The following is a 144,179-nucleotide window of genomic DNA, read 5'->3' as shown; positions in this document are numbered from 1 at the left end:
CCTGGAATGGGTCTAACGCCCGTATTCACAAACATTACTATGAGGTCTCACAGTGCGCGTGGACGCACAGGGTCACACATGAACCAATCGCAGAGCTCTATTAAACGCTGTGCGTTCGATTTAATGCTTCACTTAAGCAAACATTTGTGAATACGGGTGTAAGGGCTGACTAAATGATATGAATTTGATTTTTTCATGAGGTCGTCTGTCCATGTTGTGAGTAAATGTCCTGTCACACTGCACTTGCCAATACGTGCCCTCCACTCCAGGTTGCTGCCTTGATTTTTTATGGCCTCCCGACTCCCGACAAAGTAAAAAAAATCCCGAAAGCAACTCCATTTTAGTATTTTTCCAGACCACTTGCTCTTCGAGTATCCACGGAAGACCAGCGTCGTGGTGTCCCTTACGACACCTCGGCATGATGCTGACTGGACACCGTTTCGGTGACACGTTTTAGTTTTGTTTTCATTTTCTTGGTGTTGTTCTGTGTCGCTGAATAAAACATTAAATATCATTTTCATTTAAATCCCAAAAAAGTAATTATTAAGTAATTTTTATTATATTTATTTACTGGATATTGTGCCTTTAGTGGAACCCTTAAGTTTATTTAAGAAGTATTTAGAGCATGTAATATCCATGTCACTCGATCCTTTAGATCGTGAGTGTGTTACGCTACATTAAGTATAGTCTTCTAGTATTTACATAAATATTTTCTATAATATACCTACTCTATAATAGGTATACAACTGAAGCCTAGACTAGACCTAATTAAGTACAAAAAACCGGCCAAGTGCGAGTCGGGCTCGCACACCGAGGGTTCCGCCGTACAAACGTAGCGGTTTACAATTTATGACGTATTAAATCAAATTACTTACTTGATTCCGTTGCGAGTAGTGGCGAATTTCAAAATATGCGGTATGATTATTTTTCCTCAGCGTTTTAAATTTTTTGCANGTCGCACAATTCCCTGTCAAAAATACCTTCATGGAGCCAAGTTTCGGTAATAACAATAATATCTAATTCGTTACTCAGTATACTTTGTCTAAATTCCGAACACTTGGTCCTGAGACCGCGTATATTTTGATAATAAATGTTTAAGTTTGAGTTACCCATTTCCAATATCGATACTCCATAAAAACAATAAGAACTTAACCGATAAATACATTATGTTTATGCTATAAAGAAGCAACGGCGCCGTGTCAATACGACTATTTATAATCTGAGAATAAGGTAGTTCAATATAAAAGAATGAATACTTAACACTCGAGGCAACTATTTTATATTCACTAAATACGCTTACAAGATTTTGTGAATATTGGTGACAACGATATTTAATATAGTATTTTAATAGGTTGTTTTTCAGAACTATAATTTTATATTTGCTAATTAAAGAAACAAATTGAATATAAAAAAATGTGAGAAATCTTAAATTTGTGAGGTAAGCGACCCTAACAGGACCAAGTGTGACAATCCAATAACTAAGATTATCTAATTCAATCGGGTACATTGTTAATTTCAAACATCTCGAGAGTAACCTCCGTAATATGTCAGCTAAAATGCGCACACGTATTGTGCGTATTAATAAATTCGTCGCTCGGTTATTTTGTGGGCGAGTTGACACAATGTAGTTAACAGAGCAGAAGCTACAGCTTACCATTATTTGGGTTGTATGAGAAAAAGTGGATGAACGAAGCATCATGATATCTTTAGGTATAACGTGACTCAATAATATGTATACAAAGAGAAAACATAAAAGAAATGCTGATAATAATATTTTACACGTTAACTTCAGATGATTTTTTTCGTGTCTTCTTCTGTGGATATCAGTAGTGCTGGTGAGGTGTCTCCTTTTCGGACAAAAATTCTTCCGTTTTTTGTCCAGGCGTAAAGGTACTGCTTGATTTTTTTACTTCTTAAAGGGACAATAGATCTAGGTATTTGGTATAAATTTCAATTTGATACCTTTATTCGTTCGTGAGAAATAAGGTAGTAAGTTTCATTTTATTAAAATATTTTTATTATATTATATAACTAAAAAAATGTAATTTTCGCAATTTTTCCTATATTTGCATTATATGACAATGCTTTATGCCAAATTTCAAGATTCTGAGTTTACGGGAAGTATCCTGTAGGTTTTGATTCCTTTGCGAGTGTCGAAAATTTGTTGAAAATATCGACATAATCGGCTGTATCTTTTGATTGGCTTGGCTTAGAAGTTTGATATTTTCACAGCTTAAAGGGACAATAGACCTGAGTATTTCATGTGAATTTCAGCTTGATACGTTCACGCGTTCTTGAGATAAAGGGTCTTGACAGACGGACGGACGGACAACAAAGTGATCCTATAAGGGTTCCGTTTTTTCCTTTTGAGGTACGGAACCCTAAAAAGTAGGATAAGAATGCCTTTGCGTTCATAATCATCATCAGGTCATTGAGTCTCCACTGCAGGAGCACGACCCTCTAATTGACCAGAGGCAAATGGAGGATTTGTCCTACACTCCCCACGCTGGCCAGACGGGCTGGGGAGGCCTGATGTTCGCGTTCGTAAAACCAAAGAATAAAGTGACATCTGAATTCTGAAATATAACAAAAAATACAGAATCACAATTAAATATTTATCCATTGACTTCTTTTATCACTGACCTAAGTTTTTTATGAATACCAAAGTCAATCAATAAGTCAGAATGAGAAAAACCAGATATTTTGATGACTAATGAGTCGTCTTAAATTAATTTAATTGTTTTTTGTTGGACAAAAAATAGAAAACTACTTCCGAAGATGATGGAAATAGTTGAAGCAAAAACATGACTGTTGGGCGCTATAGTCAAACTGTCAAGTAATGGCCAGTTAACCCATCAAACCCCAAGAATATGCGAACATCAGGCCTTCCCAACCCGTCTGGCCAGCGTGGGGAGTGTAGGCCAAATCCGCCATTTGCCTCTGGTAAATTAGGGAGGAGGGAGACCTACGTTCCCCTAATGCTTTCCACGTTGATCGATTGGTAGCAGCCTGCATCCATCAGCTGTGGAAGTCCTGTGACTGAAATGATGATGAATACCTACACCACAACCACATACTTACGTATATTTACTTATTACCTTTCCGCCCGCGGCTTCGCCCGCGTGGAATTTCGTCTGTCACAGAAAAACCTTATCGCGCGCGTCCCTGTTTCAAAAACCGGGATAAGAACTATCCTATGTCCATTCCCGGGACTCAAACTATCTCTGTGCCAAATTTCATCAAAATCAGCAGTAGACGTCCTTTGGTTGGCACAACCGAACCAACGAATCCGTGTGCCATTGTAACGTCTGAAAATTCTCTGCGCATAACCACTGGCCGATGGGGACAGACAAGAGTGGGGCCTAGTGAGTTATGTAGGATTCTCAGGACAGGACACTAAAACCTGACGGTGTCCACCGACGCCACTGAAACGGAGCCGCGATTTGTCCAAAAATCAATTTGTCCGCGGCTCCGTCTCAGTGCCAATACTTACTGGCGCGACTGTAACTCAAGTTCCGCACGTTGACGCCAAATCAACCGTGAAGTCACACTCTGTCCTACTTACTATGGTTTTTGTAATTATTAGGTGCAATAATTAGTTTAGGTCTTAAATCTGCCTTCATGGTGGATGGTGAGGTTATATTTTTTTGGAGTTATTGACATACTAAAAGAGTTGGACAGTCTAGGACTCTCTCAGCTGTTTGGGTTGGAGTTTGGATGTTATACTTTGTCATAGATTAGGGATTCTCAAACATTTGGCTCCACGAACCCCTGGTTTCCAGGTGACAGCGAACCCCTTAACTAACAAAGTATGTGTCTCCTTGAACACTTGACTTGACATTGACAGAATCACTGCGGCAATAAATCCGCGGGATATTCCAAAAAAAAGTCCCCCCTCCCCCCTAAAGAAAGTAAAGATTGAGAAACCTACCATAGATTGCGGGTTCCATACCCAAAAAGATAGATTGATTGGCACTGATGCTTGATCACTCTGAATTTCAATTCCTACAGCTTGGGGGCTCGTCCGGGATAGCCCAAGAAAAGGAAACACGACGATTCACGACGATTACGACGGATAAGACTTTCCTATTTTTTGACTCACTCACTCAAACCTTTGTCACCTGTCGTTTGCATTGGAGGGAAGTCATACCATAACTTCGAACTCCTATGTTCTTCTGATTAATTTTGTTGCGGGTCCAATGATAGTTTAACTTTCCCCGGGACAAACTTGACCTTCACTGGTTGGGTTATTGGCGGTCAAGCTGTAGATCCTGGCTACACAGGAGTTGCATTTACAGGGGAACGAGAGGTGGGAATAGTCCCGTTGTGGTAGGACTGGTAGGACTAATGTTCGCCTGACTAGCTACCATCACCTTACTCATTACCCAAGTCTACGCCATAACAAAAATGTTTAAATTACTAATAGTCCCGTTAGCCCCTCGTAGGTACTAAGCTAATGCTTATGTCACGAGTGGGCTCACCACAATAGTCGAGCGGTGGCGGGGATCGAACCCGCGTTCCTCGGATCACGAGTCGGCCAGTCCGACCCCTTCACCGTTCGGCTATCGTGATTCGTGGCAGATGATAATTGAGAAAGATGTTGTATTATAACAAAAGTACTTAAATGTCAAGTTACACTTTGCTGCTTTTGTTGTTATTTCTGGCCCTTTCATAATATTTATTAGCGACCTGTTACTATACAAAACAGCTGACAGTGTCATTGAACTCTGACGTCAACAAAAAAACTCGTTGATTACCTATTATGAGTATAATGTGTAATGTTTTGTTGATTGTTTTAATGTTTGGGAAAGCCGCTGCCCTTCAAAATAAAATGAGTCATTTATTATAAAACTTCTGATACTAGCTTTTGACTGCGGTTTCGCTCGAGTATATTTTTATCTGCACAAATTAATTTGGTTCTTTCATCATCATCATAGGAACATAAGCCTCCCCTAATGATTTCCATAATGATCGGTTGGTAGCGGCCTGCATCCATCGCCTTCCTGCTTGCTACCTTTATGAGGTCATCGGTTCACCTTGTGGGTGGACGTCTAACGGATTAGCAAGCTGAAGTGGCAATGGGCAGGGCACATAGTACGCAGAACTGACGGCCGATGGGGCAGCAATGTTCTGGAGAGGAGGCCGCGTATCTGAAAACTACTGGATTGGTTTTGACCATTTCTTTCACCAGTAGAAAACTACATTATTCTAGTCTTCCTATGTGATATATGCTACAATATGACACCACCGTCAAAAAGTACCAAAAATGAACACAAAAAATATTAACCGCCTCTGTGGTCTAGTTGTAAGACCACCTGCTTCAGACGCAGAGGTCCCGGGTTCGATTTCCACTAGGGGCAGATTTTTCTGTTCGGTTTGGTTGGTGGTAGGGCTTTTTCTAAGTCCGCCTGGCTAGCTACCACCATCTTACTTAAGTCTGTCGCTATAATAACAATGTTAACAGCGTTGTGTTCCGGCAGTTAGAGGTAAGATAGCCAGTTCCTCCGTGGTTGAGGATTCCGGGTGAAGCACGCTTCCACCTTCGGCCTGATCATCACCATCAGGTGAGATACAGGCCAAGAGCTTCCTCGTTGTGGATGAAAAAAAAACACATTTTTACGTGCTTAATTCTAGTTTTTTATTTGGTGACCATGTTTATAGTGCCGCAATCTAAATAAAACTCTTCCTGAACTATTAATTACTAATGCTTGTTTAATTGACTTCATTAAGGAAATCTGTGACTTGAATAAATATAGATAAAAAAGTTACAGTTAAAGTTAGATATAATAATAAATGAAATAAATTAACATTAATTAAAACCTTTTAAATGTGTATGTGCATGTTTAAGTCCGATTCTCTTTCTATGATCTGAGGTCCGATATTAACAAATTCACAAAAAAAAAAAAATACGAGAAATAAATGTTATACCTAACTTGCCCTTCCAAATCTCAGACCTTATTAATATGTTAAGTCATGACTTTAATTCGTTTTTATGAGAAAACGAATAAATTACCACTAACTATTGTAGTCCTGCCTATTCATAAATTCAAATCACACGAAAAGTACCAACAAAGGGCCATTGTAAACTAAGATTATTATAAACACAAAAATGTTCGGAATGCTAGAACTTAGCTCGCGTAATATTTACAAATATCTATTGTTTACTTTTGAAAAATAGACTGACGCCCGTATTCACAATTACTATGAGGTCTCACAGTCCGCGTGGACGCACAGGGTGACACACGAACCAGTCACAGAGCTCTATTAAACGCTGTGCGTTCAATTTGCTGCTTCACTTAAGCAAGCATCGTTTGTGAATACGGGCGTGACAATAGTGATTGAATTTTTTCAATACTTCTCAGTGCTTGCGATGCTTCCTCTCAGCACTGGCCCATTTATTGTCCCGAAGCAGTGGTAAGGTTAACATTACACTGGAACTAAACTCACTTTGAAGTAGAACTTTAGCAGGTCGGCGCTGGACGCAGGCCGCTACCAACCGGGCAACATGGAAAGCATTAGGGGACAGGGGACAGGCGCGGATCCACCGTTGTGGGCACTGTGGGCATGCCCACAACCCTAATATGCTTGTTTTAATTATGATCTATTGATAAGATCGATAGGCTGATGATAAAAAAACGGCTGACTGATGAGCCTTTAAAAATCGAGCGTGATTGAGTTCATACTCCAATCCAACTCTCACTTTGCTAATTTTTGGTGGCTGTGCCCACAACCTTTTTTGAGGGCTAGATCCGCGCCTGTTAGGTATGTTCAGCAGTGGACGTCCTATGACTGACATGATGAAACTCAATTAGGTATTTTATTTATTTTGACAAGTAAGCAATAATCACTCAACGAATAAGTACGAGTAGGTTTGATACTAAAGATATTATATTTTTAACTTTTACTTCTTGAATTTTGTTGATTTAACTTTCAAATGTAAATAAGTTATCCTTCAACGCTTTAAAATATTTCATTCACATAAACATAAGCTTTTGAAGCTGAGCTGAGCTAAGCTTCCAAAGGTTGACTGGAAGAGAGTGCGAACTTTTACTGCCATATGGCATAAAGTGCACCTTTTGTACTACTATTTAAACAAATTCAATATTAATACATAAAACACCCAAACCAGAACATACATTATGTTCAAGTAGGTACTTACAAAAATTTATGTAGGTACTTTGTATTTAATTGTAAGGGAATCGTACCCGAAACCTCTGGCACAGTAAATATCTAGGTATTATAAACAATATGTCACCCCTCGTAGACAGCACAGTATGCTAAACACCAAACCATCTTAATTACCTATCGATAAGCCCCATTTCTCCACAAAACTAAAGCCAAACGTATTGCCCAACCAGGAACACTGTCCAGTTAAACCGTCCAGTATAACTGGACCCCTTAAAGGTCCTAGTTCCCCCACAAATTGTGTAGAAAGGAGGTCTAAACCACTGGTCGTATACTTAACCAGTAGTTAGTGAATCTCAGTTAGTTTATAATACAAGGCTGCCGCGAATTATGGCCAGTCTTTGGTTAAGCGGCGTCGGCCGCTGTCGTGTTGACAAGTAAATTTACTTTTTGTATAGTTACTTGTATTAAGTTGGTATTAGATTGGTACAAATTCGTCGTATTGGTACCATTGGATACTGTGTGTGTGGTTTTGACAGTTCCAGTTTTTTATCTGTGCGGAAAAAAGGGGGCTTTTGTGAGTATTTTTGTTTTTAAGTTTAGTACAATTTAAGTTAGAATAATTATGAATTAAGGTCAATTTATAAAGCTTGCGAATATAGGTATTCTATTAAAAATAATAGAGGAATAGTTCACAAACAATAAACTAATAACTACCCGCAAATAAATTCAAAATAATTCATGTAAACAAAAAAGACTCAATTGTATTTGAAAAATGTCCATAGGGAAGAAAAACCACATAGTAACCACTGAATATCCTTTTTATCCGACTGCGCCAGAAGGAAGGTAATGTTTTTAAAAAGAAAAAGTTAAACAGTACCTATATTGTTTTAATTGAAAAGGGAATTTGGAAGACAATTAACGTCATATTTAACTTAAATAATATTAAATTACTTTAGTACTTTTATAGCACTATTAGGTATACAATTTTACCATTTACCACCTGTGAACCCATTATGTTAAGCAAATAAATGATTTCAATATAAATGTGGTGTCCACAACGACCAATTGCTATATTTTATATTAAGTACATTATGGTCCCCATAACAAATTCTATAGTACCTACCTATTTAAATGTAGGTACAAATACAAAGATATAATTTAAACTCTCAGTTACTATCTGAACAATTATTTTATCAGCATAATGTAGGAAGGTTAAAATAAAGTAACCGTGAATTTGGGCATCCATGCTTTAAATGTAACAATAATAGATGTCTATTATGAGAAATAAATCGGACAGGTGTGATTCAGATTAACACAAAGGGATCCGTAAATTAAAGGGAAGGTTGACTGGAAGAGAGTAAGTTATGGCATTAAGTTCACCTTTTGTTGAAAAGAACATGAATCTGCTTAGTAGTTTTTCAAAATCGTGAAAATTTCAACTAAATTCAACTTGAAGTTATGTGTCTTTAAAAGTTGTGAACCAATTTCTATGATTTGTCTGAAAGATCAAATCCTCGAGTTAAAATTCCTGAAAATTCCAACATTTAGGCACGGGACTTTTCCCACCTCTCGTTCCCACCGCTGCAACTCCTGTGTAGCCAGGATCTACAGTTTGACCGCCTACAACCAACCAGTGAAGGTCAAGTTTGTCCGGGGGAAAGTTAAACTGTCATTGGACCCACAACGAAATTAATCAGAGAGAATATTATAGGCAGTCGTATCAATCACTAGACCTATCTAGAATCTAGGTTAAATTTAAAATTTGAACTAGCATTTTGTTATTTATTGACCATGATATTTCGACTTCGCCTTGTTTCGCAATGATTGGAAATCGACAGTCAAAAGTTTGATTTTCAGAAGAAGCAAAAAAAAATCAAAAACCTTTGTTTCCTAGTTTATTAGTTCCTTTACAAACTCACATTTTTGCTGTAAAAGTGCTGTAGCACTTCTAAAACCCTTCTTCTGGTGCAGTCGGGTAAAAATATGGCATCATCTTGTATAAGCTATATGTAATTGTTTGTTGTTCTGAATAAAATAAAATAAAAAATCATCAAAATCAAATCAATCAAAATCAAAAATATTTATTCAGTTTAGACCACAAGTGGCACATAAGTGCCAACGTAACGTCAAATATAAAAAAGAAAAGGTAGCCCTAATGGGGCACTTTACATGGCTCCTTATCTTTTGGGCCCTACCAGCGCTTCGAGACAAACATAAGGCAAGTGCTGAGAAGAAACGCCGGAACAAACTCAGTCACCACTAATTGCTAAGAATTATCTAACGGATTTGTTTCCTAGTTTATTAGTTCCTTTACAAAAACACATTTTAAAAAAAATATTTAAAAAGATGGCATCATCATCATCATCATCATCGCAGGTCATTTAGTCTCCACTGCAGGAGTACGTACGACCCTCTCTAATTTACCAGAGGCAAATGGAGGATTTGTCCTACACTCCCCACGCTGGCCAGACGGGTTGGGGAGGCCTGATGCTCGCATGTTTGTCCCTTAGTCGCCTCATACGACATCCATTTTGTGAAAAATATTGTTATTGGCACATAGATAGCTCATAAGATAGGACCTCTTAATATTGATGTTTATTGTCCGTGGAGCATATCTTTTTCATAAAGGTTACTAATACTAAACCTTTGTTTGTCACCTGTCATCCGCTTTGCAACACGGAGGGAAGTCGAACCTTAATTTCGAACACCTTCGTTCTTCTGATTAATTTCGTTGCGGGTCCAATGACAGTTTAACTTTCCCCCGGGACAATCTTAACCTCCACTGGTTGGGTTATTGGCGGTCAAGCTGTAGATCCTGGCTACACAGGAGTTGCAGCGGTGGGAACGAGAGGTGGGAATAGTTTATTTTTGTCGGAACCACATTGTTTATATTTATACATAGTGCGACTATCACTTTTATTTAAACTGGTACACCGAGACATAACCTTCGTTATGCCTACATAAATGCTAATTCTTTACATTACTCGTTTAAAATAAAGCGATACAACTTCCTCACTAAGAACTAGTAACCGTCATTTTTTTATACAAAAGCATATTTAGCTTTAATCCTTTCATATTTCAGTTAATGTAATTGTTAAAATCCATTTAATTTGTAATATTGAAGTGTCTAGTTATTATCTAAATCACATTTATTTTCATTAAATGCATTATACAATTTTTAAGCCCGTCTGGCCAACATGGGGAGTGTTCGTTCGTTTCAGCCGAAAGACGTCCACTGCTGGACAAAGGCCTCCCCCAAGGATTTCCACAAAGACCGTGGAGAGATGGGGAGTGTAGGCCAAATCAAATTTGCTTTCACGCCTAAACCACTGAACCGATTTTGATGAAAAGCATAGAGATAGTTTGAGTCCCCGGAAAGGACATAGGATAGTTTTTATCCCGGTTTTTGAAACAGGGACGCGCGTAATAAAGTGTTTCTGTGACAGACAAAATACCACTCGGGCGAAGCCGCGGGCGGAAAGCTAATGTAAAAATATTACTTCAACTAAAATAGTAAATATAACTTCAACTATGGAATTCTCACACAAAAACGTAGTTAGTACTATACTATTTTAGTCTGCCTATGTCCATAGAGTAATAATAAAAGCAGGGCATGGGAATTTTCCATAGTTTAGCCTAGTGTTTAGGTAGTTTCAATTATTTCTAACGACGGAGTTTTAAAATAATAAGACAGACTTATCTAGTTTTAAAATAATATTAAATGCCGACCTTATAAAGCTAGCAGGAAGGCGCTGGATGCAGACCGCTACCAACCGAGCGATGTGGTAATCATTGGGGGAGGCCTATGTTCAGCAGTGGACGTCCTGAGGCTGAAATGATGATGATGATTATATGCCGATGTACGAAGTACTATTATTCCCACTGTGAACCCACTCGTAACACAAGCTTATTTAGCTTACCACGATGGGTTAGAGGGACTACTCGTAACACAAACATTATTATTTAGCTTACCACGAGGGGTTAGAGGGACTAAACATAAGTTTTTTTAAATAAAAAAAATATTGCCACTGCAGGGGCACGACGACCCTCTCTAATTTACCAGAGGCAAATGGAGGAGTTGGCCTACACTCACCACGCTGGCCAGATAATAACATACTTACCATAGAAAAAATAAAGTTTTAAAATTTGTTGTTTTATATCTTCTGTACATGACTTTGCTACGTAAATTTTGGTCTACGATGACCATGGCCTTTACTATTTAGCCGACTTTTAAAAAAAGGAGGAAGTTTTCGATACGTTTTTTTTTATAATAATATACCTTATAATTTAGGTAATAAATATAATAAAAACTAACGCAATTATTTTTCTACCTTTTATTGCACTTTTTTTGTCGGATTTAATTTAGATTTAACTAACTAACCACATAAGTTTGACTGTCTTTTCCAAAACCTCACGGGACTGTTTCACCTCTTGTTCCCACCGCTGCAACTCCTGTGCAGCCAGGATCTACAGCTTGACCACCAATAACACAACCAGTGAAGGTCAAGTGTGTCCCGGGGGTTAAACTGTCATTGGACCCGCAATGAAATTAATCAGAAGAACATAGGAGGAGTTCGAAGTTATGTAATTTATAACTTAGATGTAAGACATAATAGTAGATGATATCAAACACCAAACACCGGAATTCCAATAAGGATTATGCACGACTAATATTATTTAACTATTATACAATAGAATTGAACTACTCAAGGAAACGAAGAAGTGGCAAATTATACATGCATGTGGTAAATAAATATTATGGATATGGCAATAAATTATAACTAGCTGTGCCCGCCATTTCGTACGCGTGAAAATAGTTTTCGTAACATTTTCTGTTTTCGCAACATTTTTCTTTACTGCTCCGCCCCTATTGCCTGTAGGGTAATGTTATAGCCTTCAAATCCTGGCCAGTGGGGACTGGAGGCTAAATCCTCCATTTGCCTCTGGTAAATCTCTATACAAATATAACAAAGCTGAAGTGTTTGTTTCTTTGATTGAACGCGATAATCTCAGAAACTAGTGGTCCGATTTGAAAAAATATTTTTGTGTTGGATAGTCCATTTATGGAGGAAGGCTTTGGGCTATTAACATCACCCCACAGCCAATAGGGGCGGAGCAGTAAAGAAAAATGGTGCAAAAACTGGAAATACTATTCAAACAATTTTTAAGCGCACGAAGTCGCGAGCACAGCTAGTTCAAAATTAAATACAATTCGTCATCCGACCACGCCTAACCTTATAGATAATTATAATCTAAAAACAATAGAAATTATGAATTCTGATCGACATTTCAAACTAAAGGACCTTACGGATAAGTGCTATAATTACTTGAAAGATAAATGCCGATGTCACTTTCAATGACAAATATAATCATTATTATGTAGATCCGATCTATTTTACTTGACCTGCAAAGTAGAGCAAAGTCAAAGTCAAAGTCAAAATCTCTATGCATAAACTATTTAAATTCAAAGTTGCACAGCGTGCTATGGAAAGGGCTATGCTCGGTGTTTCTTTACGAGATCAAATCAGAAATGAGGAGATCCGTAAACGAACTAAAGTCGCTGACATAGCCCGACGGATTAGCAAGCTGAAGTGGCAATGGGCAGGGCACATTGATCGTAACCGTATCAACTCGAGGCGGTCAGTATTCTTTGTATGAAACTCCATACTGCAACGCATACTTATCCGCACCGTAACGTAAACGCCTCGCCTCGCGGTTGACAGCTCGCAAGGCGATGATAGCTCGCGGAAGGCGATACGGTGTTGATCCCTTTCCGAGTTGATAAGTCTGCTATGACCTTTAGTAATGTCATTATTTTGCAAAAAAAACCTATGTACCAAACATCCTGTCCGGTGCAAATTCAAATTAAATATACTATTAATATTAATGTTATGCAACAAAACTACAATTTTGCAATAATTTTAATTACCGGAAGATGTCTTTCTGCAAAAATAAAATGCAAAATAAAATCCTGTATCTCTTAATTAGTGAAAAACCGTTATTTGCTAATTAATTTCAGTGTGCATTTTGTATTTGAGTGATTTTAACAAATTACAAATAATTACTTTGTTAAAAACTAGCTGTGCCCGCGACTTCGTCCGCGTGTAAAATGGTTTGAATATTTTTTCCGTTTTTGCAACATCTTTCTTTACTGCTCCGCCCCTATTGGCTGTAGGTCTTCAAAAGCCTTACTCGATAATTTTTTTTGATCCATTGTCCGTCCATCACATTCAAGTTTGCATTTTCCTAATCAATAACGACAAAGATTGACTCGCAAGGGACTCAAATCTGACTTTTCTGGAACCTTCTTATAACATGACTGTAAATTAAGTATGTCTCTTTTGCCTCAATTTGTCAGACGTTGATGTAAGAATCGAACTCCAAACCTTCAAGTCTTACTTTTACCCCTAGGTACCTAAGTACATTGGTGACGATTTTAGTGGACAAACCATAAAAAATACCGCATCCATTATTCATAGTTCTTAGTCTGAAGTCATTATAGTACGTGATCAGTACCTATTGAGGTCATTGCCAACTTCACGCCTATCTCCCACTCCATTCTCAACCTTACTGCCTTGCAATAAGGACTGTTGCTACATTTTGCCAACAGCACCAGTAAGGCTGCCACAAAAAGTTAGGACAAACTTATTTTTGCGGTCGAAAAAATGAACTGGGTTTAGAGTTTGTACGAACGGTGCAGTTTTGTAACTGCAGAATAAGTTGGTAATGTAGTTATTAATTAAGAGCGTTGTAGCAAAAAGTTGGCGTTCGAATTTTAGGTTTTTATTGCTTGACGTCGCGTAGTGAGTGCGCAAACTGCATTTATCTGTACAATTTCAACGCTGCGTCGACTAAACGATCTTAATCCGTAGTTGTATCGTACCTAAGATAGTACATCATACATAATAATAAAGAAATAATGTATAATTTACCTATTTGATTTTTTCTCAGATCAGACTTTTAGCAAAATCAAGTTACGTAATTAATGTATTTTTTACACTAGTAAATCCCGCGACAAGTTTTTAATCTTTAAATTGATTAAAGTAATAAGTTGATGGGTTTGAAAGAATGTATGTTTTATTTTATTCTTTTTACAGCATCAAAAGCTTGTTTATGAAAAATATTTACTATTTAAATTTTACTTTTGACTTTTTAGTTTTTATGATGCGGGATGGAAAAATTAAAATTTATTCTGATTTTGTGACGTTTCCGCACATAAATATGGATAGGTTAAATAAATAGAATGAAATGTATGAAAACGAGCGTGCCATTTTTTAAACGTTATCTATAATATCTGTGTCCATCAAAGAGCTCGTAACTAAACATCGTAAGCGCCATTCAGCCCACCCGTAACCCAAGCTTATTTAGCTTAACATAAGGGGCTGGACGGGACTATTAGTAATTTGTGCAATACAAAGTGCTTATAATCTTTAAAAAAATCTTTTTATTGCTGTATTTAACCTTCCTTTCGTATAGGTACTAATTTATGCGTCAGTGTCAATTCTGCGATGTTTATTCTTTGAAATTTTCGTAAAATGGCTGCCGCCTTGTAATTAACAAATTAAAATTAAATTAGTGTTTTAAAGTGCATAAATGTACAACTTAATGGTAAAAAGTCATTCCTTGATTTTTACTTAATATGTATCTGGAGTTATTTGAACAGTATTTTCGTCTATAGGATGGCATATTTCAAAAAACAAAACTGCACTCAAGCGTGTTGTCACAGCAACCGCTGAGCATATGTATACTAATTGAATTTCGGTCCGTGGACCTATTTACGTGCCAGAAACAGTCTAGTTGACATGTCTTCTCTAGTACGTAGTACATTATAACTCAATGGTTTTAGCGATATTATTTTGTGGTGTTTATTGGTTCTTAGTTGGCTGCTGAAGAAATATTGTCTTTCAAAGTTGGAATTGGCAACTTAAAACATAATTTTACATAAGTACCTATTGCTAAGAACCACGATCAGGGAAGTTTTGAGTAGCGGACATCCCTTAACCTATTTTATTATTTTAACTTCGTAATCATTGATACCTACCTACTCCTACCTACTTATTTTTTTTGCAAATTGTTAAACACAGAAGTATAAATTGAAGTTCTCGATTTCAATTACATTTTTTTCAGTAAGCCAAGTTATGTCTTAATCTACTTATTAATTGAGAGCTTGTATTAACTCCTGTGTGGGCAGAATGCCAACTTGACTACACTACTTAACTCAACATCTGTCTTCGTATTATCTACATTTAATTTTGCTGGAAAAAAGCTTGATTTAAAGTGCTAACAACGTAACGAAATTGCATTTTTTTACCAACCTGAACTTAGATCGCTTTAGGTCCTATAACAGAGCGGATTATAACATGAAGCTGCCTGTACAAGCAGGTACTTCTTCTCACAAGCATTTATTGTATACCATGAGCTCTCGCGGTCCACACCCACGCGTGGGCTGACAGGCGTCTGTCTATCTGTTCAAATTCCCGCCCACGCGCCATGTTAACATGAAGCGGTTTTATTTTATTGGCGATTCGTTGGGATCGCGAATAACGGCTCGGTGCCGGAATTAATGGCGCGGATTTGTTGGTTTTTGGGGCGATGAAAGTTCAGATTAGGATGGGATTTAAAGATTTTTTTCAGTTACAGACTAGTACATTTAAAAATTTCAACAATTTACGGGCTCTTCCCAAAGTTGAGGAAGATGACACATACATACATTCAGCCTATTGTTTTTATTTTAAAAAATTTCATAGTTTTTTTTAATGCATAACAAGGCAGGTATTCGACCACAATCGCACCTGTGTGCCTACCATGAGTTTACGTTAGGTGTGCTCGCTAGCGACTGCGTAAAAAAATGACATTTAAAGGTTCGGACAAACCAACGCGTGCAGCGATGGCGATGGCGATGGCGACCACTGCGCGTGCAAAAGTTGTTTCACACTGCCGCGACCGCGATGGCGATCACTGCGCGTGCAGGTTGTCACTGTCAGCACAACTGTCACGCATATTGTCTATCACGCCTATTCGGCAAAATGGAAACTGAATTAAATGATTTGTTTGGAGCTTTTGATGCAATTGAGACAGCGGAAACACTTTTTCACTCAAGTTTATTCAGGCGGCCATAGAATGAGACAGGATTACATGCGGTATAGGTAGTAGGTATTGGTTACTCATAACCAAGTTATTTTCTGGCTTCGTTTTTAGTCCCTAGAGCCCTAACAATACCTTTAATTAGATTTAAAGAAAGGTTTGATAGGAAGGAGGACTGCACTAAGGTTTTTTTGGCCTCAGTGGGAGAAATGAAACACAACGCGGACGGTTGATATCTGGTTTATTACTGTTATGCTATTGCTATATACAAGATTTACATAATGTACACAATTCAATGTGTCCAGTCCAATGTGCCGTCGGTGTAGAGTGCCTACGGTGCACGTTCGTTCAGGGTTCATGGGCCAGTCGGCTAGCATGTTGTAGGTCGCGGTCGATGCCGACGTGCTCGTACAGTATCTTTGTGGGCAAGTAAGATTATAACCAATTCATCTTTTTCCTTGAGGGAAAAAAATTGCCCCCATTTCCTTTTACCATTGTCGTTCATCGTTAAATCGCACAAAACTACACAGAACTCAACACAACATCTATCAAAATCAATTTTCATTTTCATTTTTGGTGCAACAGTCATCTTGACATTTACTTTTTTTAAGGCAAAGGAAATTACATTATGCACCCAAACCACAGAGTAGGTACATAATAGTCCAAATATCTTTTTTGTCTATAATAATAACCCAAAAATACAAAAAGACATCAGTTTTGATCAACTAGGTGTTTCTAGTGGCACTAAATTAATGACTGAGACGTTTGATGACTTTAATTAGGTTTTTATTTATGGCATACTTAGAATTGCTCTAGGGCCTTTGAGAAAGCTGCAGACATGTACATTCTCAATTATTTTGTTCTGCAGATAATATCCCAATTTTATTTATGAAGTTGAAGAAGCAGGTTCTCGAGAAAACTAGAATAATTTGTTTATTACATAAAAATAAATTCTGATATTGATACTTTATTCTAAAACCTTTTTTATTATTCAAGTAGGTCAGACTAGTGGTATGTTAAGAATAATTAATTTTTAATTGTGTAAAAACTTTTTAACAGATCCTACTTACTATTTATTACATCAATTTTAAAAAACAGAAACGTCACAGTGGCATATGTCGCGATGATCGCTGATCGCTGCGTGCAGACGCTGCATAGATCGCCGCGACCAATGACAGGACGCGTTGATGTGAACACATCGCTACAAATTCATACACGCTGTCTGGTCGCCATCGCCATCGTCATCGTGCACGCCGGCTGCACGCGTTGGTCTGGTCTAACCTTAAATGTATGACATATTGTGCAGCGCCCCTAGCGGCTACTTTCAAGAAATAAAATCTTCATAGAATTTTTTGACGTATTCGCTAGCGAGCTCACCTAACGTAAACTCATGGTAGGCACACTGATGTTAAGTGGGATGCGGTCTAGGATGGTACATATCTGCCCTGTAAGTGCCTATTCACTCTCGCTTTGAAAAGGCCCGGATTATAGTCTTCGGGAAAGACAGCAGCAGGCAACAAATTCCAGTCCCTAGCTATTCGCATTATAAAAGAGTCATCGAAACGCTTAGTGCGAGCTGGTGGAATGTCAACAATATAGGGATATCAATATAGTGTATATCAAACAAAAGCTCTGTATTATCAAGATTATTAAGAGATAAGAGACTATCAAAATTAAGCAAATAATACTTTAGGTATAGTATCGGAACATAAAATAAGTGAAACAAAATTGTTATTTGTATTTTATTGGTGTGACAGTATGAATAACATAAATAACAAGGTATGCAACACCATACAAACATAAGATAAATGTATGCATGTGCACTTCTTTTGTTCTGTGATGTTTAATTCACTTGACACACTTTCAACTCGAGTTGATGCCGAGTGAGATTGCATGCAATCTTTGATTGACATCGGCATTGTGTGAACATAATGAAACTATGTATGGTTGTCTCACTCTAAGTTAAGGCAATAAAACTTTTATATAGCTATAAATTATTACTATTAAACCCCTTTGTCACAAAATTTTTGCGTGATTTTACAACATGTAGGTAGCATGCAGGTAACAAGTAGGTAGTCCACCTACTTGAGTTTCATTTACGAGTACTCGTACTACCATGCGATATTATGAAATATGTAAGTCCACTGTAACTCCATATTTATCTTTTGATGTACATGAAGACTGCGCTTTCGATTTAATATGAACAAGTATTTGACGTTTGTTATGAATCATTGATAGTGTCTTGACTTTCCACTTCGCGGATTAGATTGGTTTCTTTTCACTTTCACGTGAATAATAATTGTGTGTTTTGGATTCGTAAATTATGTAATAGTATAATCGTATCTAATGAAGGCGAGTAGATTTATTAGCAATACCAAGAACTCTATATTAGTTAAAATACAGATTGAACTTTTTAGCTTTATAGCCTCTAGACTCTAGTGTGTAACAAATACCACGGACCCAATTGCACAATATTAACCAAATACACTGGAGTCAAATATTTAAAACATAACTATTTGTCAAGTTCAGAAGAGACAAGACAATTGGTATTTAAAATAAGTATCGCTCTGTGCCGTTTACAAACACATTCAGACAGTTATGTTGTAAGAATGCTAGCGGGTTATAATTGACTAAAATTACAACCACAATTTAGCAATCTAATCAAGCATGTACTAATCGTAGTGCGTATTTAATAATGCCTTTAGGTGCATAGCTTTACTTAAGTATAAGAAACACAAGTCTAAAGCAGGACCCGTATGGTTTAATCCAGCTTCCAGACCGTTATTGCATTTCTAATACCTACCGCAGGAATGGGTCATGAATAAACATTACCGAGTTATTCAGAATGTCACTTTGTTTAATTCTCTCACTCAACAAGGTCAGTCTTCACTGATTTTTTTTCACGTGTAAACTTTTAATTCAAATGAAGTGTATTATTTTCATGTTTTGACTTATTAAAGTAGTATTTCATATTTTTATACTGATATTATAAATAAAATAAACGGCTAAAAATAAGTAAAGTTATTTACCTTAAACTCTGGATTAAAATTACATTTTCATACTAAATGACAATTTAATCCAGAGTTCAACTAGGGTGTAACTTTTATTAATAAGGGGTGAGAATATTACGCTCCTTACTCTAAATTGTCAGTGAAAACGCGTTGTAGCTAAAAGCTCTTATTGTACGTCACTCAAAAAGTTAGAATTTATGATTTGCATGTTGATAAAATATTTTCAGCAAATGTATGTTGGTAGTTTTCATTGATTGCAACCCTCAACCACAGGCCCATCTAGGTGAAGCATTGTCAGGCGATTGGAGCTATAACGTTTTACGAGCCATAAAGTTATTTGTAATTTCATACGAGCCCCCATAGGATTACTTTGAAGGTTTTGTGGCGTGATAAAATTCGTCGCTTTTCATTGGTGCCACAGGGTAAATATACAATATTTTCCGAACGATAAGGTCACGGCTGTGTTATTATTATCCAAATCCGAAATAATTCAGCTATTTATTAAAAACAAATCGCGTATTGCTCCTCGGCCACGCGACACTGGCTAACAAGAAAAACGACATTATTTTTTCGACGACTACTCTCGACTCTCCTTTGTTTTTTCTCACCTCAACTCTCGCCCGATATTTCACGCAACACTTTTCCATGACTTGAATTTGTTAATTATAATTTACCTATAGATAACGAAAATTTCTCGTTTTTACCCACATCCAGTAATTATTATTATAGTTTACAAAACCTCGAAGCACACATTACACACAAGGTTTGGGTCCATCGAGCCTCTACATTGACATGATAACTTTTCATATTAAATATTATGTCAGACCACTGCAGTCTGCTAACCTACATGTTTGCTTGCAGGCGGAGGAACTGAACGCGCTGGTGGGAGATGCGTTCCGAATGGCGTTCGCGTCGCAGCTGCAGCCCTCCGCTCCTCTCTGGGTGAGTCTATGATTTATACAGTTTGTATTTATTATACTAGGTCAGACATCCACACGCTATGTTTATTAGACTCCGTTAATGTCTTATGAAGTCCAACGATCAAAATAATAAAACAATAAAAGAACGTATTACAGCCAGAAATAACAACTAAAGATAAGAAGCAGCATTGAACGTAAAAATTAGAGATTTTTTCGCATACATTTGGCCCGAATATGTACGGACTTTTATCTCACACAACGTATCTAGCACACCCTATACATAATATTATCCTCTATGGTCAAGCAGATTAAAGTCTATCAAATTGAGTACGAAATACCCATCTGAATTCACCATTCATTTATACTCCTAATATGAAAACGTCAGCAAAATCATTAATTTTAATTACCAGCAAGGACAAACGAATCTAAAATGAATGCTATGCGTATTTGATTCCGTTCACTTAGCTAACTGGTTTAGTGTTCTCGCAGCAAGGAAACCGCCTATATCCGTATCCATGATACTTGTTCCCAAGCTACTTACAGCCGGTGTAATTACAGACACCAGGGGCAATACCAGTCCTCAAAGTGGCCAATGGATTCTGTCTTGCCTGAGACAGATGGCCGTCTTGTTGTGGGTCCAGTTGTATTAAATTTCCAGTGTTATTATTGTCGTTTCAGTTAAGTTGCTTAATTTGTTTCTGTAGGTATAGTGGAAAATGAATGTAGTTTTGTCGAAACAGTGTTGTTTTTATGGGAGTTAACTTTTTAAGCTTAGCTTTTTGAGATTTTAAACTTTCGCGTTCTATTTCAACTAAAAACACAGATCTCAACGTGACCGCGCGTTGCTATTTTAGTTAAAATGTTTATGTTACTGTTAAAAAATAACTTGCTAAAATTAGCTGAAAATAAACGAGTACCTACGCCTACAAAGCTTTTGAGCCGCACCGAAAAAGAACGTATAAAATATACGTAGGTAGTTAGGGACTATATTATATTAGCTTGCCGTGTACCGTGTCTTGCCTCGGTCCCAGAGGCCGGCCGAAGTGCAATATTGTTCTACGTGCAACGCAAGGTGCAGCCAACAACGTTACCGATGATTTAGAGCCGCAATAACAACTGCGGCTAGCGGCTGCCGACGTCAGCATTATATTCAGAAAACTCCATGGTAATAAAGCCGCTAGTAAGCACTTTTGCCCATAAATGTATGAACATTTACCCTTTATTTGAAAAGGATAGAAATAGGAATATCATACTTAATAGTTAGAACTTAATTGATATCTCTAAATTATATAACTCAAAGGTGTCAAAGGTCACTGACTGACTGACATAGTGATCTATCAACGCACAGCCCAAACCACTGAACGGATCGGGCTAAAATTTGGCATGCAGGTAGATGTTATGACGTAGGCATCCGCTAAGAAAGGATTTTACGAAACTCCACCCCTAAGGGGGTAAAACGGGATCCACGCGTACGAAGTCGCGGGCGGTCGCTTTTTATCAAATAATACTGTGACACATTGGTGAGTTGTATAAACGCAAGCAAAAGAAGAATATTTTTTCCAAATAAACGGTTATACTTACTTTCATTTTGATTTATCAATTCTACCAGCACTAATATCATAAATGCGAAAGTTTGGATATACGGATGTTTGTTACTCTTTCACGCAAAAACTACTGAACGGATTTTATTGAAACTTTACAGTATTATTGTTCATAACCCAGGATAACATATAGGCTATAATTTATGACGATATGTGATAAACTAAATGTAACGCGGGTGAAGCCGCGGGCAAAAGCTAGTTTTATTATAAATCATCTGCTGCTTCAGCAATAACTTGCAATGAAAAATTATGTCATCTCCTGCGCTCGCCCTGTCATTTGAATATTTAGCTGCATGTAATAGCATAGTTTAATTATGCTAATTCGCGCGCATCAATCACCCGCAGGATGTGCGCGGGCGCAAGGTGACGTACAACTTGACTATCAAGCGGTCTTTACAATATGCGATTGAAGACCGCCGTGTGGTGACGGCAGAGTAGAATACATTTGTCACCAACCCATACTCTTCCCGCGGGTGTCGTAAGAGGCGACTTAGGGACTACACATCAAACAGAGAACGGGCAGCAGCGCTCTCTGAAAAACATCAATCTTTTAAACTGCGATCTCCAACCCGCCTGCCAAGCGTGGAGATTATGGCAAATCCCTCCACTATAGTGGAGGAGGCTCATAGTCCAGCAGTGGACTGTAAAGGGCTGTTGATGATTGATGATGTTAAGACATTAAATTATTGTCGAATAGATCATTAATTTTCAATCGAATTCCATTGTCCCAATTAACAAGACTGTTAAACAATCGATACATTTAGTTAAAAAATAAATAATCATAATCGCATGATTTTTGCTGAAGCAAAGTTGTTTTTAGTGCGGTTAGGTAACTTTTCTTTTGTCTTTCATTTTCAACGCTACCTGTAGGCCTAGGATACACGCCGCGATAAACGTTTATCACGCCGTTTTATCGATTTAACGCGATAAGCCTATATATTTGTCGTCTAAAATCATCGATAAGATTTCATCACGGCGCGCATCCCACCCCGGCTGATATGCCGGTTCGATAGGACCTTATTAACCATAATCTGTCTGTGTAAATATCATATTTGTTGTGGTAGGTCCTACATAACTATTGGGATATTTATAACCCCGGGAAGATAATGACGCGGCGCACCTTCCGTTCACACGGGATCTGACGATTAGCATGTTTTATTTTTAGCCTTGTCGACAAGATCAATGACAACCCATGAAGCGACTAATGCATCTTAAATAGCCTCTATACGAATGCGATTATTTTCGTATCTAAGATTAAAAATATTTTCCTCGTTCTCCTAGAAATGTCTCCGTGAATAAGCGATCTAAGCGGAGCCTAATGGCGCAGTTACAATATGCGGAAAATTTATCGAGACTCATAGTGTAAACACGAACTTCAGTTAGTTTCGCCGTGCGTCGCCCATACTTCGGTGTGTGAGCTCGCGCTTTGTCTCGGTCAATTTCCTGCATAGTGTAAGTGCGCCATATGGTCGTATGTCATATCTTCAGACACGCGATTGCAGGAAATTGGCGGAGACGTAATAGTGTGAACACCATCTAGGTTTCTTTCTTTATCCCCCACTCGTGCGTCCGCATAGGGTACTTGGGCCAAGGTGTTACATATCTAACACAAATATTTTAAACGTAGGCGTAACCTGCCTAAACCACATATGCACCCAAACGGCAATTTTCCACCACACCGTAGTTCCGGCACCAATCACGTAGTTCCGGTCTCCGGCCCGCTCGGACCTCCCGCGGTAATTTGAACCACTTTAGAGCGCGTTGATTTATGGCCCCTGCATGATGGGGCCGTAAATAACCCTAAAATACTAATAGCAGCTGAATATTTCACTTGCTCTGTCAACGAGAACAAAACAAATGGACGTTGAAAACGCGAAAATTTCTATGGCATTTCCCTTTTTTTAATTATTGCAAGTTATGGCATTTCAAGATTTTAACTAAAATAGTATTTTCTTAAACACAGTCCGAATTTAGTTATTAAATGTTATTAACGTTTGCGAGTCTCTTGAGTGTTTTTTCTGTTGCTTTTTGATCATTACCGATAAATAAAAACTGTCGACAGCTATCAAAGAAAGAAGTCATTTCATACCCAGTCATTATAAAAATAAAGCATGTCAGAAGCAAACAGGATTAATCTTTAAGAATTTATGAAGGAAGCCTTAAATAAAGTAATTAACGTTTTTATTGAGAAGCAAATAAAAGCACTCGGTGACATGATGGCGCTATCAAGTAATAAAACTTTAAACTTGAATTTAGTGATTTGTATGACAGGAAAATAACCAAATTCAATTAAGCTTATAATAAACTAATTCATTGGAGTGAAGCTCTCAACTTTAAACAGAAATAACTACAAAAAAAAAGTTAGCTTATTTCCGTTATCATTAATTGTATTTTTATCTCATTTAAAAAAGATTTGCCATTATCATCACTAAAATTATATTTTTAGTAGGCCATAATTTACATTTTAATTGCTCTGAGTATTGTTATAATGATGACCTATTGCGCATACCCATGTTAAATACCAACTATGTCGATTGATTTATTGAGAATTTTAATTCGCCTTAACAAGTTCCCACCTTTATGCCTTTAATGGCTACTAACAAGCAGTAATTGAATAAATAAGACGTAATTTATCCCATTTTTGGTTTACATAAAACCAAATAGCCAGTAGAAGCCTATAATCTAAATTATCTACACCACTTACGAGCCAAATCTGGGGCAGATGAGACGCAGCCTGAACGAAATCAGCCTGCCCATTTAGAGCGTGCTCTATCCAGAAGACCTTTTGCATTTGTTTTAAGTATGTACGATTGAACAATAAGGCTGAGTTGCATCATCTTACTTTAACCGTAACTGCAACAATAATCGGTGTTTTATGTAGAATTTGACAGACCATTTGACGTTTGTTGTAGTCAAAGTAAGATCCAGCCTAAGACTTGCAGAAGATTAAACATAGGCATGGTATTTAAAAGATCTCGTCATATTAATGATCGCGCATGAAACTGAAAAAAAAAGTAATTTCTTATATTGAAATTATAACATGTGCTTATAGTTCCTTGCCACAACTTTCTATGATTTTGGCTGGATAATTATAACAAAACTATTGTTCAAAATGAGCTGGCTGTTCAGAGCCGGCTGAGCAGACGGAGGAGCTGATTTATGAAGGCTGCACATATCTGTTATCGCGCCGACTGATGTATGCCCCCTTGATTTATGGCCGCTTTTTGTGGGGCGTGTTTGATGACCGGTTATGGCCTATTAACAGTTCAATTGTTTTCTATTTTTTTCTTATTCCTTTCGAAGCTCGGAAAGCCCCTTTGATTTGGAGTCAGAGGTAGGTATAAAGGCGCAAAATAATATAGGTACTTCGCCGATCGAGAAAGGAATATTTCATCACTGTTTTTTAACTCTGAAGTAACTAAGTATACTTCTTGTCTATTTTGTATGTTTACTAAAGTAAAGTAACGTGTTCTAAGGAATACAATCGCAAATGGTCTTTATGTTTGACCGTTTTTATCTCCTATAAAACAATTATTTCCACAGCAAAGCTCAATGCTCCCTGTAACCTTATCTCTGTATCTGCTATCTACTCGTTAGGGCAGCCTTAGGCTGCGTCCACAAAGTGGCGTCGCCACGCGCCAAATTAACGCATGGTACATGATAGTGTAATATTTTATAGCTTAGTAAAAAGTTCATACCCCATTACACTGATTCTAGCTAGATTTATAAAATTTAAAAATGGTAGATGATAAGTGTTATGCCGAATTGGCAAATCATCAACAAACGGTATAGTCAAAAAGTATGTATGTTGATAATATTCGGTACTTGAGTACTCAATTGTGTCTTGCATTAGGTATTATCGCGCTAGGTCATAATCGTATAAGCGCGTAAGCGGTCTCATGGTGATTAATCTGGTAGCAATGAAACAAATATTGAGTTATATTTCTTTCTGAAGCAAAACAACGCTGCACTTTCGTCCACAAAATTAAGTGCGTGCGTCTTCAGTGAGCACCAGTCTTTACAGGATTCACTTGAAACAAACTGTAATAAATACAGATGTGAAGGGTGATATACCACAGATTTATTCGGCTCGCGTGTCCCGGGCCAATCGGGTGGAAGCTCCGGCGCGCATGGACTAGGTATAAATGGAGCGTAGTGTCTTTAGAAATATATTTGGGCTAACTATTGGCGATCACGGTATAGAAAGACACGTTTATAGTAATAGAAATAATGCTCGCTCTAGTAATGATAATAGACGATTGTGGTGCGATCTACTTAGTGCTACCCAGAACGGTATTGGAGTGGTAAAGTGGTAGTCCAACAGAAATATTATTTGTTTTCTCATCTCCATGATAGAAGTTCCTCTTAGTTAATAACGTTTACTATATTGTTGTTTATGACTTTAATAGCTCATGACTGTGATTCTTTATCTTCTTCACAAAGAATCGCAGTACCGCACCGGCTCAAATTATTCAACCATAGTAAAATAATCTTAAAAAATAAACTTAGCGGCGGAGCTTTAATAAAACCGTTAGCGAAGCTAGTCTCAAAACCAATTCGCAAAGAGCTCAATCAAACAAAAAACTTATCCGCAACGTATTCCACTCCTTCATCGGCAGAAAAAGAAAATTGCCCAAGCCATTGCGAAGGTCTGCTCAATGCAAAAATCGTCGGAACAGTTTCTCATCTTTGCCCTAGAATCCTCCTTTCCCAAACACCCCTAAGCCTATCTAACCCCATTTGGCTGGAGCCGTAATATCTTCAATCTGTAGAATCTATCCGAGAAGCACTCAAATTTGATGAAGTTGTATCCCAAAAAGAGAATAAATTTACAAAAATAGTCTGGCCATATTACTGATATTATCAGTTTTCCATTTCCCGAATGGCCCTGCGTATACACTTTCTTTCATTGGGCGAATGTTTGTGGGCAATAAGGGCTAGTGAGAATCACATCTCTCAATGTGGACTGATTTTCCTCGCAAACTTGTAACCTTAATAATAGTGCGTTGTAATTTTGCGAATGATAAAATAGAAATGACAAAAAATTGCAAATAATGCGATCTCTTGGTATATTCTGATTATAATCTATTTATTCTTGGCATGTGAATTTTATGGTTAAAGCCTACATCTAAAGTTATCAGTACATTAAAAATACCAGGTGAGAATCATAGCCACATTACGTTGTTCATCATAGTCCTTATACCAGAAAGAATTATTTTCATAAGAAAATCAAGTTTAATTATTACATAATTACATACTTACTGGCTTCTAATCATTTAGCTTCCCATTTTTCCCAGTTCCATTGCACATTGGGCACAGGCAGATGCGGGACAGTGCAATAAAACACGACTTGCGAACAAGTCGGCTGCGGCTAGAGCACATACAATTTTCCTTATCACCCGTCGATGATCGGTCTGTCGGTTATACGTGTTTGCCCCACTGGGGACAGTTAGGGTTGCCTCTTTATTTGTTCTGTACCTACGCAAAATGTTTTAATGCCTGCATAGTACCAGTACCTTTAAGTTATTAATGGTTAAAATATCTGTCTATCTGTTTATAAATGAAATTCAATATTATAAATTTTAAATCGTCATTAGACGAACAGTGAATGTGCCAGACTGACTGACTCGAAGATCCAGAGAACGCTGGCTTGGACCCTGCTACTGCTGAACTGTTGTAGTGAAGCCACTTATAACACTAGTTCTTAAAAGGAGTTAATGAGATTATTAGTATTTTTTGCAATACAAATTTAAAATATTAATTTTCAAGAGAGGATGCCGTCAAATACCTGTCATTGCCTAGTTAAAAAGGTGTAAACTGAAATTCACAATATAATAGACAACCCTACAGAGCCGGAGCTAGGGGCGCGGGGGCGGGGACCATCAGTCGCAGGGCACGTTTTCTATCAGCCAAGATTACGTTGCCAACGTTTAGGGTGCAGTCTCTTCCTTGGAAAAGGATCGAATTCCTTGAAAAATGTGGGAAAATGCTGAAAGATTTTGCTTTACCAAGTTTTTAAACTTGGCGACGAACAATTTTTCATCAACATTTCAGTATTTTTAGATTGTATCGTATTGAGAAGGTAGTTTATTATGTTTTGGTGTCACAGTTAAACCGCGTTATCATAGACGTCATAAATTGAAGATCTGGCAGATAAAATGTGGCGCCACTTTGACATCGCACACATCTGAAGACTCAAAGAGAGGTAAAACCGCTTATAGCTTTTTTAGTTTTATCAAGATGAAAGATAAATAGTGGTGACCTTATTTCTGGTGTTTAATTTTCTGATTGAACGTCCATAAATATTTATTGACTTTGCCAATTATAACATTCTAACGCCTTGAACATTCTAAAATTCAAACTTTGGGACTTTTGCAGCTATCAACAAAATCGTATCTAGAGATATAATCATAAAACTATCAAATCTTATCCAGACACCGGTCAATCTGTGCAAATGCTATACAATTAAGATATTATCGTTACGCAGATAACACCTTGCCAGCTTTGATTACCAATCAGCAATCAGTAGGTATGCTTTCATTCAATCAAAATAAGAGACATTCGTCCTTCAGCCATACAACCACGCTTTCAATTGGCACCACGCGCAGACGTTGACTGCGACATTGCCCCGAATGCCGGGGCCGCGGCGAATAGTTCTTTCGTCTGCTTAGTGCGGCTCGGCACGACACCGGTTTAGGGGATCTACGCACGCTCGGACGCACGCGCCACAGGGAAGCATTTAAAGAGCTTAAAAAAACAAAGCAATTGGTACAATAATAAATATTTTAACCGTCTAGTTCAGTTTCAGTAAAAACTAATACATTTTTAGTAAACTGTCTTAACATTTGCAAATAAAACATAATATTACTCTTTGTAAACGTAAACGTTAATCAATATTATTTTGTTAACACCTTTGAATTGACTATCCAATATGCCTCCTTGCTTTTGCATTCCATTGATTAAACGAGTACCTGTGTTAAAACTATTTCAAATCGCAATTATGACATTTATTTCTTTTTATTACGTGTTTTACAAAAGCGGAACATTGCTCTGGCAGTGCGTGTTCAGTTTCAATATCGTATTTTAAATACAGTTAGTTTTATGACCTTCGCTCGATCTATTCGCATCTAGCGCGACCTTTTGACCCGCGCCAGTAACGTGCACGCGTGTAATTTACACGCTCGTAACTCGCCCGCGAGTGCGGCCCTGTGTTTTTATATTTTTATTGTTTTCACCGAATTTATGGGGCGAGCGTGTAATTACACGAAGTGCGGTGTATTCCGCCGTCGAGCTGTAAATGTTATTTATTAAAATGCCTGCTCGGAATAAAAATATTGAAATTAAAATGGCGACAGCTATGTTTTCCATGAGACTGAAGTGTTTATTGGACAGTAAATTATTTTTAAATTCTGAATGTCAAGGCCTGCTTGGTACAGCATTACGAAACTTATTTAAAACAGTGAATATTTCTATAATATTGTTTTTGATAGGTCTAACTTGATGGGTAGAAGATATCTCTATCTCCATCTACGTACTAAGATAAGTGTAACCATTAAGTTCGACCTGGGTAAAAATAGAATGGGTCATAAAGTCAGTCGTTACACAGATTGTTGCCGGACTGGAGGTCACGGGGAAGCAAAGGGGTTGCTTGAGCGCTATAAAGCGAAAAAGAAAATTGTTTTACGCGAATGTAGGATTACATTGAAACTTCTCTGTTTGGTAGTTTTCCTAAACGATTTAGACTTTCTAAGCTTGAATGCTTATAAAAAGAAGAAACAAACATTAAGAAAAAGAGTCCTGCGTAAAAATGAAATGGTAGAAAATGAAATATATGTATTGTGTGTGTTTTGAAGGTTTAAACCATCATGTTAAACACTCTGCTAGCGTGATCACTAATAGTAAAATTTAATAACTGAAAGATGCTGCGGCTAGCTGTACGGGCCCCTATAAAGTTGGGGCCCTAACTAATTTAGAAGGGTGTTTTCAGACCAAAGGTCACGGGAAAAGAAAGAGCGATAAGAAACAAAGAACACGGTAGTAAATAACCGGTATCTGGCAATAGATGGCGGCAGAAGGCGAAATAATTCTACGGCAAAGATTTCGTCGATACGCACGTTACAGTAGAGGGTTTTTTAACGGTTTAATCTGATAAAACAATTGTGTTACTCGCATTTTTCCTTTAAAAACCAAACGTGTGATTAAAAAAATGTATGCCAATGAACTTAATGAAGTAGTTATAGATTTTTATTACACATTTAGAGCCTATTACCGCGAACAAACATGCTATATCCAGGTATAATTACTGTTATAGGCCCAAATCGCGGGGATTCCGTGGCTGACGCATATAATTTCGAGGCAGGCAGTAAAAAGGTGAATTGATTAAATGGGCCTGGCTCTGGGCGCCAGACATATAATTTCAGTTGTTTATTACATGCATGACGGTTGTGATAAGAATGTAAGGGGTGGAGTGTCGTTTGTGGTGGTTTCATTCAATTCTACTCAGTTATTTTGTTGTTCGTTTTAATTTGTTTGTTCTCATAAATACGTAAATTTCTTTCTGCTCAACCCAAAGGTAAACTGGTCGAGAATGCTTTAGTGCATTAAGTTCGCCTTATGTACAAATTTATTTTGGCATAAGAGTTTAAATAAATAATAAATAAATAAATTTGTATTTTAATAGGTCTTTAATGAAGTAAAATGGACTGACAATACCTCCTCACTATTAATGATGAAGTTGACACTTTATTTTGAATTATAACAGAAATGATAACAAATATTACGATTTCGCAAAATAAGCTGAACTGTAAATACAGTCGTTGAAATATTAAAATCCTGAAACTAGGCCGCAAGTCCTGAAAGTAAAGTTTGGTTTACAATAGAGGCCGTGCACTTTGTAGTACACTGCAGTGCCACAAGTACGTTCTGTGTGAATATTTTAGGCCGTGTACGAGCATTTTATGACACAGTTTGGTGACGCAAAAGGCTTGGAGCAGAAGGATTTTTAAAAGATGGTGCATAAAGATCGTGGTAGACTACGAGTATATTTGAGACGTGTATAAGTGCCCTGGAAAGGGCCTAAGTATTTAATAAAATTATGAATAATGAATTTGAATTTAACTAAAACTGCCCTTCCATTCAATAAATTTAATTTCACGAATAACTATTGGCACGCACCGATTTAATTTAGCCAACTTGAAAAAGTTGCTACAAAATCTGCAATCCATATTTTACTGTCTCCTAGTAACAATATGTAGTGTAGTGTACTAGTAACATGTCCTAGTGCAAATGCAATAAATATCGTACACTGCGAACCCACGACCTTTAGCTTTGTGGCCAATGTTTTTACTAATAAACGAACTAGGTACTCGTTTAAAGATTTATTGAATATCAAAATTATTTAGGTCAATTATTACGCTATGAGCTAGTGCTCTATCATATTTATGCGTTATTGCCTTGTTTGTTAGCTCTACCATAGTTTAGGGCTAGACAAATATAATATGGTTGTTCTAGCCATGTAATTACATATTTATTTAACAATTTACCGTCAATTTGCACACAATAAACACGAGAGTTACGACCCGGTTGCGATCGTAACTTTCAAAATCAATCGACTAGTAATGGAAATAATTTGCCTATTCTACCATAGAACATTGTAAATACCTAGTTGTTCTAATAATCATAAAGTTATGATACTGCATTCTAAGCTTTTATGCAAAGTACGAACATGAACTATGTATGACATAAATTGAAACAATGCTATAAAATACTGCAATGTTGTATTATTATTCCAATTTTTTTCCTAAACTGAGCTGATATTTGCCTACTGTACCAACTGCAACGATAGGGGAACGTATGAATTACTGGATAACAAATGATAACAAACAGCATACCTTCAACAGGCACATATTTATTACTCGTTCACGGAAGATGTGCAGCTGTCTGATGACTCTATTATGAATTATTGTGTTTAAAACTTTATTTTTCTTTTTATCTATGAATCATATTAAAGCTACCGTCCTCGTAGAAAAAAACTCGTTATACGTAAATATTACTTATCATTTTTGGCACTTATATTAGGGCTGAACTTCAAAAGAAAAAGCTCTGCTTCACCTTTACCTATATTTTTATCACGTCCCACCTCACGGTTTGAGAGTTGGTGACGTTTATGTGATCCCGGTCCCAGCACAGTAAAGGCGTCGGGGACGCCGCTCATTGCTTGGGGATCTGCATACTCGATTGCTATGTGAAGACATATTGGATCTTACATACAGGGGACTTATAGCAGGCCTGTTCATCTCCGCGAGTTTACATGGAAAACAAAACACGCACGATGGCCCACCTACAGGATACTATTCGACAAGGCCTCACATACGAGCGAACATTGACTCACGCACGCTTAAAATCTTGTGTATGATGGAAGAAAATAAAGAAAATGGTGTACTAAATACTGTGCAGTATTTAACTGCCTAAATAATAATAAAAACAGAGAATGTACTTTATTAAGTTGCCTCAAGACACTGACAGGTAAATAAGTAGTTAATATTATTCATGATAATTCATGCTAAATCATGTATTTCCTCCGCCATTTTCCGCAGTTTGGCACCTCACGTCACATCATTTTACCGAAGTCAGCCCTATAGCTTCGGCGCAGTGCCGATCACTGACGTTTGTCAACAAAATGGTGCTTGACTCTTGAGACAGGCTAAATTACACCATATTGTTAATGACATTGAGCATACATTTTTTTAAAATCCTTCGCGAAGTAAAACTTCTGTACGTAGTACTTATTATTATTCTGTGCTTATAGTTACAGCTCTCACATATAAATATTTTTATAGCAAAATAGCACCCATATAATACTACTGAAATCTGAAGTATTATAGTAGATATGCATGCTCAAGAAAATTTGAGCATAAAATTCATGTTGATTGCGTGTACGAGTGGCGTAAAAATTACAATATTATGGTATGGAAGTCGTTAAATAATTAAGTTTTAATATAGAAAATTAACTTTAAATTATTTCTTCATAATATTCATACAGTAGGTTATAGTATGATACAACCTATAATTTCCTGTAATTCAATTAGGTACACTGTCACTTAACGGACGTGAAATCACGTTTGGTATTATTATGTTTTTCTTTAATAACGTAGTAAAACATCTAAGTATCGACAGGTGATTGATTAGTACATTGAGCTTCTTGTACCAGAAGTTAATTTTCTACTGAAACTATTATTATGCTTTTTATGCTAAAGTTTCTTGCATAAGTTAAGTATTGAATAAAATTACCAGCCTAATCATAGTTAATTTATTGCTGTGACACGTTTTTACTACCTATTCATTTATAAATCGATTTTACACTGATAATTTTACAATTCCGAAGAATACTTTATGTATAACTATATTTTATTCATAGCAGGAAATGGGACTATTCCTCTCTTTCGTTCTTACTGCAACTTCTGTGTAAATAAGTAGAGGTAACATACAAAGCCACTTTCAGTCGCACTAAAAGTTAAAACGCAAAATCCGTTGTGATAAAGAGAATTTAGTTTTTTCTTTCATAAAAATGTTTTTCGAGGTAAATAAGGGAAAAACCAATATGACTCACAAAGAAAAATCTTATAAAACAAGGACACAAAATTATCTGTAAAGCCTTATCCAAAATTCTACAATGTTTTTTTTTAAATAACGACATCGAATCGATACGTTCCCGTCAAAACAAAACAGTTTACCCTGATCTAATAAATATTCAACATGTCTCGAAATCTATCGCCGAAAAAAAATTATGTCCCGACAAAAGGTTCCTTTCGTCATCCCGCATTCTGTCACGCGACGGCACGTTTTGTGAAATACCGTTACACTAATTTACTTCGGTCCAAAATAATAAGGTTCATAGTGTAACCGTTCCGTATATCAATCGGGTTCGTGTTGTGACAGGCAATGATTTCGTCCCTATTATTGTCGAGCTTCGGAGTATAGTCGGAAAGAAACGGTCAGTTCATTTCGTTAATAATATTTGTTATTTTAATAAGTCCTGGCTCATGCATTATTTTTATTTGTTTGATGCCTTAAGCCTGAACACATAGAGTGCATTTTTTTGCGTGAGTATTACTTATTGGTAAAATATTTTTTTAGTTTCATTGACATGATTTCATATTTTTATAAGAACTCTGTTGTGGAAAAAAGCAATAAATTTACAAGGAAGGAAAGTATGGCTGATTTAGCATATTATACCAACATCTAAACTTAACCTTATTCATCATATTTTCCATGCCTAAAAAATATCCAGCAGTCTTTCGATTTTTCATTCCGTTCAAAATGATCTGCCTCTTCTCCCTGAGCTGCATTATTGTCTAGAGTCAAGATAATGTGGCCGTTAGTTCGCATTCTTCTGGAGGAATGCGGACTGATTTACGGCGCTGTCCGCTTGAAACATAGCTGCTTATTACGACAGTTGGGCAAACAATCGAGCGTCACCCGACTTACATCGACTTTTACGGCTCTACTTAATAGCTCAGTGTGCTTACCATGGGTTTACGTTACGTGTGCTCGCTAGCGACTGCGTAAAAAAATGACATTAATTGTATGACATATTGTGCAGCGCCCCTAGCGGCTACTTTCAAGAAACAAAATCTCCATAGAGATTTTTGACGTTTTCGCTAGCGAGCACACCTAACGTAAACTCATGGTAGACACACAGATTAGTAAATACGTGCTGCGACAGTAAAAGGCCACAATAAAAGTGTAATAACTTTTGTATTTAGTAACACCTTTGAGTATACGAAAGCGCTTTGGAAAAACATCCCATCTGTTTCACTTGCTGTTACTAAACGACTTCTCTGTGTTTTATGACTATGAGCAAGTTCAATAATGTTTTATTTTCCGTTTGTTACTAATTATTATGGTAAAAGGTTTATTGAAAGTATAACAGTGAAACCTATAAACTACACTTATCGTCAATAATAACTTCTGAACCTAAATTAATTTAATTTTAATTGTGTAAATGATTGTTATTTCAGAGCAAGGAGTTGAGCAGCGATTGCGGCGGCATGGGCGTGCGCGCGCCCGACTCGCTGCCCGGCCTGACCCACCACTACCCTCACTGTGGAGACAGGTCAGAGACAAACCTTTGTATACCAACATGAAGCAATAAACAATTTGAATTCCTTTCCACCTTCTATCAACGGGAGCGCGTGGTAAGTAACTTGCTTCTGAATATATTGTAACTTCCTACTTTTTTATATTTTTAAACCGGCAGACAGTGGTGACTGAGTTTGTTGCGGCGCTTCTTCTCAGCACTTGCCAAATGTTTGTCTCGAAGCGCTGGTAGGGCAAAAAAGAATGAGACATGTATAGGCTCCTTAAGAGCATTTAATTAAATTAGTTCTTGCAAATCGTCGCAAGAACTAATTTAATTAGTCTAAACAAATAAAGAAAATTTTGATTTTGATTTTGAATCTGAGATAAAAATCTCTGCATATTTAAAACTATTTATTGAAATGATACATCGCACATGAAGGCATGTGAAACTAAACTAGAGATAAGATTGATCTCATTGAAATCAATTACTTAGCTTGCCTCTCAGCTGAGGTTAAAGTTTTAGATAACCTTGAGATATCACAATCTGTTGTGTCTTAAAGAAGGCACGACTGTAACCATAAAAGGGATAAAACGCATTTCATCCGTTTTATCCGTAGACAAGTAGACGGTAACCAGCAATCCTACACCTATTTGAAAAATAAAAAGTGTTTTTAGAACAGATTAAAAATTCTGTTTTACTGTATTACGATCTAAGGCTGAGTTGCACTACCTAACTTTACCGGTAACAATAACGATAACCAGTGCTTTTTGTTTGGAGTTTCACAGATTTTTGACGTCTGTCAAAGTTAATATACGATGGTGCTAACCAGCCTTGTCTGACTTCCAAATTGAGTTATGTAAACTAAATTAACAAAAAAATTTGACAATCAAATTGCAGATCCCCAGCGAAATGCGACATAATGGGAGTGTCGAAGCTTGTAAACGAGCCCAGCCCGAGCAGCTCCGAGGAGTCGAACTCGCCCACGGAGATCAACTGCTACCGGCGCCTCGGCGACCGCCCGCCGCTCATGAAGCGCCTCGCCATGGGCCTGAGCGGCGCGCTGCTGCAGCCGTCCGACGACGACTCCACGCCTCTAGTGGCCGACACACCGACAACGTAAGTTTAGAAGTCATCCAAGCTGAAGCAGTTGAACTCGCCTACGGAAATCAACTGCTACCGGCGCCTCGGCAACCGCCCGCCGCTCATGAAGCGCCTGGCCATGGGCCTGAGCGGCGCGCTGCTGCAGCCGTCCGACGACGACTCCACGCCTCTAGTGGCCGACACACCGACGACGTAAGTTTATCTCAGTCATCCAAGCTGAAGCAGTTGAACTCACGCAAGGAGATCAACTGCTACCGGCGCCTCGGCGACCGCCCGCCGCTCATGAAGCGCCTGGCCATGGGCCTGAGCGGCGCGCTGCTGCAGCCGTCCGACGACGACTCAACTCCTTTAGTGGCCGACACACCGACGACGTAAGTTTATCTCAGTCATCCAAGCTGAAGCAGTTGAACTCACGCAAGGAGATCAACTGCTACCGGCGCCTCGGCGACCGCCCGCCGCTCATGAAGCGCCTGGCCATGGGCCTGAGCGGCGCGCTGCTGCAGCCGTCCGACGACGACTCCACGCCTCTAGTGGCCGACACACCGACGACGTAAATGAAGTTACAATCGCTATGTTAGCCAACCAAGACTTAGCAGCTAAAGCTGTTGGACTCGCCCACGGAGATAAACTGCTACTGGCGCCTCGGCGACCGCCCGTAGCAATGGTACAGCTAACGGATGATAAATCGACAACTCCAGTAGCCGATACTAGACCAAGTATACTTAGAAATAATGCGAAATAAAAACGACTAATTGTCACGCCGCTCAATTAGCGTGCATCATGATGTGCACAAAATGTCTTCAACATTTTGCTTAGTTAGTATAAGTTTTGATGGAATCAATTTTACCCACTAGGGAAAAATTCATCCCATCAAATATCCATCCCATTTTACCTCAAGCCATTATTTCTCTGTACATCTGTATACCTATCAAAAATTTAACTCCCAATCACGACAGCAATAATTTCTGAAACAAGACATAGATAAACGTCTGTTTTCTCCCGTTTCCAGGCCCACAAACCTTCCCCTCTGCATGAACGGCGGCTACATCAACGAAGCATCCGAAGCCGAGGCGCGGACGAGGGAGAGCAACCGCGAGCTGCCGCCCACGCCGCGACGGCACGACAACATGCACGAGCTGGATGTCGACTTCAGGAGGTGCAATAATGTTAAGAATGGGTAAGGAAGCTTTCCTTATGAATGGATTGGACTTCAGCAATGATGTGCAGCAGTTGGGCAAGATATGCCTGACTATTACGAAAATATTTTCTGATTCTTCCAAAAATAAAGCTAAAGCTGAAAAACATTGTTCAGCTAAAGATGAAACGATGATGATGATGATGATGATGATAATTTCCGATAAGTAGGAACATCCAAAGACTATGTTGTCACTGAATTTTAATGCAAAATGGTAAAACTTCGACCGGACCTGAATTTATTATTCTGTATGATAATTCCTCTATTCAGTAGATGGCAATGGCAACACTCGTCTGTCAAACAAAAACCTATGTATGAGCCATAAAGAATTTCATGTTTTTTTTTTATGCATAACAAGGCAGGTATTTGACCACAATCGCACCTGATGTTAAGATTTTTTGTGTTTTTCTTCTATTTTCAGTAGTCCATCAGCAGCCTGTAGTCGTACGACGTCATCGTCATCGGGCGCGTCATCGTGTGGGGGTGGCGGCTCGCACGGCTCCGGCAACAATAATATCCCTCGAGCTGAGCCTGAGCTGAGGCAAGCGCCTTGGTTTCAGCAAGGGATTCCTAGAGAAGTAAGAACGAATATCGACTAACTTTCTTCTTCTAGCATCTTCCAAAAATCGCCATTATTTCTGGACACATCAACAAGCCATTTGCTCCCCACTATAGGAGCATGATCCTTTCTAATTTTTGAGGTAAATAGCGGACTTGATCTGCACTTTCTTCCACGTTAGCCAGAGGGATGGGGGACAGACAAGATTTTCGCATATTTGTCCATTAGTCTCCTTTTGTTACATCCAAGGGAAGAGTGGTTGTGGCCTATTCTGCTATTCTGGATGGCCGATGGTAGATTTATTCCTAGGTTAAATAAGTATTTAATCTCAACATTTTATATGATTCTTTCACAAACATTTATTGTTTAACAACTCAGTTTAGCATGAGCGTCTTCAAATCTTTCGACTTTCAATAATACATCTTTGCCTTCGTCTTGCTAATTTCAAAGTCGTTGGGGCTATCGTTTTCACCATCATCCCTAATTTTTAAATGACCCCTGTGGTAACAAATAATAGGAATTTTGTTTACATAGCGGTCACTTAAAATTAGGGATTGATGGTGAAAACGGGCAGCAGTCTCACAGAATTCCTTCCATTCCAGATAGCACTAGAAGTGCTCAGCAGCCAGCCGGTAGGCTCGTTCCTGGTGCGCGGCAGCACGACGCAGGCCGGCTGCTACGCGCTGTCGGTGCGGGTCCCGCGCGACTTCACGCCCGCCGGCATCGCGCACTACCTCATCCTGCGCACGCCCAAGGGGTACAAGATCAAGGTGAGCACACGGGCTTGTATGGTCTAGACCAGTGGTTCTTAACCTTTAAGTCACGAGGGACCATTTTACCAAATTTCTGTCTTGTCAGGGACCACATTTTTTTTTCAAAATCTTGTGAAAGAGGAGGTCGATTTCTCGCCCACTGTGTGCCGTTTGCGTTGTGTTGACTCGACTCATCACGTCACGTCGCTTGTTTATTACGATGTCTTCGTGGACCACTTGGAATGCCTCCAGGGACCACCAGTGGTCCGCGGACCACCGGTTAAGATCCACTGGTCTAGACGGTCTTCGGGTCTACAATCGAGATACTGGCGACAAATACTAGCAGCTCAATTTTTAACTTTTTGAGGGCTATGTAGACTACTTCTCTGTATAATCCCAAAAAGTAGTCCCAAAGTCGCCTCTTACGATACCCGCGAGAAGAGTAAACAGAGAACGGACAGCAGCGATCTCTGATACACATAAAAATTTTAAACTGCGATCTCCAATCTACCTGCCAAGTGTGGAGATTATGACAAAACCCTCCACTAAAATGGAGGACGCTCATAGTCCAGCAGTAAAGGGCTGTTGATGATGATGCTGATGATGATGTAGGCTACTTTAGTTTTCCTGCTCTCTGATATGATCACGAAAGGGAAAATTCGAGTATAGTACGCTTCATCGCCATCATTTGCCTTCTTATGCTGCTGCTCAGCTATGAATTCAATTTTGCGCTCTAATTTATTTCATTTGGGTAGAATTTATCCCACCAAAAACATNAATAAATGTTACTGAAGAAAAATGTGTGTGAGTGTTTTAAGTGTGTGAGCGTCTGTCAATTAACTAAATTGCGTGAGCTCGAGTTAGACCAGAACACGGCTAGCAGACCTCGACAAAACCTATTTTACTTGTGCTCAAAACCAATGAAGACTTACCGAGTATTTTTTTAACCAAAATACCTTATTACCTTAACCTTTACCTTGAAAACCTGTCCTACCTCTCAAAAATTACCTTTTACCTTAGGGCTTGGGGTCGATACATAAAAATACTATAACTAAATAAAACATAACACTAAACCGAACACATTACTTTTTATTACTATAAAATATGGGCTTGCTATCAGCGAACAAGGAGGACTTGGTCTTCTGCAAGAACTTCTGCAGACAAGCCCACTCCGGCTGGTCTCGGTCGAGCTGCGCCTTCAGCGTCACGAGCAGTGGCGGATTAAGAGTATCCGAGGCCTTAAGCACAGAACCTGTGTAGGCCCTCTAGTGCTTAAATGGAAATGGAAGGAATGGAATGGAAGGTATAAAGTATAAAATGAAAGTTTATCAAAATAGAAAGTGTAGTAGGTAAAATGTAAAACTTAAAACATTATTTTCCTTTCCTTAATCAGAGCAAACTCCGAGATTACATCGTCGAAATTTATCCGACGAAGTATGTCTGCCTCAATACACATTAATGCTAAATAATTAAGCTTGTCTGGACAGATTTTTGTTCTTTGCGGGTTTTTCAACCTTTTTAGTTGTGAGAAGGATCGTTCAGCAGAGCAGTTAGTAATCATTAAGCTGTGAAAGATTCTAAACGCAACCGCAATGATAGTCTTACACTAGCACACTTCTTTTGTTTCTCTTCTTTTTTCACATCGCATGTTTATTTTAATATATACATTTATAAATATATACACATACATATACACAATTATTATTATTTTAATACGGGTATTATTTTATTATGTAGCATCTTTAACCGCTTGAGTCCCAGACGGCATTAATTAAGGTATCCTTCCGTTTGGCCAAATTACTTTTCGCCAAATTTCACTTCGCAAACAACTTATCGCCAAAGTTTCATTTCCCAAATGAACTTTTAGCAACTGTACTTTTCGCAACTAATTCATTTGGTCAAATTATCATTTGGCCAAATTTTACTTGGCAAATGTTTATATAGCAAATGTTTTATGTTGCCAAATATTATATCCCAAATAATTTGTTTGGTCAAATTGACACTTCACATACTTACCCACCGTTACCCACAAATCAAAGCATAAGGCAATCAACATTTTTTTACGATATTAAACACAAATAAACTCAACGACCTTTAAAATGGACAACGAATCAGATTGTTTTTAATTATAACATAACCTAAGCGAACCTTACAGTATAATAAACGAAATCAACGAAATGCAAATTACACAACATTCAACTTAATCGACGACTTTCTCTAGAAAGGAAAAAATCTGGACACCGCTTGCTAGTGCTAGCGCCATCTAGCGGTGAGCGATACAGGCGAACACCACGGGGCCGGAGAAGTATTGATTATGAATGTGGTTACTCCAGATCTTCGATTTTCCTAGTTTTTATAGTTTTCCCTTTATGTGGCCATTAAACCCTAACTCTGTACCAAATTTCAGCCCTCTGAGTTAATGGGAAGTACTAGTTCTATTTTGATGATCATCAGTGAGTGAGTGAGTGAGTGAGTGTCGTAAATGCGAAACTTTGCTTTCGCTTAACTTCGGAACTAAATGACCTACAGACTTGAAATTTTGGATTTAAAGTATGTGATTATAGCTTACTAGATGACGAGAATTTCTGCGTTCTGGTCTTATCCAGAGGTTCTCAAATAGGGGCCTGAAAATGCGGCGAAATGGTTCCAGTAAAGGATGGTACGGCAGTGTTTGCTTCGCGCTCGACTTGGCGGGGGCACTGCCGTGCCCCCAGATTTTGGATGTAGGTAGGTATCCAATTTTCACCGTGGGGATTCCAAGCTTCTTCCCGTAAGTCAAATACAAGTCGCTTCTCATGTTAAATATCTTAATGATGTCCCTTTTTGATGGATCAAATACCAGTGTCAATCAAAATCAAACTTTCACTCGAATTGTTACTGAGTATGTGACCTTTTTAGCAACTTTGTTCTTTTTTTGTGTATGTCTTTTGTTGCCTAAATAAAGTTATATTCTTTCTTTCTTATTTATTAATGTCGTTCGTCGTCATTTCAGCCAAATGACGTCCACTGCTGGACAAAGGCCTCCCCCAAGGTTTTCCACAATGAACGGTCCTGCGCTGCCCGCATCCAGGCTCTTCCCGCGACCTTTACCAGATCGTCGGTCCACCTAGTAGGAGGCCTGCCCACGCTACGTCTTCCAGCCCGTGGTCGCCACTCGAGAACTTTCCTGCCCCAACGGCCATCGTCTCTACGAGCTATGTGCCCCGCCAACTGCCACTTGATTTTAGCAATTCTGCGAGCTATGTCGGTTACTTTGGTTCTCCTGCGGATCTCCTCATTTCTGATTCGATCACGCAGGGAGACTCCGAGCATAGCCCGCTCCATCGCCCTTTGGGTGACCTTGAGCCTTCTTATGAGGCCCATACACACACATCACACCAGTAATAACGATTCCAAATCATTCACTTCCAGGGCTTCACAAAAGAGTTCACGTCTCTCTCAGCTCTAGTGACCCACCACAGCGTGATGCCGGAACTGCTCCCGGCGCCGCGTCATGTACCCTATAAATATCACCAGTAATAACGATACCAAAACGTTTCCTTCCAGGGCTTCACAAAGAAGTTCACGTCTCTCTCAGCCCTAGTAACCCACCACAGCGTAATGCCAGAGCTGCTCCCTACGCCGCGTCATGTGCCCTACAAATATCACCAGTAATAACGATACCAAATCATTCTCTTCCAGGGCTTCACAAAGGAGTTCACGTCTCTCTCAGCTCTAGTAACCCACCACAGCGTAATGCCAGAGCTGCTCCCTACGCCGCGTCATGTGCCCTNGCCACTTGATTTTAGCAATTCTGCGAGCTATGTCGGTTACTTTGGTTCTCCTGCGGATCTCCCCATTTCTGATTCGATCACGCAGGGAGACTCCGAGCATAGCCCGCTCCATCGCCCTTTGGGTGACCTTGAGCCTTCTTATGAGGCCCATACACACACATCACACCAGTAATAACGATTCCAAATCATTCACTTCCAGGGCTTCACAAAAGAGTTCACGTCTCTCTCAGCTCTAGTGACCCACCACAGCGTGATGCCGGAACTGCTCCCGGCGCCGCGTCATGTACCCTATAAATATCACCAGTAATAACGATACCAAAACGTTTCCTTCCAGGGCTTCACAAAGAAGTTCACGTCTCTCTCAGCCCTAGTAACCCACCACAGCGTAATGCCAGAGCTGCTCCCTACGCCGCGTCATGTGCCCTACAAATATCACCAGTAATAACGATACCAAATCATTCTCTTCCAGGGCTTCACAAAGGAGTTCACGTCTCTCTCAGCTCTAGTAACCCACCACAGCGTGATGCCGGAACTGCTCCCGGCGCCGCTCCGCCTGCCGCGGGCGCCGGCCGGGGCGCGCGCGCACCGCCGCGACCACGCCGACATCGACGCCGTCGCGCCGCCCGCGCCGCGCCGCGCCCACCCGCACCCCCCGCACCCCCCGCCGCCTAATCATCACCATCTGCAGAACTTTTTAGCGCAGCTAGACGTATAAGATAAGAAGCAGTGACATTAAAAATGAATGAATTTAGTCCTTATTGCGTGATCTGTGTATGTCACGTGGAATATGTGTTTGCCTTTAAAGTGATCTGGACGCAGCTGGACATGTAGAACTGGTGCTCAACTGGTGATACCTCGATCATTTAAACCTGTCCCCGTCTCTGTCGTTAAAACATCACTATCTGCAGAACTTTCTGGCGCAGTTGGACGTGTAGAAGTGACATTTGATACGAAATTATTTAAGACTTTAATGAGTGTCACGTGGATGTGACGTGGTTGTCAAATGTGATGAAATATGCATAGTGTCTCACTCTCTGCCACTAACTGCACAACTAGACGTGTAGGAGAAGAGTAATCGAACTAATTAAATAAGTCAATGTGATGAACTAGTGGTGCCTCAATCGCTTACACCTGTCCCCGTCTCTACCGTTGAACCACCACCATCTGCAGAACTTTTTCGCGCAGCTGGACGTGTAGAAGTGACTATAAAGAAACATGTGGTGCCTCGATCGCTTACACCGAGTTACACCATGAACTAATTTAGTCCGTAAAAACTCGTGATACGTGGTTAAAAGTGATGGACAAAAGTGATCCCTCGCTTGCTCTGGTCTCTGCCGCCCAACCATCACCATCTGCAGAACTTTCTCGCGCAACTGGACGTGTAGGGGCAATGACTTTAAAAATAAATTAATTTAGACCTTATTGCGTGATACGTGTTTGTCACGTGGAATATGGTGTTTGTCCGTTAGGAGTGATAAACGATGCCTTTAAAGTGATCCCTCATCTGCCCCAGCCTCTGCCATTGATCCACCACTCTCTGCAGAACTTTCTGGCGCAGGTGGACATGTAGAACTGGTACTCAACTGGTGATGCCTCGATCGCTTAAACCTGTCCCCGTCTCTGTCATTAAACCACCACCATCCCCAGAACTCTCTGGCCGAAGAGTGATGAAATATGCATAGTGATCCCTCCTCGCACCTGTCTCACTCTCTGTCACTAACTTCGAAACTTGTGCGCAACTAGACGTATAGGAGAAAGTGATCGTCTGAACTAATTAAATAAGTCAATGTGATGAACTAGTGACGCCTCGATCGCTTACACCTGTCCCCGTCTATGTCGTGGAACCATAATCATCTGCAGAACTTTCTCGCGCAACTGGACGTGTAAAAGCAGTGAGCTTTGAGATGAACTAATTTAGTCCGTTATAACTATTGCGTGATATGGTTGTCACGTGGTTTGAAGTGATGGACAAAAGTGATCGCTCGCCTGTCCCGGTCTCTATCGCCCAACCACCATCATTTCCAGAACTTTCTCGCGTAGCTAGACGTGTAGAAGTGAGCGGATGAACTAATAACTATTTATAAAGAAACATGTATTGCGTGTGCCTCAACTGGTGGTGCCTCGATCCCTTACACTTTTCCCCGTCTCTGTCATTGAACCATCACCATCTGCAAAACTTTCTCGCGCAACGGGACGTGTAGAAGTGACATTAAGTCACTGCGTGTCATGTGGATGTCAAACTATGAAATGATAAACGCTTGTCCAAGAATATGCCACAACAGCATGTTGTACATTGAAATATCTGATTGACGTCAGTCGATGCGCTGTCACAAAATGTTTAGCTTCTTTGAGCCATGTAAAATACGTCATTATATACAGCAAAATCATATCGATGTAACACAAAATAGAACTAAGTATACCATTTGCGAATCTATAAAATGTATATTCTGTCGAAGCAATATTATCACATTGAATAATATTTATTTATAGCATGTATGACTCATAGAATTTTATATCGAAAAACGTTAAAAATAGTCATCATTGTGAAGTCATTAAAATTATTGTACGTTGTCTAGTGACTGTTACTGATGTTCCATTAATTTTATGTAACTAAATAATGTGATAAAATATTATCGTCATAGGGCGTGTAAAAATATATTGTATATTGAAAATGTGTAAATGGATTGTAAGTATAGTGCTCTGTGTCATAATCATAGGTTAGAGAAGGAACGCAAACGTTGATTTTAAAAGTTATTTGTGCTTCTATTGGTTTAGGTATTCTAGTCTTGTAATGTACAGCTATTGGGAATGCGAATTCACGAGTGTTTTATTTTTATGAATTAATATTTAATTGTGTGGAGGGTGACCGGGTGTTAGAAAATGAAAATTAATGTTTGTTTGTTATTTATCTTGTGGTAAATGACAGAATCTATAAAAAAGCATATTTCTTGGAAAAAATAGGACCAAAATTATTAATGTGAAACATTAATGTTAATTAATTAAATTGATGAGTGAGTAGACAAAAAATATGTTGTGACAGAGAAACAGTTCAATGTTTTAAATCTTACGTTAAATTCAATGAAGAAAAGTTTTACTTGACGCGTTTTTTTCTATCACCCCAGGTCACTTACACATTACAAGTGGTGATGCATGTTAACTAAGTATGTTGTTGGCTTATACGTCAGTGTGTCACGTATAATGGCGGCCATGCCGTGAACAAGTTGCCTTCTAGCGAATACCTACACGCGGCTCCTTTAGCAACTGGACCATACAACACAATTTCAGTAACTTGAAGTTTTTAAGAAGCTGTATCTGAAGGAGAAAGTATTTTAGGGATATTCATAGATGTTATTTTATTTATTCAGGGGGCAGGATATTAATTTTAGCGTCTGATAAATGAGAGGAACAATTTTATACTCATTTCATATCAATTGCTCCTTTTCTTGAAACTTCTACCATTTTCCTATCGAAATTTAATCTATTCAGGAGTTAAATTCAAAAGAAGACCAAGACGTACTTTGTTATTTAATATTAACGTGATTTTTAGCTAATTTTGTTGTGTGGTCCACTTGTTACAAAATGTTGATTGTTGAACACTGCCTTAGTACCAGATATCGTGTTTGTATCGATAATAATTATTTTAAATTATAAATATATCGGTAGACTAGCATCTGTTGATGTCCACTCTGATAATTTCTCGTCTTTGCTCCTTGTAATTATCACAGCTTTGTTTTATACAAAAATAGTTTTTAAATGCCATTCAATTTGTTCTGTAATTACACAAAATTCTTCATAATTGTTTTTCAATCCAAAAATATTATAGGTCTTTTATGAAAAGAAAGAAAATCGTTTTGAAATAAATATTTGTTCGATTAGTTGATTTTAAAACTGCATTAACTACCTTATGAATGTAATTTCTAATACCTAAAACTTATGACTTCATTAATTTAAATTCTTCAGCTCAGTGAAATTAAGTTATTTACTCATGAATAAAACTAAGTTATAAAGAATTTGTGTATTTTCATTCGGGTTCCTCACTATCAGTGCTTATTTCACAATCTCTCCCCAATCAAGAACATTAAACTGGGTAATGTAAGATACTTGATTAAAGTTGCCTACTACTTTATAAACTAACTACCACCAATAATTGAAACTTAGTTACAAGTACATACACAAATGTACCAAAAATTATGGACCATTTTAGAGTACAGTTGCGTAACACTGAAACTGTTTAACTTATAAAATTAAACTGGTACCTACTCTAAAACTAACACAAACCATTCAAAGAGACAAGGTACACTATTATTAATACATAACACTAGGCCAAGAAGGGGCTTCGCCCTCTTTCACTCTCCCTCCGTATAGCTTGGACTTGTCCCTGAAATTTGTCATCCTGAGGGTCTCCTGGTCATCCAGGTACTTGCCGATGAAAAACCCAGTGAGTGGGATCGCAAACCAGACATAGCGGGTGGTGATTCCAAAAATAGCCATGTTACTTCTCTTTCAAGGCTTTCCAACTCCTGGTGTGATTCCAATCCAGGAATATCAGAGTAGCGGTAATGACTGGGAATTATATGCACACTATGTTTTTGCGAAGAAATCGAGTAATCGCCATAAAATGACCTTTATCCTAAATTCTTGTGTAACTTCCAAATAATGCTACTTGTTCGACCTATCCCTGTTGCTAAAGCTTGCTACGCCATCTAATGGTTTCAGTAAGAACTAACAATAATCTCGGGACGGGCTTGAACAGGGTGCTACTTTCAGGGATTGGATTTGCAAGATAGTGTATGGAATAATGGTTTGGTCTGTGTTTTGTAGATGTCGCAACGTGTTGAACTTGAAACGTACAACTTGGGCTATCTGCAGCTTGGAAAATGACTTTTTTTCTTGAATAAAGTTATTTTGTTACACTTTAGGCCTCCAAAAAGCCTTTCAGGCCGCGCTCGTATTTTAAAAGTTTTAATAATATTTTACTCACTGTTTAACAGTACCTAAATAAAACACAATACCTATAACGAATTAACCCAGGTCAAACTTTATCTCCCGGGAGCCTGACGGGTCACGAAGGGCTAGATAGCGTAAGCCGGGTCACAGTCCGTCGATGTCCGGTGCAAATGTCAGCCATCATTTCTTCTGACGTAATTACACTAAGATATGCAGGGTAGGTATTGCAGGGTGACAAAAGGTCTTGCCATGAAAAGTACATAGAAGAAGCCAGAAGGTTTTGGGTACATTTTAAATAAAATTATAATAAAAAAAAAACGTTTTTAAAAACAAGCTTTATTCTGAAATGCAGTTATTGTACTAAAACGAAAAAAATAATTGTATGCAAGGTTCAAATAATTTCGAAAGCTTGTATCGCGCATGGAATTTATTCCTCTTTTTTTGTTTGCGCTACAAGCTTTCGAAATTATCTGAACCTTGCATACAATTATTTTTTTCGTTTTAGTACAATAACTGCCTTTCAGAGTAAAGCTTGTTTTTAAAAACGTTTTTTTATTATAATTTTATTCTACACTTTTTAGTTGGTTCTCAATCTCAGGGCCCTGGTCATCATCTAGCACTAAAGTGCTCAAAAAGACAAATCCAACGAACCCAAACTCGATGAATTTCCGCATTTTCGTTTAGGAGTTCCTATGGCCACCTCCCGAATCCATCAATAGGACCCTGGTCATCATCTACCACTAAAGTGCTCAAAAAGACAAATCCAACGAACCCAAATTCAATGCGATTCCGACGTTTCGCATAGGAGTTCCTAAGGCCACCTCCTGACTCCATCATCAGAGCAGCTCAATGGTACCATAACATTGCATTGTCATCGTACTTACATAAGTATACCAAATTTCAGCTCAATCGGTTGAGGAGAACTGGTCTTAAATTCAGTTGCAAGATTTGTCCCACACATACTAACAAGTGAAGTCAATATAAAGCTTGTAAAAAAGCTTGTAATAAAAAGCTTGTAAAAATGAATGAAATCACACTCACCATTTAAGAAGGATCTTCATCTATGTACTCATACTTATGAAACTAAGTACGGACTTACCTGTGAACAAAACAAAATGAATTTTAGTAAGGCAACTAATTAATCGTAATAGTACGAACCAGAACAATAACTGTAGAAAAACAGAAAAAAGAAAATCTTATTTTTTATTTAACTAGGTACGTGTAGTGTAGGTACATATTTAAAGACATAACAACAATGTTAACAGCATTGTTGTGTTCCGGCAGTTAGAGGTAAGATTGCCATTTCCTCCGTGGTTGAGGATTCCGGGTGAAGCTCGCTACCACCTTCGGCCTGATCATCACTTATCATCAGGTGAGATACAGGCCAAGAGCTTCCTCGTTGTGAATAAAAGAAAAAGAAAACATTGTGTTCTATACTATAAATTAAACATTTAAGTCTAAATGAAACCGAACAAAATCAGTTATTCTGAAAATATGGTATAAATCGCCAACCCCGCAGCTTCACTACAAACCGAGCGAGCACTGTCATCGAAAAACGGAATTTTGAGGAGTCCATACATATGGAAAACAATGGCAGTTTTGGCTTTTACTACGTTTTCACGTCCGTATCCTTGCACGCACACATCTGTGTACTGAGTTTGTACAGTTGGCAAAAACAATACTAACTAATCAAGTAATCACCGTAATTTAAAAATTAATTTTAAAAAGTTATTGTATTAGTATTTACGTGCACAAAATATTTTAACTTTAATTTCGTATTTTTAAGTTAACTTTAATTTTCAAACCGTAAGCTGTCTTACTTTAATAGCGATTGCATCATTTTATTGATAGTCTAGGATATTTGAGTTTTTATTTTATTTAAATAACTATGTAATTTATATCAATAGATGAGCGTAGTTGCATTATTGATGTAAAGATCTGGACCATACGTGATCTATTCAACGGTCAAAAGGATCAAATGACAGTGTCTCAGAACATGAACAATCAAAAAACAAGCCTAAAAATGAAATAAATTACAGAAATATCTTTCATTCATATTAATGAAGTTACTTAATGATTAATGTATAAGTGGTGGTAGTAACTTTTTTGCTAACACTTCCTAATAGTGTTTTCACAAAAAGATGTCTGCTGACACCGCTCAGAACAAAGGAATACCCAAGTAAGTCGTGTAACTAGCGCCTAGCTGCACTTCATATTTCATGCGCGCACAAAGCGAACGCAATCTTTGTTGCAAGCTCTTTTACGGTGGCGATCTAATTTTATGCGAATTCAAGTTTATTTTCACTTAGCCTGGTGGTTACACCAGGTGGTGGTGGTGTGATCAGACTAAACACATCATGATCCTATTTTAATATTGTCACCCTGTATTACTGTGTTTTTAGCAAATAAACGTTTTGAATTTGAATTTGAATTTTTTAATTTGAATTTACACACTTAAAAGTTTCCAGGCCTTCTTGTTGTCTTAATACTCGTATCTTTTTAGTAGTTTTACAATAATCCTACAATCTATAAAAAGCAAAAGTTTGTATAGATTACCTATGTGCCTTTTCAACCGACTTCAAAAAAAGGAGGAGGTTCTCAATTCGACCCGTATGTTTTTTTTTTCTATGTTTGTTACGCGATAACTCCGCCAATTATGAACCGATTTGAACAAATCTTTTTTTGGCGTATAGGTAATACCTCAAGGGTGGTCCCATTTAAATTTAATAATAGAAAAAACAACCCCCAAGGGTGGAAAATTGGGGATGAACTTTTTTATACGCAATGTCTTCGCCGATTATAAATCAATTTGAACGATTATTTTTTTGTTGAATAGGTATTATCAAAAGGGTGGTTTCATGCGAATTTGAAGATAATATTTCACCCCCAAGGGTGGAAAATTGGGGATGAACTTTTTTATATTTATATTTTTAATTTTTAGTTTTTTTTTGTGTTCACGCATTTGAAGTCGGTTTTATTTTTTAAAAAAGTTAATTATTTATTTTGACGGTTGTCAGCTAGTAGGTACATAATACAAGTAAATATAGGTTATAATTACTGACGGGATTGCTACCATGTACCTACCTTAGTTTTGAGTTTCCGATATTTCGGCACTGTTGCAAGCGCCATGGTCACGGAGTAACTGAAGAAACTTGCGGGTGAGATATTATGGGCAGACATATAATCGGTCTACCCTCTTTCGCAGTCCTTTATTACGATTGCTTTCCGAACCACTGTTCACCAACTCACTATTTTCTCGCAACTGTTCTCGACACACAACACTTACATATCCGACCGCGGAACTACACTTTGTTCAATTCTCCGGTGTTTGCACATTCGAATCACTGGGTTCCAGACATTTGACAATTGAAACCATGTTGAAACATGGTAGCAATCCCGTCAGCAATAATAATTTTGTTAGTGACCATGAAAGTTTAAAACAATATAAATATAGGTTACATAAAACCTAAAAGAAAACCCAAGCAGCCTGTTTGAAATCTAGATTTTGTTCCATATAATTATTTAGGCACATATTTTATCTAGCTCACGTTGATAGACATTTACAAAGAACTGTAAGATTGAACAAGGAATTATTTCTGTTGTTCCGTGGTCAGACACAAAAACTACACGTACCACGGATTTATTTTGCCAGATAAATGGGTAGCGTGAGGCAGGTACGACCGAAAAATGCTCCGACCAATTATGTCCATGTCAATCATTCAGCAGGATAACAATGTATTGCTACAATTTATTGTAACTAGTCACGATGTTCCTTTGAAAAACTGTAAATTGTTTTGATGAAAAAATATTCCTTTTCAAAAGCTACTTTCTGTGTATTGTCCGTTGACCATCAATGCGTTTTTCATATCCTATGTGGATTTTTGTACTTTCATGACTGTTACGTTCGGAGCAAAATATTATTCCCAGAAACATTCCACTGCAGTAAATTACTCGCGATTTTTCAAGAAGTGCTGAGTCGGAGAGGCTACGAATGTCCCCAGATCCGGGGCGAGTGCCTAATGACGTCATCACTGCGCTATAAAACACTTCTTTGAATATCTTCTTTTACGAAGCATACAAAGTGCAGGAAGATATTAAGACAGGATATACATGAATATTGTAAAAAGAAGGTACTTCGTGGTACTTCAAAAGTGTCGCAAAACGTTAAATGAGTAGTAATTAAAAAGTGTACACTACAGGTCAAATTCGTAATAAAGTTGCATCTTGAGGGTTCTTTGCGTTCCGTAAATTAAGTTTTCTTGTAAGATAAGTTCACTGAAAAACAGTAAATAGCTATTTTTTCTTCTTCTGATCTTTTTTGTATTATAAATAACAACATAAAATTAATTTCACTGTTACAGCTACTGGTGCTGCTTTCGGGCATTATTGTTGACACAAAAAGTGCACAAGTAAATAAAAAGGATATTCTAAATCTGTAACGGATCGAGAGAAGCCCGTTACCGACCGACACCTTAACTAAAACAAACGCAAATCCGATCCCTAATACACTCCGCGAGTAAACAGCCCAGAGGCGAGGGAAAGTTAATTTGTTGTGTCAACTTAACCCTTGGATCGGGCCTTAATGCCCGATAATCTTCTTACCTGGAATGCGCACTCGACTTACTCGGACTTCGGCGGGCGCTGAGCCGGTAAGACTTTGAAATCTTTTTGGCGTCTCCCAAAAAGCAAAGCCGCGAAAAATTGCGAAGAGACCTAGATAAAATGAAATTACGGATACGGATTGTATGTATAGCTATTAAAACAAAATACAAACTCGTTCCAACAAGTGAAAGTGCCTGATAGATACATACTAAATACAGAGTAAATACAAATGAGTAGGTTATCTTCATAGAAACGCACCGGGCGTGGTTTGTATGTAAGCGCGCCAATACGTATGCGGCGCGCACGCACACACTGAAAAAATTTAGCGTTAATTAGCGGGCAGCCAGTCGTGGTTGCGCCGAATTTTGTCAGTGTGTGCGTGCGCGCTGCATTCGTATATTCTCACATACAAACCGCGCTCGGTGCGTTTCTATGAAGATAATTTAACCTACTCGTTTGTATATACTCTGCTAAATAGGTAGGTACTAACTTAGTTCCTAGTAAAAATGTTCATTCCGTCAGCAAGAAACATTGTAAGATAATCACGATCTGTTTTGATAGAGTGCTCCAAGATTGAGAGTTGCACCCGGGCCATAATGCCTTCCTTTGAAAACGTCTAAACCGTTAGCAAATGGATTGAGTTCCGTGAAAGCCTTGAAATGGGTAAAATGGAGAGACCTAACTGAGAAGTAGGCGACGACGCGCCACAGCATCGCGTTTGACGGCTTTTTGTTTTGAACCTGGCTTTAAATTTTGAGATGAATGTATTTTTTCTGGTCGACCCCTAAAATGTCATTCTCAACCGTCAGGTGTACCATGAAATAACGATGCACTTGTTTTGCAAAGTGTTTTCTGAAACATGATATTGCGCAATCCAGAAAGATTTTGTTTATTTAGCTGTTGGCAGCACTATTGACTTATTTAAGATTTGGCTTAGTATTTTGCTCATTACATTTATTTACTTTAAAACCCACTGACTCCTACAGGTTGTGAGGTAAACGGGTATATGAGCCGACACTAGCCCATGTTAACATGGGCATATTAATAGTATGGTGAAGTCAGAAATTTGATATCATCATTTAATTTTTTATGAAATGTAAAATATATATGAAAAATAAAATAATTAAAATGAAGATATCAATTGTTTGACTTCACCATACCATTTATATGACCATGTTAACATGGGCTAGTGTCGGCTCATAATACCCATTTACCTAACACCCTGTGTAGGCTGATGAATGATGAAATAATTTAAACATCATTTGAAAACATCAAACTCTGTCGCAACGCTGTGGCGCCCCAAGTAGCGATCAGCTGGTGTTATGAGAGCGACTGCAATTTCGTAGCGCAACACCATTTAGACTCCGTACAGAAGTAAATTTATAAGGAATAAGAATCGCGACGAGTGTAATCAAAAGTCACTTAAAGTTTTATTTCCATAAATATCAACTTACCAGCTTTCCTGAACTCGTTTAAAATTTTTATATGAACTTATTTCATACTACTGTAGTACCTTTTCAATTTATTATTACTCCACTGTTATTACGGCGAATATAAATTTCATGACATTAAATCTGAATTAAAGGTACCTTTAAGATGCTAGCACATAAGTATCAGTCATACAGTCACAAGTGAATCGTGACATTATTAGTTAACTAAATGGTAATATACTCTGCATTGATCCACCAATTTATGCTAACAATCTTCATGACCGTTTGACTGCCATAGCTCAAAGTTTGGTGACTATTTTCAGAAAAAGAAAGAACTATAAGTAGTACACGAGATGAAAAATGTTAATAATTACCTTAATTACTGCGACCATAAGTACGTCCCGCTGCACCGTCCCGTTTTCTGCCGGAGCCTCCACTCCTTTGATACACTTTTCACTTCACTTTTTATCACTGCACTTGCACTTGACTGTTTTTATCGTCTTTTATCCTCAAACGAAGTCCTGAGCCACAGAAACTCGAATAACAATAAAAAATACGCGACGACTTCTTATCGTGAATGCAGTCCAGTACCGAACATTTTATGAACTGGATAAAATATGAAAACTGACTACCGTCACTTCGTCCCGTGTACCGTCGGATTCGTTTGATACACCTAGCACTGTATATTTTTGTCACTGCAATCGTAATTCATTATTTTTTTGTACGTCATAATAAGTCTTAAGCCACAGAAACCCGAAATAACAATAAAAATACGTGACGACTTTCATCGCGAAAGCAGTCAAGTAATAGTCAAGAATAAAATATAAAAACTATCTACCGTAAGTATCGTCATTCCGACTGTTGGGGACACAGTTCATTTGATACACTAAACTTAGCACTTCACATTTTTTTCACTGCAATCTTAAGTTATTATTTTTATTTATCGTCCATCAAAAGAAGTCCTGAGGCACTAAGCCCGAACTAATAATAAAAACGCGATAACTGCGCACCGACAGTGCAGCCCAGTGCCGACCATTTTAGCAACTGACTCAAATAAGAAAACTAGCTACCCTGCAAATTTTTATTGAAAGTAAAACTGCTTACCCCCCGATATTTATTATTGAAAACGAAACCACTTTTATTTTGTGCCAAACACATTGCAGTATTTATGTTTTGTAGATATCGGTTTTCTGTAACAGGTAGGTACGATTACCAATTTGTAATGCATTTTCACACTGAGAAGTAGGAAGTGTTTTTCATAATAGACCATTTTACGCAACTTTAAGGTCAAATCATAATGGTGACAGAAATGTTTATGGCTGACCCGCTTTCTAAATAAAATAAATTGCTATTGTGTACATTAAACATCAAATAAAATCGTCTTCCGGTCCAGATTTCACACAACCGAGACTAACTAAATATAATTGACACACCTATAAACCTACTTCCAAACTAACTGCATTACCAAAGTTTTGTGAAAACTCAGATGCCTAAAACTGTAACCCTAAACTGCGCTCGTTGACGAGCTGCGCAAAAGCAACGCGAACTTCGCCGAACTCGCTCGTCGAGGCCGGAATTGAAATCTAGTGCTGCCAAAATATCGATATCTAAATTACCTCCAAGAAGCATTGTTTTTATTTCGAAATTTTTTTGTAAGTTATTTTTAGGCTTAAGAAAAATTTGCTCACTGACCACCTACTTACTACACTATTTGCGCAAATTAAATCACAACAATCTGATATTGTTACAATTATTTTAGGTTATCGTTTATCATTAGATGGTCTAGAACACGGGGTCAGAGGTGGAATAGTGTAAAGCAATCGTAATCATTTGACAGTTCATAACGTACGATTAATTTGTCAAAAGCTTTGTTTAACTGACTTTACCAGCACTGGTTTGATTTGTTTTGTTGAATCATTTAAAAATATAACTATGTACAGGCAAATTACCAGTTTTAAGCTTTTAATGCTGATGGGTCGATATTGAAGGTCTATTAAAATTATGAGATGAGCGTAACATAAACAAATAAAAATCTTTTTCGATATTGGCCACTGAAGCTCAGCACTATTAAAAAGTTGCCTGTCGCGGTTAAACTGAAGGTTCAGAGCCCATGAATGTGTTTTAATTGAAAAGATAAAAAAGTAAAAGGGTATTGTTTGTTAGAATATTACAAAAGCTACAATTATTTTCAGGATTTTATACTGACTGGGCATAGGCTGGAATTTAGATAGTTCTTTACTAATTTGCAGTGATTGAAAGGTGTTTATTGGAAACTTAACTAAGGATTTTTCCAGATGGAAACTGTTCTTTTTTCAACTATTGTATTACTTGGCCTTAGACTGAAAACAGCTATGAATACAAAAAGTGCTCGACCCAGGCCCATGGTTAACATATTACCCCACGATCGCATCAGCATAGCAAATCGGCGAGTCAAACGACTTACAACAGCGTTTGCATAATGGAGAGCTCGCAAGCGCACAAATAATTTTTGGGCCGAGTGGCGTGTAAAGGGAGGATAGGGCTGTTGAAATATGATGGAACTGAAAACCAATTCTTCTTTGAATCTGTGATCTATCATAGTAACCGAAACAGGAATGATTAAGTATGACGACCACACCCAAATTCATTTAGGCCCAGAACAGACGGTGAAACGTACCTGCTACGAAACTGCAACTTTGTGATGATTCTGATGAATGGAACTGAAACTGAAAGTTTCAAACTGGTCGCGTCATGTGTGGTCTCTCAACGGACGCTATGGCAGAAACTTAGATGCAACTCAAAAGTAACTAGCAGTTGCAGTTTCGTTGCAGTTGCGTTTCACCGTCTGTTCTGGGCCTTAAAAGACATGATATCGTAGTCAATGATGAATCTAACCGCCTATGTGGTCTAGTGGTAAGACCACCTGCTTCAGACGCAGAGGTCCCGGGTTCGATTCCCAGTGAGGACAGATTTTTCTGTCCGGTTTGGTTGGCGGTAGGGCTTGTTCTAAGTCCGCCTGGCTAGATACCACCATCTTACCTAAGTCTGTCGCCATAACAACAATGTTAATAGCATTGTTGTGTTCCGGCAGTTAGAGGTAAGATAGCCAGTTCCTCCGTGGTTGAGGATTCCGGGTGAAGCTCGCTTCCACCTTCGGCCTGATCGTCACTTACCATCAGGTGTGATACAGGCCAAGAACTTCCTCGTTGTGGATAAAAAAAAGAATAAGCTAAAAAATAGTAGGCTTTTATTCTTGCAGCATCTTTCAAGAAAAGAGCATACTCATACTTCAAAGGCTGGCAATGCACCTGTAACTCGCCGAGACTGCGGGTGTCTATGGAAAGCGATGATCACTTACTATCAGGTGATTCGTTTGCTCATTCACCTCCTATCCCATAAAAAAAAACTTTGAATATAAATAATTAATTAAAGTATTTTGAGATTAAATACAGCAAATGATTAAAAACACCTTCAGGTGAAAATTCAACTCAGCATTCGATTACGAAGCTGAAAACTTATATCAATTGTCTTTTTGACCATTGTACCATGTTGCCTTCAGTGCCCAAAAAAGTCAGGTTCATCAAATCAAAATCATTCATTCATCAAAATAAACACGTCGCAACACATCGGCTGTCAAAGTCGGCTGGTCTTTATCTCGCAGGGCGCAAAGTGGGTCATCCCTAAGCTCTAACTCACTGGATATGTATGAAGGGCGGTGAGGAATGAAGGTGCGGGCTCGTTGTTTTCACTCGCCCGAACATGATTTACGATCGGATACCACTGGGCCAGTTTGAAAACTATTTTATTAGTTGCTTTTAACCTTTCAAGACTTTGGAGCTTGGAACTTGTATTTAATTTTATTTATCGCAATTTTACCAGTGGAATTTATTATTACTACCTGAAATACCTGCTCTGATTAATCGTCTTAGCCTAGGCGCAGACCACCGATTTTTCGTCGGACAGTTGATCAGTATGGACATGGATTTGGTGTCGGCCGATTCTTCATATAAATTGGAATCAGGCCCAACTATCGGCCAACTTAAAATTGGTGGTCTGAGCCTAGGCTTATAATTGGTACGAATATTAGATTCACGATATTATTTTGTTTATTTTGTGTTGTGTTGTGTCAAATAAACGGTTTATCGATCCATTCATAAGAGCCGTTTCCGTTGTTTTCACTAGCGCAAAGTCAGCCTGTTATGATGTATGGCTGAGCATGGCCAATCTACGAGTATTGCAGCTGTTTGTTGGGAGTGTTTTACTATGTGGACAAGCCCATGACTTGACTTACTCACTACTAACTATTAACGAAGAGATAAACATGCTTATGGGCGGTAGCAGTCACACACAATGTCACGATGATTCCATCTCAACTACTTTTTTACAAGCGAATGAACATTAAAAGATCCGATAGATCATAATGCACTTTATATTAATATACCTATTTGTAATTTTTTAAGCTTTTTGATGTGAATAATTATCCTGACAACCCAATTTAGTGAAGAAATTACAGTTATTTCCTACGGAACCCAATCACTTACCTCGTTTCGGTGTCTAGTCGGAAACTAAAAGGCGGCCCAAATTAGTTACCTAATCAAACTCCCCGCCCCCGCCTGCTCAGATTCTACGCGTTCAGTCTTTCATGTTGCCGCGAGGGTAATTTTGTCATAGAGGTGCTTCTGTTTGGTTTGTGACCACTTCCGATGTGATTGGGTAACTATATTTAGGTACTTTAAAGATTGGTCAGATGAGAAGGGGAACTAATGGAGAGGAGGTTTAGAATAGAAAATATCACTGTTTTTTCATCATCTTCATCTCAGCCATAGGACATCCACTGCTGAAGCCCGTTTTTTTCATAGTTTTGTAACTACTTTTCAGTAGCAACAAGAATGAGATCATTAGGGTACTTCTCATCGCCACGGTTCTCATCGTCACCTTCGTGGCGAATTTTATATATAACTTATTTCAACTTTTTGTAAACAAAAATTGTAGCGTTTGATGTGAAGATTGTATTCTCAGTAAATCAGTCAAATAGCGAGTCTCGTTTGGAAGCTTTAACGTTTTGAATTTTTTGATGCCACGAAAGTGATTCTGTACTTCACAGCAATAATTTTTTCAAACTTTACTACTGTAAATGACTCTTAAGTGTTTATAAAACATATATTTTGTGTTATTTTCATAGATAAATAGCAATAACATAATATAAATAGGTACCTACTTAAATACAATATAAAATTTTACCGATTACGTCACCTACCAAGTTACAAGATTCTACGCAATTGGTTTTAAGGGTGACACTGGTGGCATTCTGAAATGCTAAAGAAGCAAAAAATTGATTATCAGTCCCTCAACAAAAATATATTTTTTATTTAGGCCAGAGGGCCTCGTATTTTTGTTGTACAACTTTTAACTCAAACTTCAGATTAAATGTATCTTACAAACAGATACACAGTCACATATCAGGATCGAATTTTATGAATTTTTAATTTTATATACAGACATACATACAGTCATACAGACAGACAACAAAAATACGAAACCCTTATTTTTTTATTGATGTACTGAACTCTACTTAGGCACCACGTATAATTTATTAGTTATTAAAATATTATGAAAACATAAACACCAGTCACTATATTTTAAAATAAACCAAAGCAAGTAATCACTTTCGTGGCCTAAAATCACCTTCGTGTATAAAACACCACGAAGGTGATGCCACGAAGGTGACGAAAATTTCAGTTTTTTATGAATTATCCTTAAATTTGAATTTAACGGTTCAAGTCGAATACTACACAAATAAGTCTAACATGTTAAGTTTTCAATGGCAAAGTTTCAATTAAATTGTTTAAATTTTAGAGGTAGAAAATATTGTTCAAGCAAGCGACGGTATGTCTATGGATAATCACAAAAAGTTACGTATTTTTTTCGCGGAGCGACAATCGACCTATCTCACCTCCCCAATGGTTGAAGCGCGACTGACTTTAACCGAATAGAACGCTGTGATTGGTTGCTGGTGTTCGGTTTAACGGCAATCTTGTATTATTATTCAAAATTTTAGGTACCTAAAATCGTGTGACCAACGTATTTCGCTTTCTCAATTCAAAATAATTATAAGAAGATATTTTTTTGACTATTGTGTGGAAAGTATATTTAATAACGATGATTTTAGTATATGCTACACACAAATTGAATGAAAATTGTGAATGCAGTAACCAAATGTTTCATTGCAACCGAAGGTGTGACACGATGAGAACGCGAAAAATGACCCCGTTTTTTATCGTTTCATGTGATTTTTTCATATTATTTTTGCTTCTATTACGATAAAATGTATTTTGTATGTAGCTAAATAGATATTTTATCATCTGATTTCAAAGTTATTGTTCTAATACCGTTTATGAACTATTATTGTGTGACCATCAAATTTGAGTGTAAATGAGAAGTACCCATTAATCACGCATTTTTTAAACTTAATAATGAGACGCTATCTAGTAACAATATACTTATTTTCACTACACTATTGTTATTAGTTTTACTATCACATTACGCCACTCGAAATGCCATTAGCTCTTTTGTGTTTACCGATAAGTTGTCATCTCAATATTCATCACCTTTCAGTCATATCCTCCTCCACGAATTCATCCACTCCCTCTTCGTCCATTCCCTTACCTCCACGCCACGTTTATTCATGACTCTTTTCCTTATGTGCTTTTCTACCCTTCTCAACTTCAACGAGGGCAAGTTTCACCAAATAATAGTTTTATATACTAGTGCCGTTTTTGCAATTTCTTTATTATTTTTTTCTATTTTCAGATCTCGGTATAATATTTTCATTTTACCGAATTGGCATTTATGTATGTGAGTAGTATAGTCAACAACATATCCAACTGTTACATATTCATCGCAATATTGCACCTAATACATTACTTATGATGCCAGAGTGCAGTCAGCGTCAAATATACCTATAGTTCGCGACGCCCAAAGTAGCCAATAAGATCGCAACACGTCTTTGTTACAATAAAATTGGAATAAGGTTGTGTTGTCAACTTTTTGGACACTTTGGGTGTCATGAACTACACTCGACAGCAAATAAATCGCACCACCCGCGACAAGCACTTTCAAACGTATGCATCCCCACTTCACACCAATATTGGTACCATTCAAAAGCCTAGTTCTAAACTTCATTTCATTATAGGAAAGGTTTTTACCCCAAAAATGTTTCTTTAGAAGGATCCAGAGTCACTTCTTCAAAAAATAGATAGTTACGCTTGAGCCAACTTTTATGGCTATAAAACTGTTAAGTTGGGATTAATCGCTATCCATCTGTTAAAGAGGACACGTGTGATCATTATTTGGTTTTATAACCATAAAATTTGGTCTAATTGATCCCAGAGGCAGAGGTGAGCCCAAAGTGAGGTCTTTTTTCAAGTCACATTTATGGTATAATAATATGTTAATCTCCTCATTTCTGATTCGATCACGCAGGGTTCATTGTGGAAAACCTTGGGGGAGGCCTTTGTCCAGCAGTGGACGTCATTTGGCTGAAAAGAAGAAGAAGAAGAGAATAATAATCATTTATTAAGAAATTAAATGTGTTTTTCTTTAAGGATATTTATTGGGCTTTCGAATAACACCAATATTGTTGGAGCACCATTATTGTGTCAAAAGAAAATCTTTAAAGTTCGCGTCGCGGGTGGTGCGATTTATTTGCTGTCGAGTGTATTTGACGCTGACTGTATCTATACAAGCATGTATTGGATTATTATAGAAACAAGAAGACATAGTATGTAAGTTACCGGTTGAACTTCCGCGTATACACGTACCGACAATCTTCCCGGATTATCATATCCGAGCCTGTGGATGTTCGGAGTAGTTCCTGAGTAATTTAATTAATTACAAGATATCTATCAGTACTCGTATATACCGCGACTTCGCTCCAACTTGCGTAGGTACAGGAGTACCGTGAATTCTAATTACGCGTGTTCCAGTTTCTAACTGGGAACTCTGTTGATTTACCGTTTTGAAATTATGATTATAACTGGGGTAGTTTTTTATTCAAAGGCGCCTGTTGTATTGTGGTCAATTATTTATTTTAGTTTATAGTTACAGTTCTGTTGGACTCCCAATACCTACATTTCCAGCGTACCTATAAAATGTAACAAAAGGATAGCATTAAATGATAGGATAAAATGGGTAGCATTTTCGAATAACGTACTTATCGAATAAGGTCACGAGCGTCTCTCACCTTATGAAGATGGTTTGTGACTGGTTTAAACGGGAGACTAAGTATGTTTCTTGCAAATGGACTGAAAATGACACCTAAGTGAAAGATGCATATTTTTATTAATTAAAGCGCTTTAAAAAATTACTCACAGCACTTAGTCGAGCTTTCACTCATTCAAAAGATCCTATTGAAAATTAAATTAAGCATTTTCTGCATAGCCGCTACAATGTGTAAGCTCCTCATTAAAATCTATAGTGAAACTTCATGAAAGGGTGGATTAGGGTGTTTTATTAACTCTCTTTGTCGGCATAGTAAGCTATTGTTGGGGGTTTCGCGGGTCTGAAAAATGGGTCCGTGAAAATTGTGCGGCGTTGAGGCGAACATATTTCATGCGCGGGCTCGGATACCATCTTAAGTGGGTTCCCGAAGTCGGGTTAGTGCCGATTATATCGCTGATAAAGTTTGTACGTACCATAAAAACGAATGGGTTGCGTAAATGGCAAGCCACATTTGTGTTGCCATTTAAAAAATACATTTACGCACGCGGAAAATGGGATACGGGCGGAGTACCATGATGATATTGGCTGTTGAGTCATGAACTACTTCCATCCAAGTGTATGTTAGAGACCGAGCTTGCGATAAAGTTGGGAACAAAATATAAACTTCGAATAACCGCTGCTATACACGCCACACACGTAAACCAACAAGACTGCATAACATAAACAGTTGCATTTCCAAATATTGTTATTATTTCAGCTGTCAGTTATTTAATACAAAGCTGGCTTTGACTGCAACGTGTTTATTTTACAAACACACAATTATTGACCGTTTTCATATTTAAAATACTTATTCATAAATTGATTTCAAAAAAATGATCAGAACGACGTGATAGATACCTAGTTCCTTTTTTTCATAGATAGCACACCAAGTAAGTATTAAGCATTTAAATATTTGTAATAGATGCGATTTTACAACTAAAATGATGTTCTATCTTCTGAACACTGACATAACCAGCTAAACGAGTGTGGGCAGAGGCAGAGGCATCGTGACATCGTGAGCGAATAAGCCGCAAGCCAAATCGAGTGCGCTGATGTTTGCCGCCACCGATCACACGCTGTGATCCGCTTGTACCGTACCAGGCTAACTCTGTTAACCACTGCTTAGCCTACCGTCAAATCTGACACCTGACGATCCTATTTTTGATAAATACGTGTTTCATTTCTGATAGATTTAGTTTATATTTATTATGAGGTATCGCGCCTTTCGTCAAAGTTTAAAATAGAGAAATATAGCTTAGGTGCGCAACCTCAGATCATAGAAAGGAATATAATCTATCTACTAGTACCTACTAGGTGGACCGACGATCTGGTAAAGGTCACGGGAAGAACCTGAATGCGGGCAGCGCAGGACCGTTCATTATGGAAAACCTTGAGGGAGGCCTTTGTCCAGCTGTGGACGTAATTTGGCTGAAACGACGACCTAATAGTACAGAAGCTAAAAACATTTGATGTTATTTAATACCAGTTTACTTAACCATTCCACAAAATGACAACAAAATTTCAAATATACCTACTTACTTAGTTCATTTGAAAATAATACCCGTCCAAAAATAGCATTGCGAACCAAATTCACAAACTCAAATGAATTTCGCAAAACAAATACGGAGCGGGCGAAGCTGGCAAAAGTTAAACGAAGCAACGCGATACTAACCCTAAAATAAACTATCAAACGGCACAAACAAAGCAGAATCATTGTTTCAAAGTAAACAGAGTTCGCAACAAGAGTAGATAACGCGTTGTAGTTCGCAGGTGCAGCAGGAAGTTGGCGAACATTCGTTGGCGGCTCGAACCAACTGGAAGGATATAGCTGACTTTACTACTCAAGCAATACATGTTGTCCGTCTGTATATCGCTTCTGTCTTACTGATCTGTTGCCACCACTCAAGAGCGCAATATTGACTTGAGTGTATTTATCTTGCGACAGTGAAAACTTGGTCCTATTTTAAAACCAATACACGATTTGACTCGAGTAACATTGTATTATATTTTTACGACCTCTGCAAATATAAAAATTTTCTTCCTCCTATTTGCATCCAAACGATTCCTACGACTATACACTTAAGGTTTAAATTCCGTCGGGGCTTGTCAAGATTGAGTTTGAAGTAGGCTGTGCGCCCTAGTTTCATTTGGGCTTTGTTTTAAAATTCTTCAGCTGCCAAATGTGGTGCGCGGAATCGGGGTCGGAACTTGTTAACCTGTAACTAATCGTGGGGCTGCTGGCAATATCTTCGTACCGGTGAGAATTAAACTTGACTGATTAAAAACCCTCCTTTTTACTTAATAACAACGAAAAGAGACAGCTACCATAAATTTTGCCTTGTACGGAATTTGTGCTTAAAAATACTTACAACTTCGATATTTATTTTGATACTAGCTTTTGCCCGCGGCTTCACCCGCGTGAAATTTAGTTTGTCACAGATCGTCATAAATTATTGCCTATATGTTAATCTGGGTTATAAACAATATTACAGTAAAGTTTCATCAAAATCCGTTCAGTATTTTTCCAATAATTCTTGAAATGGTGATCTTATGAGATTACTTTTTTTTTTATGTGATAGGAGGCAAACGAGCAGATGGATCACCTGATGGTAAGTGATTACCGTCGCCCATAGACACCCGCAGACCCAGGGGCGTTACAGGTGCGTTGCCGGCCTTTAAGATACATTGCAGATTCAATCAAAGTCAATTTGACGAACTAGTACTATAGAAACTAATAAAATCACCAAGAATGAGGTGAAAATGACGTTTGTAAAACAAAAATATACCAAGACCCATTTCCTTTTCACGGTTCAGCAAGCGTCAGAGAGCATTTGAGTGTTAAGTATTTCCCCGCTGTTCTGTATGGTTTCCTCCGAGCCCGGCGCCCGGCCGATCCGACGCTTGCAACCGTATAATGACTTTGTTTTTTCGCGGATCCGCCATTGTAGTCACACTATGTCTCCCGAGAAACAGGTCAGCTGAGAAAAGTGATGGTTTGCGATACAAACACGAGGCGATGAATTTAATGCGGCTTTGTGGGTTTCAGACCATGAAAAGTAACGTTCCGTACGTTCATCTAAATATATAAAACAGACTGACTGGCTGACATAGTGATCTATCAACGCACAGCCTAAACCACTAGATGGATCGGGCTGAAATTTGGCATGCAGGTAGATGTTATGACGAAGGCATCCGCTAAGAAAGGATTTTACGAAACTCCACCCCTAAGGGGATAAACGGGATCCACGCGTACGAAGTCGCGGGCGGCCGCTAGTTCCAATATAAACATGACGCGTCAATGCAAGTGGTCAGTTGTTTATAAGTTGGACTCTCGTCTCAGAGGTTCTGGATTCGATTTCAGGAGCGACACACTCCGTGTAAAAACCATCTGGGTGTGTTTTCGTCCAGTTTGTATGTATCAATCTGATTGAACAAGAAGAAAGCTAGCTAGCTACAAACATTTAACGAGTTTATAATCTCATAATGAAATTAACGGTACAGTAAAAAAAATCAGAACTATACCTTATACAAGTCGCCAAACCATATAATACATGAAACTACCCACATTATTATATGATGAGAGCCGCTAGAATAACAAATGTATATCCCATTCAGGCTCAGACAGACAAAAGCTTAAAGAAACTCATTTTCCAGAACCTAACCCTAGACCCTTTTTATTTGATTTGCCAGCCCAAGTGCGTGCCACAATGATTCTGTTACATATTAATATCTTTTTGGAAAGGAATCACATGGCATGTGTTGAGAACCAAATAAAACTTATTGGAAGATTTTACAATAGTAACGTAAACGTAAATTGATGTTTTCTACTTCAAAATGTCTGGCTAGTTACAGAGTAGGCACGCAATTAGTTGATCGAATAGCACTTAACAACATCATTTTTGTAACAAGTCGGATATTTGAAGCAGCTAGTCCTTTCATTTGCAAGCACCCATTCACGTTATTTCTGCGCGAAATTGATTGAAAACTGTATACAGTTCGAAAACGGAGCCGGAACGAGTAATTTTCGCAATTAAATGTTTGTTTTGTAGCAATTGTAACAACTTTTACAGCTGTTAATTTATTTTCAACTAGCTTTTCGAAAATTCAAAACCAATTATTTTCTCTAAATGGGGTTCATTTTATGCTTGTTATTTTGCACAGGTAAAGGACATTGTCAGAAACCGCCTAAAAAACCACCCAAAAACATTAACCCATCATAATTATTTTCTATTTTTTTTAATACATTAANCGTATAGGTAATACCTCAAGGGTGGTCCCATTTAAATTTAATAATAGAAAAAACAACCCCCAAGGGTGGAAAATTGGGGATGAACTTTTTTATACGCAATATCTCCGCCGATTATAAATCAATTTGAACGATTATTTTTTTGTTGAATAGGTATTATCAAAAGGGTGGTTTCATGTGAATTTGAAGAAAGTATTTCACCCCCAAGGGTGGAAAATTGGGGATGAACTTTTTTATACCCAATATTTTCAATTTTTAGTTTTTTTTTGTGTTCACGCATTTGAAGTCGGTTTTATTTTTTTAAAAAGTTAATTATTATTTAAAAAAAACCGGCCAAGTGCGTATCGGACTCACACACAAAGGGTTCCGTACCATTGATTTATGAAATTAAAATTATTTGTCTAGTAGTTAACGGTAACATTACTTTGTGTCAGTGTCATAACCATGGCATTATTAGCATCATAGACTTTGAAGTGGCTCCACTGAGCCGCCCCACTAATTTTAAATATTTTATTTTGTCAATGCATTATTATATAATACGATTCGCTTTCAAATACTTGTAACGACTTAACGCTTTAAATTAACTGAAACTGAGAATATACGCAATTTTATGAAGAAAAAGCATTTAATTCGCAATATATCAACACGCCTCTTCGAGTTACGAGCATCGCAGCACCATTATTATTTTTTTAATTTAAGTATGAAAGATTACGCCGTCCGNAGGTATTATCTATACGCAGAAAAAAGATTTGTTCAAATCGGTTCATAATTGGCGGAGTTATCGCGTAACAAACATAGAAAAAAAAAACATACGGGTCGAATTGAGAACCTCCTCCTTTTTTGAAGTCGGTTGAAAAGGCCAAACATTACGCTTCACTTTCCCGCCCAGCAGTTCACTGTTTTGTTAACCTTAATCTGTAACTGTGGGTTACAGTTCCACTGATTAAGTTACAGTTGAGATAACGCAAGGCAAATACACTGTGTTAATTCACAACTGAAATAGGCGACACCTTGTGGTGGGAGATAAGGGTAGACGTGGGGAGATACGAACGTTACCCGTTAATATCTCGTGGCGTGGCTATTATGGAATCGCTCGACAATGAATAACGTTGACGGAAAATTTCACCGATACAATTTTTGGAATTTAGTGTCCGATTAGTACTTGAAAGTACAGTTTAAGGTAAATAATGGTACTCCTGAAAGGTTGGTTAGCACTAATTATGATTAAGCTTTTTAAGTTATTCACTGATAGGTACCGGTAAGTAGTGTTGTAGGAATAACAAAGTTTTAAGTAACTTTTTCTGTAAGCAGTAATTAAAAGTTGAGTAAATCAACATCAATAAAGTTTTCAGTAACCAACCTAAGTTTATTTACATCCGACACGGTCGTGAACTCCTAATTGAATGTATTTATAATTAGGAAGAACTTACATTTACTTAACTTACACCAACAGCTCGCCAACTAGAAATATCTGGCTTTTTATTGAGTTTGCAGAATAAAAGTCGAGCGATTCAAGAATCGCAGCACCAGATTTAGACGGGTTTGGCACGCCGGCGTGTTTGCGTGGCGATAATCCACGGGAGATGTCATTTGCCGCCATAGAGGCCGGTCCTCATAATTGCTGGCAACACTGGCGACGTCGGTGCAACGATTATGGTTAGTGAGGTGTACTATGACGTCATTCGGGGGACAATCTTAGGCTTTATGTAATTTATTCATGGGGAAATTAAATTGTATGTTGTTTAAAGGATATGAAAATTGTCGACAATGTGCTGTAATAGTTTAGCTTATGAATAATAATTGTAATTGAAAATTTATGATTAAGTAATTAATTGCACATGACGTATCTTGTTAGTTTACTATAGGAATGGCTAATATACTTACTTAGTAGGTACCTACTACTGGTACTATAGGCAACAGTGTTAACTGCATATTGCCAGTCATGTCATCTCGTTCTATCGCAAAGAATCACCATTTGATTAGAGCGAGAGCAAAAAAGGAAATGGATAGTTAACAGTGTGGCCGTGAGTACATATTATATCAATAGAAGATAATGATTAAAATGCTTTGAATGACATAATTTGACTTCTTATTTTCTATTTTACTAAACAAAGCACAGATTTTTGAAACATTGGATTAATTTCGAAAGCTTAATATACGTAATCCGTATTTCGGTTTCTCTTCTGTTCGTGAATGTTCAATCGAAAATGTATCCACAACAAAAATATTTGCACAGAAACTACCAAGCTTTTAAGTCCAAAAGCAAACCTTTAAACACGACAAAAGCTCTCACGAAAATTCGTCGTTTTATTCAAGGAATAATACTAAAGCACTGGAATCGTTAAAACCACTTCTGCCATCGGCTTTCAGACGCAATCTTTTTAAGGCTGGTTTACAAGAGTTGATTTTAGTCTCTCGGTCTTTGGTTTTAACGAATTGCTAAGTTTTCTGAGATATAAAACTACTAGATAGGTAACTTAAGTAAGCGGATTTTCAGAATTGCATTTGGCGTGGCTTCAATCAGTTGTGTAAATTAGTCATCTTTTTTGTTCGGAATAATATGATAGACTAGCTTTCCGCCCGCGGCTTCGCGCGCGTGGACTACATTATCTACATATTTTACGGAACCCTATTTTTTTCAAAAATAAAATACATTGTGCAATAGCAAGTAAGTAGTAGACTTAAAATGCATTTGGCATGCATATTAAAGGCACGTTAAGAAGCCACGCCATGACCAGTAGGCCTAAGATGCGCGCCGTGATAACTTTTATCGAAGTCAAAATGTATGGACAAAATCGATAAAATGGCGTGATAACCGCTTATCGCGACGCGCATCTTAAGCCTACTGGTAGATATAATATTAATATGATCCTCACCACACGTTTATGTATAACAAAATATAATATTAAGGCACGTTCCTCGCAATTAAGCAATATGAATCAGGTTAGTTACACGTGTTAGATTTTCTGGGCTATTTTCCGCACATAGCCTTCTGATTGGGTCATTGTGCGAAATGAATAAGTATTATGCATTTGTATAACTAATGCTCTTTCTTGGCCTCCTGCTTCTAATGTACTTGTATATATTTTTGCAATAATTGTTGTTGTTGTTTCAGCCGAAAGACGTCCACTGCTGGACAAAGACCTCCCCCAAGGATTTCCACAAAGACCGGTCCTGCGCCGCTCGCATCCAGGTCCAGGTCAGGCACCTCCCGCGACCTTCACCAGATCGTCGGTCCACCTAGTGGGAGTTTGCCCAAGCTACGTCTTCCGGCTCGTGGTCGCCACTCAAGAACTTTCCTGCCCCAGCGGCCATCAGCTCTTCGAGCTATGTGCCCCGCCCACTGCCACTTGATTTTAGCGACTCTGCGGGCTATGTCAGTCACTCTGCATTGGTATTTGCAATTGGTGTGATAATATTCTTATGTGCTGGTGGTGTACATAATTCTCCATGACCATAAGCTTACTCTACGGAAGCTTGTATACCTAGAGTGTGTATTTAGCCTAACCGTTTAAGTTTTATTTAACGCCGTGTCTTAAAAACCAACGATAGGGACACTAACGGACGACGACCCTTGGCATGTATATTAAAACTTTTTCGCCTATAACAATAAAAAAGAGATTAAGAACTACGTGCTATTTAACCTCAAAGGGCGCAGTTAAGAAGCAATGAAAAGAAGCCAGTTTTTATGAATTCGTTCCGAAATAGGTCATTACAATCGGTAAGAATCGCTCAACATTGTATTTTATTTACCTTTTACTTGCCAGCTCTTTTTCTTACCTTGAAAATACCTTGATGATGCACCTATTGAAACGCACCTATAGTATGTATTAATGGCCTGGTACCACAGCTGGTACTTAACTTAGATGACATAATAAAGTTTGAAATCTTTATATTAGTAAACTCGAAGCGCACCTACGCTTCGAGAAATGGTTTAGGTGCGCCTTAAAATTGGTGCGCATCGAGGAATAAACCTCACTTTATACGTCGTCAGTTTGCGAACTAAATTGATCAACTGTATTGGTTAGCGTGGGACGTCCACCCACAAGGTGGACCGACAACATCATAAAGGTAGCAGGCAAGCATTGGACGCAGGCCGCTACCAACCGGGTAACATGGAAAGCATTGGGGGAGGCCTATGTTCAGCAGTGGACGTCCTATGGCTGAGATGATGATGATGATGGTGATGATTGGTTTTAAAGTCTCTTAACTTTACGTGACTTCACTCCTAAAGATAAGAATTTACAGTAGTATTTTTAAGGAATTGAGTTTTGGTTTTATTGATTAAGTAATCACATCAACTATAAAATTATCATAAACTGCCAATAAAAACTGTCGGAACGTCGTTGATTATTGCGGATTCTGAGCGGAGAAGAGCGGAGCGAGCGATGAGCGGAGCGGTGATTGTATAAAACTGTAGTTTGGCCGCTCGCCAGGCACTAATCTTCGGGCTGTCGCCGGTACGGCCACGTACCATTTCATTCCGAAAATTCGAGCTCAGTTGTAGAATGTGTAATGTGACAATGTTTGAGAGCTATGCAAAGTTGGTCTGTCGGACGCAGATGTCAAAGAGAGATTTTGATAGCTCTTTTAGAAATACAGGGCGATTTTGTTATCACACACAAAAAATGTTAGGTTACTCCTTACACAACAAAAGTGACCACCGAACTAAGTGTTAACTATAACCAAACTAAGTCTAGCTCACTACAGAATTTTATTATTTGTTTAATTTACACAACATTTTGTTCCTCATAACCAAAGTGTTCGGTGGTCACTTTTGTTGTGTAAGCAGTAACCAAACATTTTTTTCAGTGCAATATCAAAAAAAATTCAGGAGCGACTCACAATCAGTAGGTAGTTATTTATTAGGTATCAAAGTGACTTACCTAATAATACGACTGTAGAATTAGCACTTAGCACTGTAACAGTGCATTTAAGATGAGATTTACCCTGGGTTGCACCCTCTTAAATTAACAATAACAAACAATTGCGGTGGTGGTGCAATTTAGCATAAGAGCCTCTCAATTTATTATTATATCTTAACTTTAATACAAAAAATGTTTATTTCGGTGTTGAAATAGAAATTCTCATACAGTTCTAAAATCGGATTTTGCAGGGTTGCAAGCTATGTACAATAATTATTTACTTTACTGATAGAATTTTCATGATTATCTTACTGAAATATAGCTTGCTGAAATTCCTAAAAGCAGTATTATAACAAGTAGGCCACATATCCTCATCTCCAGTGCAAATAACTATGCAAAAGTCCAGGCCAGGCTCACACGCGAGCGGTTAAAATAAAAGTGGGTCCTATCCCTGCATTGTTCGAAACCGCGACCTGCGAGGGATGTTGGGCAAAAGCCAACTACAAACACTAGCAGGACAAAGCCGCTCTTTTAGCTCGCTTTTTTGATAATTTACAGTAAGAGCCGAGCTTACGGAAGGATCATTCGGATATTTACGATCGAATGGAGTATCCAAATGAGCTGGCTGTAAATATTGGGTTTTTAATTATAAATATCTAATAGCTATATTTTGATTGCTGGTTTAGAACTAGCAGACCAAAAAATCAGAGGTCCTACACACAATGACAGAGTTGAAAAATTGTACTGTCTCAAATGAAACTTTAAGACACGATATTTCGCTAGATAGGTAACAATAAATTTGACCGTTGAGTAGCGAAGACATTGTTAACCTAAAAATTGGTGTTCGAATCCCTAAGTTATGAAAAAAAGAAAAGTATGGCTTAAAAGTTAAAGCAACCCGATAAATATTACCGCACAATCGTACCGTGGGTAAATACAGGATTTATTACAGGTTTTTCCCCGATTCCCGCGGACCTAGAGTTGAATGGCGACTTTTTAATGAGCTATAGCATTTTCCGGGCGGCGGGCGCTAAGCGGTCAGTAGTGTTTGCTCGCCGCATCGCTCGTTAGAGAAGCCGCTTGAAATTACGCCCGGACCCGCCCAAAAAATACAACCCGACCCCGCTAGGGTTGCCACTCTTGAAAAGCTTTCTTTTTTGTTGCCAGTTGCTACTCATCAAAAGGTTTCTTTTATTGCGTGGGCTGGTGAACTATAAAAACGCTATCATCAAAGGCTGCGTTGTTAACACATACGGTAGAGTTTATGAGCTGCAAACGTCTATCAGTGGGCGTGAGAACTTAGTGATCAAACAACTGGAACTGCCAGGTTTTTCAGGCTTGAGCAAGGGGGTGTAAAAGGGGCAGTATTGTGTACGAGTAGCATTGCTGTATATGTAGCAGTGTATTGAAATTACGATCATATTTACTTAAATACAGGTTAAGCAGTGATTGTACACAGCTAGTAAAAATGGATAGGTTCATGATACTGTAAATATCCATAACTGGATACAGTGCTTATAATAGATTTGTCTTCAGTGGTAAACGAACTTGCAACAGAAGCTGACCGCTGCAGTTCAATACCTCATTTATTTATTCAAGCATGTACATGTGCATTTACTCTTTTATACTACTTTTGTGACAAATAAAGTTTTGTTTCATTGTGACATTTTGTGGTTAAACATGTTCGTTAATCACAGCTGGAGCTGGCAACCCTAGCTGCCGGACATAATGCCACACAGTCGGGTTACGTCGCTGTAAAATTTGCCGAAGCGGCATTGTGGATTGGATAATCCCACTCTTTGAAACTGTCCGTAATACATGACGATAAAAGCCTTTTATCTACGTATTAATACCGAAACGAGCACTTTGGGGACACTGATGTTGCAATATGGGAATATGCTAAAGTGTTTGTTTAGCCTAAGGTGACCGACAAATCCTTTCTGTTAAAAATAAACCTGAATGTTCTGATTTGGTTTTAGGAAGAGAAAATTGTATTGCTATGGGACCTCGCACAAACACATAAAAGAGCACAAGGAAACTCGAAGAAAGCTTGGACCCTTCCTTGGACAATTCTTGCATCCCACAAGGTGGACCGACGACCTCATAAAGGTAGCGGGAAGGCGCTGGATGCAGCCCGCCACCAACCGGCCATTGTGGAAATCATTGGGGGAGGCCTATGTTCAGCAGTGGACGTCCTATGGCTGAAAATGATGATTGATGATCCTTGCATTGTCATATTCTTCATAATAACAGGTCTTTAAAAACACAGCAAAGCTTGTTGACTGTGTGATGTTAACTTAATAACATTCACAGCACAGAAAAGCATAAAGCTCAGGTAAGTATCTTCCTGTTACATAACACTTTCCGTAGCGCCCGAAGCAAAAAGATCTCTAACGATGCGAGAAGATCCCGGCTATCCATAAATCTGTCATTATACGAGCATGCGTGACGACTCCAGCCCCCTTAGACAAAACGCACTTTTTGATCGAATCGAAAATCGAATCCGTCAAAACTCCATACAAAAAAGGGGCTTTTCGACCACTTTTCGACTGGTTTGCGATTATAATTTGCACTTTGTCTAGACCCACAGCTAGAGATTCTATTTCCGCGATCCTTCATATTTTTCGCTCTCTTTCATTTTCGGCGCTATAAATGCAGAGGCGCAATTTCGCGTTTCGCGTCACACCGCTAGAGGCCATTATCGCCGGATCGTTTCATTTGATTCAGAAATAATTTGAGTTGCGATATGCTTCGCGTTGTGAAGGGAAAGAGATGCGTATATGACAACGGGAATGCAAATCTAAATTATATAACTCAAAGGTGACTGACTGACTGACATAGTGATTAATATCAACGCACAGCACAAACCACTAGACGGATCGGGCTGAAATTTGGCATGCAGGTAGATGTTATGACGTGACGTAGCATCCGCTAAGAAAGGATTTTACGAAACTACAAAAACTAAGGGGGTAAAACGGGATCCTCGCGTACGAAATCGCGGGCGGCCGCTAGTGTTAGATATACTTACTTATAGAGCCAAAAATATTAGAAAAAACGTTGCGATTATGATCCTAAATCTTTGAGCTGTAGTCGTATAGGTATGATAACGATTTGTTAATTTTAACAATTGAATTTGGATGGAAATTGGCGTGAAAAAATAGGCGTTGTTTGATATTCAAGGTACGAGGGTAGTCATAATTGTAATGATAACAATGCGACGGCGTCATTAAGCTGAAAAAGCTAAGACTCCAGCAATTTATTATTTCCTACATTTCCACGCCGATCACAATCGACCCTTTTAAGAAAGGGGAGGGATGTGAAAAAAATAATCAAATGGCCGAATGGAATCATTCCAAAAGACTGATTTGGGTGAAAAAACGAAGACAGATTTCATTATCGCCAAGATTTTTATTGTTTCTCAATTTCTCATCCTCAATAGAAGCAAATAGATTGACCCGAAATTGTTTAACGAATGGGAGGCGGGAGGAACAAATCACTCTGATTAAGCCGGACGGAGCCTGCAAGAAGGCTCTTGTTTTGGTTAATGGAGGTGCATTTGTGGGGTATAGAAAATTAAACGGTATTGCTATTTCCAGTGCTTTGAATGCAGGAAGCTTTGTTTGTGTCTCTTTAAAAAAATTCTAAGTCTATTGGTGTGGCAATTTACACTCGAAATCAAAAAAAAGTTTTCAAGTGGCGACCACTGATCGCAAGACGTAGGCAGGCCTTCCCATTTAGAAGACCGACATTCTAGGGATGTTCCCCTGGAAATCCTTGGTCTTTGTCCAACAGTGGACGCCCTTTGGTTGATGAACGATAGGCGTGGACTGGTACAAATTAATCTGTCTTATCACTCTTCAAATACTATTTTTATTTAATCATACTAATAAGCACGTCTGCCCTTGACTGTACTCGTCTCAATCCATTCCGCCGCTCTCCTGAGATACATGTAAGCACAAATGTAGATTTCTCAAGGCGGCCGTATCGATAACGAGTCCTACATTCAGGGCGGAAAGAAGATACAAACAAAATATCCGTAAGAGAGAGCAGTAGGCTCATTACTGTTTCGTTGATAAAATATTACCTAAAGTACGGCCAACTAGCAGCGATACAAAAGGTCGATACGACTGTCGAGTTGACAATATATTCTGTCTATACGACCTAACTTTGCACACCTCCTATTGTAAGTTTGGGAGCGTCTAACCTTTTCTGGATCAGAATCCTTCTAGAAGTTAGTTGGCTTCGATCTTGATGATGGCTTCAATGATCGATTTTTGTTATTGATAAAGTTGCTCCATAGTGCGAGAACAACTAGTTTCGGGGTTGTATGACTTTAAGGAAACTCACTGAATCTCCACTCACTGTGAAACGGAATTGCTTCGTATCTCGGAAAAAACACTTCTTCGGGACAGATAATCACTATTCGGCTTTCCGAAGGCACTGAGTGAATGGGAACGGAATGGCGAAGTCCGCTAACGCGCCGAAGAATGGTATTAAGTAATCAATTCGTCCACCGCTCACGAATAACAGCGCGAAGTAAAAGGAAAACAAGCGGGAGATATAAATTAATTGGAATACTGTGCAAAGATTTACCTTATTTCGGTAGTGACCAACTGCCGCTGAAACTCCATATTGATTCTCTGTGAATGCATCGTCATACTAGATATGAAACTCAATAAAATATCTATTGATATTGGTCTCGTATTTTCGCTAAAAACTATATTCAAGTTCGTCAATGGATGATAAGTAATTTTGGTAAATTACTGTCTGGAATTTTATCTTGAGTAGATATTAGAGATGAAACGGATAGTTGTTTGGCCGGATACCGGATACCGGATATCCGGCGTGCTGCCAGGCCGGATAGCCGGATATCCGGCGGCCGGATAGTTGGCCCATTGTCTCGTTGCATGTCGTGACGAGTTTAGCACCGCACAGGTGCTTCAAACGCGATCAGTGAGTCTAGTAGACTAGATAAGTCACACTTTCGAAAATTTTGCCTCTTGTCTAGGGGGCAGATCAATTTGGGCGGTTTCGGTTGCCATGATGAGTGTCTCATTGAATAGTGAAAACGAAATTAGTTTTCTTGCTACATAATCTGACTGAACTGCATCATGTCATCAGACCATCAGTGAAAAAAAGATCGCCTATTTTATTTGGCAATATTTCGACATTAACAGATATTTACTAATAAGTAAGTATTCGTAATTAGTGAAGCGCCCAGAAAAAGAAATTCGTTTTTTGAAAGGCTTGATAATATGGCTTTTTTTAACTTTTTGGACTTTAAATAAAACCCGTCACTATTAAAAGCCATTTTATTTATATTTTGACCTCAAAGATTAATGATTTCATTTTATTATAGGAAATTGTGGTAGTTTTTTAATATCCGGTATCCGGCCGGATAGTGAGTTACTATCCGGTATCCGGCCGAATAGTAAATTTAGGCCGGATATCCGGCCTACCGGATAGTTACCGGATATCCGTTTCATCTCTAGTAGATATACAGAAATATTATGGGATCATTTCGTAATATAATATTATTTTAAAATATGAAAACAAATAATTCATCTGAACAAGTACCTACTTCAACATCAGCTTCCAATGTGAAGTAGTCTAGCAGCTTTCATTTATTTTCAATTATTCCAGATTTGCCGTAATAATCATCCATCCACGGTGTTTTATACAAATGTGGAGAGCCATAACGGTCTGAATGCGAAATAATTAGCATGCACAGAGGAGCGAAATTAAAAACCGGCCGCGTTATGAATCGGGCATAGGGTTTCCAAAAACACAAAAGCCGGACTCTGTGCTTCATTTGGCCGGATATTTTACCCTAAAAGCCGGCCATGTGACACGGGGCACGGGGGGAGGGGGTTCAATTAGTGTCATAACTCGAGTGAGTACTGTCATCGTATCATCAGTTGCCCAACAACATCCTGATGCGTGCGCTTCATTTCTGTGGCTCGACTTTCGCCTGACGGCAGGCCGGACAAGACCGTAAAAAGCCAAACATGTCCGGCTAAAGCCGGACGTCTGGCAACCCTAATCGGGCACGCGTCTGATCTCAACAATGAATTTAATATGCGGTTGATTTTGGCTGTGGATAGTCTATGGACACTCAGGTTTAATCTGTGGTCTTTTATTTATTAACTAGCTTTTGCCCGCGGCTTCGCCCACGTGGAATTTTGTCTGTCACAGAAAAAGTATATATCGCGCGCGTCCCTGTTTCAAAAACCGGGATAAAAACTATCTTATGACCATTCCCGGGACTCAAACTATCTCTATGCCAAATTTTATCAAAATCGGTTCAGTGGTTTAGGCGTGAAAGTTAGACAGACAGACGGAGTTACTTTTGCATTTATAATATCAGTATAGATAGTATAGATAGACTAGTATAGATAAAACAGCCCTCTACATTTCTAGAACAACACACCAAGCGTGAGCGAACGTTTTTTTTATGAGGAAGTCTATCACGTCACGACATAACTAATAGGAGAAGAGAGTCAATGAAAAATGTTGCGAAAATGGGAAAAATATTAAAATTATTTTCACGCGTACGAAGTCGTGGGCACAACTAGTTCTTTTATATTTTCTGTACTTAGATTGTCACTATGTAATTTTCCCCGTTTCACGAGCGTTTATCGGATAATTCATAAAATGTCGCTGAATTTCAGAATACATTATGAAATTATTCAATCATTTTGATTTCAATACTCATGATTCATAATAATCGGTAAATTAAGTACTTACATTAGTTACATTATGCAAAAATACTTATTTGAAATATGCAGAATAATAATTATCATTGCTTATTGAAAAGTTATTATGTGTAAGTACCTGAATGAGAATAAATAAAATGGTTGATTTCCAATGGGCCTAATTTGGGGCTTTCATTCCAGTGAATGGCTTCATTTGAGTCGAACAAATACATAATCAGGGTGTTGCCATGTAAATTTCAACTCAAACATGATATGTTAAACAGCGAATCAAATACCTACAATCAAAATCAAATATTTAGGCCAAGTCAATCCTGAAATCCAATCTTTAGGCCAAATCGAGCCGTATTAAAATGACGAAGAAAGAGGCAGAGTTTTTTGCCGTTGCTTCATCTCACCATAGAAATAGAAGTGAATGTTTTGATCTTCTACTAATATAATAGCTCACATACTCTAATTGTAATAGCTCACAAATAGGGGAAAAATAAAAAACTTAATTACTTCCCGAAACATAATGTTACTAGCTTTTGCCCGCGGCTTCACCCGCGTGAATTATATTTTGTCACAGATCTTCATAAATTATAGCCTATAATTTTAATCCGGGTTATAAACAATAATACTGTAAAGTTTCATCAAAATCCGTTCAGTAGTTATTTGCGTGAAAGAGTAACAAATATCCAGACATCCAAACTTTCACATTTATAGTATTAAAGTATCTTGAAATATAGGTACCTACTGTGAATTGCTTAATAACCATACTTTGGTTCCTTTGGTCTCTGCAGAGCCAAATCCCGTATTGTGGGTGATATTCTAAACTTTTCAACTTGTTAGTAGGCACTAACAATTGTTGAGCTCGTGGCCTCGTGAACAAACCAAAGCAAAGTTTCCCCAAAACCTCTGTAATGCGACCTAACTACGAGGAGTGTGTGCTCTAAAACTATTTCCAGGATAGTGGAAAACGTGAATTTGGTCCGCAAAGTGGATTTAAAACGGAATCGAAGGGGCGGCCGCTAAGCCCCGGCCTCTGCGATGCGAAATTGCCGTGCCCCAAGGCCCCGCAACAAGTATTTGAGGCTAGCTCCGACCTGAGACCTGGGCATAAGTTCTCAAACTTCTGAAAGTCACAGCCCATTTGTCTGGACTTTAAGGCTGAGTTGCACCACCTTATTTTAACCGTGACTATAACCATGACCGGTGTTTTTTTACGTATTTGACAGACTTTTGACGTTTGTTAAAAATAAAGTAAGATGGTGCAACCCAGCCTAAGTCGATTAGCGCTCACCCGTCAGATATCAAACAAACTTACTTCCAAACAACAAAAACATTACTAGGCAACGCTTGAAAATTAATGTGATTTGGAAAAAACTGAATTTGCATTCACTCGTTCGACTAGAAATCAGTTACTTACTGTTATCCTCAAGGGCACTAATTTAATAATTAGTGCCCTTGAGGATAACAGTAAGTAACTGATTAATCATAATTGATTATAACTAAAGATCAGAGTTACTATGTACTAAAGGAGTTAATATAGACATTGAAAATGATTTTCTTTTAATACTAGTCTTTCAAGGTAGCGGGCCATAAGTACCTTTCCTTTTAAATCATCATCATCATCAGTCCAGCTATAGGACGCCCACTGCTGAACATAGGCCTCCCCTAATGATTTCCACAATGGCCGGTTGGTGGCGGTCTGCATCCAGCGCCTTCCCGCTACCTTTATGAGGTCGTCGTCTCTCTCACAGATGAAAAAAATATGGCTTTTAATAGTCTTTGGGGATATGCTACATGTTGAGAACCAAATATAGACCTAGATCTAGGACTTTACGGCACAGTATTGCTGTTAGTCCGCCGCGAACTAAACTTTGATTGGGTTTTAGGAGCACGGAACGTTGTTTCAGCTTAAAAATGGCCGCTTGACATTTATCTTTCCTTACTTTAAAAGCCATTTGTTCTATAAAATGAAAGAAAGAATCTAAGAAATGTAAAAAGTAACAAACATCAACTACGCGTATATTGCTCGAATAATCTAAAAACTTGTCACCTTTAAGAATATTCCTTTACATTTTTAACTTCTTTTTCAATATCGTAAAAGGCCTCCAAATATTTTGTAATTACATAAATTGGACGTCAGTCAAGAATAAAAAGCTTCTTGAAAAATTACTTGAAGTTAAAACAAGGAGTGAAATCTAAAAACACAGTAGGTATGTGCGAGAAAATGAAAATTTCATCGCACCTAAGAGGTTTCTGTACACTTAAGTTCGAAAATACCTACATCTTATATTTGTCATAGCTATTGCTGAAGAGAAAAAAGCAACATGCAATATAGAAAGTTCTCTCTCTTTAAAAAAATATTTAGAGTTCTTAATTGGTAGATAGAGCATACTCGATCCTTTATGCTGAGTGGGGTCCCGATGCAGCGAGCATCGTTATTGCGAATAGGTGGCACACTGCTCAGTGCGCTCTTGCTTTTTTTCTCCTTTCTTATTATTATTTACTTATGTGCCAGTATTATGTGTGTGTGTGTGTCGTACACCTATCTGTCGTTGTGTGATGTCCATTGAAATAAAAGTTTCTTTCTTTTTTTGGCCCAAATGGAAATAAACGTTTTATATTTCGCCCGACTGTACACGCAGTCTTAAAAAAGCGAGCGAGGTTCAATTACAACAGGTCTTGGGGGAAATCGCGTCGGCAACTGAGTGTTAACAATTCAGATCGGGTGACGGAGAGTAACGGAGAGTAACGGAGGACCGGGTGATTTACCGCGTTTAGGTAGGACTGTCATTTTAAGCGGATTGGTTTTTGCGGGCGACTGTACAGGTGAGAATAGATGCAACAATTTTGTTTTAAAAATTTACTTAGTTTCTAATAATGTACTTTATTTATTTTATTTAGGACCACCAACAAGACAGACACAAGTAGAAGCAGAGGGGTTTACATACATATTTTTTCTTAGGACTAGGTGCTTCTAATTACAGGCTGCCACGGCATGCAAAAGTGGACTTTTGATGTAATTTTAACGTAATGTAATAATTATATCGAGAAACACCACAGCATACCGTAAGGCTAGAACGAAGGGTCGAGAACTCAAAATGAATTTGCCCAGAAAGTACCTCGAATATTATATTTGACCATTTCTCTTAATCATCCTATGATTCGGGACGACCAAGAGAGCGCTGGTAGGGTAAAAAGATTATGAGACATGTAGAGGCTCCTTAAGACCAAAATATTTGACAATTTGTAAGTGCTGTGCCCGACAGGGTCCATACTGTACCTAATATAAGTAATCTTAGAACATCCATAAACGTGTGGAATAGCAAACAAGAATTTGAATTTGAATTACTATTTACTTAGTCTATAAAAAGAAATAATTTTTGACTTTGACTTTGAGTGAAAACCAGACTATGGGAGATACTCTATACATGGATGCCTCCAAGTTATAGCTATTAAGGGAGCAACATCCCAACGGACCAAAACGCAACCCAGTTTTCTTTGAAGGACACCTTGTTTGACAAGTGAAATAATAATTGAAACAGATACAGCTAATGATCGCCCGGAGAGTTCCTAACTTGTAATAAAAGATGGAAGAGAAGGTACCCTGGTGTACCTAATGTTGAATTATGTTTGACAAATATCACAGTACCAGAACTTTTGTACACTCTCTTCTAGGACGTTATTTTTATTTTGAACTAAATTACTAACTGAATGTTAGATTCAGTTGACTAAAAAGTTTTGAACATAATGTATTCCCAGTTTTCGTTATACTGAGAGAGCGCGAGAATAAACATCTGAATAAAACTCAATTAAAAATCAAATGTAATTTTTCCTCCAATTTATATACACTTCATAAAGGGGAATCCGAAGTAGGTATGTACGAAGTATATTCAACTTCATTTCTGGATTTTTGTGTCATTAACTATACATTATGAGCTCTCTTCAAGCTCTGAGTATGCATTAGTGGCCTTACTGGTTCCATCTTATATTATGTAACGATCGCCCGGGGACAGCCCAAGTGCTTAATTGAAACAGATGTTTGAAATTAATTTATATTCCCGCGGAACACTGTCCAAAAGCTCGGCAATATTCCTAGATTGGCAATACAATAACGCTGCGGTCACACGTATGTTGTACACATCAGACTTTACATTTTTGTTCCAAAATAAACCCTGTTACAACTATTTAAGGTACCCTAGTGTTAACTTTAATGTGCTGTCAAGCGCCAGTGTCATAACCCGTCATGGAAATTAATCCTTCCCACCGCAAAACCCGTGACCGCAACGCCGCAAAAATATTTGCTAGCTTTTTATTACAGCTACAGTGCGTTCACGTCACAACGTTGTGACAGCGCGTGTCATTTAAATATGTGACCCAGTGATGACGTGTGCTTACAGAAATACTAGCTTCAGCCTGCGGCTTCACCTGCGAGGAATTATATTATCCAAGAATTTTTTTATCGTAAGATGAAAAAATGTCTTCCAAGAATTCCCTTCGTTGCTTTACATATGAAAAAGAAGTTGGACATAGGTCCTTCTCTCTAGAACCCTGATTTATTTCTATCCCAAAATACTACGCTGGGTATGAAAGCGTAAAAATAAATAGGTATTTAGTTTTCGAATAAATAGGTATTATACACATATGTAGTAACTACAACGCTCATCGACCCATCCCCCCGTGTTATTGAGGTATTCGTATCATGATAATTTTAATTATCCTTTAATTCAAAATGATTCGATGATTGCAATTAGTATTACAACATTACGACCGTTAATTAACGCAATCGGCAAAATTAATTGCAGTCACAACCGATTGGTTCAGCTTCGATTCCTTGATTGCGTGTCCCAGGATCAAACGTTATAAAACGTTCAGAACGTTCTGGATGACATTAACATTTAATTGTTTCTGCAAAAGTTCTCCCAAATTAAAACGAAAGAACATTTCCTTGAGCGTAATCGTTGTTGCTTTGACCGTCCGCCGGATAATTCCAAAAATTGGCTGTAATTTCATTTTATTCCAGCCGTTTGCACTCCAATAACAATGTTTGGAAAAATAAATAAGAGCGCCGCTATATCACGCGTTTATATCTCGCTCTTTAATTTTCACTCCAATGACTTCTAAGGCAGAGTTGCACCACCTAAAGTTGACCGTAACTTTAACGATATCCAGTGTATTTTGTACCTATGGAGTTTAACAGCTTTTGTAACGTTTGTCAAAGTTAAAGTAACATGGTGCAACCCACCCTAAGAATTTCGGTAACAAAAAGCCTTTGTTGACTACTATTGACCATAGGTAAAATTTGTATTTTTAATAGTGATGCAGTAAAGTGGTAATCCTTGTGCCTACCATGAGTTTACGTTAGGTGAGCTCGCTAGCGAATACGTCAAAAAATTCTATGAAGATTTTATTTCTTGAAAGTAGCCGCTAGGGGCGCTGCACAATATGTCATACATTTAAATGTCATTTTTTTACGCAGTCGCTAGCGAGCACACCTAACGTAAACTCATGGTAGGCACACCTATCCCTTTTCGTACTATACTATGTAGTAGTAGGTAAGTACTAGCGTCTAATACGCACCAGGTTTTGTTTTACATTCTTAGCAGTTACGTAACTTATTTGAATGTTGTTTAATTAAATCTGTGAAGCACTGTAAGAGAAGCTTTTGCTTTCTTATTAGGTATTAAGACTGAGTTGCACCATCTAACTTTAACTGGAACTATAACGATAACTGGTGTTTTTTTATGGAGTTTGATCAATTTTTGACGTTTGTTCTAGTTAAAGTAAGATGGTGTAACCCAGCTTGTGTTGACTACTAAAGTATCGCAAATATTAACACTGTAAACATACATACAATAACTTTAAGGCTGGATTGCATCATCTCACTTTAACTTTAACAAACGTCAAAAATCTGTCAAATCCATACAAAAAACGTCAGTTAACGTTATTGTTACGGTTAAAGTTAGGTGGTGCAACTCAGCCTAAGTAAATTCAGTAAATAAACTTAAGTGCGAGCAAATCTGATCGATTCCATTTGTGTTCATCTCGTGTTCATACCCATGTCAAGATTTAGCTCGTGAAGTGGGTCTCACCTGAATTTAGGTAGACTTATTAAAATGGTGCCTTATTAACAACTGTTATGGCAATCGTATCATAGCGAATAACGTACTCAATTTCAAATTACATATTAGTAGGTAGTTTTAGGCCTTAATTACTTGCACTTCGCAAATATGCTTGCTTTTCCTATCAACATCTTGGGACATAGAGTGATTTTGTAGTAACGTAACTATATGTAATAGAGTTTAAGATAATTAACTTAGAAGGTATTGTAACAAGGTACCTTGATAATTTATTGATTAATTAATAATATGATGAGCTGTTTTCCCCCATTATCATAAGCCTTGAAAATTTCGTATCTTCATAGAGTCAATACCATCTTTATGGCGATCACAATCAACGAAACGATCGGCTTATTCGACGCCTTAGATTGAAAACCTCTGAAGTGTAAAAGAATTATTAACCCGCTTTTATATCTAGAACTGTATTCTGTAAGATTGACCGAAATGCATAAAATGCCTCAATATAAGAAAAAATGCATTCTCGAGGTTTTCACTCTAACGCGACTTTAATTCGTAGTCTCCTTGCAAGTTCATACTCGGCCCTTGAATAAATTTGGCGAGAGCTCTCCAGTAAGTTGGAGGATTAACATACAATGTTTTCCTTGAGTGGATCTCTTTGCCTTATGAATTTCGCGGGTAGATCAATAACTTGGCTTATAGGGTGGTGAACAAGCGTGCTTTTTTACGCAGAAAAACCGGTTAAAGCGAGTCGGACTTGCGCGCCTAAGGCTCCGTACGGCCTTATGAGTGTTTAAATATTGTTATTCTAAAAAATCCTATGATGGAAGATCAAATTAACAATTTTTGGATTTTTTCATACTACATTTTTTATTCATTCATAATACACTAGGTCTATGTATAGGTTTCGATTCGCTTGCGAAGTGATAAAAAATAAGGCACAAATTGCCGTAAATTTGGATTGCGTTGTCTTAGAAGCTTCGTTTTTCTACAACTTCAAGGGAAAGCAGCCATCTTAAGTATTTGATGTCAATTTCAACTTAATATCTACGAGTAAGTACACGTGTTCCTGAGAAAAGGGTCCATTCATATCAGACAGACATATGGGAGTAAGTACCTTCACGTGTTCCTGAGAAAAGGGTCCATTCATATCAGACAGACATAATAATATGTCTGTTGCCTTTATTCCCATCCACCCCCTTTAAGTTTGCCACCGGGGTGGTGGTTGCCACTAAATTGGTGGCGTCCAGCAAAGTGATCTTAAAAGGGTGTCGTTCTTCTTTTCGAGGTACGGAACCCTGAAAACTTTTCAATATGAATATGCTTATCATTTTATAGGTAACAAAACTCTTCATTGAGGCCTTTTTGTGGAAAACGAGTTAAGCTTTCCAAAAAAAGCTTTTCTTAGAAATAAGCAAATATCTTTTTATACGAAAACGAAATAGTATGTTTGTTAATATTCTTTTTTAATGTCTGTGGGAGTTGGCGTGGGTGTGTAATAGGAATGTTCAATAGTCTTATATGAGACTTAAAAATATAGCAGACTACGTTTGTTGCAAAATCACACCAGTTCCAAATGCATAAGATTCAATATTGTTAACTTGATGTACCGTCGTTCATACTGTAATGCTAAAAAAAGGGAGACGCATGGGTATATCAAGTATAGTCAGTGCTAAAAATGTGTGAATACTTATATTGATGGAACAAATTCATCCTCATTGTTCATCCCAATTGTTTTTGTATCGCAATTTTTATGTGTTTTTGAATACAGAACTCTCTTATGTTATACTGGTAAAATACTTATACTGGTAAAATACTGGTTAAATGCCGTGTGGTGACGGCAGAGTAGAATACATTTGTCACCAACCCCTACTCTTCCCGCGGGTGTCGTAAGAGGCGACTTAGGGACTACACATCAAACAGAGAATGGGCAGCAGCGCTCTCTGAAAAACATCAATCTTTTAAACTGCGATCTCCAACCCGCCTGCCAAGCGTGGAGATTATGGCAAAACCCTCCACTATAGTGGAGGAGGCTCATAGTCCAGCAGTGGACTGTAAAGGGCTGTTGATGATGATGATGATACTGGTAAAAATATCACTATTTTAATCAAACTTTTATTTAATTTAACATTTCTAAGAAACTTATAAGTACCTACAACTCGTTAAAATAATAAGATCCCATCTTAAAATAGATTATCATCATAATAAAGAGATTCATAACATTCATTTCCACACACGTAGGCGGACTTAATAAACTCGCAAAACCCTTACGTTCGCATATGGCGGCCATAATTTTTGACGCCGACTGTACCCCAAATGATAATGTTCAAGCATTAAGCAAACGTTGTCTCTGCTTATCTTCAGCGTGGATGTAAGCAGTTGGGTGCAGAACGTTAAAATTATCGGAATCGTCCCAAATTAGACATTCAGGATAAATGGAAGCGATTCCGGGGGGCGCGACGGTGGATAATGCATTGGTAGGAGTTCGGTTATGGTGGTGGGAGAGGAGTGTAGGACTTTTCTGTTGTGTGAGGAATGTTTCTATGAAGGTAGTTTTAGTGATGAGGGAAAATGAAGTTCTTTCTTATTGTGCCCGGGGACCCTATAGTAGTGTGTACTTACTAACTACCCTTGATGACTCAAGACAGAGCATCATAATTATTATTATTTCTATGAAAAAAAATAAAAAATAAGCTATATGTTTCCTAAAAAAGAAAAAGAAAAAAAGTGTTTATTGTAAAATTTTCCGTGTAATTTGAAAAAAAATATATGGCAACCGTCTGAACGGCAAAGGCGCCTATGCGTTGATGACGCAGGCTAATAATCGGGCATTGGGCAAAGCGCAGGCAAATGTAAACTCATTAACGTACCATTTTCGATTACGAAACGAAGCTCTACACTCGTTTTTTAATACTTTAATTAGACCTTATTCCAAAGACTTTGAAAAGCAATTATTACCAGCGGGCTCTCTTCATCAGTTTTCAAAAACATGATTTTTGAAACAATTCTGCGTAAACGAAATGAAGCTATGATAATAACTGTCCTTTCATAAAAAATATATCAAAGCCTAAGACATTAATTGGTTTGAATCAAAGAGTCCCAATGCCACAATATTTAACCAATCATCCGAAACGACCCTCAAAACCTCAAAAGGAATGCCCTCGATTTGATCAATCAGGCTGCCATAGAGTAAATATTTTCTTCTAGGAATATAAGAGGTTGTATTTACAATTTATTGTCAAATAACACGTTTATTTGCCAAAATATCACACAAAAAGGACCTAAGTAATAAAGAAATCTAATAATTTCTTAGAAGGTTAACATTTATGTGAAACATAAAGCCGCTACTTATTATTTTTATTTGTTAACTAGCGGCCGCCCGCGACTTCGTACGCGTGGATCTCGTTTTACCCCCCCTTCATCTATCTTACGCGGTTCAGATTTTTTCATACAAATGTTTTTTTCCCGCTAACTTCCGTTCCCGTGGGAATTTTGCAATATCCTGTTGTAACTACGCTTTAAGTTTACTAAGGTACCTGCATGCCAAATTTCAAGCGTCTATCTTACGCGGTTTAGATTTTTCATACAAATGTTTTTTCCCGCTAAATCCCGTTCCCGTGGGAATTTTGCAATATCCTGTTGTAATTAAGCTTTAAGTTTACTAAGGTACCTGCATGCCAAAATTCAAGCGTCTAAATTAAGCGGTTTAGATTTTTCATACAAATGTTTTTTCCCGCTAACTCCCGTTCCCGTCGGAATTTTGCAATATCCTTTTGTAACTAAGCTTTAAGTTTACTGAGGTACCTGCATGCCAAATTTCAAGCGTCTAACTTAAGCGGTTTAGATTTTTCATACAAAAGGATTTTCCCGCTGATTCCCGTTCCCGTGGGAATTCCTAAGTATCCTATAACCTGCCCAGGAGTATGAAAAATAATTCNATAGAGGCCGGTCCTCATAATTGCTGGCCTCATAATAATCCTCATAATAACTTAGTTTCGCAAACCTCACTCTGTTCTATGCTAGAATATTTTTGAGGCAAACAGAAATCTACGCCGGTGCACCCACGGGCAAAGCCTTCTTTGCTATTCATATCTTGTACCACAGTAATTCGATTCTGTTTCTAGGTTTCGTGCTTGTGCGAACCCTATTCCAGGAAAGGGAAAAAATGATAATTTGTCTGCCTGGAGATACGCCAAGTTGTATTTGCTCCGTTATACCTTTGAGAGAGTAGTCGGCCTCGATGGTAACTACATTAATAATCTGGGGTGCCATCATGTAGGATAAAATATAATTATGTTAGCTAAATTGGACTGTAATGTACTGTAGACAGTAACTGGAATCAAAGAAAAAATAGCTATAGAAATAGAAGTTTCTGAAATTATTGTATTCAATGTAATCTATCAATGTTTGCTACCTACGGGCCAAAAATACCATTAAGTATTTTGATTACTTCTATTACGTAGATTGTTTGATCTCTCTTTAGTACCCACATGAATAAGAGGTCTTTGTACGAATTTACATTATTACAGGGACTATGTCTCGTAGTAAATTATAGAATTATGAATTTACAGATAGGTACTTGAGGTAACCTAACTTGAAACCTAATTATGTATTGATTGATGGATAGCTATGGGTGGTTAGGTCTAGTGTAGTAACAGTGGTAAATTCCTACTAATACTACTACTACGAGAGGAATGAGTCGATATCACCTCCAGCTCTTAATGCGATATCTATTCTCATTGATATGCTACTGTTTGTCACATTACACTATGTGCAGCTTTCCATGGCATGAACAATGAAAATGTATGGAATATGAATCACGAGCCTTTAGATAAACCAGATTTAACAAGTAGAAACTAGAATCCGCGATATAATCCCATTTAATCTGCGCACAATGGCGCAAATTGTGCACAGTGAGTGACTGAGCCGAACGGCCGAATTATTCAGCCGAAATTAACCGCATTACCAGAATCGGAAGTAGAAAAATTTACATAATAACACCGTATTGTCATAAATTCATAAGAACTGATAAGAGTTATTAAGTCATATAAGACAAGCATTGGCAAAAAACATCTAGATAAAAAAACAAGATCCTTAGGGGAGGCCTTTGTCCAGCAGTGGACGTCATGGCTGAAACGAACGAACGATAAAAAAACAAATAGGATAAGGATGTCTGGTGGACCTTAGTCGTCTCAAACATATGCCATTGCCGTCCACTGCTGGACAAAAGCTTCGACAAAGTTCTCCACAACGCCCGGTCCTACTCTGCCCGCATCCGGTTGCATCCCGCCACCTTCACTAGATCGTCAGTCCACCCAGTAGGAGGCCTCTAGTGGAAAAATATCGCAGCTATATTTGGATAAAAAAAACGTCAAAATTATCTATTGGCTATCGAATGGTTCTGAATCGTCTATCTGGATACGTATTTTTGAAGTATTCAAATCTCAACTCGCATACCAATCGCATCGTACCTATGCGATTTGGAACTCAAGCGTTTCAAAAATATGCCTCTCTGTGCCAAATCTTGCGAATCGTTATGGCCGAGTCTGAAGCTTGAATCATTTTCCTTATCAAACAATCAAGTTGATTAAATTAATCAAACGACTTCAAAAAAGGTTCTCAGTTTTCTCGTTTTCTTGTAATCCATTTTAATTATGTTAAAAATTGTTAATGACGAAAGGTCAAATTTTAGAAAATGCATTATAAAGAATAATTTAATTAAGAAATACCTACTGCCAGTAAAACCATTACGTATTAAAGTAGTATGCTTAATGCATTGTTCGCGCATTACTTATTTCCCACTGACCTAATTTTTGCTTTCGCAAAATTTAGGAAACTGCCTAGTTGGGAGATGCCCACCCTATACAACATTATCAGTGTAACTCTCTATCTGATTTTGTCTCTATCACACATCCTAACAATCCAATGTGATCGAGAAAGAGGGAGACAATCGAAAACGTTTTCCAGAATTAGGGCAGAGTAATTTTCGGGTGTATGCTGTGGTTTGGAATTTTAGGATGTTGCTGTATCATAAACTGACTGGTTCTACTTTGGTTTAAACATTTCTGACGTTATTATCTAGGCCAGTGTTTTTCAACCTTTTTCATGACACGCATGACCCCCCTAGTATGAAAAAATATTTTGCGACCCTCCGACCGTTCGCTTTTTTTTTCATGCATTTTATAATATTACAAAGATGTTGTACTTACCTCCTTAGTTTGCATTGTATGTAATCAATACCTGTAATTTTTTCAAATATTCTCTCTGATTCACAATCTGTTTTGTCCCGTTTTCTATTTAAAAATATTCATTTTGAGAACGGAATCATAATCCCTGCACTTCCAGTTCCAGTACATACCAAATTCCACTTATTGCTGTAAAATAGCTGAGCCCCCGCTAAAAGCTTACGTTACGTAGTATCCACCAGAGGGAGTTATTGTGCTATGATAATTAAATCGACCTCTAGTGCACATTTGGAATTCACAGAGACCCTAATTTGCATGGCTCGGGCCTGGGCAAACTAAGGAAATATGCCAACAAGAGGGCAAACACTCCCATTAATATTTTATCGGGACGTTTTGTCCCGTTGTGATTTTTTAGCAAACGGAGTTGTAATGTTGTGTCAATATTGTCTTTGGACGAATTTGGAGGTCTCAAAATCTTGGAATGTTTTAATTTTTCCGCTTCTTGACTTTTGAAGAATGGCAATATTTTGTAGGTAGCAAAACAAAACTTGATAAAAAAGTCGAAATAGGGATAGATTTGATTAAGCTCCGTTGGTGTGGACTTTATTACACAGCATAATGTCACTCAGAAAAAAAAAACCGACTCCAAAAAACCTACACTAAAACGTCAAAAATTATTACTAATTACCTACTTATTTATTAGGACGAAATATTAATATTTATGTAGGTATACCATGATTGATACTTCTGGAGTCGGTGCCAAGATTATGAAAATGTAAAGTTTGCCTGCACCGACTCCAAAAGTATCAATCATGGTATACCTACATAAATATTAATAATTCGTCCTAATAAATAAGTAGGTAATTAGTAATTATTTTTCGACGTTTTAGTGTAGGTTTTTTGGAGTCGGTTTTATTTTTGTTTATAAAATTTTACTTATTTCTTGCTTTTTAGTTAACTAATTATTACCTTGATGTTACCACTAAAGGTAGGCAGTACACTGAGACCAAAAAAAAATTGGTTCATAATCGGCGGAGATATTGCGTATAAAAAAGTTCATCCCCAATTTTCCACCCTTGGGGGTGAAATATTTTCTTCAAATTCGCATGAAACCACCCTTTTGATAATACCTATTCAACAAAAAAATAATCGTTCAAATTGGTTTATAATCGACGGAGATATTGCGTATAAAAAAGTTCATCCCCAATTTTCCACTCTTGGGGGTTGTTTTTTATTATTAAATTTAAATGGGACCACCCTTGAGGTATTACCTATACGTCGAAAAAAGATTTGTTCAAATCGGTTCATAATTGGCGGAGTTATCGCGTAACAAACATAGAAGAAGAAAAAAAAACATACGGGTCGAATTGAGAACCTCCTCCTTTTTTGAAGTCGGTTGAAAAAAGTATTTATGTAGGTTAAAAACCAATCTATCACGTTTTTTATCCGTTTTCTGATACCCGTAGTACAAGCTTTGCTTATTTTGAGACAAAATGTCAATCCATGGATATTTTTTGTTTCCTAGTCCAGCGGTTCCCGGAAGGTGGTCCGCGGAACCCTGGGGTTCCGTGGAAAGGCCGCAAGGGTTCCGTAAAAAATATTATCCCACGTTTCGTGACCGACGTTGTTCGCTTGCACCGACTTTTTTACGCACAAGGGAGGGGCAGGGCGTGCGGGCGGAGTAGTACGGGGGTTCCGCTAGGAAAAGTATAATCAATTAGGTCAAAAACCCTGTCCTAGTCAATTCAAATATGTATATTTTGTCCCCAGGTCCAAAGTCCAGTCCTGGTGGTGGAGCTGACCCTCAACAGGCTAGAAGGCACGCAGCTGCGAGCACTGGGACTGTTGTCAGTCTTCGGCTTTAACGTGACATACGCCGTGAGGGCGCCGTCCACCGACCCCGGCCCTCCGTCTTGTAGTGCGATAGAATGCCGCCTGTTAGGGCACTGCTACGCTCGGCAGGACTACAAGTAAGTCCCCTACTAAACTATAGGGCTAAAGGGCACTAGAGTGCCGCTTGTTAGGGCACTGCTACGCTCGGCAGGACTACAAGTAAGTCCCCTACTAAACTATAGGGCTAAAGGGCACTAGAGTGCCGCTTGTTAGGGCACTGCTACGCTCGGCAGGACTACAAGTAAGTCCCCTACTAAACTATAGGGCTAAAGGGCACTAGAGTGCCGCTTGTTAGGGCACTGCTACGCTCGGCAGGACTACAAGTAAGTCCCCTACTAAACTATAGGGCTAAAGGGCACACAGCTGAACCTCCTCTCAGTCTTCAGCTTCAACGTGACATACGCAGTGAGGGCGCCGTCCACGGACCCTGGCCCTCCATCGTGCAACGCCATAGAGTGCCGCCTGTTAGGGCACTGCTACGCTCGGCAGGACTACAAGTAAGTCCCCTACTAAACTATAGGGCTAAAGGGCACACAGCTGAACCTCCTCTCAGTCTTCGGCTTCAACGTGACATACGCCGTGAGGGCGCCGTCCACCGACCCGGGCCCTCCATCGTACAGTGCGATAAAGTGCCGCCTGCTGGGACACTGCTACGCCCGGCAGGACTACAAGTAAGTCCCTCAACAGACTGGAGGCCTGCTATTAGTCTTCGGCTTCAATGTGACATACGCCGTGAAGGCGCTGTCCACCGACCCGGGCCCTCCATCGTGCAATGCGATAAAGTGCCGCCTGCTGGGACACTGCTACGCCCGGCAGGACTACAAGTAAGTCCCTCAACAGACTGGAGGCCTGCTATCAGTCTTCGGCTTCAATGTGACATACGCCGTGACGGCGCCGTCCACCGACCCGGGCCCTCCATCGTGCAGTGCGATAAAGTGCCGCCTGCTGGGACACTGCTACGCTCGGCAGGACTACAAGTAAGTCCCCTACTAAACTATAGGCCTAAAGGGCACACAGCTGAACCTCCTCTCAGTCTTCGGCTTCAACGTGACATACGCAGTGACGGCGCCGTCCACCGACCCGGGCCCTCCATCGTACAGTGCGATAGAGTGCCGCTTGTTAGGGCACTGCTACGCTCGGCAGGACTACAAGTAAGTCCCTCAACAGACTGGACGCCTGCTATCAGACTGGAAGGCACGTAACTCCGCGTGCTGGGCCTGATCTTGTTTCCTGACTAAACATACCTTTGGACACACGATTGCTAACCGTAAATTTAAGTTCACGTTGTATCCATAAATGTAAAAGTTTTTGAAGTATTGTTTTACCGAGACTGTTCGGCAACAATAGCAAATATTGATAGGTAAACGAACTGCTAAACCCACTTGTAAACCCGATCTTAAACTGAGATGATTGGCGATGAAGTACTACAGATCTTAATTCCCTTCAGGCGAAATCAAAATTCAATTTGTAGGCATTTCCGACGACTGTGAAATACATAATCGGCAAATACCGCTCAAATTTTCTTTTTGAAATATTTCAGCGTCGAATATTTTGTATTTAATGGTTGGGTTTATCAACGAAAAATCTCTCTTGGAAACCCATTAACGCACTCAATAGAGCGTGAAAATTTAGTGCAAAGCAGAATAAAGTACTCGATAGAGCCGATGACACGCGCCGCGATCCGCGCCGAAATATTGGGCCATCACTCACGGTTTGCAGTGTGCCAACAAAAACCGGCCGCACTCATACACAGTCGCGGCAACTGTTTCCGTGCGGGTATTTTGTGAAATTTATTGTTTAACCCGCAATATTTTGCTCGCAGGGAGTTCCACTGCGCATGTTTCGAGGGGTACTCCGGGGCCGACTGCGGCGAGGGCCCGCTCTGCCCGCGAACGTCCAACATGTGCAAAAACGGCGGCACGTGCAGGTGAGTGGAACCCAACCTTTTTTGCGTGGAGGAACCGCATTAGGCATCTGTTGCCATGGGGACAACAGTATGTTATGGGATAGGTACCTTTATCCAATCCAATTGATATTAGCGCCTTAAGGAAGGTTAATGTGTAGAAGGAAGACTATTTCAGCGGTAGACATCCTGTGTCTGAAAGAATGATGATGATAATTATTAGTAGCGCTTTCCATCATTCAGCAATGCGTGTACGCTTGTTGCTTTTTACCTTCTCAGGGTGATCTAGACCCACCGTTGCAAAGCCTAGGTCTTACTCTGTAGGGATTAAAGGGGAGTCAGTGGTATTACGCACTACGGGGAATTCCCGTGCAGACCACCGGTCTAACCCAACTTAGCCTAACCCTTCAGTTACCGGCGTCCATTTTCGCTGCGCCAGCGGTTTCGTTTAATACCCAGCAATCTCCTCGGCATAACGATTCGCCGGTCCACAGCGGAATTCCCCCGATATTTGTTGAGAACTTTCGCTCGTTACAAGTTAAATGCACATTACTCGAACCGGTTCCGTCCTATTTAACTTTTGCGTGAGGCTGAGACGGCACTGTCTTTGCGTTTTCGTTCGCGATATTTTCGCTGCATCTCGTTTTACTTCGGAATATTTCAACGGACTCATTATTCATAGCTGATGTAAGAATTAAGACTATCTTTCATACACAAGTCAAGTGTTTGAAGTAACAGGTGTGTTTAAGATTGTTACGAATAAGTTGAAGGTTCACAACTTCATATTCAGCGGGACCCTGCCAGTACCTACACAAAGTTACATACAGGGTCACCTTCAGGAATATTAAATTATGTAGGAGTTTATACATTTTTCAGACAAACATGCATTAGTATTATACTCTTTTGCAATTTTTATTATTGTTTGTTTTTAATGCAGAACAAGGCAGGTAATGTGTGACCGCAATCTCACGAAACGTTTCAAAGTGATTAAGCTGAAAATAAATACAATTAATTTTACATAAAAACCAAAACTGTTATTCATGAATATAAAAAGCCTCGTAAAAATGAAACTAGTACTTTCATTGATGAACGCCCAACTGACTAAGCACTTTCGTTTTTGCAAACGCGAAATTGAATCGCTGTGATATAACCTCATACAGCCTGTGCGAACAAAGCAATTTGGAATAGAAGGCCCATATATTAATAACAAAACAATAGATCAATGATACGTCAGTTCGCTCAATTGGGTAACTACCAATTATGTACTTTGAGTAGCTTACTAATACTCAGTGAGCCCGCTCCAAATTTACCTACGTCATTATGACATCACACACGGGACATGGCACACGATCAAAAAAGTTATGTCGAGCATGACTAGAAGATTAACGGACCTAAACTTGACTTGAAGTTTGTTACGGCTGCACACGGCAACCTCCTTGCCCGCGAAAAAGCACGGCACTGGCCAGTAAAAAAACTACATTCTTTTTTCGATGAACATTAACATTTCTCTTTTATTTTTTTTTCTCGCTCTCGTCTCTCGATTTTTACGATTTGAATTTGTAAATTAATATAGGTGGTTGTAATTGTTATTAAATTCACTTTTTACCCCGTATCTCAAGTATTAATAAATTTCTACAATGCCACGAAGCACAACGTTTAGGCCCATTGAGCTTTGAGCCACTACAAAGTTTGAGAAAATCTGCCAGTTCTGAAATGACCCGAAGCACTCGACAGTAAGTACCAAAGACTACTGGATACCTTTTCCTTTTTAATAAAGGCTTTAGGTATACGTATTTTTTACTATCCCATGAGAGAGAGCCTTCTGTTCACAGTCATATTATGAGCCACAAAAATAAACTATTGGCCCCAGGGGTTTGCCAATATATTCCTTTCCACTTCAAACGACCGGAGGTTAGCCTATTGTTTATGCCTAATACATCATATTTGGCAGAATTCTAGTTAAGTATTTATAGGCTAGTAAATTCTTGTTTGTATTAGCTTTGAGTTATTCCAGAAATACCTACGAGTTTATTTATTAGACATACCGACTAAAACAATAGAAATAGAAAATTTGATGTACTTACTGTAAATACATATAAATAACAATAAACATCTTACTTGTATCACAGAATAATAATATGTAGGTACTTTTGTATGTAGATATTTTAGACCAATACTTAGGTATCTATTGCCACATAGTGTAATACTTTAACTGAATAACCTAAGTATCGAATATATGCGAAATCGGAGGTAAAAGTTTATTATATCCTACTAAGGGTTATTTTAAAAATGACCACAGCCAACTTTTGTTACAAAAGCCTTTGTATCGTCAGGGTCAGCGTGAATTTGTAAAGCTTGTATAGCACCACGTATTGACAGGGGTGATAAATCGGCCCGATATTGGGACAATGCTTTTTAATAAAGTAACCGGCAGCGCCCGGCCTACGAGCGCGGAATACAAAGCTTATGGTGTCATGGTGTTTGACGTAATATAGTGCAGCATGGAATAGATGATATCGTGTCGTATTATGTATAGTTCGCGCCAATAGAGTTCAATAATTTCATTGGCATTTAAATGATGAAAGAGCGGTATGGCATCACCTTTTGAACCATAAATGTTGCCCAAAAAAACTATGAAAATATTTCAAGATGCACACCACATCACGAGCAAAGACTATACATTCGATTGTATGTCACTTGGATTAAAAATTCTATTAGCATCAGATCTAAATCCGTAAAAACTCTCATACCGTTAGTTTAGCTTAGCGAGCTCTTGATCTGCAACCGGCATTATTTCGTTCGTTCGTTACAGCCAAATGACGTCCACTGCTGGACAAAGGCCTCCCCCAAGGCTTTCCATAACGACCAGTCCTGCGCTACCCGCATCCAGGTTCTTTTCACAACCTTTCCGCAACCGGAGTTATAATTACTTTAATACTACAGCTACTTCGGATCAACTTTTTTGGCTCGCAATCGAATCGGATGCAGTGTGTAATCGCTCTAATCGCTTTACATAACTGACTGAATACAACGGATATTATAGGTACAAACATGTACACGAGATTACAGCTTGACGTTCCGTCTGAGTTGCTCTGCCGTAGTAAGTTCACGTGTGTTTAAGGCTGGGTTGCGCCATCTTACTTTAACTTTGATAAATGTCACAAATCTGTCAAACTCCATACAAAAAGCACCTGATAACGTTATAGTTACGGTCAAAATTTGGTGGTGCAACTCGGCCTAAGTATATCGTTGTGTGCAAGCAAATCTCGTCCTTATTTACAATTCAAAGCCCACCTGTTTGACCCAAGTTTGTGTCCACAGGCAGATGGGTCCCGCCGCGGTGAGCTGCATCTGTGCCCCGGGGTACACCGGCGACCTGTGCGAGGCGCAGATCGCGGAGCCAGGTGAATATGTTACATGTACACCATTTTATGCATATACAGGGTGTCGCTTTAAGGGCGCCTTCAAAGTAGTGTCGTGAAGAAGCACCACTACATCATACAATTTCTAAAAGTGCAACGCATGTCACGTTTGTCACTGTAGTAGTTCTGCGATCATTTGAAGAATATACAGGGTATCGCTTTAAGGGCGCCTTCAAATTAGTGTCACACAGTAGCACCACTAAGTACATCATACAATTTCTAACGTGCAACGCATGTCGCGTTTGTCTCGGTAGTAGCGCTGCGACTACTTTGAAGATACCCTTAGTATGGATCAAACATAAAGGATTGGTTTTTCTGCTCAAATGCAAAAAAAAAATTAAACAGAAACAATACGCAAATTATTCTCAAAAAAATTGACGTGCTCATACTACGAGTAATTTGCTGATTACTGGTGACAATCTATATGGAGAGGTAATGTTTAAAGATCCTTTTCTTAGAGAAAATTGTTTCATTTGAGATGTAGAATCAATCTTTTTTGATTCATACTTAAGTAGACACCCTGTATTTATTTGCACACCGGATTTGAGGAAGAAGAACACGAGGCTAGGGGTGACTCAGAATATTGTATTGTTTTGTAAGAGGAAGGATAACGCTTGGGGTGATGAAAAATAAATTGTACCAGGATGTGCCCCACAATAAAATCTTATCGAATTTCGACGAGAAATATCCCTTAGCCTTATCTTGTCATGGATCAAGATCGTTAAAATCTGCAGAGGACTCTATATGAAAACTCATACCATTTGGTTAACACTTTATTATGTGACTGCATATCATTTACGAGCTGTAATAAATGTTAATAATACACAAATAAACAGCATGTTTCATATTTAATGTTCTAAGCGCACAAGAGCATGTCGACCGCATGCATGCAATTAATCTAGCTCTTCATAAAAGAGGCTATAAAGCACAATATAAAATAAACATAAATAAAGCTAGTTTATGATCTATGTTCAATTTCCGCTGCATTTATGCACACCACCTTAGTTTATTACCTTCATAATACACACATGAAAATACCGCTAAGTAATATTACGCTATATATTTCTGTTTAATCTACCCAGTGCAATTCGAAACTAACTTCTAGAGTAGTGTTGTAAGAATACACATTTCATCGATGTAATTAGAATTATTAACTTCCATGTCGTCCCCAATATTGCAATTTATGTGTAGTTAAGACCGCCGGCAAAACTTTGGCTTAAGCTATACATAGTATAAGCCAGTTTTTGTAAATACTTTAAAAGGACTAATTCATTAGCTACACACACCGGACTAAATCATAAGCTAACAACTCGAATATTTACAACTTTTACTACTTTGCAATCTCACCACCAACAAACCCCAACAACAGTCCTACTATTGCATATGGTGCAACCCTACTTAGCTGACTAAACGATCAGCTATTCTATGATGCTAACTCGACGATGACAAATTCTTACAAGTGCTACGACTTTGAAAACTTACCACCAAATAACCTTGACAAGAATCACACCATTAAATGTTGTGCAACAATACTCACCTGACCAACAGCTCTATTCTACGATGCTAATATGACGATGAAAAATACTTACAAGTGTTACGATTTTGCAAGCTCACCACCATTTTTACCGTTGCATGTGGGGCATCCCTACTCTGCTATGCTCAACAACAGGTGTGCACCAAATGCATAGCACTTAGCATCCACACGCTTTGAGCATAAGATGCATGAGCGCTTTGTAATGCTAATACGTTGCTTATACAACTTCCGACTGTCTCAGGTTTTCAACAACTGCGTAGATGAAAATATTTACACCTAATTAAAGAATAATTATTTTTCCTGCCGCTTCACACGCGTGAAATCCAGTTTGTCATAGATCGAATATAACGATCTATTTGTCTCAAAACAGATTTCTGAAAACAAACAATAATTATGCTCGTATGAACGGGAAACATCACGTTGTTATTTCAATAACGCCTCTCAAAAAAATACTAAAAGTTGATTTGTATAAAAGCTATTTCCACGAACTAATTACATGGTTCTATAAATATTAATATTGATAATTGAACCACATTTTCTGCTACACTGTAATTAATATTTATTGTTAAATTGAAACCTTCACGTAGAGAGCACGCTCAATTAAATGTGGAATGATTTTGTTATTTTCTTGAAGTCGTAAGTTTTCTTTCCCTATTATACCTACGTATTTTATTTTCGAAATATGTTTCCGACAAAATATCGAACTATTTATTGTTCCAGTTCGAATAATGCTATAATGGGTATTTTACGCCCGTATTCACTAATGATACTTGCTTAAGTGAAGCAGCAAATCGAACGCACAGCGTTGAATAGAGCTCTATGATTGGTTCGTATGTCACCCTGTGCGTCCTCGTGCACTGTGAGACCTCATAGTAATGTTTGTGAATACGGGCGTTACTTAGTCTATTTTAAAAAGTATACCTGCTACAGACTGCAGAAGATAAGGAATACCAAAGCTTTTCTCACAATACATGGTTTGATAAATAAACTATGTTCTATATGTTTCTGGTCGGGCTATACACAGTATTAAGCATTTACTAACCTAATTCACCATCCTGTATGCCTTTAACAATAGCATCACTCCCATAACTACTAAAGTTGGCACAAACATAGTTTCTAGCCAGGAACTCGATCTAGCGCGAGATCAATGCCAATTAATTTGACTTACCAAAGTTGTTCGGCAACTAATAGTACAACAAAAGCACATTAGACTAGCCATTTTTGTCGCAAACTCGCTTTTAATACAACTATATAAGATGCTAGTGTTAAGCTTGATTTGCCGTCGTCTGTGCAATAAATCCGGCTGACTTCATTTACAAAATACGGATCCATTCGCTGAATGCACTTCGTTAACAAGCTGCTTCTTTATGCGCATTGAAAGCAAGATTTACAAGCTTCAATTTTATTACGATGCACTTCAGGTCGTTGCATAGAGCGAGGTACGCCTCTCTATATCTATCTCACTAAATATTCCTATAAAGCACCTTAACTATGTTTCCAAAACAAAGTAATTTGTTCATCAAACCACAATCGAAGAAAAATTGTCTGAGAGTAGGTAATATTGTGAACCTGTTACCTCTTCTAAGCCTGAGACGTGTGTTATGAAACAACACTCAAGTAGGATTAAATGCTTTCAAGCCTGAAGTCACTGAATTATGCAAATACCTATACTATGCAAAGGTTTGAAAAGAGTTTTGACTTCGTTTCAAATACGAGCCTAAAATAGTAGGCAAGACATGAAAAAGCTCAGACAAACAGATCGATTGGAAGCGTAGTACCAATAAGCGCCTTGACTGATTTGGCTGGGAAATCTGAAAAAGCTGACGGCCCATCAGTGACGGGTCAACTAAAAGTTAGACCTAAACCTAGTAAAACCATTCCTTTCATATTTCGAGTTATCGCAACGTATAAACGAGCAACGAGCTTCGAAAGAGAACAATTGTCGTAATAGCCGGCCTTTATTAAACTGACGCCACCATTCTTTATCATTATCCCGACGTCCGCCAATTATGGCATCTCCAGTAGGTATTATAAGGATTTGGACGCAAAGTGGTTTGATGAGAGGAGTTGATGCTATGAATGATTAGATGTGTTATGAAAGATTGCGATTTTAGGCTGTTTTTAATGATGTAATTTTAAATGATAGGCTTTGGAAGCGTTTGCTCATTTATCATTTTTGCCTACTAGGCAAAGTTAAGGGCGCCAAGAGGCATCAGGTTAAATGTAAGCCTCACATACCTTGAGGTTAAATATAGGTATTGGTAAAATGTCAAATGTTTATTTAATAATTTGAACGTGCTGTAAAATTATTCAAACACTCAGATTGATAAATCAGAAGAAATGACTTTTCTTAAGAGATCAACCTCCCTGTCAATCACTAGGTACTGAGTAAGTACCTATAGCGACTAATAAATTAAAATCATATTTAATAGTATCAACCATTGAAATGGTCATTCCCCAAGTACACTACTATGCTATAAGCTCCAATACGAAGCTTTTTATGATAATTTGTGTTTGATTTCCAGAATGTGGGATAGAAGAATGTTCCGAAGGCTGCAAGGACGGGACTTCATGTGACTGCGACCCCAAAGAGACAGACTTCAGTGAGTTACAGCCAAATACAGTATTTCATGTCTATGCTATGCACAAAAGGATCACACTACCTCAAGATGTTAGTTTCCTTTTTTTTGTAACTTCTTTTTCTTTTGTTTCAGCCACTGCACGCTTCGAAACAAGACTGCAAATCGTGGACCAAGGAAACGTCAACATATCGCAAGAAATTGTCAAACAAGTAAGTTTCGGTTTTTCGCTTAATCCTCGGAAACTATGCGTCCTAGTGACATGACTACTATGAACCAAAAAAAGCTTATTCAATTTGCTACAGGTGAGACATTCAAGTTTTTCTATGTCTTTTATAGTTTTCACGGCGTGTGCTCTAGAAGGTCTGTAATATTGGAAATTTTATTTTTGTCTTACATGTTCCCATCAGGTGAAAATTGTCTAAATCAACATTAAGCCAACATTTTAGACATGCGGGAGCATGTTAAACCTAGTTCCAGGGAGGGGACTGCACCGTGCGTATATTTAGACGACCCAATTGGAGCCACTTTTGACTCCTCCATCCACAAAAACTACTGTGCATTAACACTTCAAATTTGGCTTATGTGTTGAAACTTGCAATATAAACATCAGCTTCAAATTTCATAAATATACCTCAAATGGTTATTTAGGTATTGACGTTCAAAAATCGACATTTAGAGCTCTAAAATCTATCTATCACCTGTGAAATGTTAAAATTTACTGGTTTTTTATTTGTTCCTTTGTATTTATACATCTACCTATCTGGATGCCAAATTTGAACCTTCAAGGTCATCTGGAAGTTGTTAGAATTTGGTCTATAGGTCAGATATGTAGATAATTAGACGTCAATACCTAAAGAACCGTTTGAGGTATATTTATGAAATTTAAAGCTCACGTTTATCTTGCAAGTCTCAACACATGAGCCAAATTTGAAGTGTTAATGCACAGTAGTTTTTGAGTGATGAGGAGTCAAAAGTGGCTCCAATTGGGTCGTCTAAATATACACACAGTGCAGTCCCCTCCCTGGAACTAGGCTTAACATGCTCCCGCATGTATAAAATTTTTGCTTAATGTTGGTTTAGTCGATTTTCTCCTGATGGGAACATGTAAGACAAAAATAAAATTTCCAATATTACAGACCTTCTAGAGCAGATGCCGTGAAAACTATAAAAGATATAGAAAAACTTGACCGTCTCACCTGTTGCAAATTAAATAACCTTTTTTTGGTTCATAGTAGTCATGTCACTAGGACGCATAGTTTCCGAGGATTAAGCGAAAAACCGAAAAGTGATATCTTTAAACCCCCCTCACCCCGCCGGCTCAAGGGCTAAGGGCGGGGACTTTTGCTATGTTCACCTCCTAACTAGTCTAAATAAAGTCCCGAAGTCAGAATTTGTGTTCCACGAATTTCCATATATAATGCTTTATTGACTGGACTAAAGAGAAAGTAAACTGAGCAGTGCCACCCTGTCGCACAGCGATGCCCATCGCTATACCCGCTCAGCATATGCCGTGGCCCCCGGTGAGGAAGGCCACGACGCTGGTTTTCAGTTTGCCTCACCTTAATACTTATTTAAGTCACACCACGACCGTATCATACTGCAGCAACGGGTCAGCTGTGTGCCAGAGTTTACTCATAGTCTGATTATAATATTTTAACACTCATAACGTGACCTATCCCGCAATATCTAAGTAAGTTATCTTAATAGTAGACCGGTGCTAAACCTTTATCACTATTGTTTTCAGATAACGACCTATTTAAGAGCATCCAATATTACTTTAGAAGATGAAATTGAAGTGCTAAATATAAGGTAAGCTTTTAGACATTTACATAATAAATATTACTTCACATTTTCTACGCAAATAGTGTTTCTAAGATACAAAATCGTGGACAATCTAATTTTATGTGACACTTTGTTATTCAAAACATTTCGATTGTCTACGGGCGTCTACTCTCAAAGGGTCTCAGAGTGTTTGTAAATGTGATACACGCAAAGGAAAAATGATTTTAGCGAACTTTGTGTATGAAGTCTTCAGAGACATAACGTATTTGATACGTGGAAAACTGAACTCCATTATATGGGAGGAGTTGGACCTTTCACTTTGGACATTTTATCTAATAACAAAAAAATGTACCTATACCTAATGTAAGTGCTCATGCTGCAATAATAGACTTGTAAACTAACCAGGTATGTGTAAAAAAAAGTTACCATACGTAAATTATTTTATATTTTTGTGATTTATAGCTCAGCTGACATAAACGGCGCCCGTACAGTATGGCTTCGAGTGTGGGGCGCGCGGCGAGAGGCGGGCGTACTACGAGCGGCGCTAGCTCGCCTCGCTGCTACGAGGTCACGCGCTGACCGACTACGGCTGCTGCCTGCTACACTGCACTTCGACATGCAGCCGGCACTTAGTTTGCAGGTAACAAGCAACTTTCAACCCTTGAGACTGCAAATTTTAACCAGCTAGGTTCAGTTTTGTACGATCCGAGAGCCGGGCGTACTACGAGCGGCGCTAGCTAGCCTCGCTGCTACGAGGTCACGCGCCGACCGACTACGGCTGCTACCTGCTACGCTGCACTTCGACATGCAGCCGGCACTTAGTTTGCAGGTAACAAGCAACTTTCAACCCTAAGGACTGCGAATTTTAACCAGCTAGGTTCAGTTTTGTACGATCCGAGAGCCGGGCGTGCTACGAGCGGCGCTAGCTCGCCTCGCTGCTACGAGATCACGCGCCGACCGACTACGGATGCTACCTGCTACGCTGCACTTTACTACGCTGTATTACGATACGCCGTTACACTGCTACGCCACGCTACGCTGTAGAACCTGTTAGCAGGTCAATCACGGGCAACGTAAGGGGGCGTCCATAAATTACGTGAGACAATTTTGGCCATTTTTCAACCCCCCCGCCCCCCTTGGTGAGATTTGGTGATATTTTGCCTGACCCCCTCCCCCACCCCCCTAATCTCACGTGATATTTAATAAAATGCCTATTTTGAAATGTCTATGCTTCGAGTCTATTAGATTTATATGAAAAAATCAGTAACCTAGTGTCGTGCCACGCGCAGTGCAGGGTTCCGTAGCTTCCCGTCGTTTAGTAAGACAAGCAATTGCTTCAACCTTCGACCAGTTTTTTAATTCATAGTTAAAATAACTAATTGTTAAATTTTGCTACTAATGGTTAAATATTAATAAAATGTAAATTAATAGTTTAAAAATGTACTAAAAGTTAAAGTAAAGTAAATGTATTAAATCATTGTTATAAAAACATTTTTTTCTGTTATTTAACCACTTGTCATTTGACATCTGTCAAATTTGACTATTGGTTACTTTAAATACGAATACATAATATTTTCACACGTATGTAATGTCATTTTTTAGGGTTCCGTAGTCCTGACAAGGAACCCTTATAGTTTCGATATGTCTGTCTGTCTGTCCAAGGTTTCGGTTGGAAAATATTGGCACTGGGGAGCTGTAATTTTGTGAAAGTATGTATATTAATCACGCCGACAAAACGGTAAAATAAAATATTGAAAAAAATCTAGGGTAGCAATATTATACGATACATTCTTAACAAATTAGGAAACGAAAAGAAACAGTACTTAATAACATAGACAATCGATATTGTTCTACACGTTATCACGATTTTGAGTACAAGTTTTGTAATTCCAATTATCGTAACACACACTTGTACCTAATCTACTTTGGCAGTCTTTCGCTTTCATTTATTGTTAGTCAAACATAACTACGCTATTATAACTTCAAAATATGATTTACTAAAAAAAATTTCAAAATCCTTTGGTAAAGTTCCATACAACTTGATGTGGTACAATTTAGCCGACTAGGTGATAGTGCTTTTAAAAAATCGGTAAAAAATATAGCTGATAAATACCGAAAAATGTTTCAAATAATTGTAATCCACACTAATTTACGCTTCTAAATAATATATTAGAAACACCCTATGATTAAATTTAACAAAATTACAAACTAAACATGTATTGTCAAAAGTTACTTGAAAACAATGAAAAAATACTTTTCAAAATAAAACACTCGTGTTCGTTGTCACGGCAAAAACCACATGACCGATATTAATTGATTTTAGTTGTGTATCGTTGAGTGTTGCAATTACAAACATTCAATAAATACTTTACGAAATATGAGGGTGGTACAATTTACCCGGCGGTACAATATACCCAACTCTCCCCTATAAAGTGGGGATGAATTTTTTTCAAGGAAAACTATAACGGTTAAGATACATTACTTAGTTTAAGAGTAATAGTCATTTGACTCATGTACGAGTATTATACAAGTTCTTAACCAGTAAAAAATCCTTAGAAGAAAATAAGAAAAGTGACTTTAGATGAAGTAATTGCTTGCTTCTGAAATATATTGTGGTAACGTCAGACAAGACGCACTTGGCCAATTTTTTACGCAATAGCCATGCTGATGACGTTTTTTTTTATTTCGAATTTTCTTCATTTCGACATTTATTCTGCATCTTTAGTATTCACAAATGCAGATGGAGGCATTTTTAGTTTAATTTGGTTAGACGGTTTAGAATAAATTGTCATCATAAAAAAAAATTTTTTTTTACTTCAATAACCCAATTTTCTGGCAATTTTACTCTATTTCTTATGGGAAAAATTACGTGATATTTTCCAAGACCCCCCCTCTCCCCCACGTGAGATTTAGTGAGGTTTTCGTTGACCCCCTCCCCCCCCTAAAAGTCTCACGTAATTTATGGACGCCCCCTAAGACGAGCGTGTTCCGGGTGGCTACAGCGTAGCGAGATACAGCGTAGCGTGATACAGCTTAGCGTACTACAGTGTAGCGTAGCGTACTATAGTGTAGCGTGGCGTAGCAGCGTAACGGCGCGGCGTAGCAGCGTAACGGCGCGGCGTAGCGTTTGCAGATGAACACGTTACAATTAATGTTCAATGACTTTAAATTAGTGACTTACGCACTTAGCTACTATTATTGTTTCTAATAGCAACTTCTGTATGAACTGCGGTGAGTAATAAAAAACTATTGGAATTGTGAAGCCTACCCAGTTAAACTTCTCAAAGAATTTCTTTCTCTCTACTAAGATGAAATATTAGCTTACTTCTCGCCTCTACAACTTTTGTTTTTAGTTTTCCGCTTGATTTATGTCCGCCACGCCGCTTTTCATTTTCTTGTGTCCTCAGTCTCAAGATAAAGTTGCTTATTTAGCATTTAAACGGAATTACCTTGACAATAGTGCGCAAGTAATTTAAGAGCCNGGTACAGATTTCTCCTTCGTTGGTGAAAATTATTTCCATCATATTGTGTAGGTATGTCACCGTAAAATCGTAAATTCCGTCAGATTATTATCTGACGTAGTTAGATTACAAAACCTAACCGTTCGTTTACAATCTCGCGCGTTAAATTATAAACTGACGGAGATCACAATTTGATGTTGACATCTATAAGAGTACTTCCTTTTATTACACTATAGCATCTATTTGAGCTTACTCGTAAACTTGTAGGCAGAACCGGGCCCGAACCTCGATGTCTACCGTGGCGAAATTATGCAAAACATATACTAATATTGGTTCGCGTTTGTAGATAATCTGAGGAACTTGAAGCTTGATCAGATCGCAAGATATTACGTTGTAAGTACTTAAGAAGGTCTGCAGGGTTTGAAATCCTTGAAAACTGTTATATATTTATTTCTATTTTATTACGATTTCTATTTTATTTAGACGATTTAAATATGGTCATTAAACGGGACGGACGCGTTTTGACAGCTCCCGGTATAAAAATTCATATCTATAGGAAAAAGTGTGTGAATCCTAAATCAAGTGACATTAACACAAAGCAGAAGAACTAATCTAACCAGTGACGTGATTATCTTGTTACAAAACTACAATTAAAGGAAACTACAAGCAAAAACATTTTTTTTAGCGGCCATTGAAACTGCCCGTTCGTCGCGTCGCGTCGCTCGCAAGCTTCACCACCCCCCGCCTTCATCCCCCGCGGGTTGTTCCGTATTCAGTCAGTCACACCGGGTTGGTCCGTATTCAAACTATACACAATGTCATCGCACGGAACGAGATTGCAAGGAGCGAAAGCTAAAGTCGCTGAAAGAAATGTATCGCAATGTACGGATTTTTCTTCTGTCATTGAAGAACTACAACAACTCAGACTAGAAATAACAGAGGTTAAAAAGCAAAACTCTGAAATAAAAAATCAGATGTCATTTTTATCAGACACGCTGAAAGAGACTGTAAACGATCACTCCAGAAAACTACAAAGTGCAGAGCTCGAGATCGCAAACCTTAAGTCCACAGTGGGAGATCTGCAGCTACAGCTGGCAACGCGCGAGCAAGACCACATGAAAAATCACATCGAAATTACTGGAATTGAGGAACATAACAACGAAAACTTGTACCACGTTATCAAGGTTGCTTCACAGAAGATTGGGATTGATCTAGGCGAGTCCGACATTGAGGATATCCAGCGAGTCGGATCGAAGAAGCCTGCAGGACCTGCATCAAAGACCACCACCACTGAAAACAAAACATCGCGCCCAATCGTCGTAAAACTACTGAGGAAACATAAACGTGACGAAATACTCAAAGCAGCGAAGGCCAGGCGCAACATCACTTCCGAAAATATAGTAGCCGGTCAGCCAGCGAAAGTATACTTCAACGAAAGGCTCACTAAAGAAAACAGGCATTTATTTCGAGAAGCAAGATTACGATCCAATGAGCATGGATTTCGCTATTGTTGGGTACGAAACGGAAACATCTACGTCAGGAAAGGAGACGGCAAACCTGCCATTCGCATCACCACAATCTCCGAGCTGGACGAAAAAGTTGGTATTCCAAAAACTGCCGACGAAAATACCACAAAGGTACCGAACTCTCATCGATAAACCAATAATTTTCTCTATCTTCCCCTGGTTACTAAATTTAAGTATTTTTATTTTTGTTACGATTGTATTAATTTCTAATATACTAAGGACATATCAAACATTTCACACACTTACACACACAAAATCACACTCATACACAAAATACACACAAATCTTATACTCTAGTTGTCATTTCGCTGTTGAGACACGTAGTAGTAGTCGAATAATGTCGCCTCTGAATATTTTGCATATAATTTTCAATAAAATCAAGTTTGATAATGGCTAATTTATGTAATGATTTCGATAAAACCCTTTCCGTGGACTGCTACTCAATCAACAGCGTAGAAGACTGTGCTAGTTTAATGTCGCAAAAAAATCTTAAAGTACTAACTCTAAATATCAGAAGCTTACAGCAAAATTTCGATGCGTTTCTTGTGACGCTGAAGCGATTAAATGTAGACTTAGATATAATAATTTTAACGGAATGCTGGCTAAATGAGACTTCCTTAATCCCAAAGCTACCAGGTTACTCTTCATTTCGCACAGTAAAATACATAAATAAATGTGGTGGTGTAACTGCTTATATTAAAGACACATTGAATGTCAGTGTAGAAGAGTCAGTATGTGAGGACTGTAATTGCCTGGAAATTAAATTGGAAATGAACATGCTAATCTTAGGTATATACCGGTCTCCTTCATTTCTGAATGTCAACCCGTTTCTTAATTCACTAAACGCCATCCTAAAATCCTTTAGTAATAAAATTAACATAATTTTAACCGGAGACATAAATCTTGACATCTGTTCAGTTCCTCTGAATGAACAATGCATAGAGTATATTACTTTGTTAACTGAACATCAGTTATTGCCAGCAATAACGATACCTACAAGAGAAAAAGCATGCCTCGATCATTTTTACATCAAAAATCCGACAGGTGCTCTTGGTATAGTCTGCTCGGCAGATTTAACGGATCACTGTATATGTCTCCTAGGCACGGATATAGGCAAGAGCAAGACCATACCGAAGCGACCCAATATCAAAGTAGACTTTGATGGAACTGCAAAAGAGCTATCTCTAGTAGACTGGTCCACCATTATGAACACTGACTCTGTCGACGATGCTGTCACAGAATTTAGCCAGATTATTGACATGGCAATCCAAAACAATACCAAAGAAGTAAAAACTAGCCGTTCTAGACACATCCTTAAACCTTGGATTACGCCGGGACTAATTAAATGTCAAAGACAGAGAGATCGACTTCACCTGCAAGCTCGTCTTAACCCACTAAATACNAAAACCTTGGGGGAGGCCTTTGTCCAGCAGTGGACGTCATTTGGCTGAAACGAACGAATTTAAGTCTTAGCCGAGGAACTCATTTCCTGGATTTTCTTTATGATTTATTCTTTAGCGCGTCTAATTAATGCTATAGAGCGAGAAATACTGTGGAAATACTCTCTGTATTTTAAGTCAAAAGACAGAAAAGCTAATTAATGTATTTTTCAATCTATCCGCTTTGAAAAATATACAATTTCTGTAATGTCCATTAAATTAGTACTTAGCTAAGCGTCTATTATTATATTTTATTACGAAATTATTTTTGCAAGAACAATCCCTGATAATGTTTGGAAGTAATAATTAACAAAGTTATTGCTTTATAACAATAATAAATAGTTAATTCTAGTAAATATCTTCTTGGAAACACAATAGGCAATCATAAAATCAAACACCCAATTATCAAAACATCATGCGCCAAATACAGTAGGCGCGCGAGTTCATGTCCATCGGGGCCTTACTTACTTACTTAATACTTATACATATACTTACTTATAAGTTGAAAAAAATATGGAATAAGTAGATAAGGTTGACCTACTTAATTGGTAATAATTGTCGATATCGACATTAGCATAATTAGTTAGGTAACAGCACTACCGCATTCCTCAGGATGGACATGAACTCGCGCGCCTACTGTACATATCTCTCGACTAGCGGCCGCCCGCGACTTCGTACGCGTGAATCCCGTTTTTCCCGCTAATTCCCGTTCCCGTGGAAATTTTGGGAATTCCTTTCTTAGTGCACCTCTACGGTACCTAAGGTACGTCCCTTCCAAATTTCAAGTGCCTACGTTTAGCCGTTTAGGCTGTGCGTTGATCTGTCAGTCAGTCAGTCAGTTTCTCCTTTTATATATTTAGATAACCACGCATTAATTCTTTTATTGAAATAGGTTTCTCCCAACAAATTAGAGCAACCATCAGTACCTAAGACCGAACTCGGACTAGGCTACAACAGAATAGGGGGCTACTCCGAAACGCTGTCTACTTAGTTTACGGTCTACATTTCACCGTCGCTCATGCTGGCATCTCTCTTTGTGTGAGAGGGATGGCAACATTCGAATCTTCGGATATCGTTTTTGGAGTAGCACCGCTGGAATAACCCGGGTCGTAAGGAATAGCCTCATTTTTCTACGGTCCACAACCCCCGACGCTTTAATTGTTTGAAATGTGATCTCCCAAACCCCTTGTAATGGACGCCTCGATATTTCACAGCATAAGGCCGGGTTTTTTTAGGATTTTAAGGACTGCGTAACTACGTTAGAGGTTTCAGAATTAACGGTAATAATAAATTGTTCTTTAACACTAAGCAGAACTTGTACTGTGGCAGTTAGATAACTTTTAAGCATAATATTGAATAAACTCTAACATGCATTGGTTGGAATACCAATAATTAACATGGCTTCCGACTAAAACCAGGGATGGACGTTATCGCAATCTACCTTTCACTAGCGTTATATACTTCGTAATTAGCAAAGACACTTTACAGTACATATATGACATGTATCTAAGCGGTTGAAGTAACAAGAAAATGAATATTTTATGATGAAACATTACTCACATCAACCCCATATCATTAGCCTCTATATAATGCCCACCAAACCATGCAAGTGTGGTGAGACTACATCCTGAAAACCACGGCCTATTCCCACACAAACAACCCTTCCACATTAAAAGAGGCGAATCTAATCTTTAGACGTTCGTTATAAGGCCAGTAATTATGTGGGCTAACCCGGTAATAGGGTAACCATAATTTTAAGTCATATTTAGCTAATTTAACATTAGCATTGCCTGAAATATGCAAATTCTCAGCATAAAAAACTACCCGTAGACAAAACCGTGAATACAAGGTCATATTACCATACTTACTGCGTGCAACTTTTCACTGAGTACAGCAACGAGTGATTATTTAAATTTCTAATGTTATGTAAATTTCGAGCTTTAGAATTACCTACAGTAGCTGATAAAGAGTCAAGGTTCTGAAGTGAAAGCCACGTCCCGGAAAGCGCAGTGTAGAACGTCTACCCACAAGGTGGACTGACGGCCCCATAAAGGTAGCGGGCGCCGGATGCTGGTCGATACCAACCAGTCAATATTATGGAAATCATTTTTTTATGGGACAGGAGGCAAACGAGCAGACTGATCACCTGATGGATCATTGGGGGAGGCTTATTTTCAGCAGTTGACATCCTTTGACAGACACTAAAATGATGATGGTGATGAATGATACAATTTCGCTTTTCAGTGAAAGCGTGCGTATTTACGCCAAAAATAATCGGGTCTGATGGTCACCCTACCCGAGAAGGTCCTATAGGGACGCGTAATGGGACGCCTTGAATGACTTAGATCGGAGATAGCAAAGATGTGACTTTGCGGCCGAAGGTAGGCGTAATGGATGGAACACTGTACCTACACATTAATTTACGGGCTTGCTATAAAACTAAACCATTACGTGTATTATTAAATGTAGTCTCTAACGACTTGGGATGAAACATTGCTTTAAGAACATGAAGACATAATCTTATCTTTCTAAATTGTGATAAATCTAGACTGCATTTTTATAATTCCTATAAGTAGCTAGAGTATAAGTAATTTAGTAGAACAGTTTTATACAACTAGTTGTTGTAATTGATACTGATTCTTAACTTACAAAATAAGCAACCTTTTCCGACAAAGCAATTAGTATAATTGAGCGACGATATGCCTCTTATTGTTAATTAGGACCTTAAATAAGACATTGTTATTCTCCTTACTTCATTAAATGATACGTAATTTCTGTTTAATAAAAAATCTTTTAGACATGAGAATGATCAAACAAACTTTTATCTTTGTTTTGAGTCATCCGAAGATCGTTTTACGTTGGTAGATGATACTTACTCGTATAAAGTACCTACCTATTTTATTTAATTTAAACATGGATTAGTTAGACCGTTTTCACATTAAGTAAGTAAGTAGGTGGGTACACCAAATAAACTTTGGCACAAAATCCCCCGTGGATGTTTGAACCCCACAGCAGACAAATTATGTTTATTTATTTTTACACTTTTGAGCATCATCAGCAATATAAAAAAACTTGAGTTAACTTATAAGATCATAACTATGCTCATTAATTAGTATGGTAAGTAAGTAGGTAAAGCTAGTGTTTCGCCATAATTTATTTATCATACATTGGTTACAAAGTCGGTGGCAGCGTATCGCGCCAACGCAATCCAGCCTTTCCTTGGAAACTTTAATTATTTCAGATGTGCTTGTTCGTAAGTTGGCCAGATTCCAGCAGGTCTTCGTTTTACAGGCGCAGTGTTCTTTATATCGGTAATAGCTGCGAAGGAACCGTATAAGACCGTTCGGAATTAGCGTTGTACCTAAGTATTATTGTTTTTAGTATTATTACGGAGATAGGCACTAGAATGGCGCTATTATTTCTTTAATTATACTATGCAATATTCTGAATTCCTAATTACATTATTTACATAACATAGGTACACTCAGGTACACTTCAGGCATGCCGTTTTTGAATAAACAGTCCAATTTAGAAAAAACTTGAACTGTGCAAAGAGAGACGAGTTTTTTTTTTTTAAGATTATTAGTAATGTTATTACACAAATAACTAATAGTCCTGTTAGCCCCTCGTACTAAGCTAAATATGCTTGTGTCACGAGTGAGCTCACCACAATAGTCGAGCGGCGGCGGGGACCGAACCCGCGTTCCCCGGATCACGAGTCGGCCAGTCCGCCCTCTTCACCGTTCGGCTATCGTGGCGTCTGTTTTGACCCTAATACCTACTTGCTTTGTCCTCGATTAATTTATGGTTATTTTATTCTAGGCGTTAGTAGTAAACCAGCGTCCTGACGTGTGGGAGGGATCAGAGTTCATCCTCAGTTGTATGGCGTACGGCTCACCAGACACAGTCTTCTCCTGGTACAAAGATGGCGTCAAAATCAACTTCGATGGCACCACCAGGTCAGTTGTAGCTTGTTATTTAACGGAGTATCCATTGGCTCTTGCAACCAGTCATTAGTCATTCGAGTTAAGGTGCCGTTTGGGTGTCATCTCCGTCGCCTATCGTCATAAATATGCATGAAACATAGTTCATCATTAACAGCCTATGCAAAGATGTGAAATAGCTAAACCCTGGCAACTTCATGACCCTTGTTAACACAAAGAATTCACAGAATTTACAGACTATTAATCCCGCCTTTTCAGAAACCAATAAAACTAGAAAATGTTACTTTAGAATATTTATTTCTACAGGGATATTTGGACCCGCACCGTAGCAGAAGACGCTCTCGGCAGACGCATGTCGGTCCTAGGAGTGTCTGAAGCCCAACGTCCCGACCGTGGGAAGTGGTCATGCTCGGCCGATGACGCGGGCAGGCGAAGATGTAGAGCCTTGAGGTTGGCTGTGCTAAGACCACCTGATATACGCCTGGTGCCCTCTACGTTAACAGTCAACAAGGTAAGTCTAAACATAGAAAAGAGAACATGAAAGAAACGAAGAACTTTCTCGGTTCACAATACTCCAGTCGACATTTTTTTGTACTATACTTATTGATGAAGACATTTTGGTGGTAAGGTAATGTTATTTTTTTTTACCAGGGTGACAACGTAAGCATCACCTGCTTAGCCGGTGCAGGTAGAGTGCACGGAGCTTTGGGGTTCAGTTGGGCTCGGGAAAGAACTCTGCTACCGTTAGCTCCGGGAAGAGAAGTGTGGGAGGACTTGTACCCTGCTGGGAGTGTGCTCAAGCTTTATAACGTCCAGGTGAGTTTACCTTATTTACCCTTTTTCATATATTCCATCCAAATGCTCCCCGAAAACCTCTGAAAAGAAATCCTGCTAGCACCATTAACTTTATCTCTTTACTTATACAGAAATCAGGAGAATTCCGATGTCAAGTGTCGTCCGTGGCTGGCACCAACGCAAAGGGCGTGACCATGTGGGCCTTAGGCCTAAACGACGAGGCCTGCCAGACCGAGGCCTCTCACGGCCTGAGGTGGCTCAAGACTGCACCAGGAGCACATGCCTCAGCTTCCTGCCCACCAGGGCATACTGGGGAGACTACTAGGTAAAAATTTACCACTTGAAAATGGCAAAATAAGTTATGTACTGCTTGTGACGATTATCATTATCATTTCAGCCATAGGACGTCCACTGCTGAACATAGGCCTCCCCCAATGATTTCCATGTCGATCGCTTGTAACAATACTAATAATAATTTACGTTACATTTTCAGGTTCTGCGAGCCCAAAACAGGTCAACATGGCGTGAAGTGGAAACTGCCAGACTTCTCTGGTTGTATAGCTGACTCATTAAAAGATATTTACGAACAGGTACCATTTTTCTCTTCCAGTATTCTTCTGTCAGTTCTAAATTCCCAGTTCCATTACATCAGGTTCATTTTTGCTACAAGTTTAGCACATAACTGGGATAGTTCTTAAGGTATAGCAGTAGCGCGGGAGAGGTGAAATATGAAGTGACAGCCACAAAACATACAGGTCTGAAGCACATCTGATCTGAAGTCTCGTTGACTTTTGACGTCACAAAAACACCCTTGCGTGCCGCTTCCATACCTCAGGTACTGACCTCAACTACTTAGTTATAAATGCGGGAGACCTGTACTGTATTTATGTATAGCTGTCACTAATTGTGTATACTGTACTATTGTAATCTTACTCATTTCAGTTCAGTCGCATATCCTACGGCTACTCTTGGGAAAACGTGTCCCTAGTGGCTCGGCAATACGGCGCCGTCCTCCGTTCTCTCCCAGTGCACCCAGGGGAGGGCACTATCCCTCTCTTACATGCCAGGAACATGCTTCACTACTTGCTATCAGGGGTGGGCCGGCAGAAGGACAAGTTTGAAAGCGCAGAGCATCTGTTGAAGATTTACGACACGCTGCTGAAACATCCTGATGCGTTTCTGGATGAGGAAGTAAGTATCCCACCAAAAACATTTTCATGTAAATGATGACAAGATGAACCGTATGTCACGCACGGTGAAAAAGTTATCAGATTGCAAGTAGAGCCAAGCTTCTAACTTCTACACCTTAGCACAAACCTTAGCTTAGTCAAAATAGGTACTTAATGTGGCACATCTGATTCGCGGTCGTCACATGGGCCCTTACGTGAAGTAGTTTTTCACCTTACTGACCTTACGCCGTAAGGTGAAAAATTACTTCACTGTTCATTACTTTTCTGTTACACAATAGTTCTTCTAGTAACGACGCCGTCAAACTGTAGATTATGGCTACAATTGAAGGCAGGAGAGGTGGAAATAGTCCCATAAATGAACCATAACCCAATTTTACCTTCCTCAGAAAGTCTACGACCTCCAAAACGCAGCTGTCGACACAGCTGGCATGCGTAGCAATGTAGACCTTCGCCTCCAAGAACTTACCATCAAGACCAAGCCAGTCCGGGATGACAACGCAGCCCACTTTGACTTGTCGCCCACTGCTGGGACTGAAGAATGGCAGTTGGCATCAGTGGGGGTGGAATTAGTGGGCAGGACGGGGAATGCTTCTGTTGTTGCTGTGCAGTACCATAATTTGGCTGCTAGGCTGCCGTCCTTGAGGCGATCCATTGAGTTCAAGTGAGTTTTAGATTAACTGAATGGGTTTTGCAATTAATTGAAGCCTTTGTCTAGTAAATTCCTGCAAAAATTCTATCAGAGATGTAGTAACTTAGTGATCCAAACTTTATTAACTTTATAATAGAGCGTCAAAATGCATTAAATACGTCTCTGTTCTGTTACAATGCTGTGTATTAATGAGGTGCCTTTTAAATTTTCCGTGTTTTATCTTGTTTAACATTTAAATTATTATTATCTTTACCTTTTCTTATGACTTCTCCACTGTACGTTAATATATTTTCTTATTCTTTATCTTTCTACCTATCTTGTCTTCTTTGCCTCTTTACTATAATTTAAGGTTATGTTGGTTCGTTTATTATTTTCTTATTGGTTTCGTCCTGGCACCTACAACGGCTGTTGTAGCCAGTCGGTTTCCAGGAACGGCCGCGAGATGGAGTATGTGCTGGCGTCGCAGCAGGTCCAGTTATCTGCGAGTGGCGCAGGAGTTGATAAGTCGTTACAGCATTCTGTCACTTTGCTGTTCACGCATGTCAAGAATTATAGCGCTGTTGGTGAGTTACCCTAATTAATGAAAACTAGAAATAAGTATTAATAAAGGAGGCTCAGGCTTCATGTAATAGGTATGAAAGAAATAGGGTCACACAGGTCCTTCGCAACTTCGTTTCCCCAGCGATACGGAGCGACTAACTGGTCTCCCAAGCGAAAGTTACAAAACAGACTGGAGGGCAGATTCTCAATGCCGGAGGCTAATGCCCGTTTTCACCATCAATCTCTAATTTTTAAGTGACCCCCATGAAAACAAAATTCCTGTTATAGTTATGTTACCATAGGGGCATTAGACTCCGCGCCATCTAAATTAGCTAATTTAAAAAATAGAATCAAAAAGATATTGCTGTGCTATATTGCTCCGTACCAAGATATGATAATGGCACTAGTACCTCTGCTATACATTAGACATGCTAAAATATTTCTAACACAATATTAATTTCCAACAGCATCAAAACTGGCCTGTGGATTGAGGACCGCCTCCGAGCCAAGAGCTTGGAGCACGAAGGCTTGCGAAGTGCGAGTTCCCGAGCCAACTCATGTTGCGTGTCGCTGTCGAGGACTGGGAACCTACGCTCTCTTCACCATCGCTAGATCTACGTTGGTAAGTCTTAAAACGCACAGTTGAAGTACCAGGAACTTTTTGTCCCTAAAATTGGCAGAGTTACATACCTTTTTTACCTTCTTTTTCTGACTCTTTGATCAAACTGAAAACAACAACAACAATCAATAATGTACCTTCTACTGCTATTTTTATTTATTTACCGGCAGACAATGATGACTGAGTTTGTTGCGGCGCTTCTTCTCAGCACTTGCCAAATGTTGGTCTCGAAGCGCTGGTAGGGTAAAAAGATTGAGACATGTAGGTAGAGGCTCCTTAAGAGCAAAACATTTGACGATTTGTAAGAAATTTAAATAGTCTATTTAAACAAATAAATACATTTTTGACTCCTGACTTTTGCCTTTTAAACTTATGTATCTGATTCATATTTGTATTCAGATGTTCTGTACTTATCTATAAACCCATTTGTAACCGTCTCGGGAGATAAGGCAGCTTTTGTTTTCTAGTAATCTGGGGCAGGGCTACCTCTCACTACGTATTCGTGAGATCCTCTAGCTAGAGTTAAGATTGCCACGCTGCTATCTTCTTCTCTACCTGGCCCATTCCCATTTTATTTGGGGGTTGGCCTCCGAGTCATGCGTCTCCAGACGGCACTATTCCTGGGTAAATAATTTAACTTGGTTAACCTGCTTTATTCCAGACAGACGTAGAAAAAGACCTTCGGGGCGTGGTGAAGATCACCGTAAGCCTTAGCGGGGCCATGTGTCTAGCAGCGGCCGCTCTCCAACTGCTGAGTCTAGTTCCTGGAAGGAAGGCTAGACTGCCAGTGCTGCTCAAAGCGGCCACCGCAGGAACGCATTCCGCTGCTATGCTGGCACTACTTGAGTGTGATACTAGACAGGTATTTTTGGACTTTACATTGAAGTATACTTTGTGACGAGTAGTAGTAATAGTAGAACTTTGTGCTTCATCATCATTATCATCAGACTTATTTAGTCGCCTCTGCAGAAACGACCGTCTAATTCACCAAAGGTCCATTTACTTCAAAGGCCACATCCTCCATTTAAAATTGATCCATCTGACACTCCCCATACTAGCCGGACGGGTTGGGGATGAGGACGTCTGTATTCGCCTATTTGTGCCCTAGTCATCTCTTACGACATCAATGGGAAGAGTGGGAGTGGTCATACTCTGCTCTGTAAATACCACACGACATTAAATTGCTTAAAATCTTTTTGGATTGGGTAGGCCAGATCCTGATGCTTACCTATCTGTCCCTTAGTCCACTCTTCCGACATCCATGGGTAGAGTGGGAGTGATCCTAGTCTGGATTGCCGAATACACACGGCATTAAATCGCTTGAAATCTTTTCGGGTAGTGAAGGCCTATTGCTTAGCTATCTATCCCTTAGTAGTCCATGGGTAGAGTGGGGAGAGTCATCCTGTTCTGCTCTCGTTGAAACTACACGATATTAACTAAATCGTTTAAACTTTTCGCTATCCAATGGTAATATTACGTATTCTTTCAGGAGGAAGCGTGTCCCGGCGCTCTAGGATGGGTGTGCGCAGTGTGCTGGTGCGCAGGCTGCGCAGCGCTGTGCGCGCAGCCGCTGCTGTTACAAGCCGAGCTGGCTGGCCGAGCGCAGCGGGCGCCCTCTGTCGGGCTACTAGCTGGTGAGTTTTGAGATACTTTTTCATCTTTGCTGCTAATGGCAATGCCAGATTTTGTATGGAAGGTGGCGTCTTTTTTTTTTCGCGCGGCCATCGACCAAACTTTGTTTTTTGATTACAAAATAGTGTAATAAACCATACATACTATGGCATGTATACCTCTAAACTCAGTCTGAACTGAGTCACGAGCATTAGAAGTTTGATGATTTTACATACTAGATTTGCTTTTTGCACGCAAGTTTTGTAAGAAATTGCAACAAAATATTGCGATATTTTTTTATTGCGCTGATTCTGCTCCATACTGATGTCTGGAGCCTTTAATTGATGGTATTGTTTGTTTACACATAAAATGTCACTATTTTGTTGCAATTTTTTTCAAAACTTGCGCGCAAAAAGCAAGTCTAGTACCTATGTAAAATCATCAAACTTCTAATGCTCGTAACTCAGTTCAGACTGAGTTTAGAGGTATACACGTCATAGTAAGTTTGGTTTCTTACACTATTTTGTAATCAAAAAACAAGGTTTGGTCGATTGCCTCGCGAAAAAAAAAAGACGCCAATTTCCGGCATTGTCTTTTGGTGCCAAATAAACATTTTTTTCTTTCTTTCTTTTCTTTCTTTTAATACTTCCCTTGAGGTTGATGTGGACGAGTAAAAGTCAAGTACAAGTCACTTCTATCATTTGATTTTGTATGTAAACTGAGAGCCTCATTACATAACTAATTATTTGAAATTGCCATAAGAGTGCAACTGGACTGGACAGGATCTGGGGAGTTACGTTTTACCTTCTCACATCCTATGTTATAATATTTCTGCCAGGTACTCACTAGAAAATGGATTCTTGAATGTATGTAATAGACCGCAGTGTAGAACGCTTCTAGGAGGAGGCTTTACGCTACGTTACAAGTAGACTATTATAGCTAGAGTACATAGGCTGAAAACGATGATGACGAATCTAACATCATTTCCTTGTATAACGAATCTATAGACCAGGTTTCACCAAATGTTTTGATCCTCAGGCGTGTGCACCTTATCATGGCTGACGGCTCGGCTATGGGGCGGCGCGCCGCTCCAGATTGGGGCAGCGGCGCAGGCCGTATGCGCATGCGGCTGCGCTCTATTAGCGGCGCTGTGTCTAGCGCTCGCTGCTACCGCTGCAGCAAGACTGAGGACTATCACGCACAAGGTGCCGGTGGAGAGGAGGAACTATTTGAAGGATAGGTGAGCTCAAAAGTCTTGCCTTTCAATCCCAACTATAGGTACTTAGCGGCTACTAGTGGCAAGCCACGGCTGCAACGACTGAGGACTATCACAAGATACCGGTGAAAAGGAGGAACCATTTGAAAGACAGGTGAGCTTTCGTAAAGAGCTGGCCATTTCAGTCCGTGATTGCTTATGGGCGGCGCACCGCTCCAGATTGGGGCAGCGGCGCAGGCCGTATGCGCATGTGGCTGTGCCCTATTGGCTGCGCTGTGTCTCGCGCTTGCTGCGACCGCTGCAGCAAGACTGAGGACTATCACGCATAAGGTGCCGGTGGAGAGGAGGAACTATTTGAAGGATAGGTGAGCTCAAAAAAATCTGGCTTTTCAATCCCAATTATAGGTAGGTACTTAGCGGCTACTGGTGGCAAGCCACGGCTGCAACGACTGAGGACTATCACAAGATACCGGTGAAAAGGAGGAACCATTTGAAAGACAGGTGAGCTTTCGTAAAGAACTGACCATTTCAGTCCGTGATTGCTTATGGGCGGCGCACCGCTCCAGATTGGGGCAGCGGCGCAGGCCGTATGCGCATGTGGCTGTGCCCTATTGGCTGCGCTGTGTCTCGCGCTTGCTGCGACCGCTGCAGCAAGACTGAGGACTATCACGCACAAGGTGCCGGTGGAGAGGAGGAACTATTTGAAGGACAGGTGAGCTCAAAAAAATCTGGCTTTTCAATCCCAATTATAGGTAGGTACTTAACGGCTACTGTTGGCAAGCCACGGCTGCAACGACTGAGGACTATCACAAGATACCGGTGAAAAGGAGGAACTATTTGAAAGACAGGTGAGCTTTCGTAAAGAACTGGCCATTTCAGTCCGTGATTGCTTATGGACGGCGCTCCGCTCCAGATAGGGGCAGCGGCGCAGGCAGTTTGCGCATGCGGCTGCGCCCTATTGGTTGCGCTGTGTCTAGCGCTCGCTGCGACCGCTGTAGCGAGACTAAGGACCATCACGCACAAAGTGCCGGTGGAGAGGAGGAACTATTTGAAAGATAGGTACGTTGGCTGATTTAGGAACAGACTTGGTCATTTCAGTGCCTGAAGAAATAGGTAGAGCGCTGCTAGCAGTGCTTTGTCTGGCGCAGACCATGGTGCGTAAGATGCATATTATGTTGGATATTTGAAAGACAGGTGAGCTTGCTAGTTTTCGATAAGAGCTGGCCATTTCCGTCCGTAGGCAATTGCTGCACTTTGTTAGCGGCGTTGTGTCTAGCGCTCGCTGCGACCGCTGCAGCGAGACTGAGGACTATCACGCACAAGGTGCCGGTGGAGAGGAGGAACTATTTGAAAGACAGGTAAGCTTGTAGGTTATTCAGTTCTGGTGACCGTTAAAGAAGTAACCACCAATGAGGTCTAGTGGTGTGGTAAGACCACCTAAGTACTTCAGACCCACATGTCTCGGGTCCCGATACTCCCGATCCTTGCCGCTGCCCGCTACACCCAACGATCCTCCGCGTTCCGATCACAAGAAGCAATTATTCAAGTCTCTAGCTCTTAATAGTTGATAAAACAGACCAATAACGTAAGGTTTGTACCCGGTTCTTTACCCATTGTGGTGAACTTGACCTGATCATTTCGACGACCCAGTTTAGCTATAGAAAAATCAACCTTAAATCACATGAGTAGACACAACTAAAATAATACTAATGTTGACAGGAGCCGAGTGATCCGGCACACTTTGGTACTGCTGGTGACGACATCGGCTGCGCAGGCGGCGGGTGTTTTGTACGCGCAGCCGGGCGAAAGGAAAGTCGCGCACGTCGCCGCGCTGTCCGCTGCGGCGCTAGCTAATGTACGTATCACCAGGCCTCCGTCACTCGCCTATGCCGGCCGAGATAATTACCTACAGCGCGCGACAACTTCAAGTTGCAAATCAGCCAGGGCCGCCACGCGCCTGTGAGCACACGCGTATTTCTATACACGCTCGGTCGATCATCGTCGCAATCAAGGTTTATTGTTCCAACAGCACTGTTATTCTTCTTTATTGGAAAATCGTAATATTTAGGAATAATAATTAACTTTAGTGATATAAATAATTTAAAAAAACTACACTTTTGAAATAATTTTGAAATACTTATGACAAAAAACTGTAGTAAAAGAATTATTTTAGCTAATAAAAAAATTAACTTTACTTCACCGTGTCTATTTTCCGACACTACACCTTTTAAAACTGTTTGTCCAATTTCGAATTATCGCAACACTGAAGTTTATTAATAGGTACTTTAGAGATGGTACGATTATACAAACACCACTAGATTAAAGTTTACCAATCGTAAATACAATAAATGCTTCTTAAAATTAAATTTTTATTTATTTTACTTTGCTTAAAATACAACCCTGACGCTTGAGCTGTGAGGTAGATTAATTCTGAACACAAAAAAAATGTGCTCTTGTGAGCGTAGTAGTAAGGTGCGATTTCGAATGCACCATGTGCGTTGGATATTTTGCATTATTATTATTACCGTTAAAATGCCGGCATCTGATCCTACACAAAGGAGTGCAATTTCTGTTGCTACTATTATGTATTCTGTGCTACTATTATGTATTCTGTGATATCACGCAAACCGTAGAGCAAGGGTGGCCAACCGGACGATCGCCAGTCGATCGTGGCAAGGCAAAAAATACTATACATGATTGTGTACTAAACTATGCTGTTCCATTTAAGATTTCGAGCACTATGTAAGTGTTAGATCGCCAAGGGTTTCGTTAATAAACAGTAGATCTTATGTCTAATCAAGTTGGCCACCCCTGCCGTAATAATCATCAGATCATTTAGTTTCCACTGCAGAAACCTTTCAATTTTATTTACCAGATGAATATAGAGTTGGCACTGCCAAGAACTATTTTTCCCTTATTCGCCTTTTTCATCCCCGACACGAGTGAGCGTTTCTATTCTATTATGCCGGTACCATACGCAGTGGCGGCGTAGCATGGGCTGGCACCCGGGGCGNCCGTCACAAGTTCTAAGGCACCCCCTGGTACCCCCCAGGATTTTGGGGTTACCTACCGATTCGAAGATTGAAAGACAATCGCACCCCCCTCCCCCCCGTATCATGACATAGACCGCAGATTTGCCATGCAGATGTGCCAGTGAGTACTAATCTGCGTGACTTGTGTCACCCCCTGATGCTTGGCACCCGGGGCGGACCGGATAGAATTTTTCGTTTGGACTACTCGTTAATTACACTATATTATTTATGTATGTATATTTTATGCAGTATAGGTTAGTGTCCGTGACTCCCATTCGGCATGGGGCACACTGAAAACCAGGGTCGTGGCCTTCCTCACCGGTGGCCACGGCATATGCTGAGTGGGGTCCCATTGGGATGGGCATCGCTGTGCGACAGGGTGGCACTGCTCAGTTTACTTTCTCTTCCATTGTATGTTTTATGTCACCTCTGTCTTATTTTTATTTTTTTATTTACCCCTTTTGTCTTTTGGGATGTCCATGGCAATAAATGTTTCTTTCTTTCTTTCTTAATATGGAAAAAATTCCACAATGAATACAGTAGACATAAGAAGAGCAACTTTCTACAAGCCGTATAAATACAAGTATGACGTTAATCTACAGGGTGTAGCGATGCTGGTGTGCTACGTGATCCGCGATGAAGAATGCCTGCGGTCCGCGAGGCGGGTGCTTTCGCTCACGCCGCACCGCGAGTGGCAGGACTCCGCCGCTGGAGACACGTCACTCAATTGTGAGTTTGTCTTTTGTATTGGGCCATTCCACCTTCGGCCTGATCGTCACTTACCATCAGCTGAGATACAGGCCAAGAGCTTCCTCATCGATCATTTTTACATCAAAAATCCGACAGGTGCTCTCGGTATAGTCTGCTCGGCAGATTTAACGGATCACTGTATATGTCTCCTAGGCACGGATATAGGCAAGAGCAAGACCATACCGAAGCGACCCAATATCAAAGTAGACTTTGATGGAACTGCAAAAGAGCTATCTCTAGTAGACTGGTCCACCATTATGAACACTGACTCTGTCGACGATGCTGTCACAGAATTTAGCCAGATTATTGACATGGCAATCCAAAACAATACCAAAGAAGTAAAAACTAGCCGTTCTAGACACATCCTTAAACCTTGGATTACGCCGGGACTAATTAAATGTCAAAGACAGAGAGATCGACTTCACCTGCAAGCTCGTCTTAACCCACTAAATACAATAGCTCAAATTACATATAAAAGATACAGAAACTACCTGAACAAAATTCTATACAAACTGAAAACCAACTATGAAAGCCAAATGCTCGCGGCTAATGTGGGCAATCACAAACTACTTTGGAAGTCGATTAAAGACATATGTCATCTTAACAAATCTTACAACCATGCCAATGCCTTAACTAACAGCAAACCCAGCCCTACTGAATCTTTAAATCACGCTAATAACTATTTTGCAAACATTGGGAAAAACCTTGCTAGTAAAACATTATACAATCTCTCGGAAACACAAGAATCTTTAGCAGCTAAAACAAGATTAAATAAGCAAACTCCCGAATCCTTTTTTATGAACCCAACCGATGAAGATGAAGTAAATAATCTTATATTGGACCTTAAGTTAGATAGCTCCCCTGGCATAGATAAATGTTCCCCACCACTCATAAAGGTGATAAAACAAAGTATTTTAAAACCACTGACTCATATATACAACCTAAGTCTTTCAACAGGTTCATTTCCTAGGAAATGGAAAGTAGCCCTGATCACTCCCATACACAAAGCTGGTGATAAAACTGAGCCATGTAACTATAGGCCAATTTCTCTTCTGTCTATATTCTCCAAATTATTGGAAAAGTTAGTAAACAAACGAATTGTCAATTACTTAGAAGACAATAACCTCATTCCTGAAAGACAGTTCGGTTTTAGACGAGGAAAATCTACAGAAGACGCCGTACTGTTATTTAGCAACACGGTGTCTGCGGCTTTGGATGAGAACAGGTCATGCCTTGGTGTGTTCCTGGACCTCGCCAAGGCCTTCGACACCGTGTCCATACCAATTCTTTTACAAAAATTGAACTGCTTAGGCATCAGGGGAATACCTTACGACTGGTTTTGTAGTTATCTTTCGGAGCGTTCGCAGTGCATTCGGGTTGGCATGGACTTTAGTGATTACCTCCCGGTAGAATTCGGAGTTCCTCAAGGAAGCATCTTAGGTCCGACGTTATTTATAATTTACATGAGCGACCTCTTGGACCTCCCTTTAGACAGAGCTGACATTATATGTTACGCTGACGACACAGTCATCCTCTTCCAGGGTTCGTCCTGGACAGAAGTATACAAAACAGCAGAGGAAGGTATGACGGTGGTTGCCGACTGGCTTTGTAAAAATTTACTGACTCTTAACGTTACCAAAACTAATTATATAGCATTTTTTAAGACAATTGCATCGCAACCTCCACAATCCATAGTNGGTAAACTCATGGTAGAGGCACTGGTCACTCTTTCTAAAGACCTCCTATGAGAGGGTGAAAATGAAATTAAATTCTGAATGAAAGGATCTTGCCGTGAGATAAAGGGGATCTTCTATGAATTATGCTCCTCCAAGATTTAGGGGGGTCCCGCAGGACAATAGTGTAATTGTCCAATTAACTGTTTGTACGTGTTGAAAACGTTCCCTTCTGAATTTCAAGAATGTTAAAGGGATGAAAACGTTCGCGCTAAGGTAGGTGCGAATTGTTGTACGTCGTAATAATTATTTTAATTGTTTATCCTTGTTAGGTTTCCCCACCTCGCGTTGCATAACGGCAGCACTTCAAACCATAAAATTTTGTTGGAAATTAGAACCTATTACAACTAAATAAGATGCCAGTGTTTAGCTTAATGTACCACCGTCTGTCCTCCTATTACGGACTTAGGACAGAGCGTAATAGAAATTAGCACCAACTTATGTAACTTTTCTTAACAAGGAAACTTGAGACAAGAAAATATAGCCAAAAAACTTTACTACTTACCTTTTCGCTATTAATTAACCCAGCCAAAGCATTGCAACAAGTTCTGTTTGCTATAAAAACTCTGATTCCACAGCATGTATAGCAATATCAAAACTTTCATCAAAATTGAAATTTTTAGCATTTTTTTTATTACTCCAGAGAACAATGAAAGAAGGTTAAACTTATTCTAGAAATCTAATATCACGATGATATTAAATGAGAGCACTTGGACTCAGGTTTCATGTCTTATGTATGAAGTAGACCCGAGGTTCGTAGAGAATTCATACCTTTTGCCTGAATAATTCCGTTCAGAGGTGTATTGAGTGAAATACTCATGAAGACGATTTTATTGTCTTATTTGGAAGAAGCTTGCGAATAATTTACGGGATTGCTCGTATCATCGGAAGCATAATACTGTGACGTATATTTTTTATAGTCGGCATATTCTGGAACAAAGCTAGAGACTGTCAAACATCATTTTTGTCGTTGAAAATAAATTATCTTTCATCTTTGATAACCCTAATTGGATTATAGCTAGAAGTCGATTTCAAAAATAATGAGAAATTGTCTTTCCTTCTATGATCCTATCAATACAAATTGTCAATATAAAATAGGTAACAAACATTATTTTTACAATTGTTTTTTCAACCTTTGAAAATAATGAAACGCAAACAAAAACAAGTATTCGAAAGAATGGAAATATGAAATCTTACATGTTCCCAACTCAAAGTAATAATGTAGGTACGAAAACTTTAAGTCTTCATAATACGCGAAACACAAAAGCAAAACGCGTTTATTCAAATTTTTATTGCGAAAAATCTTGTAGAGTTTGCTGAAATGAAGAAAAGATATTTAATTAAACATTATACTGTGGCCAAGGTCTTATTGACATCAAAGGGAAAATTGTCCCAAATTGTAATTATTGTATTTTTGTGCGAAGATGAAAGAAAGTTGGTTCAAGGTAATAAGGAGGTCAGATTTCTCTAATTGGTTTTGTTATTTCGTTTGAACCACTTAATTTGTAAAATTACCTATAGGGTTTCAATAAACATCTGTTTCTTAATTATTAATATTAAGGAATTTCCCTATGAAAATTGTATCGTGTGTAGGTATGTTTTTGAGGTATTTAAGATACCTAAGTGTATTTTGCGAAATGGAAAAAAATATTCACAAAACTACTTGCTAGGGAAGTTACTTACATCCTAAGAAAAGCTACAAAAAAACACTGGAACCGCAAAGAAAAATAGTACCCACACTTTTTCTTTGCGGTCCAGTGTAGTACCTAATCACTACATATTATTAGACCACATACCCCATAATCCCTATGAGAAAATGAACGTGACAAATCTGGTCTCAAATCGACGTTAGAACTTGCAAAGTGGCACTGCGATACAAGTTCCCGACTTAAGTAACTAACTTAAGTAAGAGTCTGCCCAGTCAAATTACTGGATACGTGCCTCGAATCAACCGCTGTTTATTGAAGTCCTAATTACATTTGGAATAGACACCCTTGTAGCAAATCTTGCAATTAATGGTCATTCTTTCAGACGTCTGAATTGGCTAAATCCAGGATTTAATTTATTGAGTTAAGTCTTTTTTCTTTATTTTTAGTCTGTTTCAAGCACAGAACTGAGATTCACTGGCTAGTTGGATTAGAAGTTATTTTTTTTTCATTTCCCTCTAATATAAACTCGAGGACGAGAGGATGAATCTCAAAGAGCTCGAGTTAAGATTAAGTTGGTATACACTATGTAACATGAGCGACCTTTTTAGTATTTCCTCAGTATTATTTTCTTGATATTGCTTGAATACACACGAACAAATAATATTGTTTAACAGTTATAATAGATTATGGCGCCTGATTCAATATTCTCGCATTTTCTTCTATAAGAGAGAGTTGAGAAACAAAGTATGAGAAGATACTTTTTTGAGTAAATTAGGAAAAAACCCATAAAACACATTTTATTTTTACACGTAGGCTTTTAAACAGCTCTTTTACACGTCCCAGTATTAACTCTAACACTTCTTCGGGACAATAAGTAAATGGGCCAGCACTGAAAAGAAGCAGTGCGAGAAACTCAGTAAGATGAGACATTATGTACAAATAATTACATTTGAGGAAACCTCAAAGAAAATAAATAATTGGTAATAGATAATCTAAAAGTTAAAATAAAAGAAACAAGACTTAAGAAAGCAATGTTCTATAAACTCTGAACACTGAAAACATAAATACTCGCATCTTTTCTTTGCAAACAATAGAGTTCATTTCATATCGACTTCAACAGCTTCTCTCAGCAGTTAGCGTCACAAAGATATTGTCTTTTAAAGCAATAAAACTACTGATCGTTCAGAAAATTAAAATGTTCCGATACGTTCTAAGTACCTACAGTCGCCAACATATCATATAACAGGTTCTACTTATAAGTTGGAAGAATCGCACGACTTCAACAGCAGTTAGCGTCACAGAGATATTGTCTTTTAAAGCATAAAACTACTGATCGTTCAGAAAATGAAAATGTTCCGATGCATTCTAAGTACAGTCGCCAACATATCAGATAACAGGTTCTACTTATAAGTTAGAAAAATCGCACTTATTTAAAAGTACATAGGATGCATAACATACATTTCGAGAAGCGCAGTTTCTTGCTTCTTATTTCTTAAAAATACAACTGTTCATTTACTTATTGTCTTAGCAATGCCGATAGATATCAGTTTCGCAAATATTAATGAATCCTACATACAGATAGAACCAATATGACAGTGAAGTCAATGTCTGCCCGTTTATATGATAATAGGATTTTGATATTATGGTTTTTATTTTACCGTAATTTCGCCTACCAGAAATTATAATTTTCCTAAATAATGGAAATAGTAAAGCCGCTTTGTTGTACGAGTAGTTATTTATGTAGATGAAGGTAATTTAGTGTTTCTCTTAACCTTTTAAGCCCTAATGATAATGAATTAAAGGTGCTCAAAACTTTTTTCAAAAGCAATGTGGACCGACGACCTCGTAAAGGTAGCAGGAAGGCGCTTGATGCAGGCCGCTACTAACCGGGCGATGTGGAAATCATTGCGCCTCCCCCAACTATGTTGAGCAGTGGACGTCCTGTGACAGAAGCGATGATGATGATGATGCCAGTCAGAAATAAAAGTCTGTATTCTTACCTATCGACAGTTGGGAAGCCTTATTCTGATCAGCTGATATCTCTCTACAATGGACGTGTCGCAATCTTCTGAACTAATCTGAAGCGTGCAATACGATCGAATAGCTGTGAGCTGCACGCGTTATTGGCAGTAAATCTTTCACTCCACAGAATACACCCCCGGGCTATTGCTTTAGGCATTTTAGTGTTGTGCCCATTGATTCCCTTTCCTAGGATTGTTTGCGCCAAATATTTACCTTTTTCGGTGCTTTCGGATACTCTTATTGCGGTGTTAACAAACATACGGAGGGACGCTGTTTGCGTAAAAGTTGTGTTTAGGAACATTTTATCGGAAAATTATTATAGAGGCTCTTTATAACTATGTATATCTAACTATTGTCGTTCATTTAGTAAGTTCATGATAACGAAGCAAAGTATCAAAAACGTAAAATTAAAAAGTGCCTACCTACTTAAATAGCGATATTTTAATAAAACACCGAAGATTTAAATGGTTGAGTATTTTCTTCTACCTATTACGTTCCATTTACTCCCAGCATTCTTAGCAACAAAAAGTCTACATTTTAAGGCTTGAGACGTCTAGCATTATAAATAAGTAGCGTATTTTTTTCTGTTTATTTGCACACAAAATATCCTTAATACTAGACGAGACATATTTTCATCTTCGACTCATATTTTGTGACATTCAAGACGACCTAGACAGAGATCAATACATAAAATCATATTCCACACACCTTTCACACCGGTCGCTGAAAAGCTGGCGTGAAAACATTTTTCGTTTTCCATTCGCGGAAAATCTATTTCTATACAGAAACGAGTAAAATTCAAATCATTTCATACGCATTCAAAGGCTAGAGAAACACTTAAAGAAGCGCCTTCTTCTTTGAAAATACACCTTCAAAAGATCGCTTTCAATGTAGCTCTTTTAAACAAAGTTGGTAGTTTGAATTATAAACATGTTTCTTACGAATCCAATTCCTGAACGTTGGAAATCGATCCAAATTATATGATAACAGCTATTTCATCTTATTAAGGAATTCAGGTGGGATACATACGAGTACCTACACACTCATTTATCTAATCTCCCATTATTCTAAAGACAGATTGGACGTACATAATACAGAACAGAATCATCTGAAGAAAATGAAAAACATAATCTAGTAGCTTCTATGACGTACAATTTAACCCCTTAAAGGTTTTCTCGATATCACAATAATCGTAATCATCGTGTGAAATGGAGCACGACTCGACAGAAAAATGATGCGTTATCACATTTCGACGTTTCAAGATTCGATCGCTCGGCAGATCCGCCCTGAAATTCGCAAAACTCGACCTGTTTCTCATCAGAAAGCCATCCATCCACCCAATGAGTCACCTGACTCCGTGCCACCGCGAAAATAAATTGCGACCGCACTCATTCCAATCACGTACTCCCGAATTTGTCATATTGGATTTTCAAGTCCTCCCATCATCCCCTTCCTGTCACTATACGAAAATGAAAACATGTATCATTTTTGTCCGGTCGCATCAAATCACAACTTTACCTATCCGGCCATAAAGTTCAGATTGGGAGTATGTAGCCCACAAATGGAATATAGGAATGTCGAAATTCTTTAAAAATACTTCTGTAATAGAATTCGTTCCGTAACAAGGCATGCATAACTTCCAGAATTTTTAAGACGTAATTTTTTGTTTACAATGTGCTTTGTTTTCGTCTTTATGTTTTCCTTATTTGAAAATGGCTTCATGAAAGATGGAGCTTTATAAATACCAGCAGTCCACATCAGCTTACATAATTATTATTCAAGTAGGTATGTCAACTAGAAAAGTTAATCAACCCTTAAATACAAAAATACTATAAAACTCCAAACATACAAGTTCATAGGGCGCATTATCATACAAAGAACTTTGACCCTAATGACACAAGGAATAAAATTATGATTTCCAATAAATTATTAGTAAAGAAAGCCCTAAATATATCTACACGATTATCAGCACATACAACAGCATGGAAACTGTGACCCTAATCGAATGGTAGTAAGGAATAAAATAAAATTTATTTTCACCCAGCAAATATACCAAAATTAGTGAACTAAGCCGTAAACTCATATGATTTAGTCCCACTATCAGCACTTGCTTTCAATTTAGTTTCTCATATTCATGGGGGTCCGATCCTGCGTTTTGTTGTGGGCTTTACGAAAATACACGGAGGGCATTTTAAACCCAATCAAGGGAAAATCAAAACGCGGAAAATGGGTGGGGGCTCAAACGGAGGGTTAAATTCGACTTATCGATTCGTTTTTATGACTTATGCTGACGTTTCGTTTCTGTGTTTGGGGAAAAGCGGATTTTAGTGGTTTTATTGTGACAGCCATTTGCATCTCGCTGGCATCGGTTAGGACACTGATCGGTGGGAGGGTGCGAACAGGCTTTTGGGATGACTCTCGTAAGTTATGGCAACGCCAAAGAAGATCTCTTTCGGTTCGTTTGTTCGTTTGTTTTAGCCAAATGACGTCCACTGCTGGACAAATGCCTCCCCCAAAGTTTTCCACAATGAACGGTCCTGCGCTACCCGCATCCAGGCTCTTCCTGCGACCTTTCTCTTCTTTCTCTTTCGGTAAAACAAGCAAAAGTAGTACTTATGTTAGTAATAAGAAATAGCAGATTTGTATTTTATAGTATTATTTTATAGTGAAAGGTTCTTATCTAGACTATGGGTCTCATAACGCTGAAATACGGTCCTATGCTAGAAGTAGACAATTCTGTGCGTTAGAAATCAATTACATATACAGATCAAGATTGAACGTATTAATATCGCACGATCCTAAGCATAGCTACAACGCGTAGGCATAGCTATGTAGTAGCTTCGGGCGACAATGCCTGTATGTGTTAGATAACGTCCGTATATGGATCACAATAGACGAGATTCTCTACCCACATAATACAGGTGGTACTTGATTAACTATCATAATGTATGAGAAATTCCAAGGATATTCCAATAATATTAAGTAATAGTTGTAAGGAATTACTCCGCTCATTACTATTCTATATTTCCAGAGATAAGACCACTTAAAATGAAAGCGTTTCAAATCAAGTATTTCTTTTATTTGACAATTTTGTGTGTGTGTGTGTGTGTGTGCAGTAAACAGTATCTAGATCTAGAATTAACGTAATCACTACGTTAATCTCATTTTCACCAATTTGTATTAAAGAAAAGCAATTAATGCCTGAACATACTTAACGCTTGAAAAGTTACTGTATGTTTTTCAATGTAGGTCCTACTAACGTAAAATTATTATTGTTTAATGTGTTAAAAGGTTTATGAAACAGAACCAAAGCTTATGAGTATACGGATAAGATGAGAGGAGGATGGGGTAAAAGTAGATCGTGCAATAACACTACCAGATAACTCGCTTCTTCGCTGCGACTTCTGAAGTGCAGTTGGACAAAACAACTTAGGGTAAACTGTCCCCAATACTCATTATTACGACATTTTTTCGCATGCCCACCCCACACATTCCTGCGAGGGGAGACAGGAGATAACAGCCACATTATCGAAATACCGATGCGCCCGTATTAAAGCGGGAACACTGAGAGTTAAATAGCGATTTATTGTCATAGGTAGGGGTAAGAGGGGCAAAAAGGGCCTGTCAAAACGTTTTCACGTCAGCTCATCTTTTCAAAGGTTTTTTGAGACAGTAAGACGTTTTTGACAGCTTCAAATAACGCCAATGACACTTCTTCTTCAGAAAGCTTACCACTGTCACTTTAGTTACGAGTAAATTAACATACACCCCACTTAGGTAGACTTCACAATAACAAAACTTTTTCTAGAAAGAAGAAATAAATGTAGGTCAATCCTTTAGGAGAAAGCGCTAACAGATAATTTAATGAACTCATCCATTGAGCATCCTTTCAACGTATAAAAGAGCTTAGCTAGCTCAATGGTGATTTTAGTGTTCCTTCGTTATTTTACTCTAGTAGAGTCGACATATCCCACTTAAAATCGTATTTATTACTACAAGGTACGTACGTACATATTTATTACTACTACATAACATGCTTGCTATTTAGCATGATGTGCTATCGCTTCATCAACATCATCTTCAGATGTGCAGGATCCCTTTCTAATTTACCAGAACTTCCCTCGAAAAAAAATTACAGAATTTTAATGCTTAAAATTAGAGAAAAAGGCTTTGGCCTTTTTAAAAGTTGTTTATGCTCTTTTGCGACCTTGAGCAGAAATCTTCTCAAAGGGTGCTCGTTAATCAAAACCCGCGTGATCATACTGCCAGTCACGCCCAGCCTCAGAATTATGGTGCCATTAAATAAACATATTGGGTATCGCGAATTTCTCATAAAAACCCGGGATCGGTTATTACACCATAGTTGGTAATGTCCGCCCATTACTAGGGTAGTAGGATCGCTCTATTGCCTATATATCTTGAGGCAGCTTTATTGAAATTCTATTGCTTGAGGCGGCTACGGTGCTACTACAGTCAGGCCCGTTGTGAAACAACGCTCTAAACTAAATTTGAACTCAAGTATAGATTTCAATAAAGTATACAGTCATAAGCTTTAATCTAAGCTTTTGAATGTAATTTGTTTCTGAATTATACCTATTTATTAATTAGGTATTTATTTTACCTACTTTAATTTGAAACAAAAAACTTCTTACCAATATAGTTGAAGGAGCGACATTCTGAATCTATATATATAAAAATGAAACCCGTTTCGCGTTGTCACGGCATCACGTGTGAACGGCTGAACCGATTTCGATAATTCTTTTTTTTAAATGTTTGTGGAAGTCCAAGGATGGTTCTTACGGAAAAAAATATTAAGAAAATCTCTACGCTAAGGCGGTACGAAGTTCGCCGGGTCAGCTAGTTTATAAATAATTGTAATATATAATTTATTATACTTAGATTATGAGTATGTTTATTACTTGTTATTTTGACCATAATGGTAATGTTTTAAATAATATCAATCTTCTTACGTAATAAACATTTCTAGATAGTTGTTAACTCACAATTATTAACTACATTGTTAAATTTTCAATTTCTCAGCTCCGCAGAAGGCTTTCGAAATAATTGCGTCCTGCAAATAAGACTGCTGCAAGGAAGCACTCTTTGACCCAAATGTCTGGAATTGCAAGCAACAAGTGCAAAACTACTCAGTTCTCTGAATAATGAATGTTAAGCGGTAAATTAATTCCATTGAAATGGTTGAACTCAATTTAGGTTGCTGAAGTTTTAGCAATTCAATGGAATAGTGAGAGCTTTTTAACATTTTGATAGGTTATAAATAAATGTTCCCAATGTATAATTGTAGACCACATTAAATAAAGTTCCAGGTAATTCAGTAAACTTGAATTTCTCCATAAAACCAAGGGAAAGTCAATAAATTAGTATACTTATTTATATGACTATACTTATTTGATAAAAGTACGATCTATTTTTCGTAGCACATCATCGATGCCGTTAGACTCTTTTCTTTTACTATAGTGTTGATTGTTCACGGGTTCAATAACCCCGTCAATAGGGGTGACTACTTCTGTATGCAGGGTTGCCAGTTATAGACAAATAAGATTGATTAGCCGAAATCACGAGTGTTTTACCTATACATTCGCATTATTCTTGTACAAGTATTAGAGGTTTTTCCTTATAATTTACAGGTAGACTCTTCTTGAGTAAAGAAATGTCTTGAACAAAGATAATGAATGCAACAAAAGAAATTATCTTAATAAAATGTTCATAATATTATGTAGTACAGAGAAAAACCTCAAAGCCTGATTGAAACAAAATAATTATGTCAGAACAAATCCTCAAGTCTGGCAACCCTAGTTGAGTGTGCATTCTGGCGCCCTAGACTATACAAGAGTGGCTGAGGGCCTAATCGGCCCTTGTCCATTCAAGCAAGCTTCGTTCTTGCTACATATTATGGATGTTTTATGCATATTTAAATTAATTGCCAAGTCATAGTACTGTATTTAACATAGAATCTAAAAAAAATATTTTCTTTTTCTGTTTCTGTTTACTCAATTTTTAAAAACGATACCTATGTATAAACTATTTGTGAAAACTATTTTGGCAAATGTGAAGTTTAATTGGTAACTCTATATGTGTTATAGAATGCTGTTTGTTTTCCTAACAATAAAATAAAAAATAAAAAATATTTTTCTACTAGACATTTTTGTCGTATTTTTGAAAAATTAAGATTCTTTACATGAAAGGTTAGACTAATTTACGATTTGTATGACTTATGAAAACGACAATTTTTAATTAATGGACATTAAAAGCCGACACAGACTCCAAATTACCTACTCATTTTGTTGTACACTGGTGCAAAGTTGTGTGATAGAAGCTTTAGTTAGCTCTTTTAATTTACCTTTATACGAAACGACAACATTAACTTTAAATAATATTATCTCCATAATCTATAAATATTACACCCCGAAAATCTTGTCTTTAGACTAAATTATGTCAAGAATAAATACGGATTACAGTGCGTAAGGTGGTGCTCTACTTTCTGAGTAAACGTCCGCTGGAACGTCTAGCACGTAAAAAATAATAGTGTACCTTAATATTTTTTTATTTTATAGTCCCACCGCGAAAATTTCCTCCCGTAACAACAAATTTGTTGGCTGTCGCGAGAGAAAATATACAGAGGTCGCAATTCGGTACAATGGAACGTTCTACGCGAACCTCGTAAAGGCTGTCTGTCTTGATGTCATTGCCACAAAGAAAAAAGCAACAATGAGCTCTGATTGGTGGGCGAACGTCGCACGTCAACGTGACAGATGAAAAGGGCGTTCCAATTTTAAATTGGAAAAGTCTACGTTCGTTTGTTATTCGATCTGAAGTCCGCATGCATGAGGATTTTGGCGCCAAATGTTGAAGGATTAAACTTTTTTTGCGCAAAAATTCTTGGTCAAATCTGTAGTTAAAAATTAATGAATTCAAAGCTTTACTGTGATTGGAAATTTTAGTAATCTAGCTGAATTTTAAATTAGTGTAATATAACACTGCTCATCGGTGCTCTATTAGTGTTGCCGCACTAAAATCTAGCATTAAACAGCCATTTCTAATTACAAAGGAGAATCATGCATAGAGTTCTCATCTCTAAACTCATTATACTCGTCCATAAAGAGACTTTTACTACCCAAGGCTGAAAGGAAGGCTGACTCAGCCGTCATCCCGGTCAGGTGACTCAAGTCACATCCTGGTGCGGTTATGACTAAAAGATGAATATTAAGATAGCAATTTTAACTGCTGAGTAGTGTCATAATGTGATTTAATACTGGGAATTATTTTGCGCTTTTATATTTTCGTCTTTATTAACACGTGTGATAACTTTTATCAAAAGTAAGGATGAATTTTTAGATGATGGTTTCTTTCACGATTAGCAGATTAATTGACATGATTATTAATCATAGTCTAATAAAATAAAATCTAAGGTATAGATCTACCAAAACTATTGTATTAAGTTTATGTATTTCTTTTTCGAGTTTAGTTCTAAGATCAACTGTCAACAACGCGTGACCCGACACGCAGTGGGAACGCACATGTTAAACGATTTTTGAAACAATGGTAATAAATTTATTCTCTTGTTATTTACAAACTGACGAAATTGAAGTAAAAAAAAGGTCCAATTTAGATAAATTGAAAAGATTACCGCCAAACCCAAACTCCAGTCTCAAAATTCCTAACAATCGGGAATTCAGTGTCGTTATCCGTTTAAAGTAATTAAAAAGTAGACAGACCCTTCTCAATGGAAATCCCGAGTCAAATTTGATTTTAAGGAGGGAATTATTAATCCAAGTTTTTAAATGGCAGTGGGTCAGTGGATTTTTCAGACCAGTGAGCAAAGCTTTTAAGTTACAACACTGGTGACGTCCGATTGAAGTTTTATTAACTGAGGATATTGTTGCCGTTTTGAATTAAGAAATTATTTGAAAGGTTTTGAAAAACTGTAGGGGAGACCGAGGTAAATTATTCTTACAGATAATCGATATTTATACATACTAATACTGTTACATGCTAAACACACACTACAGGAGAGTTGTGACAATTAGCTCGAGACTTGAACTAAAAAACGCGCACTGTTACGAGCTCGCTAGTAGTTAATAAGTTTCAAAATTGACAATAACACAACTGTCCTCTGTTACAACCCACGTCAGTCTCCCCTAGCTGCTAAGGTATGGGGAAATTAAAAAGATTTATTTTAATTTGTAAAAAATTACATTACAAGAAGTAGGTTCGACCTTCGTAGGCGAGAGTAGGAGACTAAATTCACCTGCAGAACGGATTTATCTTAATTAATGTAATCGGAAAAGTACAAAGGCTACTATTTATTGAAATCTACCAGCTCCTAAGTCTGACATCATCTATTATTACAGACCAACGAAAAATCAAAGTAAAATTGAATAAAATAATGATGTTGCGTTTAGCACTTTTAAGTAACATCCGCAAAATAGGACGATTGTCTTCCTTTGAAGGACGAAGAAGAAAGTAAGTACGCTTTTTCACGTTTCAAAGAAAGTTTCCTGACAACTTGATTAAGAACATCCACTCAACCCAAATGAAGCGACAAAACGCCTGTAAAAAGGGCAAGTCTACCAAATTACGTCTTCTCTGCCAATAACAGAACACATTCCGAAAATGAGGCAGCACGTCTACCAAATTATACGATATGAATAGCTTCTGAGGACCGAGTTGGGTCCGCGTAACGAACCGAGCAGAATGTGCGGGCAGAACGTTTTGACTCCGGTTGTTAGGTATATAGAATTAGCTATTTATGTGACGTCAGTTTTTGTGCATGAATGTAGTGATTATTTAGTGTTCCTACTATTTCTATTCGGTACCTACTCGTGATTCGGCAAGTAGGTGTAAAGGTACTGGGATTAAACAAGTATACATTATCAAAAATTCAGATCAGCAGATCGCTATGATACCTTGTTAAATGAGATGCTCAAATTCTAACAGTCTTCGCCCTAGGAGAATTAAATACATTTTCGTTCGTTCGTTCGTTCGTTTCAGCCAAATGACGTCCACTGCTGGACAAAGGCCTCCCCCAAGGTTTTCCACAATGAACGGTCCTGCGCTGCCCGCATCCAGGCTCTTCCCGCGACCTACATTTTACTACTTACTAAAAAGAACATGGATCAAACCCGTATTTTAAAACGAATCTAAAATATCAATTTGAACACTAGCATAGATTCATTCTTCATAATTCGTCTAGGGTCTTTCATAATATGGGCCTTAAATTCACTGTTGCTATCTTCCAACATGTTTCTGTAAGGCAAGATATAGGTATGTACACTGTAGGTGTAACATCAGGTAGGATTGCGATCAAATACCTGCTCTCCTTTATAAAGAGCTTTCATGTCACGTTCTTACCTTAGCCTCGAAAACGATCGTAGAGCAAGATATTTTTCATTTGACTTACTCGTAAAATATCTCGTCTGTCACATGTCGCCTGCTTCTCAAATCTACTCTCTGTAACATTACTGTTAGATATTCCGTAAATAATGTAGATGCAGTTTTTGTGGCATGATTTTTCGTTATTGCTCATGAATATTGTCAATTGTGTTTGTTCAGCATATTTTTTATTGGTTTTTTATTTTGACACGAATTCCGATGTCAGTCAATCGATGTTCATTTATACTTGATCAAGTATTTGATGTGTGAATCACTTGAATTTCTGAATAACCTTTGTAAACACGGGACCTCTGTAGCAGCCATACAATTGAGATCATTAATCTTTGCAGACATTTTGCGTACGCATGAAGTGAGAATTGAATCAAAATATTCTTGTAATTTAATACTATTGACTTCAATATTCGAAGTTATGGCTAGATTCAGTGCAAATACAGCAGAAATTACAGAGCGGGCTGTCGCAGATAGACCAAGTGTCAGAGCGATACAGTTCTAGTGGTCAAACCAAAACAAACCTTACAATGTCTTTGTCAGTTCACAGTATCAGTTCACAATAGCTAAACCATCAGCACAGTCTCGTTAGAATTCCGAACTTACCCCGATCTTCTACAATTTCCCGCCTAACTTTCATGTCTGTCCGTAACGAACCCTCTACAAACAATGTAAATTGATGTACAATACACTGAGGCATTCAGGTGTATTCTAACTCATTGCAATAAAGTCTAATATCGATTACACCGTTTATTTCATTGCTTCAAGTTGAGGTGACCGGCATCCGAGTATCGTAGGGTAAAGTGGAAACTATTTTAGAGGTCACGATTATCTTGTCTAAGTAAAGGAGGGTTGACAAACTAGCAAGATGTCCTTTGATAACTGAAATTGTTTGGTATTGTATCGGATCCCTACAATTTGGAATACAAGGACTTGGTTGAAAGTTAGTTGGTCACGTAGCGTAAAGACGTCGGCACATCAAGGAACACTGTTCCATCTTAGGCAATAGTAGGTACTTTACCTACTTTTATGCAATGTGCATAGTAGTATACTAGAGCAAGTATACAGCTATCGGCTGAAAAAATGTCTGCGTAATTATGGGTAAAACAATTATTTGTATACAGTATACATCTTTCTAAAAACACCAAACAATTTTAGTAGCACAGGGCTAATTTCAAGCAGGCGTAGGCGGAGGCGAAAACGAGGACAAAAGCTAGTTAAAAATGAAACAAACCAAGTACCCAAACCGCGAACTGTAAATTAGTTCCAAACATTTTCATCTGTGGGCTTTCAAACTGTTTTCAAATGTCCTCGTACGAAAGTACACAATTTGAGAGTGAAAAGTTTCGAGAAACACGTAGGTAATGAACTGAGTTTCCCTTTGCCCTACGACCTATGGGAGTTAGTTTAGAACATGAGTTAGTCTGTAGTTTTGTATCCACGAGTTCACGGTACCTACATGTTGCACAAATGTGTATTTGCTTACATAAACTTGGCAGGCGTTTTGTGAGACGAGGCCGTACCTGTAACAGAAAAATTTCAGTATTAATGACCGAGTAATAGACCACTTTTAAGAATAATATGGAATGCCTGACACTTGAAACTAAAATAGAGAGCGTACGATTGTGTGGTGTATCAAGCCAAATAGGTATTGTCTTTTTCAATTAACCAGAGACTTCGGTAGAGACACATTGGGCTAGAAGCCAAGTAGGGGTTTGTAATTGTCAGATCTTTAAGCCACTGACTGTGTAGATAACTCTCTCATGATACGTTATAGCCTTATGTAATGGAGGATGTAAGTTAGGGTATCCTGTAGAAATCAAGAAATCTTGGGAAAGATAGATAGATACTTTTTATCAATACACACAGCGCACAAAAATCATTTTCTTATCCATAAATGCAAAATAAGAATATCACAACTTAGGCGACCTTACTTGTGAAAAGGTAGAAGTTACCTACAATATTCACTTAAATACGCAGAATTTGCTTACTGGAAAATTACCATGCAATTATGAAAACAGTGTAAATGACATCTCAAATTATGTATACAGCCTAAAATTGCGGCTCAGGATTTCACGGTCAAAACGGGCCCCTGTTTGCGAGAGTAAGACGACCGACACTCGAAATTAGACCTTACCATTCATGAAAACCCTTAAAACGCGATCCAGGATTGTACCCGAGGGAAATTATGGGCTAACACCTGACAAGGCTCAAATTTTAATGTCAGCCTGTCCCCTCTTGTCCGCTTTTACGTCGGAATAAATTAACCAGACGCGTTCTGTAAAATTTTATTTTTGTTCACACATTCTTAAACGGTGAATCATTTGGGGGTTTCTTAATTTTACAAATTATTACCTGTTTTCATGACAACAACTCACAACACCTTGCTTCCACTTACGAGTAGGTACAACAAATTAGTGCATTTGGTTATTCGTTCATATAAAAACTACTGTTACTGCTACGTTTGCATTTAAAAACGCGGATCAAGTCCCAGATTATGATCTTGGGCTTAGAAAGAACTGTAAAAATAATGTAAAGGTCTTACATACAAAAGAGTATATAAAACTTCAGCATACTGAAAGTACATAAGTATTCTCCCTCACGTACAGAATATAGAGTCAACAGCGTGTGAATAAACTTTAGAGCGACTGTTACTAACTACGCTAGAAGTCTACCTAAAGAAAGTTTCCATGCCTTTAGAGCCGGGTTATATAACAGGACCACGATTTCCTTAAGGCGTGAAGCTGACAATATTAAACTTTGTCCACAAACGGACCTTATCACATCCGTTGGAGCCTTAACAGTGTCACAAATTACCAAGATGCGGTGCCAAGTTGGTATGTATTACGACTTCGGCTGGTTATTACTTTGCTTCATGAAACTCGTTTATTACGGACCCAGCGTAATCAGGCCACTTAGTTTTTGCTGTCTGCGCTGCAGAAAACTGAATGGTGCATTCGCTGAAATTGACGGGCTTTAGTGAAGCGCTAAGATGTCGGAAACAAAAAATGAATCGGGGTTTTCTGCTGCTATGTAACAAGGCAGGCTTTTTTATTAAATTGTCTTTTCTGTGAATATAAAATACCTGCAAGAACATAAAAAATATAAAAGATGTTTGTTGTCGGTTGTAGCCATTAGCAGAGGAAATGCTTACGTAAATAAAGGCAATATGGAACACAAAGAGAACAAAAGTATCAAGAATGTTTCACTCAACCACCTCGAGAAAGCCATCTCGTTTCGAACAACCTCGTATCATCCCTGACCTAATAAGCGAAATGCAATTTAGAGCAGCGAAGACACAAAAATGTGAATCGCTTCAGCTTTCAATCACTTTGGAATTTTCATTTCTTTTTGAGTTTTCCGCTGACATACTGGAGTATGTGTAATAATGATTTTATTAGACCATGTCCCGGCGCGCTATAAAAGATTCGCAGCGCCTTAACGTTTTTATACAGCAATAAAATCTGATGCGTGATGCGACTTGAGGATTTAGAAGGCGTTGAAAAATTTGCAAATAGCTTTAAATGCTAATCAGCTTGGTCTTTTAATCTACTGTAACTCTGTCAATAACTTTCATTAAATGCTTAAATACCTATAACTGCTTAAAAGTAATAATAATGTAGTGTAGTGTCTTCAACTAATCTCTATCAGTCATTATTTTATGATGCTGCTGTAAAGAATATTAAACTAGAATAATTTTAGTTATCCTACTAAATAGATAAATTAATCCAGTTGTAACGCTATCTGCTTCTCCCACAGCTTCCGTCGTTACAAATAACGTGCAGAACCGGCGTCACGTCTTAAGGACTTTAGGGGTGTGTCCTCAGTCACAGCGTGTAAAATTACAAAAAAAAAATACAAAAATCAATAACATTCATTATTTAAACTAATCCACATGTCGCAACTCACAAGTACTACCAAAAAAGCTAAATGTCTTCTTTGTACATCTTCCCACTGCCAGCTCTCTTCTAAGGCTCAGTTGTACCATCTTACTTTAACTTTGCCAAACGTCAAAAATCTGTCAAACTTCATTCAAAAAGCACCGGTTATTGTAAGGTTAGTTTTTAGTTAGTTTTATTGTAAGGTTAGTTGGCATAAAAGTTCGTTTTTTATTCAACAGTTTGTAAATGTCAATTAATAAAAAGGTCCGATAGCATGAAATATCTTGGTGTCATACTTGATGAAAACCTATCATACAAAAAACATATTGCAAACCTGTCAACCCGAATACGAAAGTGCATACACATAATGAAAATTCTCCGTCACTCAGCGCCAAGAAGGATTATATTTCTAGTCTACAAATCACTATGCCAATCGCTGATGATTTATTGTATTAGAGCCTGGGGAGGAGCATCTAAAACTGTCATAATTGAACTCGAAAGAGCCCAACGTGCGGTATTAAGAGTGATGCTGCGCAAGCCTTTTAGATACCGAACAGACCAGCTGTACAAAGAGTGTAAAGTTCTTCGAATCCGTCAACTTTATATTCTGCGCACCGCAATATCCATGCACAGCACCACTTTGAACTCTGACAAATATGAACTCTTAAACAAACAACGCGTATTCAAAGTTCCAACCCCAATCATTCACACTTCTTTTGTAAGACGCCAACCATTGTTCCTCTATCCCCACATCTATAACACCATTTGCCACCAAGTAGATATCAGAAACACAATTACTAGCAAAGCCAAAAGGTTAATAGAATCCTGGCTTTTAGAACTTGACTACGACCAAACAGAAGAAATCATACACGCGTCATTCTAGCTAACTATTCTAAAACACACACACACACACCACACACAAACACACACACACACACACACACACACACACACACATAATCGTTCGTTCTCACTACCATGTTGGATTATATAATTTTAAATAATACAATTTTTATGTTATTGTTATTAGTTTTTCCAAACCAAAGCTATGTCATGTCATTAATATTTGTTTAGAACAGTTTTATATATTTTAACACATTATAAATGCTAAGCCTAATTAACTAGTATAAACATGTCCGTCCTATTAAGACCGATGTCATTATTTTTAAGGTAATTGTTCGTATTGGCCGCTGCGATACAAGCTTTCCTGCTTAGTGCAGAGACCGCCAGAATAATTTGTACAATGTGACATCTTTTAGTAATAAATACTTTTTTACTTTAGGTACTTTTACTTTACTTTAAGTGTTACAACTCAGGCTAAGTTCTCCAAATCTTGTCAGGTGTATAAAATACTAAAGGCTGCATAGATTTTTAGTATCTTTAATCAAGGCTATTAACGTACTGGAATAAAAAAAAATGGTTTCCATTTATCAAAGTCTAATTAACTATACACTTTTAAAGAGTGTTCACAGTTTGCTAGTCATTTGTCAAAGCAGTAGATAAATAGCATCGACCGATATTTTTAACCGACTTCATTCATGTCTTATTAGTCAAGAAACAACAACGTGCAACATGTTAGTGGTTTCTCAGTCTCAAAAGAGCGCGCGTGAAATCAGCGAGAGCTCATTCAAAAACTTATTGCACAAGCAGAAGATTGAAGCAATTTTCAAGGGAAAACTTATACGCCGTGTCTGAGGACTCGCCCTGAATATTTACTAGAGCTTAGTTTGCGCTCGTTAGGCGCTGGTTCTATGTATGATAAGTAACTTCGTTTTAGAAGTCTGGATTTACGGATGCCTGAATGTTGTGCTGGATGTCAAAATGAAGGCATAATGTTCTGTATTTCGTTGGATTGTGAGTGTGAAATTTACGCGATTAGATCAGGGACAAAAAAGCTTGTTGGTAGTGCCAATTGCCATAATATTTAAAAAATGAGAATAAGTAAGGAAGATAGGTATAGATCTTTTTGGAGATAAAATTCCATCGTTGGTTAGCAGAATTGGTCTATGCACAGACAAGTTACAGACAAAAATGTCTGAATACCGGTCCAACAGACTCTAGTATAGGTAGAAGCTCTATAAACATAACTTGTGCTATTTTTGGGCTTT

General features: G+C 38.5%; 3 protein-coding genes across 3 annotated transcripts; 2 read left to right on the top strand and 1 right to left on the bottom strand.

The window, feature by feature from the left end:
- Positions 1 to 20,084: 20,084 nt before the first annotated feature.
- LOC114364344 (tensin-4) lies at positions 20,085 to 46,514 on the top strand (the record flags this gene model as incomplete). The annotated part of the gene is made up of 7 exons (XM_028320462.1): positions 20,085 to 20,165; positions 34,764 to 34,858; positions 35,723 to 35,941; positions 36,936 to 37,103; positions 37,543 to 37,699; positions 38,283 to 38,450; positions 42,675 to 46,514. Coding segments are annotated over 7 exons (1,134 nt in total), but the record flags the coding sequence as incomplete, so codon positions are not given.
- On the bottom strand, positions 44,660 to 46,889 carry LOC114364345 (uncharacterized). The gene has a single exon (XM_028320463.1). It carries the CDS (start codon positions 46,694 to 46,696, stop codon positions 46,511 to 46,513), a length of 186 nt encoding a protein of 61 aa, XP_028176264.1. The 5' UTR covers positions 46,697 to 46,889; the 3' UTR covers positions 44,660 to 46,510.
- A 17,488-nt stretch (positions 46,890 to 64,377) lies between these two features.
- Positions 64,378 to 125,132, top strand: LOC114364343 (uncharacterized). Its single transcript, XM_028320461.1, has 24 exons — positions 64,378 to 64,395; positions 91,237 to 91,466; positions 93,212 to 93,316; positions 96,614 to 96,696; positions 100,774 to 100,851; positions 100,963 to 101,039; positions 102,575 to 102,639; positions 103,075 to 103,252; positions 112,861 to 112,997; positions 113,289 to 113,493; positions 113,634 to 113,798; positions 113,909 to 114,102; positions 114,271 to 114,367; positions 114,720 to 114,968; positions 115,354 to 115,628; positions 116,031 to 116,179; positions 116,624 to 116,778; positions 117,437 to 117,637; positions 118,265 to 118,409; positions 119,425 to 119,626; positions 121,322 to 121,457; positions 123,237 to 123,363; positions 123,481 to 123,735; positions 124,342 to 125,132. Exons 1-24 carry the CDS (start codon positions 64,378 to 64,380, stop codon positions 125,130 to 125,132), a joined length of 4,317 nt encoding a protein of 1,438 aa, XP_028176262.1.
- The last annotated feature ends 19,047 nt before the right edge of the window (positions 125,133 to 144,179 follow it).

The sequence above is a fragment of the Ostrinia furnacalis genome, unplaced genomic scaffold (assembly GCF_004193835.3).
Source record: "Ostrinia furnacalis isolate ACB-3 unplaced genomic scaffold, ASM419383v2 OfSCF7379, whole genome shotgun sequence".
Classification (NCBI taxonomy): domain Eukaryota; kingdom Metazoa; phylum Arthropoda; class Insecta; order Lepidoptera; family Crambidae; genus Ostrinia; species Ostrinia furnacalis.
The sequence above is the reverse complement of the archived record's forward strand: the minus strand, read 5'-3'. Positions and strand labels throughout refer to the sequence as shown.

Coding starts and splice junctions, on each gene's coding strand:
- LOC114364345 (XM_028320463.1), bottom strand. CDS start 46,696: ATGGCTATTTTTGGAATCACCACCCGCTATGTCTGGTTTGCGATCCCA.